At 42.2% G+C, this 141,590-nt stretch overlaps 12 protein-coding genes and 1 long non-coding RNA gene across 22 annotated transcripts in view; 11 read left to right on the plus strand and 2 right to left on the minus strand.

The window, feature by feature from the left end:
* Positions 1 to 6,490, plus strand: part of LOC118209582 — a 33,759-nt gene extending 27,269 nt beyond the window's left edge. Inside the window, exons 2-3 of the long non-coding RNA XR_004761736.1 lie at positions 5,526 to 5,653; positions 6,391 to 6,490. This is a non-coding gene — a long non-coding RNA (uncharacterized LOC118209582). The remainder of the gene's footprint in view (positions 1 to 5,525; positions 5,654 to 6,390) is intronic.
* Positions 1 to 6,628, minus strand: part of LOC118209580 (short transient receptor potential channel 6-like) — a 19,295-nt gene extending 12,667 nt beyond the window's left edge. For 2 of the 4 annotated variants that reach the window (XM_035385025.1, XM_035385022.1), the window contains exons 1-2: positions 6,240 to 6,413; positions 1 to 514 (exon numbers count right to left, since the gene is read on the minus strand). The exon at positions 1 to 514 is cut by the window's left edge and continues 258 nt beyond it. In XM_035385025.1, the coding sequence (XP_035240916.1) occupies positions 1 to 514; positions 6,240 to 6,385 (660 nt within the window). In that variant the 5' untranslated portion in view covers positions 6,386 to 6,413. Of the gene's footprint in view, positions 515 to 6,239; positions 6,414 to 6,497 lie in introns of those variants that run through there. The other 2 variants (XM_035385026.1, XM_035385024.1) reach the window with 2 other exon arrangements.
* Positions 6,629 to 8,929: 2,301 nt separating this feature from the next.
* LOC118208976 (collagen alpha-2(I) chain-like) lies at positions 8,930 to 18,633 on the plus strand. Of its 4 annotated transcripts, XM_035383997.1 has the most exons (7): positions 8,954 to 9,050; positions 9,390 to 9,507; positions 10,344 to 10,463; positions 11,800 to 11,945; positions 12,682 to 12,793; positions 13,345 to 13,543; positions 16,272 to 18,633. In XM_035383997.1, exons 2-7 carry the CDS (start codon positions 9,473 to 9,475, stop codon positions 18,129 to 18,131), a joined length of 2,472 nt encoding a protein of 823 aa, XP_035239888.1. In that variant the 5' UTR covers positions 8,954 to 9,050; positions 9,390 to 9,472; the 3' UTR covers positions 18,132 to 18,633. The 4 variants fall into 4 exon arrangements, with proteins under 4 accessions (XP_035239887.1, XP_035239888.1, XP_035239885.1 ...); XM_035383996.1 differs by having other exon boundaries at positions 8,930 to 9,507; XM_035383995.1 differs by lacking the exons at positions 8,954 to 9,050; positions 9,390 to 9,507 and having other exon boundaries at positions 10,401 to 10,463; positions 11,284 to 11,945; positions 12,647 to 12,793.
* An 11,903-nt stretch (positions 18,634 to 30,536) lies between these two features.
* Positions 30,537 to 68,924, plus strand: LOC118210274 (transcriptional coactivator YAP1-like). Its single transcript, XM_035386307.1, has 8 exons — positions 30,537 to 31,267; positions 33,163 to 33,401; positions 52,904 to 53,025; positions 54,680 to 54,793; positions 61,007 to 61,176; positions 63,013 to 63,146; positions 64,945 to 65,057; positions 65,437 to 68,924. Exons 1-8 carry the CDS (start codon positions 31,067 to 31,069, stop codon positions 65,673 to 65,675), a joined length of 1,332 nt encoding a protein of 443 aa, XP_035242198.1. The 5' UTR covers positions 30,537 to 31,066; the 3' UTR covers positions 65,676 to 68,924.
* Positions 68,925 to 77,284: 8,360 nt separating this feature from the next.
* Positions 77,285 to 79,240, plus strand: LOC118210250 (olfactory receptor 52B2-like). Its single transcript, XM_035386274.1, has 2 exons — positions 77,285 to 77,302; positions 77,756 to 79,240. The coding sequence occupies exons 1-2, from the start codon at positions 77,300 to 77,302 to the stop codon at positions 78,707 to 78,709; spliced, it is 957 nt and encodes a 318-aa protein (XP_035242165.1). The 5' UTR covers positions 77,285 to 77,299; the 3' UTR covers positions 78,710 to 79,240.
* A 3,121-nt stretch (positions 79,241 to 82,361) lies between these two features.
* On the plus strand, positions 82,362 to 84,689 carry LOC118210253 (olfactory receptor 52E2-like). Its single transcript, XM_035386278.1, has 2 exons — positions 82,362 to 82,376; positions 82,829 to 84,689. The coding sequence occupies exon 2, from the start codon at positions 82,839 to 82,841 to the stop codon at positions 83,781 to 83,783; it is 945 nt and encodes a 314-aa protein (XP_035242169.1). The 5' UTR covers positions 82,362 to 82,376; positions 82,829 to 82,838; the 3' UTR covers positions 83,784 to 84,689.
* A 14,116-nt stretch (positions 84,690 to 98,805) lies between these two features.
* LOC118210132 (olfactory receptor 52E2-like) lies at positions 98,806 to 100,479 on the plus strand. Its single transcript, XM_035386028.1, has 2 exons — positions 98,806 to 98,825; positions 99,202 to 100,479. Exon 2 carries the CDS (start codon positions 99,213 to 99,215, stop codon positions 100,152 to 100,154), a length of 942 nt encoding a protein of 313 aa, XP_035241919.1. The 5' UTR covers positions 98,806 to 98,825; positions 99,202 to 99,212; the 3' UTR covers positions 100,155 to 100,479.
* A 6,541-nt stretch (positions 100,480 to 107,020) lies between these two features.
* Positions 107,021 to 108,527, plus strand: LOC118210129 (olfactory receptor 52L1-like). Of its 3 annotated transcripts, none has more exons than XM_035386017.1 (2): positions 107,021 to 107,048; positions 107,480 to 108,527. In XM_035386017.1, exon 2 carries the CDS (start codon positions 107,490 to 107,492, stop codon positions 108,429 to 108,431), a length of 942 nt encoding a protein of 313 aa, XP_035241908.1. In that variant the 5' UTR covers positions 107,021 to 107,048; positions 107,480 to 107,489; the 3' UTR covers positions 108,432 to 108,527. The 3 variants fall into 3 exon arrangements, with proteins under 3 accessions (XP_035241908.1, XP_035241909.1, XP_035241907.1); XM_035386018.1 differs by having other exon boundaries at positions 107,022 to 107,037; XM_035386016.1 differs by having other exon boundaries at positions 107,042 to 107,109.
* A 6,628-nt stretch (positions 108,528 to 115,155) lies between these two features.
* Positions 115,156 to 117,212, plus strand: LOC118210318 (olfactory receptor 52K2-like). The gene is made up of 2 exons (XM_035386397.1): positions 115,156 to 115,170; positions 115,615 to 117,212. Exon 2 carries the CDS (start codon positions 115,625 to 115,627, stop codon positions 116,567 to 116,569), a length of 945 nt encoding a protein of 314 aa, XP_035242288.1. The 5' UTR covers positions 115,156 to 115,170; positions 115,615 to 115,624; the 3' UTR covers positions 116,570 to 117,212.
* A 2,702-nt stretch (positions 117,213 to 119,914) lies between these two features.
* On the plus strand, positions 119,915 to 121,969 carry LOC118210162 (olfactory receptor 4E1-like). Its single transcript, XM_035386108.1, has 2 exons — positions 119,915 to 119,931; positions 120,377 to 121,969. The coding sequence occupies exon 2, from the start codon at positions 120,387 to 120,389 to the stop codon at positions 121,329 to 121,331; it is 945 nt and encodes a 314-aa protein (XP_035241999.1). The 5' UTR covers positions 119,915 to 119,931; positions 120,377 to 120,386; the 3' UTR covers positions 121,332 to 121,969.
* Positions 121,970 to 124,014: 2,045 nt separating this feature from the next.
* LOC118210149 (olfactory receptor 4E1-like) lies at positions 124,015 to 126,430 on the minus strand. Its single transcript, XM_035386087.1, has 2 exons — positions 126,408 to 126,430; positions 124,015 to 125,978 (listed from the first exon to the last, which is right to left on the minus strand). The coding sequence occupies exon 2, from the start codon at positions 125,965 to 125,967 to the stop codon at positions 125,023 to 125,025; it is 945 nt and encodes a 314-aa protein (XP_035241978.1). The 5' UTR covers positions 125,968 to 125,978; positions 126,408 to 126,430; the 3' UTR covers positions 124,015 to 125,022.
* A 2,225-nt stretch (positions 126,431 to 128,655) lies between these two features.
* On the plus strand, positions 128,656 to 130,614 carry LOC118209260 (olfactory receptor 52E4-like). Its single transcript, XM_035384460.1, has 2 exons — positions 128,656 to 128,678; positions 129,108 to 130,614. The coding sequence occupies exon 2, from the start codon at positions 129,119 to 129,121 to the stop codon at positions 130,058 to 130,060; it is 942 nt and encodes a 313-aa protein (XP_035240351.1). The 5' UTR covers positions 128,656 to 128,678; positions 129,108 to 129,118; the 3' UTR covers positions 130,061 to 130,614.
* Positions 130,615 to 137,548: 6,934 nt separating this feature from the next.
* LOC118209259 (olfactory receptor 52K2-like) lies at positions 137,549 to 139,297 on the plus strand. Of its 2 annotated transcripts, none has more exons than XM_035384457.1 (2): positions 137,549 to 137,573; positions 138,033 to 139,297. In XM_035384457.1, exon 2 carries the CDS (start codon positions 138,044 to 138,046, stop codon positions 138,989 to 138,991), a length of 948 nt encoding a protein of 315 aa, XP_035240348.1. In that variant the 5' UTR covers positions 137,549 to 137,573; positions 138,033 to 138,043; the 3' UTR covers positions 138,992 to 139,297. The 2 variants fall into 2 exon arrangements, with proteins under 2 accessions (XP_035240348.1, XP_035240349.1); XM_035384458.1 differs by lacking the exon at positions 137,549 to 137,573 and adding an exon at positions 137,574 to 137,653.
* Positions 139,298 to 141,590: the final 2,293 nt, after the last annotated feature.

The raw sequence follows: 141,590 nt of genomic DNA on the forward strand, positions 1-141,590 counted from the left end.
GCAGTGGGCGGCCAGCAGCACGGGCGTGATGTCCTGCGAGAACCGCGAGCCGTCCTCGTCGTAAGCGAAGAAGTCGTCGTGCGCCATCTCGGCCTGGCCGGGGCTGGCCGTCAGCCGCCGCGGGTCGCCGAAGGCGCGGTGAGCCAGGATGGCCTCCGCGATGCGCACGTAGCCTTTGCTGATGGCCAGCAGCAGGGCGTCGCCGATCCGCGCCAGGTTGTCCTTCTTCAGCAGCAGCGCCGTCACCTCCAGGTGCTCATTGGCCACGGCCAGCTGCAGTGCATTCTGGCCCATGTAGTCCACGCAGTTGACGTTGAGCTCGGGCAGCTGCTCCAGCATCCGGCGCACCACGGGCACGTTGCCGTACTCGGCCGCGTCCAGGAAGCGCTCCTCGGTCAGCGATAGGCTGTCGGAGCGGGCGCTGAACATGTAGGCGGGCCCACGCGCACCCTGCCGCCTCGCCTTCCCCGGGGGGAGCCGCGTCAGGATTGGCCCGTTGCCACTGCCCCGCCTACTGAAGGAGAGAAGCCATCTTAGCAACAGAATTCGAGTAAAGGAAAGTTTCGCAGGAGGGCGTCTGAGGACGAGAGACGTTCCAGGGAAAAGGAGCATAGAGAAACGACACATAGTCTTGTCTGTAATGGCAAGGACGATCTTAGAGATCCAGGGGAATCGTTTTTAAAAGCCTTTTAACATATCAGAAATAAAATAATAACAAAAGCAAATAGCATAGATTTATGCAGTGGTCCTCAATGTGGGGGGTGTACTCCCAAGGGGGGGGGGGGCACAGTGAGGTTTGAAGGGGGGGGGGAAAGCCCTTAGAAACCAATAGGATGTATGCGGAAACATAAAAGTTGTCTAGGTAGGGCTTCAAAAAATTTCCTATTACCGAAGAGAGGGGCAGACTGAAAATGAGAATGAGATGCCATTTTGTTTTAGTTCTTAATTTGTGCAACAAAGAAAGAAATTTGGAGGACAGAAATTACGTACCAACATTACATAACATGGCTGTCATAACATGGAGTGACATATTGGGAAAATGACCAGATTGAGATGACAGCAGCTTTCATATTTGGGCACAAACAAGTCTATCTTGTCCAACATCAGTGGGCGAATGCTGCGGGAACAAATTGCGTAGTCTGAGTGTGGGTTTGGACATTCTGTTACAGACCTTTTCTCGGGTGAAAGAAACTGCAAAAAATAAGTTGGTTTTCACTTGTTTCAGAACATGGTCTTCTGAGTCTGGAGAAACTTTAAAAAAAATCCCATTCTACATGGTTTTTCCTGATGACAAATTGTTCATTTGTGGATCTATATTATTGATATGCTAATGACCTTTGAAACTATCATCAACACCCGTTAATTTATGTCCCTTGAGGGCTGAGAACCGTTGGTTTGCCACCCTTCCTTTACCTGGGAGTCAGGTGTGAATACAGTCTGTCCAATCAGTAACACTACTTGTTCAGTTAAATACATAGGGGAAAAGAAAACCAGGGTTAGATTTAGATTTGAGGTCCAGATTTGAGTATTCATGATCTCCACTCATTCCATCAATAGACAATAGAAAATAGTACTCAACATGTGGTGACCAGATTTCTGTCTGAAAGGACACATTATTTTTTCACAAACAATGTCTTAATTTATTTAATTTTAGTCCTGAAAAACTGCAAATTAATTTTCTGTGGGGTTCATTTTGTCATTATTTCACATTTCTCTCTTTAAATAATGAAACAATAATGTCAAGCAATGCGACTGTTTAGCCCCAACCATGATGGCTTCCGAGACTGCATATTTACAATGGCCTCTCTTATATTTTTTTTATGTGGCTTCTCAGTAAATTTTCATTAAGACTTTCTGTCCACAAATGAGGGAAAGGGGGCGGAGCTTCCGGTGGCAGTTGGCCAACAGCAACTCATCAGCCATAATTCACAGAGGGAAGGGTTCACAGTATACGCTCGGGGTCTTGGGTATGCTAACAGATTGCTCAGTGTTTGATTACATTCTGCCGGTGCCCGCTGTTTCAGCTGAAAATATACCCACACCGCACTATTAGTAAGAGATGTGTCAAAGTGAATCACATTGACCTTTTTCTTAAATGAAATTTTATTGAGGGTAAGGTTTTCAGGGTGGAGTCTAATGTTTTTGTGTTCTGATTTCTGTTTATTCGGATACTTGACTTCTTGTACGGTAGGGCTTCTCAGACTTGGTCCTCACAGTCAGCCGTGTGCAAGCACAGCAGATCTCTTGATCAATTTAGCTTGTTACAGAAGCCTGTTAAAGTGCTTCCATAGTGATCTCTGCAAACTAATTAAGGCAATGCATATTTGGCTTTTTTCCAGGTGCTTGGACTTTGCGTTCTTCAATTTCCAATTTGAATGTTCAAATATATTCAGTGACTCTGTAAACTGGGATACCACAGATTTCACTTGTCAGTCTATAATTTAAATAAAAGATTACATTAAAATTCAGAGGTTACAATTGTGGTTGTAACAAGAAACAGAATGTGAGAGTGTCAGAAATACTCCTTACAGTTCAGAAAAATGAACATTTCAATGGTATAACTATGCGCAGCAGCTGTGAACATTAAATTTGCACACTGGTCACCATAAAGACTGTGCCACATTCTGTATGTCCAGAGACAGACTTGATTAGCCAGTGCGTGCAGCGATCGAAGTTGCACCTCACTTGTAATGTGCAGTGTATATCCAGCACACAGACATACTGAAAACGTGAGGCAGATACTGTAATGATTGGGTAATCAAGCAACTTTAATTTCATTCCTACTGCAAGTCACTGCCATTTACTGTGTGTCCTCCTACTCAAAACCTGTCTCTTCAGTTTCTTTACATGAGCAGCCCTTCAACAACAGGCAGGCGTAGCGATTCGCATGCCATGTTTCTTACAGTAAATCAGGAAGAAAATATATATCACTCCTCGAGCCTTTACATATTCCAAAGAATCAATTAACCACATAAAGGGAGGGAGGTATGTCCCCCTGCTTGTCACAAAAACAAAGCAGTTTGCACCAGCTCCTCGGTGTGTGAGCGTTGCTTACGACTCTTTGGAACTTGATCCGACAAATAAGGGTTTAGATGAAAATTATTCTTCACAGTGTGTGGGTTCCTTGTGATTGGTTAGTTAGTTAGTTAGTTAGATAGATAGTTAGTTAGTTAGTTGTGAGAACTTCCTATTATTCAATCATCTAGTTCCTCTCATGTTGAAAGCCTTCTCAATGCTATGGTTATAAATGGTTCTGCCACCTTCATTTCACATATAAATGGGGTACAGTACAGTACAAAATGTGCCTTGTATTTCTTTTCTAAAACATGACATTTATGTCACTGCTAAGACAGTGAACGAAGAGGCCTTATTTCTTTATTTTTTCATGAGCTGACTTGCTGAAGTAAAGCTCAAAATATTTCATTGATTTAATGACAAGCTGAGCTATAATTTCAAACTGTGTCACGATACATGGCAAAAGGGCACCTTCAGGACATTCTGAAAATATTCTTCTTTAATTCTTTAAGAGATGCATGAAAATGTTGCGGGACTTCCTTCCTGTGTTTCTAAGTAACAGGGCCCCACAGATTGGCTTCCTTCCTGTGTTTCTAAGTAACAGGGCCCCACAGATTGGCTTCCGTCCTGCGTTTCTAAGTAACAGGGCCCCACAGAATTGACTTCCTTCCTGTGTTTCTAAGTAACAGGGCCCCACAGATTGGATTCCTTCCTGTGTTTCTAAGTAACAGGGCCCCACAGATTGGCTTCCTTCCTGCGTTTCTAAGTAACAAGGCCCCACAGAATTGACTTCCTTCCTGCGTTTCTAAGTAACAGGGCCCCACAGAATTGACTTCCTTCCTGTGTTTCAAAGTAACAGAGTCCCACAGACTGGTTCTGTTTCAGGGAAGCGGGTCTATAAGGTAAGCATGATTAGATTCTTAGCCACACGAACAGACGCTGTCAGAGTATCAGCGCCTGTTAGCATGCTGCGTAATGAATCGAGCCGCATGCACTCTCAGTGACTACAAAGCTATTGCATTACAGTGCTGAATATACCGTCATTTACAGTATGAGCTTCCTCTGTGTATGCATGTGTGAGCATGAGTGTGTGTACATCAGCGGTGTTTATGTAATGTCCCAAGTCTAGCATGGAGGATCTAGTGAAGGTATTATATGACCAATCCTATCACCTATCACCGGTCTCGGCTTTCTGAGGATAGGGGGATCCTGTCAGTCTCCGATGCTTCGTTAGAAAGGACTCCACCTCTAGACCCTGAAAATGGATTAAAAATATTGATTTCTTTTCTGCGTGTCTTGGTAATCCTTCAAATGTGAAAGTCTTCTATGCAGTTCTATGCAGTGAAATTCTAATGCAGTTTAGCTGACGTGCAGTGTAAAGGAGAGCTCCCTTTGGGTGGGTTCGGAGTTTAAGAAGTTATTAAATATTATTCTTAAGTATTAAACATGTACCGGGCAGAATATGGCAACATTTGTTTCTGTCTTTAGGGTACTGACTGGCTCTTGCTCACAAGAATCAGCTATATGAGTGATCCCTCAGGAATGGGAGGTAATTGAACTGTAATATAAACATGTTTATGAAAAAAAGCTACCGCAATATTTATTTTGATTTATTTTTAATGCACAGATGCACACCTGCATTCCTGTAGATCCAGAGTGTATCGGTTTTCTTATTATTCCATTCAGTTACTGTCATAATTTTGTAATCTGCTGTACACACCAGTGATGTACTGCTTCCATACTGGAGCACAGCGAAACCTTTCCCCCAGAGATTAATATACAGTGTGCTGCTGTAGCTCATGACTATATCAGAAATGTCAGATTAAATATATGACTGTGCTGAAAGTTAAGAGCATGGGTTGGCCTGCGGTCATGAAGTGCATCAGCTGTGGTCCTGGAGGGCCGGTGTGTGTTTTTGGGTTTTTTTAAAATGACCCTGGCTTAGTTTTCTAAACAACTGTTCGTATGCCAACGCTGGGGCAGCAGTGTAGTACAATGGGTAAGGAGCTGGTCTTGCGAACTAAAGGTCACAAGTTAGACTCCCAGGTAGGACACTGTCGTTGTACCCTTGAGCAAGGTACTTAACCTGCATTGCTTCAGTATATATCCAGCTGTTTAAGTGGATGCAATGTGAATGCTATGTAAAAAACAATAAATAAAATTTTTTTTAAAAATTTAAGTTGTGTAAGTTGCTCTGGATAAGAGTGTCTGCTAAATGCCTGTAATGTAGTGTTTACTCTGAGTAAACGATCCAAGGGTATATGAGCAGCCTTCAACTGTTGCTCAGTAGTTTACCAAAAAAATTAACGATTGAGTAAATAATTAAGTGTAGTTAAGAACAGGGGTTGGTATGAAAATCATCAAAATGGTGAGCTCTTGTTGTGTGCCCCCGCTCTAATGGATGGCATACAGCAGAGGGATCCTTTGCAACGGAGGGGGGGGGGGGGGGTGTAAAAACTCCGCTCCTGGGGGGCTGCAGTGTCCGCAGGTTTTTGTTGTTTTCCTTTCAGTCTGCAGCCCGTTTGGACCTTGGAAACGAGCCGTGGGGGCTGTTTGGCAGACCGGGTGGTCAGACGGATCGCTTAATTAGTGAAATGGACCGAAAAACCAGCAGGCACTGTGGGGCTCCAGGATCAAAGTCCAGTACTCCACCCTTACAATATATCAGAACTTTTAACAAGTCAAGCTCAAAACGCTGTGATTGACGTGACGTCAGTTATTAACAGTTAGCTTTGCAGGAGGATTTCAGAACCATGTTTCTCTGAGCAATGTACACTTCACGCCACAGATGTCCTTTCGAAGAAACCAACAATCAAATAATGTCAAGTGCACTTTGCTTGTAATTGGTTTCCATGGTAGTAAATGTTGACCTGATGTCAAGTGTTTCTTAAATTACTGTGTGTGTGTGTGTGCGTGTGTGTGCATGTGTGTAAAATGTATTCCAAGCCCTTAACTGTATCCAACACTACTGAGTAAATGATCATTTCCTTGTTTTAAATAAACATACAAGCAGATGGCAAAAGTACTACACAATTTTGCAGTTTATGTACGTAGTTTTTATTGGATAGTTGTGTAGTATAATATATTATAGCATATAGTTTGTCGGAACAATTCCAAAAGGCTTCTGCCCAGCAATAATGACTTGGGTACAATTAACTTTCGTGAAGAGGCGTCACAGAAAACCTCGGCAACGGTATACTGGAGATGGAAGGAGTGTCACTCACCCATGGTAATGCCCGTGGTCATTGGAAAAGCCTGTTCCTCCAACTCCCGAACTCATGTGTGGATCATTCTGGCTAATATCCGTGTTTATAACTGTGCGTTTCCTGAAGTCATCGTCTTCGATTAAAATGCGTTTCCTTTCGTTCATTTTAGCGCATCATTCCCGTCGTGCGTTTACGAGCAGCGCGGACCGCAGCGATGACATTTTGGGACCTGGGACCACGCTTTCCCCGCCTGCCTACTTCTGAAGCTGGACTTACCTCCCCGTCTGATTCCAGGGAGAGGATTCAGAGATGTTGGATCTCTTCGCGTTGGTGGCGCGTTACGCTGCGCCGGGCGATGGGGGTTTTGTGGATGGTTTCAAGTGTAACCTTGCTTCTTGGAATACTTAAATCTGTCTTTGAGGTGTTCGTTCGCCGTTGTGAATTTCCCGTCGCAAATCTTCACATAACGGAGCGAATCTTCTTTAAAGAAATTGTTGCATTATCAGAAAATACTTCGTAATAAAGTGAATGGGGTGATAATCTATAGTCATAGTCGGCGAAGCCGGTGGTGAAATGAAAGAACTACTCTATTCTCCGCAATATATTCTCTGTGTGGGATGGGTACTGAGGTGTGAGAGAGCAATGCAGAAGGGAAAAAAAACAAGTTTGGGACATGATAGATGTGCGCGTGCCCAATGACTCTGTATGCTACTATAATTGCATGGCATTGACTAGCCTGCTGGTAGCCTAATAAAGTGTCACCGTATTATTTATGTTATTGATTTAAAAGAGACGAGTGATTCCTGCCTCACCGTTAAATATCCATTTACCTGGGATTTTCCTACAATTAAAATATATTTCACATTATTTATAAATGGCTATGAGAGGTTAAATATATAATCACCTACAGTAGGCTATATAAATCAATAGAACATTCTGTATTGTAAATTGTAAATAGTAGTGGTCGACCTGAACCTATTAATGATAAACTTACATCTGGTCAGCAATAACAAATTTCAGTGCTGCTGAAAGTAAACTGTAAATTTACTTTATTGAAGTACAAAATCAATATGTGTTAATTTTGAACTGAAATTGCAGCACTTGAAGCCCACATAGGCCCTCAACACTACATGCACACACACTAACTGGTCTCTAATTTAAATTTAAATATAGTTTCATGAATAAATGAATGGGTACTAAGCCAAAAGATCATTTAGGTAAACATGTACTACAGTTCCTGCATTAACAATAACTTTCTAGCTCTAATATAGGACATCAGAGCGAAAGATGTGTTGATGCAGGACATCAACACTGAACACCCTACATAGTTTGGAACTACAATGTGTCAGTTGATATAAATTATGCTGGAGTCCATTTAACTGTTAATGTGAATGCCAAGTTATGGTGTAACTGTAAAACATACTGGCTTTAATAAGCCTTTTTCTGAGAAGTGATGTTTAGTGACAGTGGCCATGTTGTTTCGAATTACCAGTGATGGGTTTTTAGAGCTTGGACCAGACATCCTGTGTCCCAAATCATATATATATCTATATATATATATATATATATATTTTTTTTTTTGTTAAAGTTCCACCATGTGCCCTGTCTTATAGTCATATTTACATTATTATGTCAAAGGGGAAATATGTTTTGAACAGCGCTACTGCATGAATACTGTACACCAACATGTTATCAGTGTGCCAAGTTACTGTATGTAAAATTAATCTAGGGAAATAATGCAGAAATTTGATAAGTGACAGGTGAATAATGAATCCAGTAAAAATAGTGGCGAAGCTCAGTCACCAAGAGCTACTGACACACAAAAAAATGAGCATGTACACATACATACACTTACAAAATAAAATTAAAATACAAAAACTGGAATTTTGAAATCATGTCTGTTTACTTTAAAATCAACTTTCAGTATTGATTTAAATCAACTTTATAGCATGGAGCCAGTTAAACATTGGTTATGGCCTTCTTGACAGTTTCATTTAACTTTGTTTTTTTTTTTTGTTTTTTTTTGTTTTTAATGGAAAAATGTATTCCTCAAAATGCTCCAGGCTAAAAGGTTCATATAATCTGATGGAGAAATTAATATAAGTTTCACATCCATATAATAGTGTATTCATGGCTTCACGCAGAACCTCACACTGCCACTCTGAATCACACAGGAACAATCTGTTGTCCATTTCATTCATCAGTCATCATCTTCGTTTCTGAAATACACGTTTTATCTGTTACCATGGTAAAATATTCTCCACACACAGGCAATATATCAGATGTGCTTAAACCTGGTAAGGTGATATTTTCTGTTGAAACGCATCCTGACAGTTAGGTTATGGGTGTAAAATTGCACCTTGGTCCATGACCCAAAGAGTTTTGCATCCTGGTGGGAAGCAGCGACATCTGCTGGACAGGCGTGAAGATGCAGATGATTTAGTGCGCTGCAGTTGCATTACCAACCTGCTGTTGAAAATTACACAAATACAAAATAATGCATACACGAGGGTGGCACTGACTTCTATTTGCATAATTAGTCAAAAGCCATTTAGCTATCTGTTACAGAAATAGGTCAAGGATATGACTGTAATTTAAATATTGCAAAATTCGATGATTGAACTTGACATAAAAATGGTTGCAATATGTTGTATTCTTTGTTGTTACTGTAATCGCTGTGTGCATATGATCCTCGTGTATCTCACCCTCGTAACCTGTAGCTGATTATGCTTGTTGTCAAGGAAGTGCGTCCCTGGTTGTGAAGAAAGCAGGGGTGCAGAGCACCGGGGTATAGAATGACGAACCTGTGTCTTTGGGCGAACCTCCTTGGTAAATCCGAGCTGGGTATTTGGTCAGACTTGTGTTGCTGCATTTGTATTTACGTTAGCCGCCGGCTAACTAGCTTTGCGTTATATTTAGGTTGAACTGAACACCAATTTGCCAGCCACCGTATTTTGCTAATCTAACGTAATCTAACATTGTAAATCAACAATGTGACAGTGTGTGTTTATTATAAAGTCACAAAGCTTGCTGTTGACTAGCTTGCGAAAATGTTCTGTGTGATTTCGTGAATTCAGAGAAAAGTATGCTTGCTTTATTGCCTGTTTTGCGTTGAAGCGGCAAAGTAGTAGCCTAAGGTATCCGGTGGCACTGATATAATTTCTCAAGATATGCCATCTTGACCGCGCCTGACGGACTTTGACCGAAGATTGCGGTCACTACACCTGCGACCATCCATTCTTGAGAGAGTGATGCTGCCGTATTTCTTGGACAACGCAGACCCTCCGTATCCTTTACTTTGCTTACCTAACTTCATATGCTAACTGGTTGTATTTCGTGTGATTGGCTTAATAACTGTAAGTTAATTTCTCTAGTTACAATATATGAGGAACTTATTTTTGCCTGGTGCCAGCTGACGTTAAATAGGCATCTTAAATTCCTAGCTGTAAATTTACTAAATTATTAGTGCTGCCTTGAGTAGTGTGTGCCTTTTTTACCGTGTGCTTAACGTAACGCTAGTATTTAGTATTTAGAATAATGAATGTAATTAGATTATAGGCTATCCCATTCAAACATTACACCCCAAAAAATCCTCTAAGTGACCTTTCGCACAAACTTTCAAGACTTTTCTTGTCGAAGTCATTCATAGCTTGAACTCGAATACATTTTACATTGGCGCTTCCCCCGTTATTATTTATTTATTTATTTATTTATTTATTTATTTATTTATTTATTTATTTATTACCAACGCTCGGCAGCCCTGATCAGAGCGAGCACCAATTTATTTGTGCAGAGCCGAGGTAAACTGGAGACTTTATTTGACAACTTTGTTCAGCTATGGAAACGGACTGGAAGTTGAGCTTGTGGGCCACTAGAGGGTGCGTTTCCATTTGGACCATATTAACAGCAAGTACTACAGTGCGGTGAAGTTGCACTTTCTTACAGTACATTCACTTGCCACCTTCATTATCCGGGAGAACAGCACCGATGAGAGTTATCTGTAGACATACCTGGCCAAAAATACGAATGAAAAATCTTTGAAAGCTATATTTGTGCATTTGTGTGTGTATTTGAGTTAAAATATGACTGCAGTCAGCATTATAATTCCTTAACATAGCAAAGTGTCGGAATAATCGGGCCACGCCTTGCATTTGAAGATGATCGTCACGTCTTGGCGGAGGAGCGGAAGGCGTGCAGGGCTCGCGCGCGCAAACTTTCCGTGGAAAATAATCGGCGCAGGAAGTAAGTCGATCAAACTCAGACTCGTTGTGTCGCACTGACAGTCACGCTAACGTCAGTGCTGTAGCAGGCACTGCAAGTGTAGATTTTGTCATAGTCCCATATTTGTGTCAGTGGAAAGAACATTTATCTCCATCCTTATCCGGGTCTGGTGCTCTGATACGAGGCGGTCGATGTTTGGCTGCCCGCTGCGGGTTTGCCTAATTAATGAGCGCCCTGGAAGTGTGACCTTCGGGGACGTGATCACGTTCCTTCTGCATTGCGAGCCCAAGACCTGGCAGCTCCACGGCAAGCTAACACCTTTGCGCTCTGGTTTTGTAGCTCGCAGCACAGGTGTGATTGACTCCGGTGATTATTCATTTATGCAGTGTAGTGTAAGGGGTTATGGAAACTGGGCTGCTAATTCAAAGACGTTTGTGGGTTCAGTTCCTAGCTGGTGGATTCAGTACTGCTGTTGTAGCCTTGAGCAAGGTACTTAACCCAAATTACTGCAGAGAAATATCCAGGGGGACCCACTGATTGGATGTGAAGCTGTAATCTGTGTAATTCGCTGTGTAAAAGAGCACCTGCTGAAGGCAGAAGGGACAGAACTGTGTGGAATTGCAATTGAACACATTTCCATTCAGTTCTCTCTGTCTCCGGCACTGCAGGTGTGATTGTGTGATCCAGGAGATAATTCATTTCATTTAGCCTATATAAACATAACCAGACTGTAAATTACACTTTTACCAGTACTGCGGACTGGTGATGCATTTGAATAGTGTTGGTTAAATTTCAAGTCATCATTGTGTAATTCATACATTTTTTTTTGTCTGTCCTTCAGTGTCTTTATGTGTGGATAGCAGGTATTTCACAGGAATAATAGCCCCTGAGGAGGCAGTGGGGCTGCTGGGTAATGGGTGGGGTAGCTGTGGGTGTCCCACTGCATTGTGGGTCCCTCAGAGTCTCGGAGGAGATTGTGGGGTATGCTGGGTAATGGGTGGGGTTGCTGTGGGTGTCCCAGTGCATTGTGGGTCTCTCAGAGCCCAGGAGGATGTTGGGGGGCTGCTGGGTAACGGGTGGGATAGCTCTGGGTGTCCCAGTGCATTGTGGGTCCCTCAGAGTCTCGGAGGAGATTGTGGGGTATGCTGGGTAATGGGTGGGTTTGCTGTGGGTGTCCCAGTGCATTGTGGGTCTCTCAGAGCCCAGGAGGATGTTGGGGGGCTGCTGGGTAACGGGTGGGATAGCTCTGGGTGTCCCAGTGCATTGTGGGTCTCTCAGAGCCCAGGAGGATGTTGGGGGGCTGCTTGGTAACGGGTGGGATAGCTCTGGGTGTCCCAGTGCATTGTGGGTCCCTCAGAGCCCAGGAGGAGCGGAGGCAGGCGGTGGAGCTCCGCGAGCAGAAGCTGCGGGAGGAGATCCTGCAGGAGCGCAGACGGAAGCTTCTGGAAGCTACAGAGCAGCACCAGAGGGCCCACCTGCCTCCCTCACAGCGGAGGAGACCAGGTGAGCAGCCCTGAGTCACATGACCACTGCGGTCACCCTGCAGCTCCTGGGGACACCATTGCGGAGCAGTGACAGGCTTACTACAGTGCAGTTTGTAAGTATTTGGACAGTATTTGGACACAAGTCTTTTTGTTGCTTTGTTTTGGCTATTACTCTAGAACACTGGATTTGAAATGAATATGAGGTTGATGTGCAGACGGGCAGCTTTAATTTAAGGGTATTTACATCCATATTGGGTGATCTGTGTAAGAATTGCAGACCTTTATTATACCTAGTCCCCATTTTAGGGGACCAAAAGTAATTGGACAATTGCCTGCAAAGCTGTTCCTTGGCCAGCTGCTTGTCATTGCCGAAATACTTATGGACTATATTTTCACCAGTGTTCCCAACAAAATTCACCCATTTTATTGAACGTATTGCATTGTGAAAAACCTGCTTCAGCTTTGTGAAAAACCTGCGGGACTGTAATCAGATGTGGACCAGCATTTAAAGAGTTAAAGTGTTTCAGATATGTATCTGACACCTACGTCTGGTTCTTAGTGCACACTGTGCCTGAAACAATGCTCACACCCTATTTAACTTATTGTCCCATTTATTTATTACTTTTTTTTGTCAATTGATGTTGTGCCAAATGTCAATGTCAATGAACAATTACACACGTGTGACTCACGATAAGCCTTGTCTGTGATTTCAAACGGTAGAATTTCAAACGGCAGTTTAAACGGTTGTTTTGCAGTTACCGGCAGACCAGCCCATCTCCTAGACAACGCTCTCAGAAGGATCGAGGGCACCTTCAGTTGGTGTGGTCTGCAGTCACCATTCTACCCTGGGAGCCCCAGTACTTTCAGGTGGGGCTGCAACTGTTCAGCTCAGGATTCAGTTTTAGCACTGTGCGTAGAATAGCTGGTTGGAATTTTGCCATGGCGATTGATCGCTGTAGGCAGCACAGTGGTGCAGTGGGCAGCACTGTCGCCTCCAGCTAGATGGTCCTTGGTTTGAGTTATGAGTGGTTATGAGTATGTGAGTGAATGGTGTGTGAATGGTGTATGTTTTCTGCGATGGACCTGGCGGCCTGTCCAGGGTGTATTCCTGCCTCTGGCCCATTGCATGCTGGGATAGGCTCCAGCACCCCATGGGAAAGCATTGTAGGAACACATTTTGGAAGGAACCCAGCTATAGTGGGAGGGGGTGGGGGCAGTGGCAGTTGTTAACAATGAGCTAAATGGTAACAGGAAGGTATCAATCAGAGAAAATAGTCACTGTGGTTGGGTGTATTAAGGCCAGTAGTGTTAAATTGTTTGGCAAAATAGACAGTCTAGGCTAAGAACTTCTATTACTATGCAATTTCTAAAATGTGTTAAACCTCTGGGTAACTCTTCTGGTTGTTTATCTTGTGCAGACGCTGCCATTCTTCCTCAAACGCCTCCGCTGTCTCCAGCAAACTGCACCAGCAGAGGCAGCTCTCTGCAGCCATCGCTCACGTCAAGCTGCTGCAAGGGAAGGGCACCAATGAGCCGCAGAGCAGAGATCTGTGCTTTTACAACAAGCTCCGGGAGAAACAGCACCCCCTGGCGGAGGGACAGTGGAACAGCAAGCAGGTAGAACGTGCCTCTGCGTGCTGCAGGCTGTGTGCGAACCTGCTGCTTAGCCAATGAGAAGCCCGCCACAGTTGGGATCGCCGGAGATTCGGCTTGATTGGAATCTGCCGTAATCTGATCTGCCTGCTTTTTCTTTTTCTTTTTTTTTCTTTACTTCAAAGAAGGGGTTTATTTCATCAACCTAACGCGTTCGTGCAATTAGGCGAAAGGTCGTTTCCTTAAACAGCGGCAGCGTTCTGTTCTTGTCCTTCTGTCATCGCAGGGTTATTTATAGTTTGCTGGTGGGTGGGATCTGACTCCAAGCTGTAATAAAGTGCCTTGTTTTAAATGCGTGTGTAAATATTGGCTACGCGTGACATCTGAAACCTTTTTAGATGTGTCCTTAGCACAGTCCGTTTTAGTGCTTAATAGCTTAGGTCTAGATAAATGTTTAAAAGACAGAAAATAAATTCAGCACCAGCGAACTAGATGAAAACAGAGTAGGATATGTTGTGTTTCATGATGCCTATGATGTTATTAACACACTTTTTATTTCACTTGTCAGTGAACCGTTCAGTCCGTTGTTTCGTTTAATTAGCCAGGATATGTAAACTTGAATGAATGACAGTTTATGAACTGGGATAAATATTTGAACTAGTTCTTTTACTACATCTATAATGTCTTCAAGGGTAGGTAAGGTGAAGGACAGTGAAAATTTTGTTTTGTTCATGTGTTGAAAGAGCAGATGTCCCAAGCTGTAATTTTCTATATCTTTTAATTGTATTTGAACTTAATGCTAATAATCCAGTCTGTGGTTACTATTCCGAAACGGTGAGCTGATTTTTATTTATCTCTGTCTCTCTTCTCCAGTGTCTCTGCGTCTGTCTGCCTGTTTGAGAGGAATTTGTTGTCAGGAGAACAGCGGCGGTGTGTAATTTTAGCCCTTAGCTTCACCTGCCAGAGCCTGCTGAAAGATGGGGGTGCGGGGGTGCGGGGGGTGGGGGGGTTGGGGGGGTTGGGGGAGTGGGGGTGCAGACACAGGCGTCTTTCAGAGTGCCGTGCCGTCACAAACCCCCTGGCGGACCCACACGCTTGCCTCTCCGTGCCCGCACGCTCCGGAATGTTACCTGCTCTGGGCGTGGGCCAGCACATAACCCCCCCCTCCCCCTCCAAGCACCCCCTCCTCCTTCAAACACTGGGGGGGGGGTGGGAGGGGGGAGGGGAATAACCGCTGTCATATCTCCCGGCACCTGGTCTATTTGCGCTGATTTTACTGCTCTGCAGATGAATCTCGCTCTCACTACGTGTCAGATGGGAGTCAAAGTTTATCTGTAGCACAAGCTGCCTGTACACTGTACTGTAGACACGGGTATACTGCAGTGTTACTATACTGTGCGGTAGTGCACTGTAGACACGAGTATACTGTAGTGCACTGTGGACACGGGTATACTGCAGTGTTACTGTACTCTGCTGTAGTGCACTGTAGACACAAGTATACTGTAGTGCACTGTAGACACGGGTATACTGCAGTGTTACTGTACTGTGGTGCATTGTAGACACAAGTATACTGTAGTGTACTGTGGACACGGGTATACTGCAGTGTTACTGTACTGTGCTGTAGTGCACCGTAGACACGAGTATACTGTAGTGTACTACAGACACGAGTATACTGCAGTGTTACTGTACTGTGCTGTACTATACTGTAGACAAGAGTATACTGCAGAACACACACCGGAAGCATTCAGCATTTAGCATTCATTTACTGTGTTTTAGTCCTGTTATGTTCTGATTACACAAGGAGGGGTTTTATTGTACATGTCTTATGATTTTGTTTTTTGTTTTTTTTTTAATTTGATTTTGTGTCTGGTGGGGTTGGCAATGGGTTTCTTGTGGCTGTCACACTGTAAGTTCAATATTTACACGGTGTCTAAGAGGAAATAATATATTAAAAAGGCTAAGTTAAGGTGTTTAATTACTAAAGAATAAAATACTGGTTTGGCCAGACAATGTACATGTGTGGAGTGCTCTTACCAGAGATGGATGGTTTCAGTTCCAAATCATATTAAATTCAAAGAACTTTTAATACTAACTCTAACTGTTAAATAACTTCTAAATTACAAACATTACATTAGAATGCTGAACTTTCCTTGTAAAACTCTATAAACTGTGTATTGCTTAACTTCTTTCAACCAATTGAAAGCGGAATTTAAACAAAACCAGGGAAACCGACGAAGTTATGGTGGTTCTCGTTTATATGTTTTCCTCTAAATAAGAACCACCTGTCTTGTGTGTGTAATTTAAAAGCAAGAATTCCCCATAAAATAAGAATGCGAAACGTTTCCATAAAATATTTATTGAGCATAATCTTTGAACATATTGGCTGGAGTCTACAGTTAGAAGCCAAATCTATTGTAAAATGGGGTTCAGAACAGGAATGAATAATGCTATGTGCTAATGGCTATGGCCACTGCACTTCTTAATAAGACAGCATTTGTATTGGTTTCATTCACGATTATATCACAAACGTATCGCAGTGTCCTTTTATGGCAAATGATGCATTTTTGCAATGCAATTTAAATTTTATTTCTACTCCTTTTGGAATACATGATCAACATTAAATTTGGGAGAATCATAGATGACTTTCCCGTATTTAAATCAAGCGTGACTTGCCCATATTTACATTTGTATTAAACGGTGCCTCCCTCTGTGTGACAGATGGTTTGTGTTTGTTTGTTGTCATTCCCTTTAGGAGAATCCCCAGGATGTCCGTCAGCCGGGTCAGACAGAGACTCTGCCCGGCCTGGAAACAGAGATTTCCCCCCATAGCCCCTCCCACTCTACTGGCCCCTCCCACTTCACTGGCCACTCCCACATGTCAAGCCACTCCCACACCACTTGTCCCTCCCACAAATATGGCCTCTCCCATACCTCTGGCCATGCCCAAACCTCTAGCCACTCCCACACCACTTGTCACTCCCACATATACAGCCTCTCCTATACCTCTGGCTATGCGCAAACCTCTAGCCACTCCCACGCTGCTGGCCCCTCCCACACTCCAGGCCCCTCCCACGCTGCTGCTGTCAGAAGTGCTTTTTCTTCCTGGTTACGTCCTTCCCTGCTCCTCAGCAGCTGTCAATCACACGGCCCACTAGAGCGCAGTCATGGCGCACGTTCTGCGTCTGCGATGTCCGGGGAGAGCGTCGGGCTCGCTCGGCAGGAAGTGGTGAATCTCAGCTTCCTGTCCGCAGAATCACAGAGGACGGAGGAGCCCAGAGCCGCCGGAGAGCCAGGGTACGAGGGCCCCCCAGCCAGGGCGGGGCCCGGGGGGGAGGAGCCTCAGTCACAGCCCGACGTCACAGTCTCTGCAGCTCCGCCCGTCCCGAGTGACCGAAACACGCCGACTCAGAGCGGGACGGCGGCCATCTTGGATCATCAGACTCCCAGCAGTACGGCCAATCAGCTGAGGGGTTTAAGCGGCACGGTTCCCCTGGCTGTGACTCGCGGGGCGTGGGCCGGCCCAGACGCTCCCCCCACGGAACTTTCCGGCCCGACCGGAGGTGGAAAAGCGGCGGAGTCCGTGCAGCGGACGGGAAATGGCGCAGACCGCTACTCCAGCCGCGCGTCGGTCGCCTTACCAATCAGAGAGCAAAGCCGAGGAACGGGCTCAGGCCGGCCAATCACAGCACCTGCTGCTTCGCTCCGCACCGTAAATCAGAGCATCTCGACGCCAGAGGCCCCTTTTATGGCAAACGCAGAACCAAGGCCGACCGGTCGTATATCCACCGTAGACGTTAACTCTGACTCCGCCCTCAATAAAGACGCGGACAGAGCGTGTCCAGACAGCTCCGACCCTTCAGATCAAATAAACGCGAGCGACCGCACAGAAGAAGGCGTTCCTACTGGCGCACCCTATCGAGAGACGTTTAGACACCCATCTGCAGATTCGGCCTCCGATCCTGTTTCCGATGTGAAATCCCTTAGAGGGATCCTTAAAAAGCAGTCTAAGTATGCGGCGGGCCTGTCCGGACCCTCCCGGGCCTGTGGCAGTTTCGATTTCCCCAAAGCAGCGGCAGCGCCCGTAAGACACGCCGCGGAGCGGGCTGAGCCTGGCGGCAGAGCGCCCGAGAGCGTCGAGAGGAGGCTGCGCTGGTCTGACGAAGAGCGCGGAAACCTGGCCGCGGACGGGGGGGTCGAGGGGGGGTGGAGATGCGCGGCCGGGCAGACGGGAGGGAAGGGCACGTCCCCTCAGCTTCACCCAAATTCAGCTGAGCTTCAGAGGGGTCCTCTCTGCGCCGGACGGGTCTCCTCCACCGGGTACCACTTTGCCAAACGGGCGTGGTCAGACAGCGGGGACCGGGACCGCGGGGGCCGGGACGGGGCGCCCCAGGAGCGCAGGCTGGGTAAAAGCAGCCCTCCCCGGGGAGGGTCCCGCGCCCCCAGGGCCCCCAGAAGAGCGGGCTCTGCCCCGGCGGGCCCCCGCCCCGGCCCGTCCAGGAGGGGTGCGGGGGTGAGACCTCGGTCGGCCGCTGGCCGCGGCGAGGCGGGGCAACGTGGAGCGAAGACGCTCTCGCCCCACCCCCCCGCCCCCTGTCGCACAAAGGTGACGTAGAGGGCTCGTCGCCAAGCAGCGAAGCTCCTGTCAGCTGTGCCACCCGCCTGTTCTCTCCCCCGCCCCACCCGTGAAAATGTCACCACAGCCATCTGCATTTCCCCCCAGGATCCACTGGGCAGCGCTGTTGGGGAAAGCAGTCTGTCTCACAACAGCGCCTCCACAGGCCGGGAGGTCTACCAGCATGGGCGTGGCATCCGCAGCACTTTAAGATATACTTTATTGAACCCCATGGGGTAATTTGACCCATCCCAGTTACTTAGGAGCAGTGGGCAGCGACAGTGCAGCGCCCGGGGACCAACTCCAGCTCTGAGGCAAGTGCCTTGGTCAAGGGAAACTGCAGGAGTGCACCTAACATGCACTAATTTAGCACCCAAAGACACCAATTCAGCTTTTCACAGCTGTGTTTCTGTGTAGTCAAGAGCAGGTTTCTTTTTGTAATTTTGTCTGCAGTTGTATTAGCTGTTCATGGCTATATTTGAGCTTAAATTTTTACATTTTTTATATATTTTTTTTGTGGTCTAATGGACATGTTTTCCAGACATTTCAGTATTTTGTCAGACTGGTTTACAGTAATTCAGTGATCTCCAGCTCTGGTCCTCGATGCCCACAGTGTCTGCATGTTTTTCTTTTTTCTTGCCTTAGAAACTAGCTGTTCACAGACATTTTTTAGACACGCTGAAATGCGCCAGGAGAAAACCATCAGATGCTTTGGTCCTCCAGGACCAGAGATTGAGATCCCTGCACTGGTTAACATTATCAACCATATTAACCATGTTTTACACACATCGATAACATTACAGGAACTTAAGTTTCCTAAGAAATAAACTTCAAGTAGACTGGCTGTGAAGTTAGCGATGAAGCTCGAGGCCGTATCAGATATCTGTCCAAAACTCTGTCCTCCTGGATCATGGCTTCCAGTGAAATTTGATTCCACTGAAAATATTTTGAAGTAGCACTGTCTCTGTTCCGCCAACTTGGCTGCTACGTTTAAGACAAGGTGTTCCTAGACTGTTTCTTCCTTTTTTCTTCTCTTATTTGTCTTTGTTAATCTATCAAGATGAACTGCAATTTCTGTTTGAAAATGGAAATTAGACTTTAATGATGTTTAAAGAAAAAGTGAGTCGACCATGAATTTAAATGTTAGGTTTGGAAGTTCTTTTTTTAAACGGAATAGAAGCTCTTATTTCTCTTTAGTTTTTCTGTTCTGATGCTAGCTCTTGTTATTCAGTAATGCTTTGGCTTGGGATTCTTCTCTCACGTGTTTCTCCAAGGATATAGAATACACCTCTCATGGCATGTAATCAATCCCCATAAATCAGTTTTTGATTTTTAAACGGTTAACACTCATTTTTCTGGACGTAATGTAAACAATATTGAATCATTTTTTTTTTGTAAAAAGCATTAAACGAATTCCGTGCTTGTGATGGCTTGCTGTCTGCATGGCCTACGGCTGATGTTTCCCCTATCATCTTCAGGTGTGAGTAGGTAAGTCTGAGCAGGTAAGTCAGACCGCGAATGGGAGGATATTTTGTTTTACACTTCGATGAGGTCAAATATTTGATCCTTGTCGTACTGCTTTATGTGACAGAACATACCGTTTAAGACTATATGACACAGGTTTTAGAGGAATGTGGTTCAGTTGTTTTGGGAATTTGAAACCAATAAAGACACAGTATGACACAGGGAATTACACAAGAAGGGGTGTGACTTAAACATTAATGATCTGCAGATTTGCATGCGTGGGCGAGGGTTGGAAGTGTCTTGTCTTGATGGGATATCTTTGGATGTAGTGTTTTCATGGGAGGGTTTGCGGTGTCTCGTCTTGATTACATATCTATGGCTGTATTGCATGTATTAGAGAGTCTGAGGCGTCTAGTTTTGATAGGATATCTTTGGATCTAGTGATCACTCAGGAGAGTGTAAGGTGTCTCATTTAAGGATGTCATACTCTTGATAGCATCTGTTGTCGTAGTGCATACATGAATGAGTTTGGTGTCCTGTTTTGATGGCATATCCATGGGTGCATTAAAAGATGACCTCGCAACTGGCAAAAACATTCCCCCCCCATCCCACAGGATGGGCCCAGTTCACATGACACACAGGAAGTGAAGTGCTTGTTTGGGTGTTGAAAGTCTCTCTCCTATTGCAGATAAGATCTGTGGTCATGGGAGGACACTTTCCTGGGCCTACGTTTCAGACGTGCTCGTGCGCCGTTTCTGTTCACAGTCCAGACGGGCCTTGGAGAATGACCAGCGTCCTCCTGTTATCTAACACAGCTGCTCCGCACAGTATCAGAGCAAAACATCACAACAGAGCTGAGAAGATCTACAGTAGCTTCACAAACAGCCGTTACTGAGCTGAGCAGATCTACATGACTGAGCTGAGGAGATGCAGCTTCACAAACGAACGTTTGTGGGTTTTGGCTAGAAAGACCGAACAGCACATTCTAGGTGAATGGGGGTCAAGTGGGGAAGGACAGCCTTGAACATACAGAGAGCAAGAAGTACAGATGCGAGACAGATAGCATGCAGACAGCTTCGCCGGTACACTCAGGAAAAAAAATCTGTTGGATTTACTCAGCTGAACTGTGGACAGTGGTGCCATGCGATTTGCTTGCTTTAAATGTACCTGATGTATTTGTGTTTTGTTGGCATGTTTGCGGCGCAAACATTGAATTATTGTGTGGAAGAAATATGATCTGGTTGAGTACTTCACAATAGATGCTTTCTTTTTTTCTTCTTTTTTTTCAGTACAGTGTTCACAGCACACCCTGTTCCTCCCACATCTTGTAGATAATTATGATAAAGACTATGATAAACACAATTGTTCTCTCTGGTTTACCAGGAAAGACAGCTATCAGATTAAAATAGCCCTGCTCAACGTTATATTACAGACGCCACTGAGAATGTTCTATTCGTCACAGCGCACGGCGTCTACGTGTTTGCTGGGTGACCACAGAGCTTCTCATTAAAAAAAAAAAAAAAATAATAACTTTTCATATTTTATTTTTTTTAGACTTATGTTATTTCAGCTGACGTCTGCTGAAATCAGAACCATCTGGGTGTGAGTGGGATAAGCAGCAAACGGCTGTTTTATCTTACAGTTTGTTTTGGGTGCGGTTTGAATGCGTTGCCAGGGCACTTCGGTGTCTCGTCCTGGATGTCATGTCAGTAGGTGCAGTGCATGCATTGGTGAGCTTTTAGGCGTCTCGTCCTGATGACATATCAGTAGGTGCAGTCCATACACGGGAGAGCGTCTCGTCCTGATGACATATTGTATCTGTGGGTGCAGTGCATGCATGGGAGAGTTTAAGGCGTCTCATTCTGATGGTTAAAACCATAAGCGTGTTTTTTTACCAAGACAAACAGCTCTGTCGATGATCCACACATTATTGTATCAGGGGAACAATTACAGGTTGTGAGTGAATTTAAATATCTTGGAGTTTTGATAGACTGTAATCTCTCATTCAAGGCACAAGTCAAAAAAATCTGCAAGCGAGTCAAACTCAACCTGGCCAATTTCCGTTTCATAAGGAATTATATGTCAACAGAGGCAGCTAAGATGTATGGTCATTCAATGATTCTTACACATTTTAACTACTGCCTAACAAGCTGGTCACAAGCCAACCACACGACACGTAAACCATTAGAGTCATTATATAAACAAACACTGAAAACATTAGATAAGAAACAAAGGCACTTTCACCACTGCTCAATCCTGGAAAAATATAACATCCTGAGCTGGGAAAACTTAATAAGGTATGCAAATATATGCCTTGTCTATAAAGTTACTCACGACTTGGCTCCACCTCCACTCAAAGCATTTGTTAGCCATCGAACGGGTACATCTCGCATCGCGAGAGGGGTTACTAGAGGGGACTGCATTATTCCAATGAGGAAAAGTGCATTTAGCCAGTCTGCCTGGTCAGTTAGAGGGTCACGAGAGTGGAACTTATTTCCAACTCACCTCAAAGAACTCAATACCTTCAGGTCTTTTAGCCATCACTTAAAACAATGGAGGATCAACATACAAACCTGTCGGCACTGAAATGTCACATGTCCTCTGCTTCTGTGTCATGTCAGTATGTCTGTGTACCCTTTAACCCTCTAACATCTGTTGTTGCTTGTGTTGACCACCATTTTTAAATAACTGTGTGTTTTTTTTTTGTTTTTTTCTTTGCTCTGCATGTTTTACTGTTCATCTTTATCTTTTATTTTTCTAGGAAGCCTTTTTATAACACTTTGGCCAGGGACTACAGATGAAAATTAGCCTTTTGGCTAAAACTGGTATATTTACATTTGTTGTTGATTAATATGCAGTGTCCCTTCTTAAATAAATGAAATAAATAAATAAATGACATATCAGTAGGTGCAGTGCATGAATGGGAGAGTTTAAAGTGTTTCGTCCTGATGACGTATTAGAAGATGCAATGCATGCATGGGAGAGTTTACATTTAGGTGAGTAACATGTTTTATTGAGTATATTTTCTGGGATGCGCAGGAGTGTTTTTGAGCTTGTGCGTTAATCTAAATTTGTATTATCCCATGTGCTCTGTTTGGCTTGGGTCTGATGCTCACCTGTGGAGACCCCTGCAACCCGCCACTGTGGGGTCAGATGTTACAGCTGTCTATTTGTCTGTTGGTCTGTCTGTCCTTTCCACGGTCTGCTGCCACATCAGTTACCAGGACCAGGCTCCATATTAAAACCAGCAGCCAGCGTTGTGTTCAGTTCAGGAAATGAACTCAAAATTCAACTCACACATCAATTCATTGATAAATCCTCATGGACATGTTTGCTTCTCCACAAGGACACATAACTTATTTTGGTTTGAGTACATAATATCTGGAAGATCCTATCTGTCAAACAGAATGTTTAAATAGCGTTAATAGCTTGAAGTACGAAATATTACTAAAGACTACTTAATTCTACTTAATTACATAAATGTAGTTTTTTAGTACAATGTTCTGTGGACAGTTCACCAGTTCTCTCCTTGCATTAGTTCCCGGTTCGGCTTTGAGTTTTGCATGTTGTTGGATGGGCCAGATCTTGTCGTGTTTTTTTTTCCGTCTGAAACATGTCTCGAGGGGACAAATGCCTCTTGTTATGTCAGCGTACATAAATACACCTCAGAGTGTCAGATTCACCCCCTGACCTCAGTTTATCTTTCCTTTGGCAAGTGTGAGAACAGGTCCCTGTGTGTGTAGCTAAGGGTTAAAAACGTTGCCTGCAGTAGACTAAATAAGATAGTTTTCTTGCTGAATTGTAATAATACTCCAGAATGTTCTGATGCTTCGCAGGTGTGTGAGCGGTCTGTGGACGCAGTCCAGTAGGTGCAGGTGGCTGGCATATTCCTGCTCCCTGTGCCAGTATCACAATCCTTCTGCTCGGGGTCAGTGCCCTGTTCTGGAGCTACAGACAGAGCCGACTGCCTACGCTCTTATTTCAATGTTATTTATATAATAGTGCTATTTTTTACAGAAGACACACTCACAAAGACGCTTTACTGAAGAATCTTTCAAATTTGGGTCTCATCTTTAAAGGACTGGGTCTAAACCTCAAAAAACCAGCAAGTAAAAAAAACTGGTGGAAAGTTTGGAAAGTGCTGTGTAGTTTCCACACTTTATTCAGATGAGGGGGATGTGGAGAGGGTTGTAGCCACAGGTGGGATCACAGTATGGAAAGTCTCATGGCTGGGGATGAAATTAAGGGGGGGGTTTAATATATGGGTGAGATCTCCACCCTGTGGGCAGTGTCCCATGGTCTCACACAGGCTGTAGGTTTTAAAAAATATTTATTTGTTTCCCCTGTACCCTTCTCCAGCGCTGCCTCCCCCAGGAGGGAGAGCTGGTGGAGGTACCCGCGTGCCAACCCCTGGCATCCTCACTCTTCTTCCACACCAGTGGGATCTTTTCCATTTTACACCGCTACGTTTCAGAAATAAAACCATTTCTTAACCATTTCTTAAGGTTCCAAATGCCTTGATCGTCCCAAGTGGTGTCCGCTTGCCCTCAAACAAACCAACCATGGCCTCCATGGAAATTCAGTCAGTGACTCATTTAGCAGGAGAGCTCTAATTGACTCCGGCCCGCTCGGTGTTCCCCTCACTGCGCGGGCTGTCCCGGCTTCGCTGGCTAACTAGCACAGCGGGTAGAGATTTCCCAGCTTCGCCGGCTAACTAGCACAGCGGGTAGAGATTTCCCAGCTTCGCCGGCTAACTAGCACAGCGGGTAGAGATTTCCCAGCTTCGCCGGCTAACTAGCACAGCGGGTAGAGATTTCCCAGCTTCGCCGGCTAACTAGCACAGCGGGTAGAGATTTTTCAGCTTCGCCGGCTGACTAGCACAGCGGGTAGAGATTTCTCAGCTTTGCTGGCTAACTAGCACAGCGGGTAGAGATTTCCCAGCTTTGCCGGCTAAGTAGCACGGCGGGTACAGATTTCCCAGCTTCGCCGGCTAACTAGCACGGCGGGTAGAGATCTCCCAGCTGAGGTAGAAGCAATCCAGGGCAGTTAGCATGTCGTGCGTTTTTGAGCGCGGCTCGAAGCTGAGCCTCCGGACAGCCTGCCTTGACTTGTTTCTGAAGGTGGTGGTGGGGTGGGGGGTTGTGGGGGGGGGTGCTCAAGCACATCTGAAGAATTTGGCACCCGTTCGCCCCGGCCTCACGGCGTGATGAAACTTATACGCACGGCACAAACAGACCTGCCAAACGAGTTCCTGCCTGAGTCTGCTCCTCTTTTGTTTATTTCAACCCCCCACCCCAGGCCCTCACCCCCCCCACCCAAAAAAGAGGTTTCTTTAGGTTGTTTGGGAAAAAAATAAATCTTAAAAGTGCATTTGATTTAGACCATTTACTCATGTCTTTTTTTTTCAATCTGTAAAAAGTGATTTACTGCCTCCTCCTGACCCTGTTTTCCATTATTGCAAGATATGAGGTAAATCCTTTACTGTTTTGCCAGATTTCAAATCAAAGATTCTCCATTTTGTGTGTTGCCCCATGAGTTATGTTTGTACCTTTATGGTATTCAGAGATTTTTAACAAAACCTCTGTGTCCACGCTCCAGAAATCGAGATTGAGTAATGGTCCCTTTTTTATGGCTCGAATGTAGCTTAATTGCATTTTAAAAGCACAGGTATATTTATTCCTGTCTGTTATTCCTGGGTACTCAGTCATGTGACCCATCTGTTCTGGAAAAATCCATATAAATGCCTCAGAAGCAGACCACAGGTTTGGGTGATATGTTAGTTATAGGTGGAGGTCACATTGTTCCGATGCTCTTTTAAGTAAGCTGCATCTAAAGAACGGAAAACTGCGAGAATAGACTTGCAGACAAGTGTTTTTTTTGGGGTTTTTTTAACGTTTTGGTGACTTGTCTGTGCCCTAGAGCCGACACTTCACTTGGTATGAAAGGGCACAAAATTGCGGCTTCTTCATTTTTTTTTTCTTTAAAATCGCCCACTGGGGTTATTCAAGGAGGGTGATTGACGCTGGTTCTCAGACGCCGAAAGGTGGGGGGGGGGCTTTGGCGGGGGGGGGGGGGGGTTGAGGTGTGCGCAAAGAGAGGCCTGAAGACACGGTGTCCATCTAAGGGATTCCCCCAGGTGAGATTACCTGCGCAGGACTCCGGGGGGGGGAATTACCAAACCCCCCCCCCCCTGTACAATGCAATCTCCCTCCCTCTGACACCTTACCTTTCACAAGGCTTACCTGTCATTATTCTCCTTTTCCAGGGGGAGGGAACCTGGTACCTGGTCTGACTGCAGCATTAAAGACAGCCAAAAAAGGAAATTGATGGCGTTCTGAAATATGAGATTAGCTGGGTGGGTGGGGGGTGGTAGGGGATGGGAGGGGAGGGGAGGGGGTAAAACATCTCAAAAGATGCGCAGAATATACTGACAGCATTCGGACGCTGACGGCAGAGTACCCTCTGAGTGTGGAGCGGGGAAATCCCCGGCAACCAAAGCGTGCGAAACAGAAACAAGGCGCTTCCCAGGAGAGTCACACAACTGCTAAACAAAGGGAACCACAACTGCAGGGACGGACGATGAAGAGGGGGGAAAGGCTATCGTACAAATATGAACTCCATAACCTTCCACATCGCTAAGAAGATCAGTTATGAAGAAGAGGACAGTAAAAGAGCACCAAGTGTTTTACAGAGACGATAAAACAAAGATGAAATAATGAAACCAGGTTAAAAGTCTATAGATATGCACCATAAGTAAGAGCGGGAAGGTCCTTGGTCCTGAGTGGAGTTTGCATGTTCTCCTCGTGTCCGCAAGGGTTTCCTCCGGGTAAATGGTAAATGGACTGCATTTATATAGCGCTTTTATCCAAAGCACTTTACAATTGATGCCTCTCATTCGCCAGAGCAGTTAGGGGTTTAGGGGTTAGGTGTCTTGCTCAAGGACACTTCGACACGCCCAGGGCGGGGTTTGAACCGGCAACCCTCCGACTGCCAGACAATCGGTCTTACCTCCTGAGCTATGTCGCCCCTATGTCGGGTAATCCGGGTTCCTCCCACAGGCATGCAGATAGGCTAATTGGAGACTCTAAGTTGCCCGTATAGGTACAGTATGAGTGTGTGAGTGTATTCCGGCTTTGTGCCCAAATGCATGCTGGGATACACTCCAGCCGCCCTGCAACCCTGATCAGGAATGAGTGGGTGTGAAAACCAGGTTGCAGGTGGAAGTACTGCTGACAGACCAGTAGGGGGCAGTCTTCCTTCTGGGCTAAATGGTAAATGAGCATTCCAGTGCAGTGATGGAGATTCCGGCAAACATGCCAGGTCCAAATGTGGTAAGCTAGAGAGAGTGCTCCACGGAGTAGGGGTGTCCTACATCATCCGGGCTGATATGACAATCCCACAATGAGTCATCCTCATCATGATTTCAAAACAAATCTTATTTATTTTCCCATGGAAACATGTTTTTTTTTTTTTTTTTTTTTTTTTTTTGGGTTACTGTCATTACATTTACCTTCAAGTACCAAGCTGATGTTCTTATCCAGAGTGACTAACAAAGGGTTTACAGAAGGATAGGCAATAAGCTGTAACAATATCCTGCTATATATATATATATATATATATATATATATATATATATACATATGTGTGTGTGTGTGCGTGTGTGTGTAAATTCCTCATCCACAATCGTCATACCATCATGACAGTGTGGCAAAAGTGGTTTGGTGTTTGCGTGGTCATCTAGTTTAACATTTCAGACTTCCGAGCATAAAGAGAGGTCCTTAAAAAGTAAATCGGTGTTGTGTCCACCATTTGAATGGTTCTGTCAATGTGTGTTAACCCTTTAAGGTGTAACGTCACAAATATGTGATTAGAATGTTCTTGACTGAACATTCTAACGCTGATGTAACAGCCACTATTGGTAACGGAAAGCAACGAAGTTCTAAAACACTGACTGAAAAAAACAACAACATAACCATTCCGGACAACCTACTCTTCAAAGGGTTAATTGTTTGGACCAGAACTGAACAGGCTTTTGTTCCGTGCGTGGTCTTTCTTGTGGACACACTGCTCTTGTTCAATGACAGGAGACACAAAAAGGTTTAATAACAGTGTTGTGAATTTTACTTTTTCCATGGTTAAAACTATGATTGGTGTTCTGGAAACAGCACAGCACAGCAAAGCTTGTCCCCTGTAATTTAGGTATGTACTGTAATGTGTGATTTATCTGACATGTGTACCCTCAGTTATAATCTGTAAGATTTAAGATTTCGACATTTAATGAATCAAAAGACTGTGAGTCATCGTGAGTCACTTCACCGTAAAAAAAACTTACTGAATTTAACAATAGCATTCTGTTGCTTGAAGTGAGTTGCATTTGTTTTTGTTTTTTTTTTTGTTTTGCTTTGTTTAGTAGAAATGCAAGCTAAACCACTTTTTTTATTTTATTTTATTTTATTATTAGAAATTTATCATAAAGAGTGAAACTTGCCCACGCAACCATCTGAATTTTTGGCAGTTTTAATCAGACGAGCACATCCTCTCTCAGCACATTTGGGGCTGGAGGATATTTCTGTCCTCTGAGAGGGACGTGTCTGCGCTGCGCTGGCGTTGGGTACGAGAGCCGTTCTCGGCGTGGCAAAGCCGTGGCACCGACTCTGCCCTCTTTGTTTACATGACCTATTTCTGGCCTATCGGGGGCCAGGAAAACAGGCTCACGGTCCAATCACTGCTCACGGCTGCAGCCAATGAAAACAGGCGAAAAATGGAAAGGAGCTGAAAGATATTGCTATAACAGATCCTTTTTAAAATAAAGTAATAAGTTATTTGTATTATGTTTTTTTTTAAATAATGCTCATTTTAGCTGGTACCAGTGAAATGATCAATGTAGGCTTTTGAGCTTTGCTTTTGGTTTATTACTAAAATGATAATTATTAGAATTGAATATTAAAAATAAAACAGGTTCCAGCTTCCAGCTCAGATACATTTGCAATTAACTCAGCCAGATTGATTGTACCATTGTCTCTTAACTGCTAAAAGTCATTAGATCCATTAAATAATTCAAACTATGTTTTTTTAGTTTTCCTTTCAAAAATAAACTCACTCATTGTTTTCCAGATAAAAGCCCTGCAGTCTTATCAGTCATAGAAAAACAGAAAGAATATGACACAAACAAGGGTTGGAAAACATGAGCCTTGGAGGTGAGGTCAGTAGATTGCCCCCCCCCACCCCGCCCCCCCGTTCCCCAAAGTGGGTGGTCCTGCCTCTTCCAGACATTAGCAACCTAAACCCTGTACGCTCTGTCCTGCACAGGGAAATAAAATTTGAATTTGTTAACTAATTAAAACCTAGCACACTTACTCCAAATCATGGAGTTTGTTAAACATGCAATATCAACAGGCTGTGCAATAAGTTACGAAAAAAATGTACATCTAGTGTGTTTGATGTAATTTCAGAAGATGTACCAAGTCTTCAAAAACTACAACATTTTACAATGTACACAAATACAACAAAATTTAGGTATGTAAAAAAATAAACCTTCAGAATGTGAAAAAGGTCTTAGATTGATTAGAATTTAAATTGACCCACCCACACTCACTTGCACACAAAAACACACAAAGCAGAGTTGCTTTTCCAGGAATTGTACTGTAGGTTTAATTTGTAAACTTTATAAGCATGTATGATGCCATTTTTAAAATGGCATCATAATTTAATTTATTTTTCTTGAGGTGTTGTTTGATAAAGTTTAGAAATATAAACCATTGGACAGTTATAATTCAGATTTTTTTTTTTTGGATGTGTGAACGGCACATAATATTTATTATTCACTTTGATGTCTCAAATAACAGGCCATTAAAGACGGCTGCCCATCCCCCCCCCCCCCCCCCCCCCCCCCCCATATCCAAACAAGAGGATGAAAATAGCATTGCAGGCTTATATACTGTGAGTCTGGTTTAAAAAGAATACACAAAGTAGCCTTTTTTTTTTGCATCCATTCTTAATGGCTTTACAGTCCCCAGAGGGGATTAATGAGTACCGTCATCATTCAGCCACTCAATGTATGGGAAAAAGGCAGCAACACAGTTCCTGTATCCAAGGGCCTGCTTCTTGACAAAATGATTTTTCAATAGAATGAACAGGATCATTTGCATAACAATTATGGGAACTGGGCGGAGCTAGGTCTCTGCAGTACTGTAGAAGGGGAGGAAAAAATATTTATTTCATTATTTATAATGGACAGATTGTTTTTGAGCACAACTTGAGTCTGGGTTTTACGTTTTTTGCTTTTTTTTTTACCAAAAAAAAAAAAAAATCTTTGTAAATTGCAGCCCATATGAAATATTACAAATTGAATTGGCAACATATAACGAGTGAACGAATGAATGTATTAAATAAATTAATTAATTAATAAGAAGTAAATAAATAGTAAAAGTTCATTATTTATTAATTAGCTTGCAAAACATTTGCTCAGTGTAAATGTGTTTTATATGTTATCAAAATATAAAGATGCAACAATAAATCAATTATTCCTTACGTAACACTAATTCACCATCGCACTTTATTTATCACACACACGCGCGCGCGCACACACAGACACACACCTTTTCTTCCATTATATGAAGCTATTTCTATTGTGGAGACAAAAAATATAAAAATAATATAACAACAAAAGGATTCGGGAATATAAAAAAATCATCATAGTAATCATGTGCATGTAAAACGATATCGCGGTGACTAAAACTCGTTTTAAAATGACTCACAGGTGGTCAATTAGGCCGGAGATCATGCAACTGAACTGTAGCAGAGCGCTTCGTGGCTGTCACAGAGAAAGTTTCCCACACAAAATGGGGTGTAGCGGCTTTAAGCTCCACCCCCCGCACTCCCTGATTAATGAGACTAAGCTCCGCCCACCGTGAGTCAGGGATCACATGAGTCATAAAGTTTGATGTCCTAGCCAAAGTTTAGGACGAAGTTAAGCAAAACTTTTTGGCTTTGGGAAGACCGTGATTTGCAATGCGCCGTGCAGTGATTTGTTCTTGTTGGGATAAATATAAAAAAGTATTGGAAATAGGACACTGAAAATAGTTCGCAGAAAATAGTTTACAGTAGGGAAATCGTGCGTTTGACTTGTTACTGTATTTAGCGTGAAACGACTAACTTTTCCAGACGCGAAAGAGAAACACAAACTACACTGTAGGCTGCTGGATCCGTACCTTGAGCTAACTCGGTTGTTCGGGCGTTTTTCCGTAACAGTAGTAGGTTATTTGCTATATGTTCGGCGCTAAAAGTTTAGAAAAATAAAAACGAAAAACAAACAAATCACAGCGGAGGAATTTCGGACGTCTTGGAGCTACTTCGAAATGTTTATATGATTGCAATCAATACTCCTGGATTTGGGCTTTCCAAAAGTTTGGATTGATTTTTCCCCTTTATTTGTCGAAAACCAAACTGAGTTTTTCCCCCAATTCGGAGCCATGGATCCGAGCCAGCATAACCCCCCGGCCGGGCACCAAATCGTTCATGTCCGAGGTGACTCTGAGACCGACTTGGAAGCTCTTTTTAATGCTGTAATGAACCCTAAAAATGCAATCATACCACCTTCGGTACCCATGAGGATGAGAAAACTGCCCGATTCCTTTTTCAAACCGCCTGAACCAAAGTCCCACTCCAGACAAGTAAGAACTTTTTTCCGACATACAAATGTTTCTACTAATTTTTTGTTAACCATCCACATAAAAAAACTTTACAAGCCTTTTATAATATGCGTATATTTACATAATATGTCTTTATCGATGTGTTCTTTCAGATTAAAAATGTTGGACGGTCGTTCTATTTTCTTTGTAAACTTTAGGCTAAAGCTTGCACGAATGTGACGGACCGAACTGATCGCCTCCAGAGGCGCTACTTGTGTTGGGAAGCGCGTTACTTTTACTTTGCGTCTTGCGATTTGTGTTCTTGAAACTATTTGTAAACAAGCATTTTTCGATATAAATATATTGCTTATAAAGAAATGGCTGACCGTGTCTTAATTAAGCGTTAAAATATATTGACTTATTGCGATGCGTTTGTGTTCATGCTTGTGAGGTACTGGCCCAGATAGGGTACGTGTTGGGCACTATTAATAAATGGAAGGGAATTTTGGATTATTTAAAATAAAATTGCTGCTGTGGTCATTATGGTCCTTATGTTACAAATGTGAATACTTTCTAAACATTTTATAGATTCGAGCTGAACTCTAATGATCCGTTCACACTTTAAACAAACTAGCCTACTGCTGGGATCCGTAAGCCACTTATTCTGTTCTTGTGTTACAATTAAATGGAGCTCGTGGAGGAAGGATTAGTTTGAGATGGCTGCGCTGTGTATGGGGCATTATTTATTTCTTTATTTGTGCACTGGCGTAGGAAATCATTTGATGGCAAATCCCGGTATTGATTTTAGCACCTTCTCTTAGCTGCGACAAGTTAGAAACGGGCTGGGTGCGTCTTGGTAGTGGCCATTCCTTCACGTACCGATGGAGCTACTTTGTGTCACCATTTGCACGCCTTGACAAAATGACAGGATGTAGGCCTGTTAGCCGACAGTCGAGGTTTCCATGGTTCTGGTTTCTCCGTTCTGGTCTGAAGATTTTCGTCTTGGCATTGGAAGACTTTAGTGTTTTTTCGGGAGAATGTGCGTTTTTTTTATTCCCCTGTCATTGTTTACTGAAACAGTTTGAGTGCATGACACATTCAGCTTTAAGAAGCATTTTCCCCTCATAAGGCATTTTACTACTCACAAGTGGGAAAATATTGAAATGATTGTAGGATATTTTTTATGTATGTATTTATTTATTTGATTGATTTATTGCATGGTAAGCGCTCAGGGGTGAAGGGCTTGAAGCCTCCCCCCCAACCCTTAGTGTTCTGTGTCAGTAAGAAGTTAAGTTTGAGTCAAGAGTACATGGAACATAAAGTACAAGCACATATTTGCTCAATTTTGCTTCAGGATGCATTGATGATACTTCCTAAGACCCATAATTTAGTCTTGCATAGAGTTTGGTGCTTTTATGAGAAATGTTGGTAGGAGCAGTAGAGGGTTTTGTATTATCTGTAGAGAAAGTTTGGTAGGATCGGTAGAGAAAGGGTGGTAGGATTGGTAGAAAAGGTTTGGTAGGATCAGTAGAGATAATTTGTTGTACGTCGCTCTGGATAAGAGCGTCTGCCAAATGCCTGTAATGTAATTTGGTAGGATCAGTATAGGAAAAAATCTCTATCAGCTTCACTTCTCAGGTGGGTAACTGTCAGTGAACCTCTGAACAGAGTAAATGCCCTCAACTGCTTTATTTATTTATTTACACAGTTCTGTTCATACATCCCAACTGTATGAATAGAGCTATGAAAATAAATAAATAAATGATGTTTGTAAGTCGCTCAGGCAATAGAGACTGCAGAAAGCATAGGTAATGTAAATATAGAGGTTTGTGCTCAGCTAGATTGATGGCAAGGTTTCAGTTTTGGGGAGGGGAAAAAGATGTAGGTAGCCAGTTTGGTAATCTGTCTCTCTCCTGCCCCCCCCCCGCCCTCGCCAGGCGAGCACAGACGCGGGCACCGCCGGCGCCCTCGCCCCCCAGCACGTGCGGGCACACTCCTCGCCCGCCTCGCTCCAGCTGACCGCCGTGGGCTCGCCCGGGTCCCTGCCCGGCCTCAGCCCGGCGGGCGCGCCCCCCCAGCACCTGCGCCAGTCCTCCTACGAGATCCCCGACGACGTGCCCCTCCCACCGGGGTGGGAGATGGCCAAGACCCCGTCTGGACAGAGATACTTCCTCAAGTAAGCGCCGATCTTCTGTCCTTTATCCTGTACTGTAGTCTGTTTTCTTCTTCTTCTGTTCTAGAATAAGCCCTGTCCTTTCTCCTTTACTGTAGTGTGTTTTCTTTCTTCTTCTTCTGTTCTAGAGGTCTTCTGGCTAAAGAAACATTCTAGAGTAAGCCCTGTTCTTTCTCCTTTACTGTAGTGTGTTTATTCTTCTTCTGTTCTAGAGGCTTTCTGGCTAAAGATATGTTCTAGAGTAAGCCCTGTCCTTTCTCTTCTACTGCAGTGTGTCTCCTTCTTCTTCTGTTCTAGAGGCCTTCTGGCTAAAGATACGTTCTAGAGTAAGCCCTGGGCTGTATCTGAATCTACCTCCTAACTGCAGTGTCCTCAGTGTCTGCTAAGCATGCGGCATACTTTCTAGTGCGCGCTGGGCAGTGTGTGAAAAATATCCTCCATACTGTTCTCCAACCGTGAAGTTTCGCCCCTTACGTGGCCAAGCTCACGTGTCGTTGTTGTTGAAGGAAAACGTCGGCGAAGCTGAGCGTCATATTTATGGGACCAAAATGGTCGTTGACTTCCTTGAATGGTATTGCTCCCGACTCTACTCAGGGGAAACCCTGGGAGTTTGCATATCACCCTGGGATTCTAAGTACGCAACTTAGTAGAGGAAATTTAGCCAACTTAACAACTTTGTCATCTGGTGCACTCATCAAGTGTACTCAATAGTAGGCAAGTGTGCTCATTTAGACATGGCCCCTGATGGTCCTTATTTCTTTCACTTCCTGTGTTCTGTCGTGCGACAGGTTATTTAAAATAATAATAATTATCAGTGCGTCACATCTCTGGGGCCACCCCAGTAGGAAATCTGTGTCACAGCGCATACCACAGCACACTGTGCGTTTGAAACGGTGTCAGAGAGAGATTCTTATCTGGAGCATAATTTATATGGGCAGGGGTGAACCCCCCCTGGAGCAGAAAATTCATTGACAGTTCAGTGAGGTGTTTTTTCCTTGTTTTTTTATTTTTTTTAAGAGAACCATATTTGAAGATACAAGGACTGGTTGGTTTAAAGAATAATGGAAAATGTGATTAGAGTCTTGCATCTGTGAGAGAGAGTCACATGGAAGCACAGGTTATCATTGGCTCATTGACTTTGCCATCACTTTTAGCATAAACTGTAGTTGTCATTGCAATAAAATGCTTGTTCAATTAGAGCACAGTTGTCAAACTGTTTTGGAGGGCTGCAGTGTCTGCTGGGTTTTGATGTGTTCCTGCACTTACGGGCTTAATTGAAGTCATTGATTGGTTTAGAGTTGACACCCCTTTTCAAAGGCCTAAATTTGCTGTTGATTGAAAAGAAGTGACAAAAACCAGCAGGGACTGCAGCCATCCAGGACTGGAGTTCGATCCCTCTGAGTTAGAGAATACATTTTAAGTTGGGGGGCCTGCGTTTCTGGCTATGACTAAAAACTTAAAATGGCTGCCAATGACATGCCTTTCTGGTAGTAATCTTAAAATGAATCTTAAATCAGTTGCGGTTATATTGTGTTGTAATCTGCAGATGTCAGTGCTTGATTCTGTACTTCATGTTTTGCTGAGGAAAGTCCAGTATGAAGCTGTTTGTCGGTACGATTATAACATTCGTGAACGTTCGTATCTGAGGACGTTTCGCGAATTTCCTCCCCGCATAAATTACAATGGATTACCGTGCTCGGTTTTAAAGTTTCGAGTCGCATTAATAATTATGGGCAAGTTGCTGATTAAGAAAGCGCAGGGGATTAACGGTTAAACCGGTTAATCGTTGATATCCCGGCCGCTCGGAAGGCTTGCCGCGGAAGACATTTCTGATGCAGGTGCTGTTTCTCCACGTTGCGTCATGCCAGCGCGCCTCCACCAATCACAGATTGCTTTCTGCTGAGTGACGGGGCCTCATCTCGCTGCGATGTCTCAGATTAATCGTCCCGGGCCGTCGGGAACCGTCAGGCTGCAAGCTCTGACCTGAAACGGTATTGCTTTTTAATTACCAGACCTCCAGAGCAGAGTCTTCGAGCGGGCTGTCCTAGCCAGCCGGGGCTGCACGGCTGCGGGATACACCATTACAGAGCTGCAGTCTCTTCACCTTTGTTTTTCAAACTCTTGGGCTGTGGAAGTAAACCTCGAGGACTTGGCAAACAACATAAAATCTGAAAACTAAAAAACTAGCACTATTTTCACTTTGCCAGCTGTTGTGTGTTTTTTTTTTTTTTATATGCATTTTTATTTTTCGTTTGCCAGTCAAGCTGCTCGTGGTTTAAATCCGCAGCATTCCTAAGGCTAACTGTTTTTGCAGAAAGTTATATTTGATGATGATGAATATTATTTATTATTTTTTGTTGAAATAATGAAAATTTTTGAACGGTAATGCAACAGTCCAGACCAGTGAGTTGCATTGAGAATATAAAGGGTGCAGTAAGTCTGTGGTCATTTACAAATCGCTAGTCTCTTATCTTCCCCTCTGACCTCAGAGTCAACAGAAAATACCTCTCTGTGATTTCCTCTCCTCCCCCTCTCCCTGTCCCACCCCCACCCCCGCGCCCACCCCCACCCCCCCCCTCGCTGTTCAGCGGGTCGGTGCGTTTGGTCTCTAACCCTTTTGGCTTGGGTTTCACGGGCAGAACAATGGGTTACTGTAGGAGCCGTAGTCTGCCATGAACTCTCAGGTCTGGCAAACTCATCTGCCCCCGGAGATGAGTGATCCTGTTCTTCACTCGGGCTCCAAAATAAACTGGGGGGTGGGGGGGTGGGGTGGGGTGGGGTGTCAGGCAGGGGGAAGGGGGGAGGGGAGTGATGGTGGGAGAGGGGACTTTGGGAGTGGAGGTAGGGGAGGGGGTAACAGGAACTCTGTGTGTCACGTTAGGAAACGGGACAGTTTGCTTGTGAAGAGCAGTTCTGCCCTCCTACAGTCCTAAAATCATTTTGTGAGGCTGTTTTTTTTCTTATAGTATCTTCAATAACAAATTATCTTGAGCGTTGTGGAACATTTGTCTGTGCATATTAACCCCTTAAAGCCCAGATTTTTCCCAGAAATTTCTTGCATAAGCATTTATAGTCATCCAAAAAATATTCACAGATGGAAAAAGAGTGGGGGAGACTTCGGCAACTTTAGTTGCCCGCGGGCTTGCATGGGTTAAAAGTATGAGAAATGGGTGCTGGATTATGGTTGGGCGCTTGTTGTCGGTGAATGTTGGACGGCGCACGTGTTTTGGGTTAGCCTCTGAAGAACCCGGAGCCTGTGGAAGATGCGACTTTGATGAGATGGCGATGAGAGAAAGCTCCCGGGCGCAGAAACGCGGGAGACCTCCGCTTTTTGGAGCTCAGCGTTGCGGATTCCTGTCGGCCCCCTGCGCTCAGACACTGGCGTCTGTGTGTGGTACATGCAGGAAAGGCTCCTGGTAACCATGGCAGCCGCCAGGCAGAGTGTGTGTGTGGCTCAGGACCACTGCGTGAGCGTGTGTGTGTGTGTGAGTGTTTGAGAGAGAGTGAGTGTGTGTGTGTTTGTGTGTGAGCGTGTGTTTGAGAGAGAAAGAGAGTGTGTGTGTGTTTGTGTGTGAGCATGTGTTTGAGAGAGAGTGAGAGTGTGTTTGTGTGTGAGCATGTGTTTGAGAGAGAGTGAGAGTGACAGTGTGTGTGTGTGTGTGTGAGCATGTGTTTGAGAGTGAGAGTGTGTGTTGAAATAAAAAGTAAAAAAAAGAAGAAGAGAGAAATCCTCTGGCCAGCGGGACCCAGACAAACGTGATTACCCTCAAATTTAGCTGGATAAAAAGAAAGCAGTCAGAAGCAGATGTGTTTGCCGTGCCACATCTGTGGGACATCTGGTGCATGTGGGGGTAGTTGTGCTGAAATAGGGCAGGGGGACAGGGGTGAGAGAGGGAGAGGGAGAGAGGGAGACTGAGACTGAGAGGGAGAGGGAGAGAGAGAGGGAGACGTAGAGAGAGAGAGAGGGAGAGAGGGAGATGTAGAGAGAGAGAGAGGCGCACACTCACAAACAGACCGTAGCAAATGTTTGCAGCCCTGGCGGTCTCCTGTGATTTGGACGTCTCAGCCACGGGAAACTGAGATCTCCTTTAAAAGAAAAAGAATTCTTGAAGCCAAACCAAAAACCTTTTTTTAAAGACATGCAATAAGTGAAGAAAGATGGTTAAATGACCCATCTTTCCTTTGTAAGTGTGTTTTTGGACGTTTATTTCCCTCAAAGCAAATGGGCACTTGCGAAAGTACACACATGCACACACACTCACACACATTACATTTTTACATTACAGGCATTTAGCAGACGCTCTTATCCAGAGCGACGTACAACAAGTGCATCAGTTCAAAAATGCAGAGGTGCAGAAAAACACACGAGTGAAGTAAAGATCGTAGTGCCAGAAGTGACCACATAGATCAGGACTCCAACCCTGTAGGGTAACCTGTTCAGCAAATAAACAAAACAATCATGCCAAGTACAAAACTAGCACTGAAATCACATTTGCCTAATCAAACAAAACAGTCCTGCCAAGTACAAAACCAGACACACACACACTCACACACACACTCACACACACTCTTGTTTGGGTGTGCCTGTGTGGGCATCGTTTGATCTTTAAACACAGTCTCTTAAAGTTCTTGAAAGCGCACAGATGTGGAGGAGAGACTCCAGCTCCCCCGTGCGCTCCAGCTCCCTCACTGGTGTCTCCTCTCCACGCTGCGGACATCGTGGACGTGATATTCCTCCCGCTTGAGTCGCTCACGGTTTACAGTTGAATAAAATAATACGCTTGCTTTGGAGCAGAAGTGTAACTGCGTTTTCTACTGTTACTGTTGGGCTCTTGGCTTCTTGTCCCGGGAGCTGTTTTTTTTTTTTTTTTCGCAGTGCGTACGTTTATTTTCTCAGGTTGTTGACCTGAACCGTGTTTGTTAACTTTAGCAAGGTGCAGGCTTGGGTGTTTGCCGTCGGCCTCCTCCATCTTGGCTCCGGTCTCTTTCTCAGTTGCCTGTGAGGTCCAGTGGTGCTGTAGGGTTAGATGGTGTCAGGGAGAAAGGGAACAGTTATTCACCTTCGTGTCTATTTGTTTACGGTGGCTAAAGAGCGCCCTGAATCGCATCTTTTTTCTTTTTTTCTTTTTTTTACTTTTGAATGTGCATCTGTTGAAAACACGTCTGTGATGTATTTTTAGATGCTAGCGCTGATCTGTTTTTTCCAGGACTTGGTCCCCTGACGGACCCATTTAAAGTGCAGGATTCCTCCAGAATGAGGATGAAATTCCGCTGCTCTGATCTCGTGTTTGTCAACAAGCCAGTAATCAGGAAGTTATTGTGCTCAGCTGGAGTTTAAACTTCAGCTTTAAACCCCCTACGCCACAGACCTGCATTGCAAGTGGAACAGCTAATCCTCATTCCACCGATCTGAATAGCCGTTCCAGTTGTAATGCTGTTCTGTGGTCTAGGGGTTTAAACCTGAGGCTCAAACTTCAGCTAGGCATGTGAGTTTTCATTCTTGCATCTGTTCTTCAGAGCTTCAACTCTCGTGTCTTGATCCAAAATGCCTGGACTGGGGCACTTAAAGGGAAGGGTTGTAACCGTTTCTCTCTCCAGCGTTTGTGATTTTTGCTTACCATGTATATGAATGATGGTTTGCGCACCTGACTGTTTGAGTTGAGGTTTGAGGTGGCTGAGAGCAAAGCCTGTTCCAGTTTCCGCTCCCAAAATGGCTGCAGTCGGGCCCCCGGAGAGCCACGGCAGGTTTTGTAGCGAGTGGCGGAAGGCGGGACGTCGCGGCTACGACGCAGCGCGTTCATCCCGCTAAGCCGCTTTGCGCTGAGTGGCGGGGTTCGCGGGAAAGTCAATCGGGGGGGGGGGGGGGGGGGAAACTGTCCGGTCTGCGAGATGGCGAGGTTCTGTTGGGCCTTCCTGGTCTCCAGTGAGGCTGGAGCCCCCACCCCCACTTCTACCCTCCTCCCCCCCCCCCCTTCTTCCCGATTGGCTGACAGGAGGTGTGAGGATCGCGGCCTGGTCTTTACTCTGTTTTCCCCCTCGGCTTTCAAACGTCTCCCAGATCAGTTTATTGTTGTCGATCTCTGGAGCAACAGTTTGAAAGGGGGCGAGGAGGGAGGGGTGAGGGGGGGGGGCAGTGAGGCTTTGTAGTGTAGGGGGAAGTCCCTGCAGCGGTGGAGCAGATAATGTAGCCTGACAGGCATGGGGGGGGGCGGGGGTTGGGGAAAGGGGGAGTGGGGGGTCCTTTTTTTTTTTTTGAAGAGGGGTGGGTGGGGCTTCTCTTCTTCTCTTGTTCCTCTGGTTCGGTGTGCTGATGACGGTGGGTGGTGGTTGTTTTTGGGGGGTGGGGCGGGGTGGGCGGGGGTTGAGTAAGAGGCGGTCACTCAGACCCCCAAATAGTCTGACCGCCGCTTTGATTAAAACCCGAGCTTAAGGAAAGGGGGGGGGGGTTGTGGGGGGGTCAGAGTGGTGTGTTGACCTTTCCTCCATTTTGTTTTCTTTGCGTGGCAGCATTAACCATTCAGAATCCATCCATCAGTTTTTCTAGTGCTCTTTGATTTATAAAGGGAGGGGGGAAACTTTGTTTAGTTTTTGTCTGACTGTGTGAGAGGGGTTATCAACTAAAAGCCTTGGGGGTGGTGTTTTGTTTTTGTTTTTTTGCACTGCTGGGAAGGTTTGAGGTGGGGAGGGGGCATGTTCGTAGTGTTTAGTGTGGGGTGGGGTGGGGTGGGGGGGGGGGGGTCATAAACAGCTTTCTCATGGCCTGGTAGAAAACCCCAATCAACCTCGCCTGAAAGTTTTACAGTCCCCTCCGGTCTGCTGGCGAAAGCGTATTGACCTTTAGCATTAGGCTTATTGACCTGTGGGCCGTCAGGACGCGGGAGACAATGGCGGCCTGGAGAACCAGGTGTGTTTGCTTCAGTGGTTCCCGCGTCTGTCCCGCGCGCGCTAGCTGGCTCGCTAGCTGGCTCGCTATTAAGCTTTTTATTTGCTGAGACTAATAGGGTTTGCAGTACCCGGAGGCTTTTGGATGCTGCGGCTCTGTTTGAATAACATTTTTTTTCCATTCTGCTGTACAAAAAAACCAGCATCCTTGTGAGGGCTGCAGCTAGATTGACCTGTCCCTCGTGGGCCAGCCAGATGTTTGTGAAGTCGGGCTAAAGGCCCGTAGCACTTAATGGCGGAACTGTGTAGCACAGGTGTGTTTTCTGCTTCAGTTAACATCCCACGGCCAGTTGCGCCTTCCACACGTCCGTGTAATCCCATCATGCATCAGGCTCCTTATTTGGAATTCTTTGCGCATAATCCAGGCAAGACGGGATCCGGTCATTCCCAGTTGACTTGTAGCTGCCCTGTTTGATGGTCCCCCACAACTGTGGGGGGGTGGGGGTGAGGGGGGTGGGGGGGCAGAGGTGCCACACTTCATTGTGGAAGAGGACAGAAGTACACTGGGTCCAGCACCATCCGGTTGTTTTGGTTTAAATTTGTACAAGCACCCCGGTGCCTATTCACTGCTATGGGGGACTGCATAATCCATGTTCGGCGAAACATAACACATAACCGAGCATAACAATGCACAGGCCATTCAGCCCAACAACGCTCGCCATTTTCCTGACTAAATTGTAGCTACTACTCTGATGACCTAAATGGCTAATCAAATGATTAAGAGCAGAAGTTGGACTGAAATCCCGAAATGGATCTCTCCGTGCATCTCTGCTGGATTGGTAAAGGGAAGGGACTCTCTCGCGGAGCTGTGAGTGTGCGCTGGGTTCTGTGCCGGGTGGCAAACTCCACGCTCCGCTGCAATAGCCCATTTGCTGCAGGTTTAGGCAAATTGTGACTGTTTCGCTGCTCATTGGCACAGTGGTGTGAAGAGCACTGATTGGGTTGATTTAAAGGATCAGAGGGGGGTAACTGTGTCTGTATTCACACCACATGTGGACTTTCATCAGCCCACACACACACACACACACACACACACACACACACACACACACACACACACACACGTCTATATCTGTATGTATATTTTTTTGAAGACCTATTTTCTGATAAATTTCTGCTCGCAAACCAGGATTGTGTGAGTCTGTTCCAGCGATGACGAGCACAGAGAGCAAGCTGTAGTTTATTTTTATTGTAGGTTTTTTTATTTATTTTTATTTTTTTGTGGAAGTGACTGGCTATATTGTTTTCTGTTTTCCCTCCACCGCTGTAGCCTTTGGTAATCACTTGGCGATTAAACCGTAAAAGTTTCTGGCCCCAGGTTACACGGTTGACAGAAACGGGCATAAATACGGCTTCTTAATGACTGAGCCTTAACTGCTCCAAAAACAGATGGTTAGGGTGCAACAAACAGTGAGGCACGCACTCTCCTGGCTGGAGGTAGCATTTATGGGGAACGTGCAGATGCAGTAAGCATGCAGCCTTGTGTCCTGTGTTTATTCCCACTTGCATCCACCCAGTGTTGTCATTTTTTCCAGTTTATAGTGCATTAAATGCTTTCTGACTGACTGTAGATACTTTTTAAAGTGAAAATGGTGCTCTGGTTTTTTTTTTTTTTTAATCTACGTAGCGGTCCATAGTCCTAATTATTGTCTGTAGCATGAACACTGTGACTGGTTGCTGATCTGAAAATGTTAATACTGTCATAGTTTTTCCTAAAAAGAATTTCCTGCAGCAAAAGAGGTTGAATGTTCCCCTATTTCCCCCCTCCCGCTAGAGTAATGTAGTCTTGACATCTGAAACCACGTCTCGTTTCCTGTCCAAGTTCAGGCTGAACCCGATTGTTAGCGTTGAATGAGTTGGTTTCCAAACGTTCTTCCAAAAAAAATAGATTTAAAAAAGCGATTGGGATTGATTGGCAGTGTCTGGCAACCAGCAGAGGGAGGGAGGGAGGGAGGGAGGGAGGGAGGGGAGGGGAGGGGGGCGGGGGGCGGGGGGGTAGATGATGTCAGAGAGAAAGATCTCATGTCTTGTCACAGATGGCAAGATTACCCCCCCCCCCCCCCCCCACACACACTGCCGCACTGATTCCCCTTCTGACACGGCCCGGATATGAGCTCCATTCATTTGGCTGGGCCTGCAGAGTTAGTCAGCATGGCGCGGCTCCAGGTCCGTCCCGGTGACTCATTGTTCTGCTCGGTTTCTGCTATTCGAAACCGCCGCCATGAATCACTAGCGCTGCATTTCGCCGCAGCTTGTTTCGGGACAATGGAAAACCTGCGCTCGCCCTCGCTCAGGCACTGGGATTGGGTGGGGGGGGGGGGGGGGGGGGCTTTCTGGGAAATGGAGATGCTAGTTAAGTGTGTGTGAACAACAAGTCTACCCGGAGGATGTAGCATGGGTAGCACCTCCTAATGGAGCTCTACCTGGCCTGAAACTGGGGCTCTCCCAGGTGAAAACCTGGCTTGAAATGGCCTGGATTCTCCCAGGTATCAGTAGTGACAAATTGACCGCATAACCTCTTTGGTCGTCTTCCCTGGCGTATTTGTGAAGAAGCTTTTAACTGGGAGTGTGAGTGTGTGTGGTTGCCGATTTTCTTAATTTTTTCTTTAAAAATGTGTTTTCCTATTTAGTTGTCTTATACAGAATGAGGAGGAGTTGCATATTACTATTGTTCTTTTGAAATATAAGCGGTGAAGCCTGATTTTATCTCCTTAATGTCTAGTATCCGATCAATCCCTAGATCAGTCCCTACCTTGTAATTAAGGGCTTTTTTGCACTGTTCCTGTGCGCTGGGACGCATGTTGCCGGGCTGTTTCAGACTTGAGTGTTGGTCATTTCGCTCCACACGGGGAAGAGTCTGCTGCTCAAAGTGCCGTGCGTTAGCCCGGTGTGCCCTGGGGACCACAGAGCAGCCATTTCACTGTTGACCAAAGTCTGGGCAGCACCCGTCCCAAGCAGACAAGAATGACTCTACTGTCCCCAGGAGGCCCTCCTGTTTTCAGAACTTAGGACACGTATTGAGAATAACTGGGAAAGAAATCTTTTTTTAAATTGTGTTTGTAGTTTTTTTTTTTTTTTTAAAGAAGCACTTGGCTCTTTAATGAATACTCTGATGTATTTTGGAAATACGAGGAGGATGTTTTTTTTGTTTGCTGCTTTTAATTGCTTTCAAATGGGAAAGGGGCTGGGTGCAGGCTGCTTTTTTTTAACCCCTTAAGTGCTGATGCATGTGGTTTCTAAAATGTCTCTATGATAAGAGCGTAGAAGAACTTCTGCGAAATAGTAGGCAGTAAAGCTTAAACATTTCAATTTGGCATTTTGCTTTACTACTTTGTTGCACTATGGAATTTATGAGCAGTCTGTCTTCTCATTTTTTAAGGTATAAACAATGCTGTTGAATATGGACGGTGTCCAGATTTGTGAAAGCATATATTTTAATGAACAGCTTTTTATCTCATTGATAATGGGACCTCTGGTACTAATCCATTCGGCAAATCAAGACTGATCGTGTAACATGGTGCTACGTACATATGAAAACCACTTTGGGCCGTGACCTGAAATTGCTGAATTTTTTTTTTTTTTTTTTTTTTTTTTTTTTTTGGAACACTTTCCTGCGACTTAATTTTGTCTTGAAATGCATGGGGGGGGGCTGTCCTGTAATTATGAATCTCTTGTAATTTTAATGTAGGTTTTTTTTGTGGCAGATGGTATTTTTACATTCAATTGTATAATTGACCGTAATAACTATGCACGATGTTGCACTGACCTTAATGTCGTTACCGCTGCCAGCTAGCCGGACCGGAAGTTTCTGGGGATTGTAAAATAGCTGGATGTCCCCCTCCTTCTCCTCCTCCTCCTTTTCCTGAAAAGCTGGGCTGCTAACCGGACTCCCCTTGGCCACACAAGGGCCGTTCCCGAGGTTCCCTGCGTGCGTTCCCTTTTTTTTTTTAGGAAACCTCCTTCAAAGGGGAACTCGAATCGGCAGCGGGGTGACGGGCGCTGGGCTGTAATCTCTGTGTCGATGCTGTCCTGCTGGTAGAGGGGCTGTCCTGCTGGTGGAGGGGCTGGGGGTTGTTCTATCCAAACCGCCAGTGGAGGTGGCAGGCAGGCCTTCCTTCTCCCTGGCCTGCCTGTCCCCCTTATCTCGTCAGTCCATGTCATATAAGTTTTTCCAGTATTTGCTGAAATCTGCTGTTTTTTTTGTCTAGGATGTCCACCCCACAGGGTGCATAAGTACGTGCTTTTACTCAGAGTTTTGGTTTGGAAGGTCTGTTATTACACTGGTCTCTTGTCACTTACGCAAACATTAATGCAGTAAAAGTTCAGTTTGTGTTCGCGTGTGCTTGTGTGTGTGCGTATGTGTGTGTGCGTGTGAAAGCGAGTGTGTGTGTGTGATAGTATTGTGTGTGATAAAGTATTGGCCCTTGAAGGCTAAACTGTGGCTCTTTGTGCCAAATGAGTGGCTAAATCTTGACATCAGAACAGCTGAAGGGCACGTCTTTGCAATCAGCTCTTGCGGTCAAGCTGTTTTACGAAATGGTAAACCTCACTTTAAGGAGGGGTGATTTCAGGCTAAGCCAGATGTAATTCATGTCATGATGAAGATAATTAACGGTTAGTCCTTTACGCTCAGGATTGACCTATCATTAGTTTTCCAGTATAGGCCTCAGATAGGTTTGAGTGGAGTTTTTTTTTTACTATATATATATATATATATATATATATAGAAAGCAGCAGCACTGAAGGATTGCTGTTGTAATGGGGGAAAAAAACTCCCACAATTCCTTGTGATTAATGCGAAAGTTTAAAGGGGAGAAAAGAGCGACCGTTTCAGCGGGACAGGGGTCATTGTGTGCAAAAAATCAATTAAGCGCAGAAAGGTTGAGCCAACACGAGAAGAGCGGCAGGCCCCGCCCCCTCCCAGCGTGCGACTTTATAAATAACGGCAGCGACAATAAACACCGGGCCGAGAACTGACCCATCAATCCCGGGGGGTGTCAGCCGCGTGGGCGCGTCTGGAGCCGGCTCCGTCCCCACCCCCCCCGTCCTACCCCCCCCCCCCCCCACCCTCGCTTAATGGACCCGGTTCCGAAGCAGGGGTCCTGTTCCCGTCACGGAAACTCTCCATCATTTGACGTTTTTTCCTCTGATTCGAGCGTGGAAGAAATTCGTCAAAATAGCACGAATTAAGCAAAGCTTACACCTTTAAAACTTTAAATTTTGCGTTTTACTTATTTGTTGCAATTTATGGAATTTATGAGCGGTGGGAAGCAGGGGTGCCCGTCGTCAGGGAAGCGGGGGTGCGCGTCGTCGGGGAAGCGGGGGTCCCGCACCCGTCACGGGGGATTCTCTGCGCCCCGTGACAATTTTTCGGAGGTGGCGCGAGAGCCAATGGGGGTTCATTACGGGCTTATGACCGGGCCCTTCTGCGGGACGCTTTTGCCCTGAACGCAGATTAAAGCGTGTAAGCCAGTGTTTGTCTTTTGGGTTCTTTCTTCCGTTTAATAACGCTTGCACAACTGTCGCTCAGCAAATACGAGTGCCGTTGTGCAACGTGTGGAGACCTGAGGATTGCAGAGCACTGCCTGCCAGTTCTTCAGTCCGACGGAGATATCGAGCTTTAAAGTCCTTATCAGTTCATTGGTTTTTATCACTTAGAAAAGTGGAATTTTCTAAAAAACTGGGATTGCAACCAGATTTTAAACTTCATGCACTCACGTAAAGACTGACAAATGCAGCATCTGTTTGCATATTCAACTCAGGTTTGACAAAAATGTCACTAGTAATGGTCATGTCAGGATTTGCTGAAATGAATTACTAAAGTGAAAAGGAATCTGCATGCAATTCTTTTTTAAAGCTGTATGTGTAGCTGGGTCGCCGAACTAAAGCTCTTGCCTGTGCAGTGGAGTGGGGAAATTATTCCCGGGAATCCCAGGTTTTTCGAAAGAACGCTCGACAACCACATCTCATGAACATTGCTTTTGATTTCACTGGGACACTGGTCTTACACCCCCCCCCACCCCTCCACCACACAGCCACTGTTACACAAGATCCCTGTTCCCAACTGGCCAATGATAGTGTGTGTCAGAGAGGGGGGCGTGGCCATTCTTTTGACCTTTCACCCCGTGCCGCAGCATTCAGCAGTTGGATGTGGGGACCCGTGGGTGTATTGTGTGAATGAGCAGGTTTGGCGGGTTGGGAGCCCGTTGCCAAACGGCTGGGCCGCGTGTAACTCATTTACCAGCTCCGAGATTTAAATCTCCGCAGCCCTGCAGCGTCAACACAGCTGAGTTTTAACCCTTCAAAGGTGTGCGATCGCAACCGCGTGATTTAGAATGTTTCTCAACCGAGCATTCTGACGCTGATGTCACAATCACTGCTGCTAACTGAAAGCAGTGGAGCTCCAGAACACTGACGTCTAAACGTTTTGAGAAAAAAAAAAAAAAAACCATTCCAAATAAAATCCTGCTCTTCCCTAAGGGTTGAAGGGCCAAAAGCTGCTTTAGCACGAGGCCCAGCGAAGCCTTGACTAAGGAGCGTAGAGACGTTTGGGCCTCAACAGGTTTCCACGGGAGCGATCTGGGGCTGAAATTTTACCCATTTAATCTGATGCTAATCAGCTCCCTCAGGGAAAAAAATCAGGGGCACTTATTCCTGTGTAATGTGCGCTGTGATCTGTTGTGTGGAGATGTGAGGGTTTTCTCAGCGGCCAGCCATGGAAAGCTGCAGCGTGCGCTAACTCTGCGCCAGATTTGAGAGGCCTTTTGGGGCTTCCTGAGTGCGTCTCTGCTGCTCCCGCCCACTGTTTACTTTTCTCAGACCGGGCTTTTCTGATTGGCCACAGCTGCGGACCGTTGTCTGGGAAATGCACACACCCGCACATCCGTTTCAACATGTTAGTGTTTGTGTGTACACGAACGTGCACGCGCGCGCACATATCCACACACACACACACTCACTCACTCACTCGCATGCACTCACACACACAAACACACACTAGCGTACACACACATGTACTCTCTCTCACAAACACGCGCACGCACTGACTTGCATGCACACACATACATTCTCTTACAAACGCACACACTTGCATGCACACACATACGCTCTCTCACAAACACACATACATACACGCACAATGTTATATTTCTGCTTGTTTTTGCCGGTGTTGAGGACATGTGAAATGAAGTCTCTATGGTCTGGCAGGCTGTGGGGTGTAGCAGCGACTTCTGGGGTTGTGTCAGCAGGTTGAGGTGCGGCGGCAGGTTTCAGGGGTACGGTGGCAGGTTTCAGGGGTACGGTGGCAGGTTTCAGGGGTACGGTGGCAGGTTTTGGGGGTGTAGTAGCGGCAGGTTTTGGGGGTGTAGCGACGGGTTTTTGGGGTGTAGCGGCAGGTTTTGGGGTGTAGTAGCGGCAGGTTTTGGGGTGTAGCAGTGGCAGGTTTTGGGGGTGTAGCGGCAGGTTGTTGGGGTGTAGCGGCAGGTTTTGGGGTGTAGTAGCGGCAGGTTTTGGGGTGTAGCAGCGGCAGGTTTTGGGGGTGTAGCGGCAGGTTGTTGGGGTGTAGCGGCAGGTTTTGGGGTGTAGTAGCGGCAGGTTTTGGGGTGTAGCAGCGGCAGGTTTTGGGGGTGTAGCGGCAGGTTGTTGGGGTGTAGCGGCAGGTTTTTGGGGTGTAGCGGCAGGTTTTGGGGGTGTAGCGGTAGCGGCCGGTTTTGGGGTGTAGCGGCCGGTTTTGGGGTGTAGTAGCGGCAGGTTTTGGGGTGTAGTAGCGGCAGGTTTTGGGGTGTAGTAGCGGCAGGTTTTGGGGGTGTAGCGGTAGCAGGTTTTGGGGGTGTAGCGGCAGGTTTTGGGGTGTAGTAGCGGCAGGTTTTGGGGTGTAGCAGTGGCAGGTTTTGGGGGTGTAGCGGCAGGTTGTTGGGGTGTAGCGGCAGGTTTTGGGGGCAGGATGGAGGGACTCTGCTCTGCTGCTTTTCCCAGGGACCTAATAAAAGGCCTTCACTCGCTAATGAAACCCTCCTGAAGCATCAGAGCCCTAATCTGCCTAGCAACACCCTCAGGCACAGCTCTGTACAACCATTGGTCGTTTTTTTTTTCTTCTCCAGTTGCCTCTCCTTATAGTGGAGATGGTGTGCACTCAAAACTTTTTCAGTCAACAGGTTATTAAATTAATTCTCTTTTGTGTGTCTTTGAAAACGCATTCTACCACTTGATGTGTGCGGACATTCTGTCGGATGAATTCGGCCATGTTGAAATTGGACGCATTAGTTTGCGGTGCTGTTTTTAATGTGCTAGGAGCACATCCTGGGAGGGTGGGGTGGGGGTGGACTTGGGGTATAGTGTGTGTGTGTGTGGGGTGGGGGGGTGGTTGTGGGGGCACTGGGGGTAGTGTGTGGCGTTGTGTAAAGTCTCTCCCTCAGCACTGGCGTGAGCGATTGAAAGGTGCGTGGTCCTGATTTTCCCGCCTCTGAATAGCCCTGAAGTGTGGGGTCCGTGCTCTGGATAAATACCCATGCATCAGAATAGAACAGCCCTCACCCCCCCAGGCAAAGTTCCTGATTATTGTGGGCCCACCCCCCACCCCCCACCCCCCAGGCCCTCAGTGGAAAAGTTGAGGTGTGCTCCTCAGTGGTACTGCCTGTGCTGATCAGGATGAGCCCCCGCCTGGGGGGGCCAGGATCCTGACAGAAGAGACAAACTGTTCCAGCCCCCCACCCCCCCCCCCCCAATCCAGCCCTCTCCACTTCTCTCTTTACTTCTCACTATACTTCTCTACCTCTCTCTACTTCTCTACCTCTACCCCTGTCTCTACCTCTCTCTCTCTCTCTCATTATAAATGTCAGAGTTTCCACTGTGGATAGGATGGGGGAAGGGGGGGGGGGGCAGTGGGGGTGGTCCCGGAGCGGAATCGGGGTCGGAGCAGTCCAGGCCGTCAGTAATATTCCAAGGGATTGCTTCCGTAATGTTTCCCCCCCCCTCCTCTCTCTCTTTTTGTTAGGCTGCCGTTCCACCCCCCTCATCCCTCACATCCCCCCCCCCCCCACCGCCCACCACACTGTGACCCTTCTCGAGAGGCCCCCTCCACAGAGCGGGAGCTGTTATTTTCCGAGTGTGTGTGTGTGTGTGTGTGTGTGCAGGGGGGTGGAAGAGTGAGGGTATTTTGGAGGCAGGAGGGAGGGGGGGGGGTGGGATTTGGCAGTTCCTTTGATCAGTAAAGCATAAACAAGAGGGGGTTTGAAATGGGTGGCTTTGTGTGGGGGGAGAAGTGCTGACTCAATCTCTCGCTCTCTCTGTCTCACGCTCTCACACTCTTGCGCTCTCTCCCCCTCCCCTCTCTCTCGCTCTCTCTCTCTCTCTCTCTCCCCCTCTCTCTCTCTCTCTCTCTCTCTCTCCCCCCCCCCCCCTTCTCTGTCCTGGCACAGAGACAGGGAAACAGACAGGCGGACTGGAACTACCACAGAGGCTGAGAGTGAGAGCGAGGGGGGCACTGGCCCTGTGATTCTCTCTCTCCCTCTCTCTACCTGTCTCTCTCTCTCTCTCTCTCTCTCTCTCTCTCTCTCTCTCTCTCTCTCTCTCTCTCTCTCTCTCTCTCTCTCTCTCTCTCCTCTCTCCCCCTCTCCCTCTCTCTCCCTATCTCCCCGCTCACACTGTCCCTCTCTCTCCCTATCCCCCTCTCCCCCTGGGATTCTGGGAAAGCTGTTTTCTGTCCAGCTGTCAGGCCGGACGTTGCCGGCGTTCAGACCTGCGGTGTTCAGGAGACAGCAGCAAGCTCCGCCCATCAGGAGTTAAGCACGGGGGCGGGGTGGGGGGGGCGTAGCGCCTTAAAGCGGGTTAAACAGCCCGTGGCGTCAGGTGACGGGTCCGAGGGGGTCGTGTGGAGCGATTCAAATGGAGTGCCTTAATTTCCTCGGTGAACGAAGCCTTTGCTCGCTGCTCGCTGGCTGCCGGTCATGGTCACGTTTCCAGCAGCAGATTAAACCACGTGCTTTTTCCTCTCCCCCTCCCACCCCCCTCCAACCTCCCCTCTTTCTTTTCGAGTTGTGTGGGGGGGGGAGAGGAAAAATAAACCCATTCATTCTTTCGCTGGGGACCGTGCAGGAGCCCTCGAATCGAAATTCGTTTCGCGCCGCGGAGGGCGATCTGCGGCGCTCGAGCGTGGGCCCCGTGAGAAGCCCCCCCCCACCCGACCCCCACCCCCACCCCCACCACCCCAGCTCATTTGCATATGGGGAAAGGCCACTCTAAGAAGCAATAAAAGGGGGAAAAATAAATAAATAAAGGATGAATGGGCCGGCTCTGGGGCCGTAGCTCAGTCTGCCTCTTTGTGGCGCAGGTTAAGGCTTTGTGGATGTGGCGCCAGATCGTTAAAAAGAGTCTGACGCCACCACTGTGTCCCGTCCACTTCCAGGAACGGGGGGGTGGGGGGAAGAAAGGGGGGACCCCCTGCGTTGAGGCCTGGCGGTGACCTGCCGTGAGCGGGGGGTGGGGAGGGGGGTCGCCTGCCAGGGAGGGGTTTCCTGTATTAGCTTTCAGCCGCTCAATCGAGCAGCAAGAATCAACAAAGCGCTAATTACCAGCGCCTTCAGGGCGGACAGCCCAGCACAGCACAGCACGACCTAGCACGGCACAGAGCAGCCCAGCACAGCATGGCCTAGCCTAGCACAGCACGAGCTAGCACGGCACAGAGCAGCCTAGCACAGCGCAACCAAGCATGGCACAGAGCAGCCTAGCACAGTGTGGCCTAGCCTAGCGCAGCGCAGCCTAGCCTAGCCTAGCCTAGCACAGCACTGCCTGGCCTAGCCTAGTGCAGCCCGGTGCAGCCTAGCACAGCCCAGCCTAGCCTACCCCGTAGTGCTGCCTACCACAGAGCAGCGCGGCCTAGCCTAGCACAGGCCAGCCTAACTCAGCCTGGCCTAGCCTAGCACAGTTCGGCTCAGCGCAGCCTGGCTTAGCCCGGCCTAGCCTAGCACAGCCCAGCCCGGCCCCCTCTGGGATGGCTGTGCGGTGGCACTGGGGGCGGTTCAGTCGGCTTTAGGGGGAAAATGTGAGTTCTTCCCACGCACGGCCTGCTTGTTAAAGAACGCTTTAATACAAAGAGTTAGCTTGTGGATTAGCTGTCCGTTGTGTCGCACTGTATTTATTTATATATTCATTTATATATTTATTTGTTTAGTCACTATTATAAGATCTCTGAGCTGCAAAGATATAAAAGAACATCGTAGGTGTTTGTGAGAAATCCTAGAGAGAGTGGGAGACAGAGCGAGAGTGAGAGTAAGAGTTTAAAGTCAGACGGCCTTGGTTTCGATTCCCCTGTTGTGGTTACCGTGGTTATCTGAATCTAGCGTGTGATGGATTGTATCCAAGAGGAGCAAACTACCTGATAAAAATGATTTATGGAGGAAGCTAAAGCCCTGAAAAGAGCAAACTGATAGAGCAAACTGCCCTGTGTGTGTGTGTGTTTGTGTGTGTGTGTGTGTGTGTGTGTTCTCATTTCTCATGTCGGTGTGTGGGGGGGTGTTTAGAAACTCAGTGGTTTGAATTCATTTAGCAGGTCGGAGTATTCAGTCCTGACACTGCGAATCCTGACCACATGCGCTTAATAAGGAAGAAGGTTTCATGGTGCCTTACAGGGTTGCTTTTTCTGGGACGGAGGCAGAATTCCCAAAGCGGGGTAGCCATCATAAATTTGAGGAAAAAGCTCTTGGTTACGGGGTGTTCTATATTTAGCCAAGCGGACGAAAAAAAAAACGGATTTGTGTTGAAGTGGCGCGGGCTGTAATTTGGGGAAAGTTGACGGGATGCCATGAGCAGTCTGGCGCACCCTCACGGCTGTGCCACTCTGCCCACTGGGGGGGGGGGGGGGGCAGGGGGGCTGGACGGGCTGGACAGGACAACCGGCTCAGTGCAGGATCAGCCCCCTCAAACTCAGCTCGGCTGTTTTGCCAAATCTGTTGTTCTCTTCTTTAACTTTGCTTCGTGATGTATTTGTTTAAAATGGTGAAATACGGATTTATTGTCCTGTTGTTGTAGTCTTGTTGGCATTTGGTTGTGGGGGTACTGTATGAATTAGTGATGTTCACGTGAAGGGAAAGTGCCATGAGGCTTAGATTGAATGTCCCCTCTGTGGGAGTTGCACACTTCATTCTGCCATGATCTAGAATCTTCCATTTAGCGCGGGGCTGCTCAACCCTGTTCCTGGAGATCAGCTGTCCTGTGGGCTTTCATTTCAACCCAAACAAAGCCACACCCCATTCAACAGCTAGAGATCTGCATTGAGCTGCTAATTAGCAGAGTCAGGTGTGCCAAGTTAGCGTTGAAATGCAAAACTACAGGGCGGTAGAGGTTTGGGAACCGGACTGGGCAGCCCTGGTTCAGCGTGATTAGCTGTAATGCAAGTCCAGGAAAAGACCTGCTGCCCGTGTTTAAAGCCGGTATATTGGTACCTTGTCCCTTTAATTTTCTTTTGGGAGTTGGGCCGTGTTTTTTGACGACGCGTCCTGTGTTTCTGGCTGACTGGAGTGTTATGTGCTGGAAGTTGACCTTTGACCTTTCTCTCCCCTTTCCCGTAGCCACCTGGACCAGACCACCACCTGGCAGGATCCCCGCAAGGCCGTGCTGCAGATGAGCCAGGCCTCCCCAGCCAGCCCTGCGAACGTGCAGCAGCAGCAGAACATAATGAGCCCGGCCTCGGGTGAGTCACCCCACCCACCCCACCCGTCATCCCATCCACCCCCACCCATCATCCCCCCTGCCCCAACCACCCCCCACCCATCCTCCCACCCCCCCACCCCCCATCATCCCATCTCAAAAGCATTCACAGTCCTCCCCCCTGACCCATCCCAAAATCAGTTGCGCATCACACACCCATCCCAAAATCATTCAGTCTCCCCCTGACCCGTCCCAAACTCATTTGCACCCCCCCATCCCAAAATCATTCAGTCTCCCCCTGACCCATCCCAAACTCATTTGCAACCCCCCATCCAAAAATCATTCAGTCTCCAGTAAGAATTTACCTGGACCCACCCTTACATCAATCTTACTCCATAATTTACCTGGACGCACCCTCACTGGGGATGACTCCCGCCCCACCCCCCCACCCTGGACCCATGTACTGTCCCACCTGGTTCCCTGCTGGGCCATTAGAAGCCCCCGTTCCTCCCCAGTTTTCCCGGGCTGGGGGCACTTATTCGTTAGACAACAGGAAGAGCGCTCCTCATTTGATAAGGACATAGTGAACAAGTGCTCATTTATAAATGCTAATCCTATTTATTAACGATTCAATGCTGTCAGTTCAGGATATCAAATTCAGTTATATTCAGTCAGTTCAGGATATCAAATTCAGTTATATTCATTCATTGGGAAAAGGCCCATAGAGCATTGTGGGTATTTTTTAGGTCTGTGAATTTAATTTTGTTTGTTCCCTTGAGTGACTGAATTGCAGTGGAATGAGCCCCCCAGCCCTGACTGCTGGCCCTGCTCCCCCCCCACCCCAGATTTAGCAGCAGTTAGGTATTATTTATGAGACGCCTCCCTGCTTACTGTCCCATGTGAAATGCACCTGGGGCGTGGTATGCATGAGGCAGAACGTGTCCTGGCCCGTCGGACATGCTTGGGGAGTGCCTGTTGTGGCAGTTCTGTCCCTAAACTCCACCCAACCCCCCCCTCCCCCCCTGGACCCAGGAGCAGTGACTTATGTTTCTTTGGCCACGCCCACTGATATTCCTGATAATGGCGAGAACAGCCATCCACACAGGCCTGGTCCAGTCTCCAGGCATAGGATTAATCTCGTTAATAGGATTCATTTCTCGTTTATTTATATCTTAAGTGATACTGTTCTAGCTTAATGGTTCAGACAGATGTATAGTGCCTTTTGTACACATTAGATATTTCCAGATTATCTTTTAAAAATGTTTTTATTTATTTAATTATTTTATTTACCCGATTAATGAGGACATGATGATTTTTCACACTTTAAAATGTCTTTGAGTCGCCTACTGCTTATCAGCTTTATTGCTGAACATTCTCTTCTTTTGGACGCTGGAGTGCTTATGACCAACCCAAGCCCTCTGCCTGTGGTTGGTACTGCATGTTCAGGGTTTCAGGAATCAGTGTTTCCTGATTCATCAGGTTAAATCATCAGGAAGTTTAACATCCTTTCTTACAGAGACTTGTGCATTGTGCACTTGTACGGGGGGAAAAAAAAAAGACAAATGTCCATCACTTGCCTGTGCAGCCTGTTTAACTGGTAGCCTGCTTCCTTGCTGGCTGCTGCCTGTGAAACTGTGTGGTTTTAAGAGAGAGAGAGAGAGCTGCAGGTTCCAATCCTCTTATCTGTTCGCCCTCAGGTCCTCTTCCCGAATGCTGGGAGCAGGCCATCACTCCAGAAGGAGAGATCTACTACATCAACCACAAGAACAAGACCACCTCGTGGCTAGACCCCCGGCTGGACCCGCGCTACGGTGAGCAGGGTTCGCCCTCTGACCTCTGACCTCCTGGCTCTTTGAGAGGCCGCAAAGCACCGAAGGCCTGTTGCAGTCATTCGCTGGCTCTGAAAAGCACAGCTGAGATGTCGTCATGTTCTGCGCTTCAGAAGTCTGCGTTCTCTGCGGTTGTTGTTGTTCTCAAGCTGAGGAGTTCTGATGTTGGCTCAGAGCTCACCTGCTGAGACGCATTTAATGGTTTTTCCCGAAAGTTGGACAGCCTCAGACGGAGCGTGTTTGGCAGCCGTTGCGTGTGTGTTAAAGTGCTTCAGTCCGGCTCCACTCCGAGGATCGCCAGATCACTAATCAGAACGCAGTGAGGTGATTATTACTCGATCCCAGATTGCACAGTCTTGCCTTTTATGAACAGGCTTCTGTCTTTTAGAAATTAAATCAGGACTGATTGGGAAGCACACACACACACACACACACACACACACACGATTGAGGTGTGCTGTGAACCTGTGTCGCTGGTTTGGGTGATGTTCCGCTCTGTGGGTGTGGCCTGACAGCCTCCACTCCCTCCTCAGGGGAGTAACCCCACCCCTCCAAACGCTGTACAGTTGCAGATGTCACAGCTGTGGATTTGGGGTTACTGATTTGACTCCTGGGTGGACACTGCAGTAGCTCTCTAACCTGAACTCTTAGCGTTTCTAACGGCGACGGAGGGTTCCACTTGCGTCAGGATGAGTCACTCGCGCTCCGGAAAGTGGGCCCCCCCCTCCCCTCCCCCCCCGTTGTGGGACGGTCCCGTGTCCTGTCTTTCGGCAAGAGAGCAGGGACTCAGCGGGACGGTATGCGCACAGTCACAGTGTGTGTGTGTCCGTGCGTGTGTGTGTCCGTGCGCGTGTGTGTGTCCGTGCGCGTGTGAGTGTCAGTCCCGAGTGTCAGTGTGTGTCTTAGTTTAGCCTTTAAGTGGTGGAGTCTTGATATCCAGACAAGCACTTCCCTGCACGTCCCACACACACTTATGGCTCTCTGTCCTCTGCCCTGGTTGAGATATATATATATATCGGGTCTGAAAACCAGTGTTTCCCTGTCTGATCAGGAGAACTCATGAACTGGGGCGGGGGGGGCGGGGGGGGGGGGGGGGGGGAGAAGATCCCCTCCCTGTGAATGGGGAGAACTGCAGGGATTATGGAGTCGGCAGCTGAGGGCTGGGGTGGGGGGGGGGGGGGGGGGTTAAGCTCTTTGAAGATTTATTGGTGTTGAGCTCACAAGCCTGGTGGCCCCCTCATTTCTGCAACGAAGAACAGAACACAGAGAGAGAGGGAGAGAGAGAGATAGAGATATGACAAACACACATCCTGCACCACAAATAAAATGAGGTTTTCAGTGTTTGTTTTTTTTGGGGTTTTTTTCGGGATGGATACAATGTTTCATCAGTAGCCGTTTCTAACACCATCCTGCTTTTTATTTGATAATTATACTATTTTGACCTTCCTCCTTCCGCCCAGCACAATCGACGTCATTGTCCAAATTGCCTGGGCTTGCCCTGTGGGTTGCGTTGAGCGTTGTTAGGGTATCAGTCTGATGAAATGTTTTCAAAATCTGTTACGCAGAGAAGAAAAAAAATAGACAGATCACATTTTATTAATGAACAAATCTCACCAAAAGGTGCCCCCCCCCCCCCCCTTTGGGCTCAAACCTTTCAGTTTTGGGGAGGGGGGGGGCACCTTTTCCTAGCTTCTCTGCAGTCTGGATCCTCAATCTAAAGCCAACAGCTGTGGTAATGGGGGCTAAATTGAGCTGGTGGGAGAAAAATAGCAGAGCGCCTTTAACTGAGACGGTGATTCTGGCTGGTCCCCCCTCACCCCCCACCCCCACTCCCCACCCCCCTGCCCTGCCCCCCCCCGCACCCCTGCGTGAGGCCCGAAGCGGGGCCACTGGAGATCCAGACAAACCTGAGCCTGTGGCAGTCGCCTTTATCCCCAATTCAGCTTTTAATCTGTACCAGACCTTTTCACTTAAAGAACGGAGAGAGAGAGAGAGAGAGGGAGGGAGAGAGGGAGGAAGATGTGTGGGGAGAGAGAGAGGGAGGGAGGGAGGGAGGGTGGGAGAGAGAAAGAGTGAGAGACTTAGAGAGAGGTGGGGCAAAGAGAGGGAGAGGTGGGGGCAGGGAGAGGGGAAGGCTGAAGAGGAAGAAAGGGAGTTGGGAGGACGAGAAGAAAAGCAGACAAAATAATCCGGCGTCTCTCCTTTAAGATCCAAGGGGGAGGCGAGCAGGGAACAAGCAGAGGGTGTACTGGAGGTCAGTTAGGAAGGGGGCGGGGCTTTCCACAGAGAGCTCCGCCCCTCCGGCTTTGTCTGTTGTGCAAGGGGAAACTGAGGAAAAGCACTTTAGAAAACTAGGACTTTAAAAGCACACATGCGCACACATACACACACTTGCCTGCGTGCATACACACAGTTTCTCTCTCTCACACACACACACACACACACAAACACACACATACACACACTCCTACTCTCCCTCTTCCTCCCTTTCTCTCTCCTTTAATCACTCTCACACACACACTCCTTCTTTCTGTCTTTCTCCTTTTCTTACTCTCTCTCTCACACAGACACACACACACACACCTTTTTTATTTGCCCATAACAAAGCTCAGTGCAGTTTGTTTCCAAAAAAAGAAACAAAAGAAAACACACAACAACTTGTGACCTGTAGGAAAAGCCCCCCCCCCCCCCCCCCCCCCGATTTGGCAGTTTTACCAGAGGTGTTGGCACCCAGTTGGCGAGTGCTGGATGATGTCACTCCTGTGTGGCCCTCATGTTTTCCCGGGGTGTGCCGAGCCGGGCCGGACTCCGCCACGGACCCCGTATTTACTGCTCTCACCATATCGCGGGGGGAGGTTAGGGTTAGGGTTGCCCCTCCTTTCTGCAAACCCACCTCGCTCCCCGCTCCCTACCTCCCTCTTTCGCTCACTCCCTCCCTCGCTCCACCGGGCTCTCAGGTAGAGAGCTGCCCCGTGGTGAACTCTCCACGGAGATGGAGTTTCCCTTGGATACGCTCTGCTTGTTGTTTGTGTATGTTGGTTGCCATGGTAGACTAGCACTGGCCTGGGACTGCGGAGGGCCCCCCCCCCCCCGAGTAATGGGGGCGTCGTGTTCCTGGCGATGGCAGCATTAGCGCTAAGACCGGAAGGGGCATTGCTTTAACCCCTCAAAGCCCGGGTTTTAACCAATCACCTGGACCCTCGGCAGGAAGGGGCATTGCTTTAACCCCTCAAAGGCCGGGTTTTAACCAATCACCTGGACCCTCGGCAGGAAGGGGCATTGCTTTAACCCCTCAAAGCCCGGGTTTTAACCAATCACCTGAATGACGTCGTAATTTCAGAACGCGGTGTATGGAAACGGGTGTTAGCCTTGGTCAGCGCTGTATGGAAATGGGTGTTAGCCTTGGTCAGTGCTGCATGGAAACGGGTGTTAGCCTTGGTCAGTGCTGCATGGAAACGGGCGTTAGCCTTGGTCAGTGCTGAACGTGTAGATGCGCGTCTGGCGTCTGGGAGGACGAAGAGCTCAGACCGCGAAGCTTAGCGCGCGACCAACTTCCACGGTCTTCTCCTCTACTGACACCGTTCCAGTGAACCGCCACCCTGGAGAATACTAACGCTGTCCCGATTGAGCGGGGGGGCCTGTCCAAACCCTTCGCCCCCGCCCTGGACAGGGAGCTCTCTGCACAGGTAGCGACGCGTCTACGCAGCGTTGAAGATGGCTGGCGGTGGTGGCGGTTGCTCGGGCTGTGTCACAGAGGAACAAGTCATACCAAAAAAAAAAAAAAGTGAAAACAACCCTATTGCATGTCATATGCTTGAGGTGACAGGTGGTGGGTGGGGGGGTGGGGGGGGGGGTAGGAGTTAGGAGGGGGGAGGATCGTGTCGTGGGCGAGCGAGTCACCCGTCGGACAGGAAGTGCTGATGGGAATCGCTGATGCGGGGGCGGGTTGGCGGCGGGGCAGGGTGGGGTGAAACCGCCACCGCAGCAGTCTCTGTTTTGATTGGTTCCCGGCGCGGCAGACTGAACAGGCTTTCCTCTCCCGGTGGCCGTGTGCCAGCGGCCCCGCGTAGCCCCGCCCAGCGACGCTAACGCGTGCGAGCCGTTCCGCCAAGGCGAGACTCCGGGCTCTGTTCCCACGGTAACGCCTGCAGGCCGCGTGCCATGCGCACACGCAAGGGGGAACACGCCGTCGCACGTACGCCATGACGCCCCGCTCCGTGCACTCTGCTGCTCGAACGTGCACTGATTTATTCTGAATAAAATATTTCACTCAATATTCTCCGTGAATAATAATAATCGAAGCTGGTACTGTGGCGGTGGAATGAACCGATATTTCTGCGGACTTATGCGGACTAAACTCATCGTTTTGCACGGATTTGGAAGGTTATGTTCGTAATTGGAGGTGTCAGATTCAATACCTAATCTTGTGTTCCAAACCTTATGACTGTGTTTTGCTCCTGTTGTGTGATATTCATACCTCGTGCAATGCACTGTGCTACGCAGGCTGTCTAACAGTTCTCCTGTGGGAGAGTACTCTGGGCACCTCTCTGATTTGGTGGCTGTTGGCCTATTATTAATGCTATTAGACTTTGACTGCATTTGTATTGCTTATTTGAAATTGTTGTTCAGAATTTGTGTTCAGGATTCTTAGTTAGCACCTACTGCTTAACCTTGACTGTTAAAATTAGGCCGTGCATGAGGAAGTCCTGGATAATTACGTGACTCTGTCATAAGTCGTCATGTTTGCAGCGACACGCATTCCGTAGGTGAGCCTTTGCACAAGCCAGGCCTGGAGCGCTGAAATGCATAAAAACTCAGAACCCGTTGTAAAAACGAAAGCGTTGCACACACACACACGCACACACACACACACACACACACATATACACACACTCACACACACACACACACACACATCGTGATTGCACAAGAGCGGGACGCCACGTTGGTGCTCGCCCCGAAACGGGATCATTACCTTCTTCCTGCTACGAAGCTAGCCGCCGCCGCCGCCGTTTTTTTTTTTTTTTTTTTTTCTGAAACGTCCACCGAAACGAACGCCGCTTCAAAGGCTCGCCGGTCCCTGTTTGGTTTGCGTTATCTGTGACACTCCCTGTCTTCAGTGCCTGCACCGCAGCAGCGCTCTCTGAATGGGCTACTCTCTGAGCAAACTTCCTGTGGGAGCAGAGATGCTTCGCTGATAAGTGGCCCGTAGTGTTGACACGCAGGGACATATCAGGTTTTACTGGAATGATTATTCTGCCCACGCGGTCGGAGTGGAGCGGAGCGGGGAGAGAGAGCTACTACATTTGGCCCGAGGCCTCGGGAGCGTAGCGCTCTCCGGTAACAGTACTTTCCGGCTATTTTAAGCCTCCCCCCCCGCCTGGAAGTTAATTATTCCCGAGTACAGGGCTAAACTCGGAGTCCTTGAGCTTTCACGGTCGTTTCCCCGTTCACAATGAGTCCATTCAGCGCGTTCCGATCCAGCGTTTTCTGCTTCTGCGGTTGAATATGTTCGTAGATTTTTTTTTTTTGTACATTAGCTGATAGAATCGCATTCTCCGGGTGAGTGGGGGCTCTTATTGGTGGGATGGCAAATTTAGGCATTGTTTGCTTTGCACATTTTCTTGGTACGATGTGGTCCTTGCACAGTGGAGGAGAAAAAACACGTGAAATGTTTATGAAGTTATTTCATAAGCAGTGAACCACCAAGAGAACATTTTGACACTTGTGTTTGAAGCGTGAAATGTGTAGGCCAACAGAGAGGAATGCTCTAAATGAATTTGTACTTTTTTTTTTTCTCTCCTTGGTGCAGTTTTTGTGATATTTGTTTTAACAACACGGTGAAAAATAAGCATTTCTTAAAAAGGATATGTTCTCTCAGAAGCCTGTATCTCAAAGGGGGATTAGTGAGTAAGCTGGATAGACTGCACTGTGTAAAACCCAGAACTGCTCTGTTTACTTCAGTCCATGTTCCATATTTGGGAGGCTTTTCCGGGTTTTACTCGGTGCACACATCCAGTGATCCAGCTTTGTGTTACAGGCCGCAGCTCTGTGAGTCTTTGCTGCTGCGCAGGCCCTGTCCTGAGGCCTGTCTCAGTATGAGTGCTGCCGTGTGCTCCACACGCGAGGAGCCGTCTGCATACGCGCCCTCTGGTGGTCGTACTGGGAATGACACCTCACTTCTCCTCTCTACAGCTCAGCAGAGGGTCAGCCAGAGCGTCCCGTTGAAGCCGCCCCCTGCCATGTCCTCCAGCCCCCAGGGAGGGGTCATGGGGGGCAACAACCAGATGAGGCTCCAGCAGCTGCAGATGGAGAAGGAGAGACTGAGGCTGAAGCACCAGGATCTCCTGAGACAGAGACCCCAAGTCAGTACCCTCCAACATCCCTCAAATGTCCCCCAAACATCCCTCAAATATCCCCGAAACATCCCTCAAAAGTCCCTCAAAAGTTCCGGGGTGTAGCCTGGTGTCCACAGAACAGAACACTGCACTTGCATTGTTTTAACCGGATTACTCATTCACAGTATAATGCGTTGCCCCCAAAGCCTGTCCCAAATCCATCCATTGGCTGCTCTAGCGTGTTTTCACGAGCACAGCGTTGATAACGATCGCAGCTGCTCACTTCCTAACTGCGTGACTGGCTACGAAATTTTTATTACTTAAAAAAAAAAAAAAAAAAAAAATAACCTCAAGAACAACGAGTTCCTCTGGACTGTCCTGACCGGGTTCCGTTTCGCTCGGGGCGCTTGTCTTGCACCCGCCGACGGTGCCAGTAATTCCGGTGTGGCACGGGGCTGAATTGGCTTTGAAAGGTCGGCAGAAGTTTGCGGTTTGGCACCAGGGTCCGTCTCCGCCCCCGAATGACACATCGTGGCCTGCGTTCGCTCTTTATGTGAAAAGGCGTGTTTACATCCGCTCTGCTTATCAGCGCGGACAATCTAAGCCATAAAGTCCCTACGTCTGCAGAAACCGTGACTTTCGCAATCCCCCTTCGGCGAAAACCGCAGTGCGAGGAGGAAGGAGAAAATAGTTTTGATTTGTCTTTTTGAATTATTTTTTTTTAAATAATCAGTCATTTTTGCTGTGTATTTATGCTGTGCCTTTTTGGCTTTTTGGCTAAAATGTGAGAGAGGTAAGTGCCAAAATCCAGCATTTCAAAATGAGTCTTTGAAACGAGAGAAATTCTTAAGAAAACGGTTTCTCTTAACAACCAACAAAAACAAACAAAAAATAAAAAACTCTAGATAGGCACGCTGTGTTCAGTTGCTCCAAACCAAGCCAACAAAGTGTTTTCATAAACCATTGGGCTGCCTTGCTTCAGTTTTACATTCTTCATGAAACGCGTCACATCCCGCTTTTGTAAACAAAACAAACAAAAAAAAGCAGGAAACTAAATTTAATAGGTTGTGTTTGTGGCTGTCCACGTCTTCTTTGAAAGTGTCGTGTGCTGCTAAGAGGAGATGGGTGCTGGTCACCCCTTTTTTCCTTCTGTAAACCCAAAGCCAAGGCCAAGCTGGAGAAGAGGGGAGAAGATCATCATTCACATAACGACTATCCAGGGCTCAGCAGAAACACACACAAATGTTGTTTTCCTGACTATTCGTTCATTATTATTTATTGTTTGATTAAAAAAATGTCTCTGATTTATCATCTCCATGTAGTTTAAGGTGCATGGTCTATGACCTGTCTTATATAAACTAGCCCTTGACAGATTAAACCGTGCCTTAAGTGAAAAATTTTGAAAAGTTTGATGGCACCTTTTACAAAGAGACGTCACAAAAGAAGACTATGTTAGGTGGTGGGTGCTGTAGCCTGTAGGTGACCAAATAGGCGACGGAAACAAATTTTTATAAAATAAGGCTTTAGGTTTGGATTTTTCAGTCATTGTGCAACTATTGTTCTGTGCCTGAACGGGGGTCAAAAGGCTCCTAGGAATATACCACGATGATGTGGCCTTCCGACATACCTTGAGTTTCTTTTTGACCTGTGGCTGCTAGGTGTGTCTTGGGTGTACTCCATTAGCCCTTGAACGTGCAAGATCACAAGAGTGTGATTAGAATGATGTAATTCTCACTGATGTCATTTTCATTCTGTTGAAAGAAATGGAGTTCTAGAACAGAATTTATGGGGGGGGGAAGAAAAAAACATTCCAAAAAAACTTTCGGCTGGGTTGACATGACGTGTTGCTTTTTGTGCTTTAAGGAACTGGCTCTGAGGAACCAATTGCCCACCAGTATGGAGCAGGACGGGGGCACCCCGAACCCCGTCTCCTCCCCAGGCATGACCCAGGACGTCCGGACCATGACCACCAACAGCTCCGACCCCTTCCTGAACAGGTGAGCGGCAGACGGCGCTTCTGAAAACGCTGAGCTGTGCAGAAAGGAGAGAGAGAGAGGTGGAGTGAACGGCCTGTCTTTTTACTGGCTTGGTCTGCTGTTGTGAGAGCGTTCCAGAGCATTGCATCACACAGAGAGAGAGGGAGAGATGGACCGATACGTAATGCGTGGACGGGAGGAAGCGACGGGGATGCATTACAGGCGTCTGCGTTCCTTTCAGTCTCCTCTGCGAGCGTCTTTATCAGGAACACCGCGAACCCTGTTGGGGAATCTGTTGACGTCCTTTTTTTTTTTTTTTCCCATGAGCGTGCTGCATACTGGTGGCGAGCGATCTCTGATAAACCGGCCTTCTGTGGCCAACTGACACGGAGGTTTTGTAAGAGGAAATGGAATGGGAGCACTTAGCGTCTGTGAGGTAAACAGTGGGCCTATGGATAAGCCCTAACGCTAAGCACATGGTTGTGACTCAGCGGGCTGGTCTGCTTCCAAGGAGAGCACTGCTTTATGTCGCCCCCTGGTGGCGAATTTTGGAAACGGAGAGGGAACTATATGAACAGCCGGAGAAAAAAAAAAAAGTTTGGTGCTAAATTTGTACACCCCAAACATTTTTCTCTTTTTTTTTTTGAACGTTCAGAATTGGTTATTGTTTATGATAGCATTCTTTTGGGGTAAAAAAAAAAAATTCTTTCAAGTTTTTAAGTTTTAAAACGCGTCCAGATGAATTTACTGATGACATCACTGCTAGATCCGCCCTTGGATACCACCCGGACGACCCCAGGAGTGATAGATAGATAGTGGTGGGAGAAGTGAAGCGTGTGAATTTTGTGTTTTTCTTTCTTTTTTTAATGAAAGGTGCTGACAGTTTGTCGGCCTGTGAGGGGTGGGGAGGTGAGCCTCAGGCCTGTTTTCCAGGGTGGGATGGGGATGGGGGGGGGGGGGGTGCTATCCCATGAGAACGCGCAGTCTGACTGACTGTCCTTGTGCCCCCCCACCCCCCTCTTACAATGCTGCCATTCACCCACCCCCTGCCCCCTCTCCCCCCCCAATCCTCACTGGTCCCCTCTGCCTACATATTTCACTTTCTGCTAATTAGGATAGGCTCGCAGGAACGGCACATAAGCACGCCCCCCCCGCCCCACCCCCCCACCACCGCTGAGTCTTATCGCAGAAGTAAGAGGTTCTATTCTGGGCGTGTGGGATATTTTCGGCTTTTTGCCGGGCCCTTGTTTCCACAGGCTGCATGGGCCCGTCATCCTGGGTTTGTGTGAGTGTGGGTATGAGCTGACGCGCTGACGCAGGATCACACAGCGTTTTGAGCGACCCAGTTTGTCTGTAAAGCCTAAGAGAGCTTCAAATAATATTAATTTCTTTTTGTTTTGTTTTGTTTCCCTGCTCTCTTGGTTTAATAGGATGTAGAATCTCGAATTTCAGTTCCAGACCTTGATTTGAGTTTGAGTCATTTTAATTTTAATGTAATTATTTACGGAATTTTGGATTTTGGGTTACTCATTTAAAAAAAAAAATTTTTTTTTTATTGTTTTGAATATATCCAACTGTTCTCTCATTGTGATTTGAATTACAATGTGCTCAAATTGTAAAATTCTATTTGAGCACATGATCCAACAAATTGTGTTTAATAACAGGAGTTTTTTCACAAAATGTCGGAGCTGAAAATGTTTATGTGCAATATTCTGTCTGCTCTCAGGAGCTGTAAGGTAACGCTCTCTTTTTTTGTTTTTCTTCTCTCCCTCTCTCCCTCTCCCGTTCTCTCCCCTCTCTCTCCCCCCCCTTCTCTCAGTGGGACCTACCACTCCAGGGATGAGAGCACGGACAGTGGTCTGAGCATGAGCAGCTACAGTGTGCCTCGCACTCCGGACGACTTCCTCAACAGCGTGGACGAAATGGACACAGGTACCGGCATTACCGTTACCACCGTTACAGTTACTACCGTTACCGTTACCGCCGTTACAGTTACCACCGTTACAGTTACCACCGTTACCGCCATTAGTGCTATTGCCATTACCGCTACCGCCTTCAACGTTACCGCTGACACTCTTAATATCGGTCGCTTAATGTTAGTGTTACTATGACTACACTTCTACTATTACTATTTGCAGTGGCGATATTAGTCCTAGAAGTAGTGGTACCGTTGGCAGTATTTGCCTTAAAATTAGATTTTATATTTTAAAAAATATATAAGATGTGCTCTGGATGAGAGGCGAACATGGAAATTAAATGTAAAGTTGCTCTGTTATTTATTTATTTGTCTGCTTGCTTATTTAACCAACAGGGGACTCCCTGGGTCCGGTCTCCATGGCGACGCAGCCCCCCCGTTTCCCGGACTACCTGGACACCATCCCCGGGACGAACGTGGACCTGGGCACGCTGGAGAGCGAGAGCATGGCGGTGGAGGGGGAGGAGCTGATGCCCAGCCTGCAGGAGGCGCTCAGCTCCGACATCCTGAACGACATGGAGTCCGTGCTGGCCGCCACCAAGATCGACAAGGAGAGCTTCCTCACGTGGTTATAGAGGGGGAGGGCGGGCGGGTCAACCGCACCCCCCCCCCCCACAACCCCGCTCATCGGTCCGCCGCACACTACCAACCAACTGCTGCAAGACAAGGCTAAATCTGTGAAGGATCTGGAGATGCTTAAAGACATTTCAGTCTCTCTTTCAGGAGTCTTCCCCTTTTTTTTTTTATTGTTGTTATTCCGCGTACAAAAAGGACAGACATACATGGCAGGCAGCAGGTTATTTTTTAATGTTTTTTTTTTTTTTTTTTTTTTTTTTTTCCTTCACGCAGTTTCTCTTACTCACGTCCTCAAGGCTGGCCCATGAACTGACGATTATTCTGAGGGTTCCCCAAACCCCTCCCCCCCCTTCCCCAGATATCGCTGTCTATCTCCTTTCGGCCTCTTCCTGCCGATTGTGGTTACACCCCCCCCCCCTTCACTCCCCAGGGCAGGGCTAGGCGTGTGCACTGCGACTTCCTCACCGGTCCTCACCTCTCCTCATCTCGGTCTCTGCAACACAACTCTTACATGGGAAAACGTTTATTTTTTGTTCTTCTTCTTTTGTTTTCTGCGCCGACAGCTTTGGGTTTTTCTTTCCGAGCGTTTTGTTCTTTTTTTATTATTATTATTTTTTTTGTATTATTCTGTTTTTTTATGTGAGCCTGAGAAACCAAAAGAATTAAAATAAAACGTGTGTGGGATTGCGAAAGGTTCTTCTCGGCACTGATTTGGAGTGGAGGTGAGGGGGGAGCCTGGCTTCGACAGGCTGGCTGTGATGTAGTGGTGTTGTACAGCCACAAGCGGGCGCTCCGTGATTTCCAGTGCTGCTGCTTGGCTGGGCCAGCAAATGTAACTTAAAACCTTGTCAAATCAAGTGCCTTTCCATTGTGTTTTTGTTTTTTTTTTTCAGAGAGAAGAGAAAATAACACTACAGTACCATTTTGCTACGTAAATCAATATATTTGCTAAGCTGTTTTTTTGAAGATCAAGTTTAATGGTTCTACGTACATTCATGTTCAATAATCAAAAGTATATTTCCATTTTAAAAGTAGAGGTTTATGAAAAGTGTATTGTAATGGGAATCTTAGCTTCTTTATATTTCAGTCTTATTTAAGCCTGATTCAACCTTGGGTTGTTTTTTTATTATTATCCTTTAATTTGGGTTGTTAGATTGATGTATAATGGATCAAGCAGCCTTCTTGTAGTCCTTTTTAATTGTTGCTGATTTTGTAGGTGAATTTTAGGCAGAGTTTTGTTTTGTTTGGGGCCACCTTCCAGCACATCACAACAGCAAAGACATCAGAGTAACCATGGCACGGGACTGTCACTAAATTACAAAAAAAAAAAAAAAAAAACCTAAAACCCTAAATTTTTTTCTTCAAAAATCAGCTTTGCAGTGTTACTGTGGAAACCATGTTTTGGTTGCCAAGGGCACACATTATTATTTTTTAAAATTTTTATTTTTGTCTCCAGTTTTTTAAAACATTTTTCTTATTCATTTAGCAGTCACTTTTGGGTAAAGCATTTCTTACTCTGTTTTTTGCGAGGTTGTGAACTCAATGCCTCATGCAGTGTGAAAAGGCCATTATTACGTTGCATGGCATGTATTTACTGGATGCTTATTTAGAATGGCTCTCAATGTGGGCTGTTGGCTAAAGATGCTCTGTTGGCTGTAGGTGCTCCATTACCTGTGGACGCTCTATTAGCTGTGGACGCTCTATTAGCTGTGGACGCTCTATTGGCTGTGGACGCTTGTATTGTGCTGGACGCTCTGTTGGCTGTGGACGCTTGTATTGGCTGGACGCTCTGTTGGCTGTGCATGGCATGATTTAAGAAAGGGGGGGAAAGACTAGCCTAAAAGCACTTTCCTCTGCAATGTGAGTGAAAATGGCGACATGGAAGGGATTGGCGGGCACGAGCCCTGTGTTCCCCTCCAGTCCGATGAAGATCTCTCTGCTGTGATGTACTGAAATGGCTGCTCGCTGAAGGAAGGTGGTTTATGACACGTTTTTCCGATGGTTAGACGAAGAGGGTGTAGAGTTTTAGCGGTTAGGTAGAGGTTTGGACGGTAATTCTGGACGATGAGAATTGTAGAGGATGTAGGGAATTTCCAACAAAAGCAAACTCGATTTAAAAGTTTCAGTCAGGAATTTTCGCTGTGGCCTCCAAAGAGTGTTTTTTTTTTTTTTTTAAATAGACTTTCCCTTAATTTGTATCCTTTCATGAACAAGAGCAACGTACATGCAGATATATGTAAAATATCTTTGCACCAACAGGCAGGTGATATTAGGATCTTTGTGTTTTGATAGAGAAAACAGAACAGATGTTAATTGTCTTGACAAGCTGGCTACTTCTAAGTTTTTTTTTATTTTTAATTTTATTTTGTTTTTATTTTATTTTATTTTTGGATTCTGGATTTGAAATGGTAAATGAGCTATCCCCAGTCATTTTAATTATTTGTTTTCACGTTTACATTCTAGGTCTAGGGTGATGCTACAGTGACCATTGTCTGACTCCGATCAAAAACTATCTCTGTTTTAAAAATCAAACGTTTACATGGTTTCATGTTTAAAATCTCATAGAAATGCTGAAAAATAGACAGATTATCCCTTTTGTCCTTCAAAAATGATTTACGTCACTGTGATGCTAAATGTGATTTTTTCCATGTAAGATGAACAAGAGCAAATGTACTTTAAACCACCCATGAAAGCTGTAGGATTTATTTCTTTTAGACCTTAGTTATGACGTTAGTGTCGAAAATTGAAAACTGACATCCAGTGTTACCATGGGAACCTGAGTGTTCTACATTCTGAGGTTGCATTCAGAACCATTTTATTTGACATGAGGCTCAGTATTTGTGGTGGGGGGGGGGGAAGGGGGGAGGGGGGGGGGGGATGCAACTAAAATGAAATCTTTTAGTAATTGGTGGTACCATTTAGTACTGTCTTTGCACATGTCTACAGAACTTTGACTAAATGGTGTTTGTCACTTGTGTGATTTTCTGCATAGTAGTAAGTACTTGTCAGACTATATATAGTAAGTAAGTGTTGACTGTCTGTATGTAGAGGTAGGGCTAATAACACATTTTAAAGGTTTGGTATTTAGATGTGTCTAAATGCACTCAAAATGAATTTATATTCAGTGATGATTTTGTTTGATGGAAAGTATGTGCATGCATGCTAGACCCATGAATTCTGTTACATTGTATCTCTTTATATAATACTTTTAAAATGGGCCCTAAATAAACTCTATACTTTGTGGTAACGTTTGTCAGTTTCTCGTTCTTGAAGTTCAGCATGCACACCATTCTATGCTTATGTCCTGTGGTTCTGAATGAATAATTTTATTTTAATTGATTAATATTTAAATAACAATTTAACATTGGTGGGGTTGATGAAATTAGAAATGGACAAAAATAAAAATTGTTGTTCATTCATTCAGATGCATAAAATATTGTGTATATTAAAGATCCACAGTGGAATAAATAAATAGAAATGTATTTGAACACATGAAGAACAAGTTACTTCTGTGGAAAATAACAAAATACATAAGACTATAATATTTTTCAAAATTATATTTGTTGTGTATTCATTCAGATGGATAGAATATTCTGTATATTTAAGATCCACAGTGGAATAAATAAATAGAAATGTATTTGAACACATTAATGCAGAAAAAGGTACTTCTGTGGAAAATAACAAAATACATAAGACTATAGTCTTATGTCCAAAGTGAGAAATAGATATTTTTTAAATTATGTTGTTCATTGATTCAGCTGTATAAAATATATATGTGCATATTTAAGATATAAATATGTGGAATAAATAAATATAAATGTAATTGAGCACATTAATGGAGAAAAAGTTTTTTCTGTGTTAAATATAATGCATAAGACTATATTCTTATGTCCAAAGTGAGAAATATATTTTTAAATATTAAATTTCTTGTTCGTTCATTCAGATGCATAAAATATTGTATAAATTTAAGATCCACAGTGGAATAAATAAATAGAAATGTATTTGAACACATTAATGGGGAAAAAGGTATTTCTGTGGAAAATAACAAAATACATAAGACTATAATCTTAGGTGCAAAGTTGGAAATATATTTTTCAAAATTATATTTGTTGTGTATTCATTCAGATGGATAGAATATTCTGTATATTTAAGATCCACAGTGGAATAAATAAATAGAAATGTATTTGAACACATTAATGCAGAAAAAGGTATTTCTGTGGAACATCATGAAATACATAAACCTATAGTCTTATGTCCAAAGTGAGAAATATATATATATATATATATATATATATAATTAAATTTGTTGTTCATTCATTCTGATTCATAAACTATTGTGTATATTTAAGATCCACAGTGGAATAAATAGAAATGTATTTGAACACATTAATAGAGAAAGGGGTATTTATGTGGGGAAAAAAATACCTAAAATTATAGTCTTATGTCTAAAGTGAGAAATATAGTTTTTAAAATTAAGTTTGTTGTTCATTGATTCAGCTGCATAAAAAAGTCTGTATATTTAAGATCCACAGTGGAATAAATAAATAGAAATGTATTTGAACACATTAATGCAGAAAAAGTTACTTCTGTGGAAAATAACAAAATACATAAGACTATAGTCTTATGTCTAATGCGAGAAATAAATATTTTTTAATTAAGTTTGTTGTTCATTGATTCAGCTACATAAAATATATATGTGCATATTTAAGATCCACATGGGATAAATAAATATAAATGTATTTGAACACATTAATGCAGAAAAAGGTATTTCAGTGGAAAATGACAAAATACAAAAGACTATAGTCTTATGTCCAAAGTGAGAAATAGATATTTTTTTAATTAATTATGTTGTTCATTGATTCAGCTGTATAAAATATATATGTGCATATTTAAGATATAAATATGTGGAATAAATAAATATAAATGTAATTGAGCACATTAATGGAGAAAAAGTTTTTTCTGTGTTAAATATAATGCATAAGACTATATTCTTATGTCCAAAGTGAGAAATATATTTTTAAATATTAAATTTCTTGTTCGTTCATTCAGATGCATAAAATATTGTACAAATTTAAGATCCACAGTGGAATAAATAAATAGAAATGTATTTGAACACATTAATGGGGAAAAAGGTATTTCTGTGGAAAATAACAAAATACATAAGACTATAATCTTAGGTGCAAAGTTGGAAATATATTTTTCAAAATTATATTTGTTGTGTATTCATTCAGATGGATAGAATATTCTGTATATTTAAGATCCACAGTGGAATAAATAAATAGAAATGTATTTGAACACATTAATGCAGAAAAAGGTATTTCTGTGGAACATCATGAAATACATAAACCTATAGTCTTATGTCCAAAGTGAGATATATATATATATATATATTTTTAATTAAATTTGTTGTTCATTCATTCTGATTCATAAACTATTGTGTATATTTAAGATCCACAGTGGAATAAATATAAATATATTTGAACACATTAATAGAGAAAAGGGTATTTATGTGGGGGGAAAAAAAACCTAAGACAATAGTCTTATGTCCAAAGTGAGAAATTTGTAAATTTTTCTAATTAAATTTGTTGTTCATTCATTCAGATGCATAACATTTTGTGTATATTTAAGATCCACGGTGGAATAAATAAATATAAATATATTTGAACACATTAATGGAGAAAAGGGTATTTCTGTGGGGAAAAAAATACCTAAGATTATAGTCTTATGTCTAAAGTGAGAAATATAGTTTTTAAAATTAAGTCAGTTGTTCATTGATTCGGCTGCATAAAATAGTCTGTATATTTAAGATCCACAGTGGAATAAATAAATAGAAATGTATTTGAACACATTAATGGAGAAAAAGGTATTTCTGTGGAAAATAACAAAATACATAAGACTATAATCTTAGGTGCAAAGTTGGAAATATATTTTTCAAAATTATATTTGTTGTGTATTCATTCAGATGGATAGAATATTCTGTATATTTAAGATCCACAGTGGAATAAATAAACAGAAATGTATTTGAACACATTAATGCAGAAAAAGGTATTTCTGTGGAAAATAACAAAATGCATAAGACTATAGTCTTATGTCCAAAGTGAGAAATATATATTTTTAAAATTAATTATGTTGTTCATTGATTCAGCTGTATAAAATATATATGTGCATATTTAAGATATAAATATGTGGAATAAATAAATATAAATGTAATTGAGCACATTAATGGAGAAAACGTTTTTTCTGTGTTAAATATAATGCATAAGACTATATTCTTATGTCCAAAGTGAGAAATATATTTTTAAATATTAAATTTCTTGTTCGTTCATTCAGATGCATAAAATATTGTATCAATTTAAGATCCACAGTAGAATAAATAAATAGAAATGTATTTGAACACATTAATGGAGAAAAAGGTATTTCTGTGGAAAATAACAAAATACATAAGACTATAATCTTAGGTGCAAAGTTGGAAATATATTTTTCAAAATTATATTTGTTGTGTATTCATTCAGATGGATAGAATATTCTGTATATTTAAGATCCACAGTGGAATAAATAAATAGAAATGTATTTGAACACATTAATGCAGAAAAAGGTATTTCTGTGGAACATCATGAAATACATAAACCTATAGTCTTATGTCCAAAGTGAGAAATATATATATATATATATATATATATATATATATATATAAATTAAATTTGTTGTTCATTCATTCTGATTCATAAACTGTTGTGTATATTTAAGATCCACAGTGGAATAAATAAATAGAAATGTATTTGAACACATTAATGGAGAAAAGGGTATGTATGTGGGGGGGGGGGGGGGGGGGGAAACTTAAGACAATAGTCTTATGTCCAAAGTGAGAAATTTGTAAATTTTTCTAATTAAATTTGTTGTTCATTCATTCAGATGCATAAAATTTTGTGTATATTTAAGATCCACAATGGAATAAATAGAAATGTATTTGAACACATTAATGGAGAAAAAGATATTTCTGTGTTAAATAAAATAATACATAAGAGTATATTCTTATGTCCAAAGTGAGAAATATATTTTTAAATATTATATTTCTTGTTCGTTTTATATATTATATTATATATTATATTATATATTATATAAAATATATATATATAAAATTAAATTTGTTGTTCATTCATTCTGATTCATAAACTATTGTGTATATTTAAGATCCACAGTGGAATAAATAGAAATGTATTTGAACACATTAATGGAGAAAAGGGTATTTATGTGGGGGGGAAAAACACCTAAGACAATAGTCTTATGTCCAAAGTGAGAAATTTGTAAATTTTTCTAATTAAATTTGTTGTTCATTCATTCAGATGGATAGAATATTGTGTATATTTAGGATCCATAGTGGAACAAATAAATAGAAATGTACTTGAACACATTAATGGAGAAAAGGGTATTTCTGTGGAAAATAACAAAATACATAAGACTATAGTCTTATGTCTAATGTGAGAAATATATTTTTTTTAATTAAGTTTGTTGTTCATTGATTCAGCTGTATAAAACATATATGTGCATATTTAAGATATACATATGTGGAATAAATAAATAGAAATGTATTTGAACACATTAATGGAGAAAAGGGTATTTCTGTGGGGAAAAAAATACCTAAGATTATAGTCTTATGTCTAAAGTGAGAAATATAGTTTTTAAAATTAAGTTTGTTGTTCATTGATTCAGCTGCATGAAATAGTCTGTATATTTAAGATCCACAGTGGAATAAATAAATAGAAATGTATTTGAGCACATTAATGGAGAAAAAGACATTTCTGTGTTAAATAAAATAATACATAAGAGTATATTCTTATGTCCAAAGTGAGAAATATATTTTTCAATATTATATTTCTTGTTTGTTCATTCAGATGCATAAACTATTGTGTATATTTAAGATCCACAATGGAATAAGTAGAAATGTATTTGAACACATTCATGGAGAAAAGGATATTTCTGTGAAAAAACAAACAAACATAAGATTAGTCTTATGTCCAAAGTGAGAAATATATATTTTTTTAATTAAATGTGTTGTTCATTCATTCAGATGCATACAATATTGTGTATATTTAAGATCCACAGTGTAACAAATAAATAGAAATGTATTTGAATCTATTAATAAAAATTATTTTTGTTGAAAATATCAAAATACATAAGACTATAGTTTTATGTCCAAAATGAAAAAAATGCAAAAACAAAACTTATTTTTTTCTTCATTTATTCAGATGGCTAGGAAATTGTGTATATGTTTAAGATCCACAGTGTAAGAAACAAATACAAATATATTTGAACACATTAATGGAGAAAAAGCTTTATCAGTGGCAAATTAACAAAATATATTAGAGTACAGTCTTATGTCCCAAATGACATAAATGCTAAACAATTTAATTTGTTGTTCATTCATTCACATGGATAGAAAATTGTGTATATTTAAGATCTAAAGTAGAAGAAATTAATAGAAATAGCCTGATGCACAATTTTTTAGACCTGGTGATCACAGTTGCTATTTCGCACTAGCCATGGGAACTGGTTTCTCTACAGGACCTTGCTGAAGAAGTTTTTACTTTGGCTTCTTATGCAATAAATGTGCATATACTAACTGAATGCTTCTCCACATATTTGTTTTAGATTCAAATACTTTTCTGTGCTCTGTTTATCTCGCCTGGTTTAACTGAGCCTGCCAATATGACCAGAAGGCGGGTTTTGCACTTTTTGAGAGTATTTCCTTGGTTCCAATACACCAGACAAGATTAGTAAAGTGTAGAGAAGTATTTGATTCCAAAACAAATACGTATTTGACCCAGATATATATGTATGTATATATATATATATATCCCCCCCCCCAGTTAATGCTGACCATTATGCAAATTGTATTAAAAACCCGCATGCGCCATCTTTCCTTTCAAAAACTAGGTCCCGTTGCTGTAATTATTCTTGGTGTTTTGGCGACCTCTGCTGGCGTCATGCAGTAAATGCAGGAGCAAGTACATCCTGGCTTAGTATGCACGGCCATCGTTCATCATCGATCAGGAACTGCAGAAACTACACTCGCAGACGCAAGCCCCGTGCCATCAGACTGCAAAACCATCATAAAGCACTCACATTTTACCATTAAGGCAGCAATCATGCCATAATAATGTCAGAAGATTCAAGAATAAATCAACAAGGAAACGGTTATGATTCTTTCTGATTCTCCTGCATTTTTACATTCACATTCCACATCTAAACTATATTTGTTTTTCTAGGTGTGATAGAAAGATGAATATTTAATCATAATTCTGCTTACCCAGGCTACTTAAAACTTCTAATTTAGATCCACACACGCTACAGACCCAGTTTAATAGACCCAACTGTTAATCCAAATTGTTTGTCGAGAATATAGAGCAATAAATAAATAAATTCATTTTTTAGAATATGTTCTTGCCTCCCAAGACAATTGTCTTTAAATATTAAATTAAAGGGTTGTGCATGTTGTGCAAGACACAACACTCTTCCCCCTCTTTTTTTTTTTTTTTTTCTAGTCTAGTTCTGACATTTAAGATGTCATGAGCAGGAACTTTACAAATGATTATTTAACCCAGTCTGATAAAGGCAGCCTTCAATATCTTTTGGTTGCATTTAAAACAATTAGATTTGTTTTTCATTTAGACACATGGTATGCAGTATGAAATACAGTGAGACAAGGTTAAAAAAAACACATCTCAAATCTTTCCAAAGCAAATCTACATTAACAAGGATTTAGGCTTTAGCATTATGATATTTTCAGGTTCATGCCTTAAGGATTAATACCACACCAGACTGAAGCAACCCATGCAGATGCAAGTAAACATGTTTAAAGAGCCATTTATTTTCTCAGCCAAATAGATTAGGCCCCGACCTCAAGAAAATGATTTTAAATGCTTTGTGATGAGCCGACTGTGCCACTAGATGGCGATGTTACTTAAGTTTACTCCAGCTTGAGCACAAAATAAATTGTTGTTTAACAATACAGCTGAACATTTGCACCATATCTATCAAGGCTTAAACCCATGCTTTAAATGGTCTACAAAAACTCAATTGGATTAGTAGTCAGGACAAGCACAAAACACCTCCAATTTTTTTCATGGAACAAATAATAGCATTATTTAAATGATAATACACTTAAGTGGAAAATATTTGAAGTATTAAAGATGTAAAATAATATCCCCTGTGATATCCATCAGAAAGTAACATTTTAATGAGCTGCTTTACACCCTGTTTTTTTTTTCTTCTTTTAAATTTACACAGAATAGCATCAGGAACTTGTATATTGAAATCATTTTTAAAAATTCTTTAAAAATTTCAGTACTTAAAATATACTTTCATAATTTTACACCATCCACCCTCATTCTAATTTGACTTGTCATAATGTTCAGACCTAGTCTATGCATGCTGTGTGAACTGGACATAATGTTCATAGCTATAGATAACTGTTACATAATAAGTATTGTACCATTTGCCAAAATAAGGACTTGTCTGGCTTGGAATCAGTTCAGTGAATCATTTTATATTTAATCATCTCAAGTGCAAAGCTTTTTTTAGGAACTTTATCTTTAACTTTATGTTTTATAAAAACTAATGGTGGTGGTGGTGTTATAGTTTAGGCATGTATGCCTGCCACAGTTACTGGCTCACTTGTCTTTATTGATGATGTAACTATTGATTGCAACATCAGGATGAATTCTGAAGTGTAGAGAAGCATCTTATCTGATTCATTGGACAGGGCTTCATCCAACAGAAAGGCAATGATCCGAAACATAAAGCAACAAAGGAGTTTTTCAAATGGGAAATTGTTTACTGGCCAAGTCATTCACTCAATGAATTCACTGAATTCAATTTAATATGCGTTTCATGTGCTGAAGAGAAAATGTAAGGCAACTAGCCCCTGAAACAAGTAGGAGCTGCAGATGGCTGCAGTACAGGCCTGGCAGAGCATCACCAGAGAAGATACTCAGCACCTGGTGATGTCAATGGGTCACAGACTTCAAGCAGTCATTGCTTCCACAAGATATGTGACAAAGTACTAAACCTGACTACTTTCATTTACATAACATTTACATTTATATGCCACAGACATTATGGTGTTCTGAAAGGAATTACAGAATAAGTTCTGTAATTTCCACATGGTCAAACCAATGTGTATAAAAATACCCTTTAATAAAAACTGAGCTTTAACCACAGGTTTTATTACAAAACTATCTAAAACTGAGGAGTGTAGAGCCAAATCAAGAGAAAATATGTCTTTGTCGCAAACCTTATGTTCACGTAAACATAATTGGTTATGCAGGATAATGCTGTATTGTATTTTATTTTTAAAGTTAACATAACCTGGTTCATTTAAAAAGTGCACCCTGTCTTATTGTTCACTTCAACATTGAAACACATAATCATGTGGAATTATCGATAAATTGTGTAATTTCTTCTCCCAGACTGCAGCATTATTTAATTTACTCCTTGAGGAGAAGCGCTCCCTTGGACTATATTAAAAATAGAAACACTGCACCCCAGCGTCTGACCGCACACCGATAAATATATAAATCTGTGCAGCCTGTTACCTGGCAGTGAGAAGAGGAAGACATCAGCCATGGTAAGGGAATACCGCGACGTTCAATAGAGGAATTACCCGTAAACTGTCAAGACATGTTTATTTCCATGCTATAAATACAAAATTAAATTAATCTATAGAATTTTTAGTTCATAATTATTTTAAAACTTTAATATAAAATATATTTTTAAATATAAATGAATGTAATAAATTTAGCACCTATATATTAGAAGAAAATTATCTTTTACACAGTTTAACAAATTCCAGTTTCTGAAGATTAGTTAAGGTTAAAGTGCAATAAAGTGTGGATTATGCAAGAAGAAAATAGACTATATGATAACGTGTACCGTGTCCCCCAAAATGCCCAAATGCACACATTATTATTAGGTTGTGTACCTGTGTGTTTTTTTAAATTTCATTGAATTTTTTTTTTTTTTTTAATAATAAATGATTTCTCATCTCTTTGAAAATGACTCAATGAATTGTCCCCCGCAGGAAACCGAAGCTGTCAGAATGAACCAGTCCTCTTGGAACGTGACGTTGATGTTCACCGCATACGGATCCCATCCGCTCAATTACCTCTTCTTCACACTCACTCTTTTTCTCTACCTGCTCTCCGTTTTCTCAAACGTTTTTCTGATGCTGGTCATCCGTGTTGAATCCAGCCTGCACAAGCCCATGTACATCCTCCTCTTCAACCTGGCGGTGAACGGACTGATAGGGAGCTCGGCCGTCTGGCCGAAGATCATGGACATTCTGTACTCGGGCATGCAGGAGATCTCCCAGCGGGCCTGCCTGCTGCAGGTGTTCTGGGTCAACGTCTACGCCACGGGCGCCTACACCACCCTGACCGCGATGGCCTACGACCGCTACGTCTCCATCTGCAAGCCGCTGCAGTACCACAGCATCATGACGGGCGGGAGAGTGAGGCAGCTCTTGGTCCTGGTGAACGCCACGCCCGTCTGCGCCACAGCCCTACAGATATACCTGACGTCCCGGCTGCCGCTCTGCAGGTACACCATCGACAAGATGTTCTGCGACAACCTGACGGTCGTCAACCTGGCGTGCGTGAGCAGCGCTGTCATCAACGCGTACGGCCTGTGCGTCATCATAGGCCTGATCCTCCTCCCCATAATCATCGTGCTGGTCTCTTACGCCATGATATTGACCGTGAGCTTAAAGAACTCGAAGGAGGCTCAGATGAAAGCTCTGAGCACGTGCAGTCCTCATTTGATCACCTTCATCAATTTCTCCCTGGCGTCTCTGTTCAACGTCATCTACAACCGAATTCACACCACCCGGCCGTCCGGGATTAACGTATTTCTGTCGCTGCACTTCGTCATGGTGCCTCCTCTGCTGCACCCAATAGTGTACGGGATACGGACTCAGGAGATCAGGAGATCGATCGCGAGAATGATGAGGAAGAAAGGTTTCGGCATGGTGGTGTGAGGTTAAACAAATGTTCGCTCTCAGCCGTGGGAGGGAGACCTGAGTCAGCTGTGTGTTTGGAATACTTGAAAAGTGTTTAGGTGACGGTCAAATGCGGAGTTTTCATCAAAACATGCTAGTAAGCCAAAACATGTAATCGTTATAGGCATGCACTTTGCTTTGGATATAAGCGTCGGCCAAATAAATGTAATGTAATGTAATGTAATATTAAAGAAGAATTTTGTAATGAATATCGGTGAAAATGTATGCTAGAAAAAGACAAACAGTATTTCTGTCCAGAGTCAATATGAAAACCAGTGCATAGAAGAGGCTGTACTGGTGGATGACACATCTGGTTTCTGGGCTGTAATGTATGAAATATATCACCCAGGATATTGATGTTTCATAAACAATATTTCATAAAGAATGAAAAAAAGAATAAAGTCTTGTTGATTTTATATGCTCATAGGCAGAGTGACTGAAGAAATATGCATGTACGTGCATGCATGTGTGTGTGAGATAGACAGACACATAGAAAGAGAGAGAGAGAGAGAGAGACCTGAATTTGAATTTATTGATAGGTCAGGCGAGTGTGTCATTGTGCAGTATTAATGTGCATTCTATAATGGAAAGGGGTGGTGGATATTTTTGTTTTTAATCTCCTGGTTGCATTTCAAAGTAGAGTTTTTGACATTATTATTCTACTGTAAATAAAAAAAACATTCTAAATTTGTGTGTTTGTTTGAGCAATAATATATGAAGGCATTTCTATCCTCAGATTTATTTTGTAGAACAAATGAACAGTCTTTTTTCCCTCATTCTAATAAAATTCATTTCACACACAATAGACTGAGTTAAAAAAAACAGCTTTAATTAATATACTTATATTATGTACCTACAGTGTTAAAATGAAGAGAACAGGTCTTGAAACTAGTTTCTGCACTCTGTGCCAAATGATTAGTCTTCTAATCTTTCCTCTCTATCTCTAGACAATATGGAAAGGGAAGTTCCTGTTTGTAAAACAAATTCGATTCGGTCTTGAAAATTGACCTAATTGCTTGTTCAATGAGGAAAGTGCAGAGCAGTGATGCGGTTAGATGGCAATGACCCAGCCCATCTCCTTCTGCACAGGAGACAAACATGAGATTACCCAAATATACACACACACACACACACACACACCACACACATTCACAGATTGCAAACAAGACTACGATACTGAGAAAAATTAAACAATTGGTCTCATTAATTTGTCTCCTGAACTTTTCAGCATCATCTGACAGCTAACATTAGCCACTCCCTCAGAAGACCAAATCTTATTCTTGCGGATGAAATTCGTCCAAAACTAGGCAATAACAACCTCATGGTGATCTGCAGTGCTGAGTGGCTAATTAGAGAGCCTATGTACAGAGATGGCGAAGTGCATTTTACTGTATGTTGTCCGTGTATAATGGAATACAATAACAGGTGCTAATGCAATATTCACAGTACAATGTTAGAAACATAATGTAACATAATATAACAGACCTAGCCACGATGGGAAACGTTATACTACGCCTACCATTTTATTAAACTGTTTAGCTTCACTATTAAGGGAAGTCTGTAACAAATACCACATCTTCGCATGCTGTCCTGGATTTACCTGAAAAGGTGTATCCCCGATGTCAAACCTGAACGATTGTTATCCTTATAAGCAGTACAAACTGGCTTTGATTGGTGCAATTCACCCACTGCAGAAGACACAAAAATGCACTTTAAATGTAATTATAACATCAGTTATTACTGACAGTAATATGTCGACAGTAGCCTACATGTGGCTATATGTGTGTATGGTCGATATGGCATAGTGGTGGTAACATGATGCTGCAACATAGAAATAGCCTGTGATTGCAAATAATAGATATACATTGAGCTCCATAATGTGCGGGACAAAGACATATTTTTATTGGCTTCATACTCCTCAAATTTAGAATTTTAATCAAACAATCCACATGTAGTGAAAGAGCAGGTTATCTGCTGTTAAGTTATTTTTATACACTTTAGTTTCACGATGTAGAAAATACAGCACTTTTTATACATAGTCCCCCATTTCAGGCCACTATAATGTTTGGGACATATTAACATTATGTAAATGAAAGCAGATGCATGCAAAAAGATATGAAGATGCCTCATGTCTTTTGCATGCGATGACTGCTTGAAGTCTATGATCCATAGACATAAACAGGTGCTGAGTATCTTCTCTGGTGATGCTCTGCCAGGCCTGTACTGCAGCCATCTTCACCTCCCGTTTCAAGGGGCTAGTTGCCTTACGTTTTCTCTTCAGCATATGAAACGCATATTAAATTGAATTCATAAAACATAAAGTTAAAGATAAAGTTCCTAAAAAAAAGCTTTGCGCTTGATGAGATGATTAAATATGAAATGATTCACTAAACTGATTCCAAGCCAGACAATCTGCAGAGTCCCGTGGCTTTATCCACCATAGAGAGAAGTCCACAGAAAACATGATGCTAAGAGCACCACCAAGGTCCCAAACTCTATGGAGTAGGCCGCAAACCTTCCAGTACCTTGTTGAAGGCAGACAAGCCTCTTTCCAGCCTCAGCCCCCCCAGCAGGTCCCGATCTCCCAGAGGGCAGTTGGCCAGGCAAGGGCTCTTCCAGAGAGCATGGAAACCACAGAAATCACCTTGTGGCATTCAGTTGGAAAGCTGAATGGCCGAAACTCGTTGGGTTTCGGTGTCATGTTCTGGGCCAGAAACAAGAGGTTTTGGCTGTCCAGGAAGGATGGAAGGGTAAGGGTGTTAGAGACGCTGGATGATTTTCCAGGGGTGGAGTGGTGCTTGGGATGTAAATCCTTTGAAATCCAAAACAAACAGACACAGAACGCGAGAGAAACCGTGGTTATCAGGGAAAACTAGACATGAGAGACAAGGCTAAGGCACATCACAAAGACTAAGCGATGGCTGACAGAAATCCAGGGACTAAAATACCTAAATTAACAGATGATACTCTAAACTAAATGAAGCAAAACCACACCAAATAAATAACCCAATGATAACAAGACCAATCAGGAAAAATAACACAAAGGTGAAACACAGAATGAAACAAGAGCTCCCCCTAATGAATAGACAATGGGACCCTGACACCACCAATTAGAGAAAACCTAAACAATTTCACAAAGCATGTTCTTAGAAGATGAGTGAGCTAATCCTAGATTCATAGTACTGTAAGGTTATAATCAGCCTAGTTCAATGCACATAGCATCATGTGATTATTATGAGCTTGACAAGTGAGGCAATTTTTTCTTTAAAAAAGGATTGTGGACATACTGCCCTCCTTTAATATTCTTTGGTTAATTCAGACAGACTAACAGGAAGAGAAAGGATTACAGCTCTGAAGGTGTCGTGGTGGGAATCGAACCCTCATCCATGCGGATTGACTCACATAGGGCCTCAGACTCAGCCATGCCAACGGACTGTGCCGCAAGTCTCTCGATGATTCATATTTGTATATCTTAATTTCTGCTTCTACTTGCATCATACAATCCGATTAATCCTAGAGGGGACATCCTCCGTCAGACAGTGTTCAAAATAGAAACACACTAATGCCCAACAACCCAGAGAAAGATATAAATCTGGGTTGTCTATCAGCACTTTAATACAACACAGGTAACAAGAGTGGAGTCACGGTAAGTTTATAATGTGGCATAACGTTTTGGAATTATGTATCTGTGGAATTAGATTCAACATTCTCAGTTCAGTTTTCAGTGTGAGCATCATTCCTTCCCACAAGTAACATGGCTCATAATATCAGAAGTTACATTGTAAAATATACTTTATAACATACATTACAATAGCTGTGAATATATGAATACTCCTTCAGTGTTGAATACTACAGTGTGTTTACAATTAAGTACATAGCTGCTCTTGATTGGGAAGATGAAAATATTTACATAAAGGGAAAATACTGGCATAAAACAACAGGTCAGTGAGTTGCTGATTAATGTTAAATGCAGTTTTTGTGTTTTTAAGCTTCAATAAACCAGGCAGATCAGTAATTAACTATTTTCATTTGCAATGACGGCCTGGACATATCCTAACATTCTGTTTTGTATATTGTTCAATAATTTCTACCCCACAGGAAAACCATCATGATGAATCACTCCTCTTTGGACATCACTATAATATTCACTTCATATGGATCCTTTCGCCCAATCAATTACTTGTTTTTCACTCTGACTTTTATTTTCTACCTCCTCTCAGTTTTTTGTAATGTTTTTCTGATGCTGGTCATCTATTTTGATTCCAGCCTACACAAGCCCATGTATATTTTTTTGTTTAACTTGGCAGCAAACGGACTGATAGGAAGCTCTGCTGTCTGGCCTAAAGTCATGGAGAACCTTCTTTCAGACACTCAGAAGAGCTCACTGGCAGGTTGCCTGGTTCAGATCTTTTGGGGATATTTCTATTTAACTTCTGTGTATACCACTTTTTCGGTCATGGCCTACGACCGATACGTCTCCATTTGCAAGCCTTTGCAGTACCACAGCATCATGACTCCCGGAAAAGTGAAAACACTGTTGACTGCGGCCAACGTTGTTCCTCTCGTCTCTATAACCATCCTTGTGTGTTTGACTTCAAGACTGCCGCTATGCAAGAACACCATTCACAAGCTGTTTTGTGAGAACCTAGGAATTGTTAACCTCTCCTGTGTGAAAAGTGCTCTGGTTAATCTGTATGGCGTTTGCATGGTTACGATCTTAGTTGGTTTCCCTTGTATTGTCGTGCTGCTCTCATACGCAGTGATCCTCAATGTGAGCCTGAAAGCCTCAAAAGACGCACAAAAGAAAGCACTCAGCACATGCTCTCCGCATTTAATCACCTTTGTTAATTTTGCCCTGGCTTCTCTATTCTCTGTGATTTATAATCGATACAGTTCATACCTACCAGAACAGGTTAACATATTAATTATTGTAGACACTTTTGTGATCCCCCCTCTGTTGCATCCAATTATATATGGTATCAGAACACAGGAGATCAGGAAATGTATCGCTAAAACAGTGAGGAAAAAAGAAAGATTTTTCTGGTTTTTTTGAGCTTTTTCCTTTTTTGTGGAGTTCAGATTGAAATCGGTTCCACTCAATGTGCATTTCAATGATTAAATCAACTAGAGAACATCATTCATAAAATAAATCACAGATATTTTTGTGATTCCCCATCTGTTGAATCCAATCAAATACAGGATGAGAATACAATAAATAAGGAAATGTATTGTTAAAATCAGCAAGGAAAAAGAAGCTATTAAAATGTTTTTAAAGTTACATCCTGTGAAGTTCAGGTTGCAATCAGCTTCATGCTATATGCTTTACAACAATAAAATCAACTAGGAAACACAATTCATAAAATAAAACATTAGATGCCAAGATAACGCTGCTCATAAAAGCTTTGTACTTTATGAGCTGATTAAATATAAAATGATTCATACTGATTCCAAGCCAGACAATTTTCAGCATCATGCAGTTTTTGAGTACAGCTTTGTACCCAACAAACAAAATGGTAAGGCTTTTCAGATGTTTCAGAAAGTACCATTTCCACCAGGTTCTATGTGGTACAACATATAATTCTCATATTATAATGACTATTGCCAAAAACAGTATTTATGCTTATGTTTATGATTTGTTTGTGAAACCAGCCCATCTCCCTCTCATTGTCTTATTTTTCATGACTATCCAGCAGCCATGATAAAGGTCACAAGTCACCACTGGTGCAAGTGCATATAAATAAAATTTGGTAATGGCACATTCTTATAAAAAGGTGGAGTTTTAAACTTCTTTGATTATGTGTGACCTCTGTCTAATGCCAGTCTTTAATGGTAGAAGATACTCTGGTCTCATTGTGCAGTATTAATGACCTCTGAAGTATAATGTGTGCTACTGTGACAAATAATGAATGTACATTCAGCAAAGAAAAAGTGTGATGGATGTTTTGGCTTTTTGTTTTTAATCTCAAGGCTGCATTTCAAAGCTGAGTCTTTATTATTCTATTGTAAATAAAATATAAATGTTATAAATTAATGTTTGTTTGAACTATAATATATACAAAATCTGAAGGTGGTACGCAGAACCACTAAAGATCTATGAAGCAAAAAGTAAGCAGTGTACCATGGTGTCCTGGTGTCTCCAAATGTATCCAAAATGTCTAAATTGAGTTTTGCTGTAAATCATAATCAGATATTTCACTACAAATCAACTGCTTTGACTCATGAAACTCACATTTGCATAATTTCCATGTGGGGATATTTGGGGGGGGGGGGGGGGTCTCAAGTTGGACAAAAAACCTATCCAAAACCTCTCCAAAAATGAATCAAATGTTTTTTGGCCATTATAAAAGCATATACATTTGCCCCTAATGATGGTGTAGATTAAAACATTGATATTAAATAGAAAAATAATGCAAACACATCGTGACACTATGTGGTACCTAATATATAATCATTCACTATTGTATGTTTTTCTGTGCTCTATAGTGTGTAATCTTTTGTTGCACAGGGGTGGGACAAGCTTTTTATGATCACTCCAGGGGAAATGCTATGTTCATTTAGCACATATCCGCAGACAATAAATTTGAATGAGTATTTCCCATGCCCTAGGCAACAAGTATACCGCATGGAGATTCTAATTCATGATCTATTGTACAATCTGGAAGGTGAGTGGACTAGTCTCAGATTCACAGTACTGTAAGATTATGAGCAGCTTGGTCAGGCTTACTGTATAATACCATGGCTATAATCTGTCTAATAAGCATCATCGTACCACAAATTTATGTTCAGACTGCAAGGTTGTGATCAGCCTGGTCAATGCATATAGCATCATAAGATAATTATGAGCTTGACAAGTGAGGCAATTTTTTCTTTTAAAAAGGATTGCGGATGTACTGTTCTCCTTTAAATTATAGTATTCATGATATTTACCTTGTTTTCCATCCATTTTAAATGGGTTTTCAGGTGTTTTCAATGGTACCAATGGCTTCAAATTAGAGTTTAGGGCTCAAATTAGGGTTCAGCTAGGGTTAGGGTTAGGAAAACGATAAGTCTGAGGGTTGGGGCAAGTTTACGGTTGTGTTCAGCAGCTTGAAGAAAGGTTGGGACATGAGTTTTATTAATTTTGAATGAACCAAAAAAAATGTCTAGTAGCAGTGTACCCATGACCATACAAAATGTCTAATACATGCATGTTTTTCTTAGGGAGAACATTTTTCTTTTTTAAATGACCTCATACATATGATTTTGCATTTAAATTATAGTATTCATGATATTTACCTTGTTTTCCATCCATTTTAAATGGGTTTTCAGGTGTTTTCAATGGTACCAATGGCTTCAAATTAGAGTTTAGGGCTCAAATTAGGGTTCAGCTACGGTTAGGGTTAGGAAAACGGTAAGTCTGAGGGTTGAGGCAAGTTTACGGTTGTGTTCAGCAGCTTGAAGAAAGGTTGGGACATGAGTTTTATTGATTTTGAATGAACCAAAAAAAATGTCTAGTAGCATGTGTACCCATGACCATACAAAATGTCTAATACATGCATGTTTTTCTTAGGGAGAACATTTTTCTTTTTTAAATGACCTCATACATATGATTTTACATTTAAATTATAGTATTCATGATATTTACCTTGTTTTCCATCCATTTTAAATGGGTTTTCAGGTGTTTTCAATGGTACCAATGGCTTCAAATTAGAGTTTAGGGCTCAAATTAGGGTTCAGCTAGGGTTAGGGTTAGGAAAACGGCAAGTCTGAGGGTTGAGGCAAGTTTACAGTTGTATTCAGCAGCTTGAAGAAAGGTTGGGACATGAGTTTTATTGATTTTGAATGAACCAAAAAAAATGTCTAGTAGCATGTGTACCCATGACCATACAAAATGTCTAATACATGCATGTTTTTCTTAGGGAGAACATTTTTCTTTTTTAAATGACCTCATACATATGATTTTGCATTTAAATTATAGTATTCATGATATTTACCTTGTTTTCCATCCATTTTAAATGGGTTTTCAGGTGTTTTCAATGGTACCAATGGCTTCAAATTAGAGTTTAGGGCTCAAATTAGGGTTCAGCTAGGGTTAGGGTTAGGAAAACGGTAAGTCTGAGGGTTGAGGCAAGTTTACGGTTGTGTTCAGCAGCTTGAAGAAAGGTTGGGACATGAGTTTTATTGATTTTGAATGAACCAAAAAAAAATATCTAGTAGCATGTGTACCCATGACCATACAAAATGTCTAATACATGCATGTTTTTCTTAGGGAGAACATTTTTCTTTTTTAAATGACCTCATACATATGATTTTGCATTTAAATTATAGTATTCATGATATTTACCTTGTTTTCCATCCATTTTAAATGGGTTTTCAGGTGTTTTCAATGGTACCAATGGCTTCAAATTAGAGTTTAGGGCTCAAATTAGGGTTCAGCTTGGGTTAGGGTTAGGAAAACGGTAAGTCTGAGGGTTGAGGCAAGTTTACGGTTGTGTTCAGCAGCTTGAAGAAAGGTTGGGACATGAGTTTTATTGATTTTGAATGAACCAAAAAAAATGTCTAGTAGCATGTGTACCCATGACCATCCAAAATGTCTAATACATGCATGTTTTTCTTAGGGAGAACATTTTTCTTTTTTAAATGACCTCATACATATGATTTTGCATTTAAATTATAGTATTCATGATATTTACCTTGTTTTCCATCCATTTTAAATGCGTTTTCAGCTGTTTTCAATGGTACCAATGGCTTCAAATTAGAGTTTAGGGCTCAAATTAGGGTTCAGCTAGGGTTAGGGTTAGGAAAACGGTAAGTCTGAGGGTTGAGGCAAGTTTACGGTTGTGTTCAGCAGCTTGAAGAAAGGTTGGGACATGAGTTTTATTGATTTTGAATGAACCAAAAAAAATGTCTAGTAGCGTGTGTACCCATGACCATACAAAATGTCTAATACATGCATGTTTTTCTTAGGGAGAACATTTTTCTTTTTTAAATGACCTCATACATATGATTTTGCATTTAAATTATAGTATTCATGATATTTACCTTGTTTTCCATCCATTTTAAATGGGTTTTCAGGTGTTTTCAATGGTACCAATGGCTTCAAATTAGAGTTTAGGGCTCAAATTAGGGTTCAGCTAGGGTTAGGGTTAGGAAAACGGTAAGTCTGGGGCTTGAGGCAAGTTTACGGTTGTGTTCAGCAGCTTGAAGAAAGGTTGGGACATGAGTTTTATTGATTTTGAATGAAGCAAAAAAAAAATGTCTAGTAGCATGTGTACCCATGACCATACAAAATGTCTAATACATGCATGTTTTTCTTAGGGAGAACATTTTTCTTTTTAAATGAACTCATACATATGATTTTGCATTTAAATTATAGTATTCATGATATTTACCTTGTTTTCCATCCATTTTAAATGGGTTTTCAGGTGTTTTCAATGGTACCAATGGCTTCAAATTAGAGTTTAGGGCTCAAATTAGGGTTCAGCTAGGGTTAGGGTTAGGAAAACGGTAAGTCTGAGGGTTGAGGCAAGTTTACGGTTGTGTTCAGCAGCTTGAAGAAAGGTTGGGACATGAGTTTTATTGATTTTGAATGAACCAAAAAAAATGTCTAGTAGCATGTGTACCCATGACCATACAAAATGTCTAATACATGCATGTTTTTCTTAGGGAGAACATTTTTCTTTTTTAAATGACCTCATACATATGATTTTGCATTTAAATGATAGTATTCATGATATTTACCTTGTTTTCCATCCATTTTATATGCGTTTTCAGGTGTTTTCAATGGTACCAATGGCTTCAAATTAGAGTTTAGGGCTCAAATTAGGGTTCAGCTAGGGTTAGGGTTAGGAAAACGGTAAGTCTGAGGGTTGAGGCAAGTTTACGGTTGTGTTCAGCAGCTTGAAGAAAGGTTGGGACATGAGTTTTATTGATTTTGAATGAACCAAAAAAAATGTCTAGTAGCATGTGTACCCATGACCATACAAAATGTCTAATACATGCATGTTTTTCTTAGGGAGAACATTTATCTTTTTTAAATGACCTCATACATATGATTTTGCATTTAAATTATAGTATTCATGATATTTACCTTGTTTTCCATCCATTTTAAATGGGTTTTCAGGTGTTTTCAATGGTACCAATTGCTTCAAATTAGAGTTTAGGGCTCAAATTAGGGTTCAGCTAGGGTTAGGGTTAGGAAAACGGTAAGTCTGAGGGTTGGGGCAAGTTTACGGTTGTGTTCAGCAGCTTGAAGAAAGGTTGGGACATGAGTTTTATTAATTTTGAATGAACCAAAAAAAATGTCTAGTAGCATGTGTACCCATGACCATACAAAATGTCTAATACATGCATGTTTTTCTTAGGGAGAACATTTTTCTTTTTTAAATGACCTCATACATATGATTTTGCATTTAAATTATAGTATTCATGATATTTACCTTGTTTTCCATCCATTTTAAATGGGTTTTCAGGTGTTTTCAATGGTACCAATGGCTTCAAATTAGAGTTTAGGGCTCAAATTAGGGTTCAGCTAGGGTTAGGGTTAGGAAAACGGTAAGTCTGAGGGTTGAGGCAAGTTTACGGTTGTGTTCAGCAGCTTGAAGAAAGGTTGGGACATGAGTTTTATTGATTTTGAATGAACCAAAAAAAATGTCTAGTAGCATGTGTACCCATGACCATACAAAATGTCTAATACATGCATGTTTTTCTTAGGGAGAACATTTTTCTTTTTTAAATGACCTCATACATATGATTTTGCATTTAAATTATAGTATTCATGATATTTACCTTGTTTTCCATCCATTTTAAATGGGTTTTCAGGTGTTTTCAATGGTACCAATGGCTTCAAATTAGAGTTTAGGGCTCAAATTAGGGTTCAGCTAGGGTTAGGGTTAGGAAAACGGTAAGTCTGAGGGTTGAGGCAAGTTCACGGTTGTGTTCAGCAGCTTGAAGAAAGGTTGGGACATGAGTTTTATTGATTTTGAATGAACCAAAAAAAATGTCTAGTAGCATGTGTACCCATGACCATACAAAATGTCTAATACATGCATGTTTTTCTTAGGGAGAACATTTTTCTTTTTTAAATGACCTCATACATATGATTTTGCATTTAAATTATAGTATTCATGATATTTACCTTGTTTTCCATCCATTTTAAATGGGTTTTCAGGTGTTTTCAATGGTACCAATGGCTTCAAATTAGAGTTTAGGGCTCAAATTAGGGTTCAGCTAGGGTTAGGGTTAGGAAAACGGTAAGTCTGAGGGTTGAGGCAAGTTTACGGTTGTGTTCAGCAGCTTGAAGAAAGGTTGGGACATGAGTTTTATTGATTTTGAATGAACCAAAAAAAATGTCTAGTAGCATGTGTACCCATGACCATACAAAATGTCTAATACATGCATGTTTTTCTTAGGGAGAACATTTTTCTTTTTTAAATGACCTCATACATATGATTTTGCATTTAAATGATAGTATTCATGATATTTACCTTGTTTTCCATCCATTTTAAATGCGTTTTCAGGTGTTTTCAATGGTACCAATGGCTTCAAATTAGAGTTTAGGGCTCAAATTAGGGTTCAGCTTGGGTTAGGGTTAGGAAAACGGTAAGTCTGAGGGTTGAGGCAAGTTTACGGTTGTGTTCAGCAGCTTGAAGAAAGGTTGGGACATGAGTTTTATTGATTTTGAATGAACCAAAAAAAATGTCTAGTAGCATGTGTACCCATGACCATACAAAATGTCTAATACATGCATGTTTTTCTTAGGGAGAACATTTTTCTTTTTTAAATGACCTCATACATATGATTTTGCATTTAAATTATAGTATTCATGATATTTACCTTGTTTTCCATCCATTTTAAATGGGTTTTCAGGTGTTTTCAATGGTACCAATTGCTTCAAATTAGAGTTTAGGGCTCAAATTAGGGTTCAGCTAGGGTTAGGGTTAGGAAAACGGTAAGTCTGAGGGTTGGGGCAAGTTTACGGTTGTGTTCAGCAGCTTGAAGAAAGGTTGGGACATGAGTTTTATTAATTTTGAATGAACCAAAAAAAATGTCTAGTAGCATGTGTACCCATGACCATACAAAATGTCTAATACATGCATGTTTTTCTTAGGGAGAACATTTTTCTTTTTTAAATGACCTCATACATATGATTTTGCATTTAAATTATAGTATTCATGATATTTACCTTGTTTTCCATCCATTTTAAATGGGTTTTCAGCTGTTTTCAATGGTACCAATGGCTTCAAATTAGAGTTTAGGGTTCAAATTAGGGTTCAGCTAGGGTTAGGGTTAGGAAAACGGTAAGTCTGAGGGTTGAGGCAAGTTTACGGTTGTGTTCAGCAGCTTGAAGAAAGGTTGGGACATGAGTTTTATTGATTTTGAATGAACCAAAAAAAATGTCTAGTAGCATGTGTACCCATGACCATACAAAATGTCTAATACATGCATGTTTTTCTTAGGGAGAACATTTTTCTTTTTTAAATGACCTCATACATATGATTTTGCATTTAAATTATAGTATTCATGATATTTACCTTGTTTTCCATCCATTTTAAATGGGTTTTCAGGTGTTTTCAATGGTACCAATGGCTTCAAATTAGAGTTTAGGGCTCAAATTAGGGTTCAGCTAGGGTTAGGGTTAGGAAAACGGTAAGTCTGAGGGTTGAGGCAAGTTTACGGTTGTGTTCAGCAGCTTGAAGAAAGGTTGGGACATGAGTTTTATTGATTTTGAATGAACCAAAAAAAAATGTCTAGTAGCATGTGTACCCATGACCATACAAAATGTCTAATACATGCATGTTTTTCTTAGGGAGAACATTTTTCTTTTTTAAATGACCTCATACATATGATTTTGCATTTAAATTATAGTATTCATGATATTTACCTTGTTTTCCATCCATTTTAAATGGGTTTTCAGGTGTTTTCAATGGTACCAATGGCTTCAAATTAGAGTTTAGGGCTCAAATTAGGGTTCAGCTTGGGTTAGGGTTAGGAAAACGGTAAGTCTGAGGGTTGAGGCAAGTTTACGGTTGTGTTCAGCAGCTTGAAGAAAGGTTGGGACATGAGTTTTATTGATTTTGAATGAACCAAAAAAAATGTCTAGTAGCATGTGTACCCATGACCATACAAAATGTCTAATACATGCATGTTTTTCTTAGGGAGAACATTTTTCTTTTTTAAATGACCTCATACATATGATTTTGCATTTAAATTATAGTATTCATGATATTTACCTTGTTTTCCATCCATTTTAAATGCGTTTTCAGCTGTTTTCAATGGTACCAATGGCTTCAAATTAGAGTTTAGGGCTCAAATTAGGGTTCAGCTAGGGTTAGGGTTAGGAAAACGGTATGTCTGAGGGTTGAGGCAAGTTCACGGTTGTGTTCAGCAGCTTGAAGAGAGGTTGGGACATGAGTTTTATTCATTTTGAATGAACCAAAAAAAATGTCTAGTCGCATGTGTACCCATGACCATACAAAATGTCTAATACATGCATGTTTTTCTTAGGGAGAACATTTTTGTTTTTTAAATGACCTCATACATGTTATTTTGCATTTAAATTATAGTATTCATGATATTTACCTTGTTTTCCATCCATTTTAAATGGGTTTTCAGGTGTTTTCAATGGTACCAATGGCTTCAAATTAGAGTTTAGGGCTCAAATTAGGGTTCAGCTAGGGTTAGGGTTAGGAAAACGGTAAGTCTGAGGGTTGAGGCAAGTTTACGGTTGTGTTCAGCAGCTTGAAGAAAGGTTGGGACATGAGTTTTATTGATTTTGAATGAACCAAAAAAAAATATCTAGTAGCATGTGTACCCATGACCATACAAAATGTCTAATACATGCATGTTTTTCTTAGGGAGAACATTTTTCTTTTTAAATGAACTCATACATATGATTTTGCATTTAAATTATAGTATTCATGATATTTACCTTGTTTTCCATCCATTTTAAATGGGTTTTCAGGTGTTTTCAATGGTACCAATGGCTTCAAATTAGAGTTTAGGGCTCAAATTAGGGTTCAGCTAGGGTTAGGGTTAGGAAAACGGTAAGTCTGAGGGTTGAGGCAAGTTTACGGTTGTGTTCAGCAGCTTGAAGAAAGGTTGGGACATGAGTTTTATTGATTTTGAATGAACCAAAAAAAATGTCTAGTAGCATGTGTACCCATGACCATACAAAATGTCTAATACATGCATGTTTTTCTTAGGGAGAACATTTTTCTTTTTTAAATGACCTCATACATATGATTTTGCATTTAAATTATAGTATTCATGATATTTACCTTGTTTTCCATCCATTTTAAATGGGTTTTCAGGTGTTTTCAATGGTACCAATGGCTTCAAATTAGAGTTTAGGGTTCAAATTAGGGTTCAGCTTGGGTTAGGGTTAGGAAAACGGTAAGTCTGAGGGTTGAGGCAAGTTTACGGTTGTGTTCAGCAGCTTGAAGAAAGGTTGGGACATGAGTTTTATTGATTTTGAATGAACCAAAAAAAAATGTCTAGTAGCATGTGTACCCATGACCATACAAAATGTCTAATACATGCATGTGTTTCTTAGGGAGAACATTTTTCTTTTTTAAATGACCTCATACATATGATTTTGCATTTAAATTATAGTATTCATGATATTTACCTTGTTTTCCATCCATTTTAAATGGGTTTTCAGGTGTTTTCAATGGTACCAATTGCTTCAAATTAGAGTTTAGGGCTCAAATTAGGGTTCAGCTAGGGTTAGGGTTAGGAAAACGGTAAGTCTGAGGGTTGAGGCAAGTTTACGGTTGTGTTCAGCAGCTTGAAGAAAGGTTGGGACATGAGTTTTATTGATTTTGAATGAACCAAAAAAAATGTCTAGTAGCATGTGTACCCATGACCATCCAAAATGTCTAATACATGCATGTTTTTCTTAGGGAGAACATTTTTCTTTTTTAAATGACCTCATACATATGATTTTGCATTTAAATTATAGTATTCATGATATTTACCTTGTTTTCCATCCATTTTAAATGCGTTTTCAGCTGTTTTCAATGGTACCAATGGCTTCAAATTAGAGTTTAGGGCTCAAATTAGGGTTCAGCTAGGGTTAGGGTTAGGAAAACGGTAAGTCTGAGGGTTGAGGCAAGTTTACGGTTGTGTTCAGCAGCTTGAAGAAAGGTTGGGACATGAGTTTTATTGATTTTGAATGAACCAAAAAAAAATGTCTAGTAGCATGTGTACCCATGACCATACAAAATGTCTAATACATGCATGTTTTTCTTAGGGAGAACATTTTTCTTTTTTAAATGACCTCATACATATGATTTTGCATTTAAATTATAGTATTCATGATATTTACCTTGTTTTCCATCCATTTTAAATGGGTTTTCAGGTGTTTTCAATGGTACCAATGGCTTCAAATTAAAGTTTAGGGCTCAAATTAGGGTTCAGCTTGGGTTAGGGTTAGGAAAACGGTAAGTCTGAGGGTTGAGGCAAGTTTACGGTTGTGTTCAGCAGCTTGAAGAAAGGTTGGGACATGAGTTTTATTGATTTTGAATGAACCAAAAAAAAATATCTAGTAGCATGTGTACCCATGACCATACAAAATGTCTAATACATGCATGTTTTTCTTAGGGAGAACATTTTTCTTTTTAAATGAACTCATACATATGATTTTGCATTTAAATTATAGTATTCATGAATTTTACCTTGTTTTCCATCCATTTTAAATGGGTTTTCAGGTGTTTTCAATGGTACCAATGGCTTCAAATTAGAGTTTAGGGCTCAAATTAGGGTTCAGCTAGGGTTAGGGTTAGGAAAACGGTAAGTCTGAGGGTTGAGGTAAGTTTACGGTTGTGTTCAGCAGCTTGAAGAAAGGTTGGGACATGAGTTTTATTGATTTTGAATGAACCAAAAAAATGTCTAGTAGCATGTGTACCCATGACCATACAAAATGTCTAATACATGCATGTTTTTCTTAGGGAGAACATTTTTCTTTTTTAAATGACCTCATACATATGATTTTGCATTTAAATTATAGTATTCATGATATTTACCTTGTTTTCCATCCATTTTAAATGGGTTTTCAGGTGTTTTCAATGGTACCAATGGCTTCAAATTAGAGTTTAGGGCTCAAATTAGGGTTCAGCTTGGGTTAGGGTTAGGAAAACGGTAAGTCTGAGGGTTGAGGCAAGTTTACGGTTGTGTTCAGCAGCTTGAAGAAAGGTTGGGACATGAGTTTTATTGATTTTGAATGAACCAAAAAAAATGTCTAGTAGCATGCGTACCCATGACCATACAAAATGTCTAATACATGCATGTTTTTCTTAGGGAGAACATTTTTCTTTTTTAAATGACCTCATACATATGATTTTGCATTTAAATTATAGTATTCATGATATTTACCTTGTTTTCCATCCATTTTAAATGGGTTTTCAGGTGTTTTCAATGGTACCAATTGCTTCAAATTAGAGTGTAGGGCTCAAATTAGGGTTCAGCTAGGGTTAGGGTTAGGAAAACGGTAAGTCTGAGGGTTGAGGCAAGTTTACGGTTGTGTTCAGCAGCTTGAAGAAAGGTTGGGACATGAGTTTTATTGATTTTGAATGAACCAAAAAAAATGTCTAGTAGCATGTGTACCCATGACCATACAAAATGTCTAATACATGCATGTTTTTCTTAGGGAGAACATTTTTCTTTTTTAAATGACCTCATACATATGATTTTGCATTTAATGTATTTTTTTTGATTCATTCAGACAGACTAACAGGAAGAGAAAGGATTACAACTCTGAAGGTGTCGTGGTGGGAATCGAACCCTCATCCATGCGGGCTGAGTCACATGGGGCCTGAGAGTCAGCCATGTCAACAGCCTGTGCTGCAAGTCTCTCCATGATTCATATTTTCATCTTAATTTTTGCTTCTACTTGCATCATACAATCTGAAGAACCCTAGAGGGGACATCCTCCCTCAGCCCAGCTGTAAAGAAGTCCAGGAAGTTGTCAGAGCAGCCTGCGCCAACTCGGCCACAGAGGTCAGTGGGGCGTCATACAGAGTGTACAACCGCTACCCAACACTCCTCGGATGCATCTGGGACATCCTGAAGGTCATCTGTCAGAGAGGAAGAGTTGTTCACCTTCGGAGAATGGCTGAGGGCATCTGGATACCTAAAGGGGAGGGCTCTAAGAACATTGAGCAATCTCTTTGCTAATCGTCGAGAGCCAGATATTTTTTTCAGTATCTTAGCAAGATGGCTATCTGAGTTCCTCCTCAGGAACTGCTATATCGACACCTCGGTGCATAAAGGAGAGATCCCCAGACTCCCAGGTGTTTGGAGCATACGGGTGTGGTTACACAGCTCATTAGAGAGGCTCACGAAATCAAGGGATGGATCATGAAAGCAAAGGAAAATGACCTCATGGTGACAACTACACCGGTAGTAGATGGATCCTGGAAGGTCTGGAGAAGCTCATTATCTGGGCACGAATGAGTTTCAAACCAGCCAAATGAAGATTCATGATCTAGGTAGTCTGTGAAGTCCTGCCAACCCCATCTGACCTCTTCACTTGTGGCAGGAGTGACATACCATAGCTTGTCCCTTGTGCCAAGGAAGAGGGGCCCTGGAGCATATCCTAAGCTCCTATCCGACAGCCCTCAATGAGGGCTGTTACCGGTGGTGCCATGACCAGGTCCTGAAGGCTGTGGCTGGGAACATCTGCGGAGCCATCAAACAACAGCAAATGGCTCTGACCAGAAAGACAAAGCATTGCATTTGTCAGAGAGGGGGCACAGCCGCGGCCAAAGCAACAAACACTGGCAAGCCTTCTTATGACAGCATTGGATCGGCAGCTAAAGGTCGACCTGGGGAGACGGCTGAAGCTCCCAGACACCGTGGCAGTGACCTCACTCAGGCCGGATGTGGTCCTGTTCTCAGAAACATCAAAGCAGATGGTCATGCTGGAACTAACTGTGCCCTGGGAAGACGGGATGGAGGAGGCCAAAGAAAGGAAGAGGGCTAAGTATCAGGACCTGGAAGAGGGCTAAGTATCAGGACCTGGAAGAGGGCTAAGTATCAGGACCAGGAAGAGGGCTAAGTATCAGGACCTGGAAGAGGGCTAAGTATCAGGACCTGGAAGAGGGCTAAGTATCAGGACCTGGAAGAGGGCTAAGTATCAGGACCTGGAAGAGGGCTAAGTATCAGGACCTGGAAGAGGGCTAAGTATCAGGACCTGGAAGAGGGCTAAGTATCAGGACCTGGAAGAGGGCTAAGTATCAGGACCTGGAAGAGGGCTAAGTATCAGGACCTGGAAGAGGGCTAAGTATCAGGACCTGGTGCCGCGTTGCCGCAGGCAGAGCTGGAAGGCGAGGTGTGAGCCAGTGGAGGTTCGATGCAGGGGCCATGTCAGCAAGTCACTCAGAGTTTATATGCTGCTGGGCATCATTGGAGTACAGAAGAGGAAGGCTAATCACGGAAGAGGCCGCCAAACTTGCCTCTAGATGGCTGTGGATCAGGAGGATGGATCCATGGGCGATAAATGCTACTCAGACACAAGCCAGGACCTGAGCAATTTCGGCTGGGTCACCTGGGCGAAGGTGTCTGATGTGGAGAGACCCAAAATGCCCGTTGACCCCAGGAAACATCACAGATGTGTCCAAGTGCATCACTAGATGTGTCCAAATCATAAGAACTACGCTAGTTTAGATCAGCTAAATATCTCCGGCTACCCGCAGGAATCCTGCCTTGATGCAGATCTCTACACGTCAAAAAAACCAGCAGACACTGCGATTTGAGTTTGAGATACTAACTGCACCAGAGGTTTAAACTCCTGCTAATTTATTACAACTGCACCATAACTTCGACCGTCTGGATCGGGTGTCTCCAGCCATAGTGCTGGAGAGATGCAGGGTCTGCTGGTTTTTGGCACTGCAGCACTTAATTGATCATTTAAATCAGCTTATTACATAGTTAATGCCTCACCTGGTTTCTTAGGTCAGGATTCAGTGCGGACGTTAATGTGAAACCTGAAACCAAAAGAACCCAAGTGTTCTCAATGACAAGGAATGCCAACCTTTGGCCAAGATATTTCAATCTGATGATCATCAAGGATAAGAGTACTGCCTTTTTTCTTTTCTACCTGAGAATTAACGAGGTGTGGCAGTGTACTATAATGGTTTGGCAGGTAATCCAAAGGTGGCAGGTTCTATGCCCAGGTAGGACACTGCCGTAGCACCCTTGAGAAATGTACTTCAGTATACTCCTGAATTGCAACAGTACACATTTGCCTGCATCAACAGTACTGTAGTGATTAATATCACTTATTGTCTAGCGATCCCTTTCACCTGGTGTTCCAGGTCTGAACCTGTCCCTGATTAAAGAGCAGGAATGAAAACCAGAAGCTCAGCTGGCCGTAGGGGCCTGAAAAGAGTTTCACTGTCATGCAGAATATCTGTGACTCACTGTAAGCTTGAGTGTTTAAGAAAAAAAAGTGAGTGACAGAGAGAGAGTGACAGAGAAAGAGAATGGCTGTTACTATCACCTCAAGTGATATGCAGACCCTAGCCTACTGGGCAGCTAAAGGGGCTGCTCTGTTACATCATCAAATAATCTGATCAGATCCTACACACCAGCCAGAACTCTCAGCTCTGCTTCCTCTGAGTGGTAAATGGTAAATGGACTGCATTTATATAGCGCTTTTATCCAAAGCGCTTTACAATTGATGCCTCTCATTCGCCAGAGCAGTTTAGGGGTTAGGTGTCTTGCTCAAGGACACTTCGACACGCCCAGGCCGGGGTTTGAACCGGCAACCCTTAGACTGCCAGACAATCGCTCTTACCTCCTGAGCCATGTCGCCCCCAAGCCCCCCCCCTCTCATGTAGCGGGACCCTGTGCACCTGCACAAATGGCTTGAGGATCAGCTGCCCAAAGGACTATAACACACATCTCTCTGTGATTCTTTTTTTATTTTTGTGTGTGTTTTCGTTTCTGCTTCTACTTGCATCATGACATGTAATTAATCCTAGAGGGGACATCCTCCCTCTGACGGTCTTCAAAATAGAAACACACTAATGCCCAACAACCCAGAGAAAGATATAAATCTGGGTTGTCTGTCAGCACTCATGCTCATACAACAGTGGGAGCAAGAGCAGACTAAGTAAGTCTTCACTCTGAGCATTAATCCCCTATGCAAAGAAATAGGGAGGGATTTGCATAATATCAGAAGATTAACAGTAAAATATACTTTATCACACGCAATACAACAATACTCCTAGAGTGTTGTAGAAAATTCTCTGTGCTGTAAATTCAACATAAAGCTCTTAATTAGGAAGATCAAAATATTGACGTAAAGGGAAAATATTGGTATAAAGGGACAGGTGTGTGAGTTGATGATTAATGCTAAAGACCTATTTTGTTTAAACTTCGTTGAAGTAGGCAGATATCAGGTATAATCAAATTTTTATTGACAATGACACACTGGACATATCCTAATTTTCTGAACTGCATATTGTTCATTTGTTTCTTCCCTACAGGAAAACCCATCATGACAAACCACTCCTTTTTGGACAACACTATGACATTCACTTCATATGGATCCTTCCGCCCAATCAATTACTTTTTTTTCACTCTTACTCTTCTTGTTTACCTCCTCTCAATTTTTTGTAATGTTTTTCTGATGCTGGTGATCTATTTTGAATCCAGCCTACACAAACCCATGTACATTTTTTTGTTCAACTTGGCAGTAAATGGACTAATAGGGAGCTCAACTGTTTGGCCAAAAATCATGGAAAACCTTCTTTCAGACACCCAGAAGAGCACATTTCTAGCTTGTCTAGTTCAGGTCTTTTGGGGCTATTTCTATATGTCCTCAGCTTATACCACTTTCTCAGTCATGGCCTACGACCGATACGTCTCCATTTGCAAGCCTCTGCAGTACCACAGCATCATGACTCCTGGAAAAGTGAAAACACTGTTGATTGTGGTCAACGTTGTTCCTATGTCCACTTTATCTATCATTGTGTATCTCATATCCAGACTGCCGATGTGCAAGTACACCACTCAGAACCTGTTCTGTGATGTCATGACACTCCTTAATCAATCCTGTGTGAAAAATGCTCTGGTTAATCTGTATGCCACATGCTTGTTGACAAGCTTAGTTGGTTTCCCTTGTATTGTCGTGCTGCTCTCATATGCAGTGATCCTCAGTGTGTGTCTGAAAGCCTCAAAAGATGCACAAAAGAAAGCACTCAGCACATGTTCTAGTCATTTAATCACCTTCATTAATTTCGGGGTGGCTACTCTTTTTTTTGCGATTTACCACAGGTACACTACTTTTCTACCAGGAAAGGTTTATATATTAATAACTGCAGATTGGTTTGCAATCCCCCCTCTGTTGAATCCAGTTATATATGGGATCAGAACACAGGAGATCAGGAAATGCTTTGTAAAAACAGTGAGAAAAATTAGATTTTCTGGGAACTTTTAGGGTATTTACTGTTGAGTTCAGGTTACAATCATTTCCAGTTAATGAATGGAAGATGAATGAATATAAAATGATTTATACTGATTCCAAGCCAGATAATCTGCAGCATCTTGCTGTTTTGGAGTGTAGTTTTGTCCCCATTAGATAGAACTCTCCAACACACACACACACAAAGAAAATGGTAAGGCTTTTTCTGGTGCTTCAGAAAGTATCATTTCCACCAGGATCTATGCAGTACAAAGTATAATTGTCACATTACAATAAATTTATTGCAAATGAAAAGTATGTATGATAATGTTTTTTGATTTGTCTGTGAATCCAGCCCATCTCCCTGTCATTGCCTTATTTTTCACCACTGGTGCCTGCGCATATATTCTGAATTTGGTAATGCCACACTCTAAAAGCTAGGAAGTTCAATTTAGCTCATTTCATTTTTATTTGCATAGCACTTTTTAGAGACCTGTCACCAGGACACTTTACAGACTAACAAGGCAAGAAGACAGACAGAGCAAATAACAGGCCTCAACCCCCAAATAGAAAGTGATTTTTTTTTTAACACGCATTAACCCTGTATAAAGCCAACCTTTAATGGTAGAAAATATTTTTGTGTCATTGTGCAGTATTCATGATCTCTGAATTATAATATGTGCTACTGTAACAGAACAAAGTAATGCATGTGCACTCAGTAATGGAGGCATATTTTAGTTTGTTTTTAATCTCATGGTTGCATTTCAAAGTTGAGTCTTGGCATTATTATTCTATTGCAGATTTTTTCATGTTTGTTTGTTCGAGCAGCAATATGCACGTAATGATGTTCACTCCTGTTGGAGGCAATTTCCCTAAACCTCAGGTTTAAACCCTAAATTAGGTGACCTGTTCTAGGTCTTGCACAACTCTGTTCTAGAGCAGGGCTCTCAAACTCCAGTTCTACAGGGCTATATTTAGCGTCTGTAAGTTTATATGGTTTTGTTTCAGTCAGAAGCCAATATAGGCCTTGGAAAATTGCTTAAATGAATCAAGACACTTGTACCATTTACTATAGCGACTAGATTAGTTTATATTTATAATTTAGGTCAAAATAAAGTTGCACAAATGCAAATTAGCATGGCAAACATACAAAAATGAAGTTTTCCTCCTTTAGTTTGAAATGAAATACTTATCACATACTGTATATACTCACAGGCGGTTTTACCATAGGTCATAGGTCATAGGTCATAGGTCGGCAATTGCTTGGGGCCTCGTCTGCCGAAGGGGCCTCGTGAATTTGTGTTTCCTTTTTTTATTAATTTCTAAAACATTTTTTTTTCTTGTCGCTCAAAACGAATGATAATCTGTAATAGATCAAAATAAATCTATCTACATGTAAATGTGGGCCTATCCAATTAAACATCTATATTTGCCAATATTTATTATCACCCACATTTCACATTTAATGGACTATTCCACCTTGACCTTCCTGCATTTGCGCCTAATCAATGACATAGAAATTACATTACATTACAGGCATTTAGCAGACGCTCTTATCCAGAGCGACTTACACAACTTTTACATGGCATTTTTTACATCGTATCCATTTATACAGCTGGATATATACTGAAGCAATTTCAGTTAAGTACCTTGCTCAAGGGTACAACGGCAGTGTCCTACCCGGGAATCGAACCTGCGACCTTTCGGTTACAAGCCCAGTTCCTTACCCACTGTGCTACGCTCCGTTGAGTTGCCATCAGAGACAGAGAGTCATGATCTTTGTTACCACAAAGCGTTTTCACAGTGGATTTGAGAAGAGAAAGAGAAAGAAGGAAGACGCCCAGTTTAAGGAAAGTTTGCCTAAACTGATGAAATTCTTTAATAAAACAGCCAGAGACGCCACGACGGAGGAGCACCTATTATCGACCACCCTAACCGCTAGTGTATTTACTTCATATTTATTAGAACAAACTGGACATTGTTACCTATTTAAATGTAAGTCCTGTAAAAATACACATAATAAATTGTCTAAATGTAAAAAACCAACTTTATACATATACATTTAGTTAGGTTTTGATATAGTAATACAGCCTTATTTACTGTATCAACTTTAAGACAAGCAACACGCTTGGAATTATCTCATCGCGACCCATTAAATCCAATGGCGCAGACGTTGCTTCTTAATTTCAAACTACTTTCCTAACGGTCATTTTGCATCCTGCGACTTTGGTTACAACAGTGAATATGTACGGATTCCTAGACATGCTAGCGACCACCCTTTCTCATATTAACCTCAAATACGCAAGACATGACACTTATACAGTATGCTAGCAAATTTATGTCAAGTTCCATTAATTTATATGGGGTGTTCGATACACGTCCCTCAGCAACCAAAATCTAGCGCTGGACCACCTCTGAGTTATTTGCCGGCACATAAAAAAAATCGCGAAAGTAGGCCTACTTAAAAAAATAACTACTGGAGGATAACGAGGACATTTTTCTTACGTAACTAGGTACAGGTTTTTACCGATATTTCCCTATTTTTTCATATATAGTTGCAAATCAGTTTACGTTTCCCTGTCTGTCGAACAAAGTTGGTTGATAATAGATGCTCTCACTCTAGCTGACGTTACAACAGGTGTAACGTTAGTTGAAGATGCTGAGCTAGCCAACGTTAGCGGCCTTACTGCTGCCTCAGCCTGTTGTGCACCCACCGCACCTAGTACAACTTCTAGTGTTACTGATCTGCTGGTTGTGCTGAACCAGCTACAGTGTAGGAGGAAAGTGTCAGAGGCGACACAGACAGACAGCAGCAGCCCACCACAAACCAGACACCCGCTCGGACCGGGACTTTTACCCCTAGAGAATAGTGAATGTTCAAATGCTTTATCAAAAAGCATGTACTATACTTTTGTCTTGAAAGAATTAAAGATTATATACTTATAATTGTTTTCTTGCTATGTCTTCTTCTAACTGACTGAAGGTCATTTGAAGTTCTTCAGTTAGAATTCTCATTTGGGTCTGTCCTTTAGTTCTGTGGCTTTGTTAACTGAAAAGAGCTGCCTCCAAATAGTTTTTGTTCACTAGCTATGATTGCGTTAAGCAAAATGGAGAAGGGCCTCACATTGGTCTTTGCCTGGGGCCTCCACATCACTAAAACCACCCCTGTATATACTACAGATAAATCACATACTGTATATGAAACAGATAAAACTATACATGTCCCGGATCATGAACTCCTTGACCGCAAGTGTGCAAAATCACAGGGAGATATACAGACCTGTTAAAGATCTATGTATCAAAAAGTAAGCAGTGTACGCTGGTGTCCCTTAGTGTGTCCAAATCTATCGGAAATGTCTAAAATGTGCATTGCTGTAAAGGCATAAAATAATCATATTGTAACAAGTTTGAAATCCTGCCTTAAGACATTCCGTGTGCATGTTTTTTGTAAGTCGACAAAAGCCCACACAGACAGGAGGACCGCCCCACTGGCCATACGACCTTTATTATTTATTTGAATTTTATTATTTAATTTTTTTAAATCACGTTTTTGTCTTTTTTCCCCTGTTTTTTCTGAATTTGGCGGCCAGTTGTGCCCTAGTACTATTCGATTCCCCCGTGTTCTCTGAGAATTTGCCGCTGAACAACCCCCCGTAGGACCGGCAGTGGGAAGGAGGTAACCACATCTCCTCCGAGACACGGCTCCTCGGGCCCCTAACCGCGATCCCGCCGCCTAATGAGGCCACTGTGTGCACAACGATCCCCCCCCCCCACCCCACCCCCGCCGAGTCCATCCCACCCTCCCCGAAAGCAGCCGTCCAATTTGCCGCTTCCTCAACGCACCATGCGTGCCTGTGGGGCAGCAGCGTAGTGTAATGGGTAAGGAGCTGGTCTTGCAACCAAACCCTACATGCCAGCCAGACCCCTCCGTTCTGCTACCTCAGGACGCCTGGCACCTCCCCCGCTTCGCACCTGCGCTTCCCGAACACGTCTCCCGTCTGTTCTGGCCCCACGATGGTAGAATGACCTCCCCGTGGAGGTCAGAACAGCTGAGACACTGACCCACTTCAAGCGACGACTGAAGACTCACCTCTTCAGGCTGCACCTCTCCCCATCCCACCCTACCTCCCTGTAAATGACTGTAAGCTTAGGGTTGTAACTAGGTAGCTGTTTTGTAGGTGACTTAGTTAATCCACCTGTCTTAACTACTGCTTGTATTTTTGCATAGCCTGCGTTGTTGCTGTTCTCGTTTGTGTTAGTGTTAAACAGTTTAACCTTCAGGGTCCAAGTTGAACTATGCGGTTGTTCCCTGCACTTGGACCGGTACTTCTCTCTAGGGTTTTCGTCATACTTGTTCCTGGTTATGGTTATACACTTTGTTGTAAATCGCCCTGGATAAGAGCGTCTGCCAAATGCCTGTAATGTAATGTAAAGATCACAGGTTTGATTCCCAGTGGTAGGACACTGCCGTTGTACCCTTGAGCAAGGTACTTAACCTGCATTGCTTTAGTATATATCCAGCTGTGTAAATGGACGCAGTGTAAATACTATGTAAAACTTGTGTGAGCCTGATAAATGCCTGTAATGTAATGTAAAGTACTCTTATCTGGTCCTCAATGTGAAAGTGCATCGACTCCAAGGCCAAATGCTTTGACTGCTACGTCACCGCAGCACTTAAAAAAAAAAAATCTTGTAAGGAGGATGATTCTTTGTTTATAGTATTGCACAATGAGTCTGGTGATTTGAAACACATTTTAGCTTGACCCTTCATAAAACAGCATAGCCTACGTGATGTCAGATTCCCGATATGCCAGAATTATGGTCACTGTACTGAATGTTAGCACTTTTGAACATTTGTAACTAGTAACAAATTTAAGTTCCTTTCCAGTGTTCATTCCATGAAGTAATATAATTTTTATATGGTCAAAACAAACACAATTCTATTAATTGTTCTATTAATTCTATTCTATTAATGTCCTGTTCCATCGATAAACAAACTCAGATGGCTGCTGGAAATTTAAATATCGGGACTGTGTTTAAACGTATGTGGTTTGTTTATTTTTTATGGTTGTTAAACCTGGCCTCACACTATTTACGTAATAGCTTTGAAATGCCTAAGTTTTCTCCCCCGGCTTCATCAGAGTGCAAATTACACAGATGCATGATGATTTATAGCAATCCAATAGTATGGTTAGAATAGTATGGTAGCATTTTTTTGCATGCTAAAAAGTATAGTAAAGCACTAAGCAATATTCAGTATGCTTAGTAAACAGTGCATACTTTGAGGACAGTTAGGCGGCTGTCACGGACATAGCCTTGACCTCTCCACCTTGAGACAATACGGAAAGGAAAGTTACAGTTCGTGAATCTGTGAAAAGAACAACACAGTTCGGATCTGCCGTAGGTTCTCTGTTTAGGTTTGTTTGTCTCTGCCGCGTGTATGAGTGCCTCTGATTTTCTTTTCTGCTTCGTCATCAGTTTGGCCATTTCCATTTACAGTTACTCTTTGGTTTGAAAAAGGCATGGGTTCGCCATTCACATCTGCCGTAGGTTCTCTGTTTAGGTTTGTTTGTCTCTGCCGTGTGTATGAGTGCCTCTGATTTTCTTTTCTGCTTCGTCATCAGATTGGCCATTTCCATTTACAGTTACTCTTTGGTTTGAAAAAGGCATGGGTTCGCCATTCACCGGGGAAGGCTCGCTCCTCAGGTTTGCTCTGTACCTGTGGATTGTGATCGCTTCTTTGATTTCGCATGTTTGACCTTGTTTTGTTAAGACTTCCATTCTCATCTAGTGCTATGCCCCTCCAGTCCTGGTGGGGGCACTTGCCACTTTAAAATTCTTAGTCTCTATGTTCCTCTTTACTCATCCTTTTCCCAGGTACTGATTAAGGTAACTGGCTTCACCTGGGTGGGACCGTTAAACGGAGGCCGATTCCAGTCACTCTTGCTCACTCTCTCTCACTCTCGCTCACTCTCGCTCACTCTCTCTCATCTTGCAGGAACCAGCATGCCAACGGTTCTTTAATATATTTGTGAAATACTTTTGCATATACCGAAGACAAAACTAATTTATTTTCTTTCTTTATTATCGACTAAGTGCATTCTCTGTCGTCCTTTTTGTGTTTGGGCCAGTCACAAGCCGTGCCCATAACATGTAGCCCTTCTAGATCACCGATCAGATTTTGTGGTTGAACATTGTTTCATTCAATTCGACTTAGATTCTTGCCTTGGCCCTTCTAGTTTGTCTGCCCAGTGGATTTTTTTTCGAATCTGTTTTGTTCAATTTGACCTTGGCCCTCGTCTACCCCCTCTGTTTGCCATGTAGTAACACTGGTTATTTAAGGTGTTCCCTGTTGGATTAAGAAACCTTCCATTAGGACATTAATTTTCAAATTTTCCTTGGGTATTTTTGAAGGTGTGTCTGGGTGGAATTTCCATGGGGGTATGGTGTTCTGACTCTTGGTCTCAGTCTGCAGACTTTTGTCCTAAAGGTCAATCTTCAAAGCCACCTGTAACCAAGCAAACCTTCTAAGACTACAGTACATAAGAGTGGAGTAGTTAGTCTACTTACATTACCATACATTTCTTCCCCTTTTTCTTTTTTCTTGCCGTAACAGAAAAAGGATTACAGCCCTAAACGTATTGTGGGAGAATGGAACCCCCAACTGCAATGGAGGCAGGGCTTGTAAATGGCTTGATTTAGATGCCCTATGGACTGTGCCACACGTCTCGCTGTGATTCATATTTTTGCATCTTAATTGCTGTTTTTAATTGCATCATAACATGTAATTAATCCTAGAGGGGACATACTCCCTCTTCAAAATAGAAACACACCAATGCCCAACAACGCAGAGAAAGATATAAATCTGGGCCGTTCGTCAGCACTTTAATCCAGCACTGGTAACAAGAGTGGAGTCACGGTAAATTTGTGGTATGAAGTTCTGGAATTATTTTTTGTATGTACATTCAACATTCCTAGTTCGGTTTTCAATGTGAGCATCATTCCTTTTCACAAACAAATAGGGAGTGATGAATATAATATCAGAAGATGAAAAGTAAAATTTTACACATTAGATTAGGTGTGAATCCATGAATACTCCTAGAGTGTTGTAGGAAGCACTGTGCTCTAAATTCTATATACTGTACAGCTCTTAATTAGGAAGATCAAAATATTTACATGAAGGGAAAATATTGGTATAAAGGGACAGGTGTATGAGTTGGTGATTAGTGCTAAAGACCTATTTTACTTAAACTACTTTGAAGTAGGCAGATCAGGTATGATCAAATTCTTGTCGACAATGACACACTGGACATATCCTAATGTTCTGAACTGAATATTGCTAATTTATTTCTACCCTACAGGAAAACCATCATGATGAATCACTCCTCCTTGGACAACACTATGACATTCACTTCATATGGATCCTTCCGCCCAATCAATTACTTCTTTTTCACTCTCACTCTTCTTGTTTACCTCCTCTCAATTTTTTCAAATGTCTTTCTGATGCTGGTGATCTATTTTGAATCCAGCCTACACAAACCCATGTACATTTTTTTGTTCAACTTGGCAGTAAATGGACTAATAGGGAGCTCAACTGTTTGGCCAAAAGTCATGGAAAACCTTCTTTCAGACACCCACAAGAGCTCATTTCTAGCTTGTCTAGTTCAGGTCTTTTGGGGCTATTTCTATATGTCCTCAGCTTATACCACTTTCTCAGTCATGGCCTACGACCGATACGTCTCCATTTGCAAGCCTCTGCAGTACCACAGCATCATGACTCCTGGAAAAGTGAAAACACTGTTGACCGTGGCCAACGTTGTTCCTATGTCCACTTTATCTCTCCTTGTGTATCTCATATCCACAGTTCCCCTGTGCAAGTACACCACTCAGAACCTGTTCTGTGATGTCATGACACTCCATAACCTCTCCTGTGTGAAAAGTGCTCTGGTTAATCTGTATGCCACATGCTTGTTGACAAGCTTAGTTGGTTTCCCTTGTATTGTCGTGCTGCTCTCATATGCAGTGATTCTCAATGTGAGTCTGAAAGCCTCAAAAGATGCACAAAAGAAAGCACTCAGCACATGTTCTAGTCATTTAATCACCTTCATTAATTTTGGGGTGGCTACTCTTTTTTTTGCGATTTACCACAGGTACACTACTTTTCTACCAGGAAAGGTTTATATATTAATAACTGCAGATTGGTTTGCAATCCCCCCTCTGTTGAATCCAGTTATATATGGGATCAGAACACAGGAGATCAGGAAATGCTTTGTAAAAACAGTGAGAAAAATTAGATTTTCTGGGAACTTTTAGGGTATTTACTGTTGAGTTCAGGTTACAATCATTTCCAGTTAATGAATGGAAGATGAATGAATATAAAATGATTTATACTGATTCCAAGCCAGATAATCTGCAGCATCTTGCTGTTTTGGAGTGTAGTTTTGTCCCCATTAGATAGAAGTCTCCAACACACACACACACAAAGAAAATGGTAAGGCTTTTTCTGGTGCTTCAGAAAGTATCATTTCCACCAGGATCTATGCAGTACAAAGTATAATTGTCACATTACAATAAATTTATTGCAAATGAAAAGTATGTATGATAATGTTTTTTGATTTGTCTGTGAATCCAGCCCATCTCCCTGTCATTGTCTTATTTTTCACCACTGGTGCCTGCGCATATATTCTGAATTTGGTAATGCCACACTCTAAAAGCAAGGAAGTTCAATTTAGCTCATTTCATTTTTATTTGCATAGCACTTTTTAGAGACCTGTCACCAGGACACTTTACAGACTAACAAGGCAAGAAGACAGACAGAGCAAATAACAGGCCTCAACCCCCAAATAGAAAGTGATTTATTTTTTAACACGCATTAACCCTGTATAAAGCCAACCTTTAATGGTAGAAAATATTTTTGTGTCATTGTGCAGTATTAATGATCTCTGAATTATAATATGTGCTACTGTAACAGAACAAAGTAATGAATGTGCACTCAGTAATGGAGGCATATTTTAGTTTGTTTTTAATCTCATGGTTGCATTTCAAAGTTGAGTCTTGGCATTATTATTCTATTGCAGATTTTTTCATGTTTGTTTGTTCGAGCAGCAATGTGCACGTAATGATGTTCACTCCTGTTGGAGGCAATTTCCCTAAACCTCAGGTTTAAACCCTAAATTAGGTGACCTGTTCTAGGTCTTGCACAACTCTGTTCTAGAGCAGGGCTCTCAAACTCCAGTTCTACAGGGCTATATTTAGCGTCTGTAAGTTTATATGGTTTTGTTTCAGTCAGAAGCCAATATAGGCCTTGGAAAATTGCTTAAATGAATCAAGACACTTGTACCATTTACTATAGCGACTAGATTAGTTTATATTTATAATTTAGGTCAAAATAAAGTTGCACAAATGCAAATTAGCATGGCAAACATACAAAAATGAAGTTTTCCTCCTTTAGTTTGAAATGAAATACTTATCACATACTGTATATACTCACAGGCGGTTTTACCATAGGTCATAGGTCATAGGTCATAGGTCGGCAATTGCTTGGGGCCTCGTCTGCCGAAGGGGCCTCGTGAATTTGTGTTTCCTTTTTTTTTTAATTTCTAAAACATTTTTTTTTCTTGTCGCTCAAAACGAATGATAATCTGTAATAGATCAAAATAAATCTATCTACATGTAAATGTGGGCCTATCCAATTAAACATCTATATTTGCCAATATTTATTATCACCCACATTTCACATTTAATGGACTATTCCACCTTGACCTTCCTGCATTTGTGCCTAATCAATGACATAGAAATTACATTACATTACAGGCATTTAGCAGACGCTCTTATCCAGAGCGACTTACACAACTTTTACATGGCATTTTTTACATCGTATCCATTTATACAGCTGGATATATACTGAAGCAATTTCAGTTAAGTACCTTGCTCAAGGGTACAACGGCAGTGTCCTACCCGGGAATCGAACCTGCGACCTTTCGGTTACAAGCCAAGTTCCTTACCCACTGTGCTACGCTCCGTTGAGTTGCCATCAGAGACAGAGAGTCATGATCTTTGTTACCACAAAGCGTTTTCACAGTGGATTTGAGAAGAGAAAGAGAAAGAAGGAAGACGCCCAGTTTAAGGAAAGTTTGCCTAAACTGATGAAATTCTTTAATAAAACAGCCAGAGATGCCACGACGGAGGAGCACCTATTATCGACCACCCTAACCGCTAGTGTATTTACTTCATATTTATTAGAACAAACTGGACATTGTTACCTATTTAAATGTAAGTCCTGTAAAAATACACATAATAAATTGTCTAAATGTAAAAAACCAACTTTATACATATACATTTAGTTAGGTTTTGATATAGTAATACAGCCTTATTTACTGTATCAACTTTAAGACAAGCAACACGCTTGGAATTATCTCATCGCGACCCATTAAATCCAATGGCGCAGACGTTGCTTCTTAATTTCAAACTACTTTCCTAACGGTCATTTTGCATCCTGCGACTTTGGTTACAACAGTGAATATGTACGGATTCCTAGACGTGCTAGCGACCACCCTTTCTCATATTAACCTCAAATACGCAAGACATGACACTTATACAGTATGCTAGCAAATTTATGTCAAGTTCCATTCATTTATATGGGGTGTTCGATACACGTCCCTCAGCAACCAAAATCTAGCGCTGGACCACCTCTGAGTTATTTGCCGGCACATAAAAAAAATCGCGAAAGTAGGCCTACTTAAAAAAATAACTACTGGAGGATAACGAGGACATTTTTCTTACGTAACTAGGTACAGGTTTTTACCGATATTTCCCTATTTTTTCATATATAGTTGCAAATCAGTTTACGTTTCCCTGTCTGTCGAACAAAGTTGGTTGATAATAGATGCTCTCACTCTAGCTGACGTTACAACAGGTGTAACGTTAGTTGAAGATGCTGAGCTAGCCAACGTTAGCGGCCTTACTGCTGCCTCAGCCTGTTGTGCACCCACCGCACCTAGTACAACTTCTAGTGTTACTGATCTGCTGGTTGTGCTGAACCAGCTACAGTGTAGGAGGAAAGTGTCAGAGGCGACACAGACAGACAGCAGCAGCCCACCACAAACCAGACACCCGCTCGGACCGGGACTTTTACCCCTAGAGAATAGTGAATGTTCAAATGCTTTATCAAAAAGCATGTACTATACTTTTGTCTTGAAAGAATTAAAGATTATATACTTATAATTGTTTTCTTGCTATGTCTTCTTCTAACTGACTGAAGGTCATTTGAAGTTCTTCAGTTAGAATTCTCATTTGGGTCTGTCCTTTAGTTCTGTGGCTTTGTTAACTGAAAAGAGCTGCCTCCAAATAGTTTTTGTTCACTAGCTATGATTGCGTTAAGCAAAATGGAGAAGGGCCTCACATTGGTCTTTGCCTGGGGCCTCCACATCACTAAAACCACCCCTGTATATACTACAGATAAATCACATACTGTATATGAAACAGATAAAACTATACATGTCCCGGATCATGAACTCCTTGACCGCAAGTGTGCAAAATCACAGGGAGATATACAGACCTGTTAAAGATCTATGTATCAAAAAGTAAGCAGTGTACGCTGGTGTCCCTTAGTGTGTCCAAATCTATCGGAAATGTCTAAAATGTGCATTGCTGTAAAGGCATGAAATAATCATATTGTAACAAGTTTGAAATCCTGCCTTAAGACATTCCGTGTGCATGTTTTTTGTAAGTCGACAAAAGCCCACACAGACAGGAGGACCGCCCCACTGGCCATACGACCTTTATTATTTATTTGAATTTTATTATTTAATTTTTTTAAATCACGTTTTTGTCTTTTTTCCCCTGTTTTTTCTGAATTTGGCAGCCAGTTGTGCCCTAGTACTATTCGATTCCCCCGTGTTCTCTGAGAATTTGCAGCGGAACAACCCCCCGTAGGACCGGCAGTAACCACATCTCCTCCGAGACACGGCTCCTCGGGCCCCTAACCGCGATCCCGCCGCCTAATGAGGCCACTGTGTGCACAACGATCCCCCCCCACCCCACCCCACCCCCGCCGAGTCCATCCCACCCTCCCCGAAAGCAGACGTCCAATTTGCCGCTTCCTCAACGCACCACGCGTGCTTGTGGGGCAGCAGCGTAGTGTAATGGGTAAGGAGCTGGTCTTGCAACCAAACCCTACATGCCAGCCAGACCCCTCCGTTCTGCTACCTCAGGACGCCTGGCACCTCCCCCGCTTCGCACCTGCGCTTCCCGAACACGTCTACCGTCTGTTCTGGCCCCACGATGGTGGAATGACCTCCCCGTGGAGGTCAGAACAGCTGAGACACTGACCCACTTCAAGCGACGACTGAAGACTCACCTCTTCAGGCTGCACCTCTCCCCATCCCACCCTACCTCCCTGTAAATGACTGTAAGCTTAGGGTTGTAACTAGGTGGCTGTTTTGTAGGTGACTTAGTTAATCCACCTGTCTTAACTACTGCTTGTATTTTTGCATAGCCTGCGTTGTTGCTGTTCTCGTTTGTGTTAGTGTTAAACAGTTTAACCTTCAGGGTCCAAGTTGAACTATGCGGTTGTTCCCTGCACTTGGACCGGTACTTCTCTCTAGGGTTTTCGTCATACTTGTTCCTGGTTATGGTTATACACTTTGTTGTAAATCGCTCTGGATAAGAGCGTCTGCCAAATGCCTGTAATGTAATGTAAAGATCACAGGTTTGATTCCCAGTGGTAGGACACTGCCGTTGTACCCTTGAGCAAGGTACTTAACCTGCATTGCTTTAGTATATATCCAGCTGTGTAAATGGACGCAGTGTAAATACTATGTAAAACTTGTGTGAGCCTGATAAATGCCTGTAATGTAATGTAAAGTACTTTTATGTGGTCCTCAATGTGAAAGTGCATCGACTCCAAGGCCAAATGCTTTGACTGCTACGTCACCGCAGCACTTAAAAAAAAAAAATCTTGTAAGGAGGATGATTCTTTGTTTATAGTATTGCACAATGAGTCTGGTGATTTGAAACACATTTTAGCTTGACCCTTCATAAAACAGCATAGCCTACGTGATATCAGATTCCCGATATGCCAGAATTATGGTCACTGTACAGAATGTTAGCACTTTTGAACATTTGTAACTAGTAACAAATTTAAGTTCCTTTCCAGTGTTCATTCCATGAAGTAATGTAATTTTTATATGGTCAAAACAAACACAATTCTATTAATTGTTCTATTAATTCTATTCTATTAATGTCCTGTTCCATCGATAAACAAACTCAGATGGCTGCTGGAAATTTAAATACCAGTCACACCGGGACTGTGTTTAAATGTATGTGGTTTGTTTATTTTTTATGGTTGTTAAACCTGGCCTCACACTATTTACATAATAGCTTTGAAATGCCTAAGTTTTCGGCTTCATCAGAGTGTAAATTACACAGATGCATGATGATTTATAGCAATCCAATAGTATGGTTAGAATAGTATGGTAGCAATTTTTTGCATGCTAAAAAGTATAGTAAAGCACTAAGCAATATTCAGTATGCTTAGTAAACAGTGCATACTTTGAGGACAGTTAGGCGGCTGTCACGGACATAGCCTTGACCTCTCCACCTTGAGACAATACGGAAAGGAAAGTTACAGTTCGTGAATCTGTGAAAAGAACAACACATGAAGTGAAAACAGTTCGGATCTGCCGTAGGTTCTCTGTTTAGGTTTGTTTGTCTCTGCCACGTGTATGAGTGCCTCTGATTTTCTTTTCTGCTTCGTCATCAGATTGGCCATTTCCATTTACAGTTACTCTTTGGTTTGAAAAAGGCATGGGTTCGCCATTCACCGGGGAAGGCTCGCTCCTCAGGTTTGCTCTGTACCTGTGGATTGTGATCGCTTCTTAGATTTTGCATGTTTGACCTTGTTTTGTTAAGACTTCCATTCTCATCTAGTGTTATGCCCCTCCAGTCCTGGTGGGGGCACTTGCCACTTTAAAATTCTTAGTCTCTATGTTCCTCTTTACTCGTCCTTTTCCCAGGTACCGATTAAGGTAACTGGCTTCACCTGGGTGGGACCATTAAATGGAGGCCGATTCCAGTCACTCTTGCTCACTCTCTCTCACTCTCGCTCACTCTCGCTCACTCTCTCTCATCTTGCCGGAACCAGCGTGCCAACGGTTCATTAATATATTTGTGAAATACTTTTGCATATACCGAAGACAAAACTAATTTATTTTCTTTCTTTATTATCGACTAAGTGACTGTCGTCCTTTTTGTGTTTGGGCCAGTCACGAGCCTTGCCCATAACATGTAGCCCTTCTAGATCACCGATCAGATTTTGTGGTTGAACATTGTTTCATTCAATTCGACTTAGATTCTTGCCTTGGCCCTTCTAGTTTGTCTGCCCAGTGGATTTCTTTTCGAATCTGTTTTGTTCAATTTGACCTTGGCTCTCGTCTACCCCCTCTGTTTGCCATGTAGTAACACTGGTTATTTAAGGTGTTCCCTGTTGTATTAAGAAACCTTCCATTAGGACATTAATTTTCAAATTTTCCTTTGGTATTTTTGAAGGTGTGTCTGGGTGGAATTTCCATGGGGGTATGGTGTTCTGACTCTTGGTCTCAGTCTGCAGGCTTTTGTCCTAAAGGTCAATCTTCAAAGCCACCCGTTACCAAGCAAACCTTCTAAGACTACAGTACATAAGAGTGGAGTAGCTAGTCTACTTACATTACCATACATTTCTTCCCCTTTTTCTTTTTTCTTGCCGTAACAGAAAAAGGATTACAGCCCTAAACGTATTGTGGGAGAATGGAATCCCCAACTGCAATGGAGGCAGGGCTTGTAAATGGCTTGATTTAGATGCCCTATGGACTGTGCCACACGTCTCGCTGTGATTCATATTTTTGCATCTTAATTGCTGTTTTTAATTGCATCATAACATGTAATTAATCCTAGAGGGGATATCCTCCCTCTTCAAAATAGAAACACACCAATGCCCAACAACGCAGAGAAAGATATAAATCTGGGCCGTTCGTCAGAACTTTAATCCAGCACTGGTAACAAGAGTGGAGTCACGGTAAGTTTGTGGTATGAAGTTCTGGAATTATGTTTTTTGTATGTACATTCAACATTCCTAGTTCGGTTTTCAATGTGAGCATCATTCCTTTTCACAAACAAATAGGGAGTGATGAATATAATATCAGAAGATGAAAAGTAAAATTTTACACATTAGATTAGGTGTGAATCCATGAATACTCCTAGAGTGTTGTAGGAAGCACTGTGCTCTAAATTCTATATACTGTACAGCTCTTAATTAGGAAGATCAAAATATTTACATAAAGGGAAAATATTGGTATAAAGGGACAGGTGTATGAGTTGGTGATTAGTGCTAAAGACCTATTTTGCTTAAACTACTTTGAAGTAGGCAGATCAGGTATGATCAAATTCTTGTCGACAATGACACACTGGACATATCCTAATGTTCTGAACTGAATATTGCTAATTTATTTCTACCCTACAGGAAAACCATCATGATGAATCACTCCTTTTTGGACAACACTATGACATTCACCTCATATGGATCCTTCCGCCCAATCAATTACTTCTTTTTCACTCTCACTCTTCTTGTTTACCTCCTCTCAATTTTTTCAAATGTCTTTCTGATGCTGGTGATCTATTTTGAAGCCAGCCTACACAAACCCATGTACATTTTTTTGTTCAACTTGGCAGTAAATGGACTAATAGGGAGCTCAACTGTTTGGCCAAAAGTCATGGAAAACCTTCTTTCAGACACCCAGAAGAGCTCATTTCTAGCTTGTCTAGTTCAGGTCTTTTGGGGCTATTTTTATATGTCCTCAGCTTATACCACTTTCTCAGTCATGGCCTACGACCGATACGTCTCCATTTGCAAGCCTCTGCAGTACCACAGCATCATGACTCCTGGAAAAGTGAAAACACTGTTGACCGTGGCCAACGTTGTTCCTATGTCCACTTTATCTCTCCTTGTGTATCTCATATCCACAGTTCCCCTGTGCAAGTACACCACTCAGAACCTGTTCTGTGATGTCATGACACTCCATAACCTCTCCTGTGTGAAAAGTGCTCTGGTTAATCTGTATGCCACATGCTTGTTGACAAGCTTAGTTGGTTTCCCTTGTATTATTGTCCTGCTCTCATATGCAGTGATTCTCAATGTGAGTCTAAAAGCCTCAAAAGATGCACAAAAGAAAGCACTCAGCACATGCTCTCCGCATTTAATCACCTTCATTAATTTCGGGGTGGCTACTCTTTTCTTTGCGATTTACCACAGGTACAGTTCTTTTCTACAGGGAGAGGTTTATATATTACTAACTGCAGATTGGTTTGCAATTCCCCCTCTATTGAATCCAGTTATCTACGGGATCAGAACACAGGAGATCAGGAAATGCTTTGTAAAAACTGTGAGGAAAAAGGAGAGATTTTTCAGGAACTTATAGCATGTATACTGTTGAGTTCAGGCTGCAGTCAGATCCACTTAATATGGATTTTAATGACTAAATAGATTATTGACCTAAAAAGAAAAACAGAAAAATCTTAACAAAATTAAATTAAAATGGTAAGGCTTTTTATAATGCTTCAGAAAGTACAATTTCCAGCAGGATCTATGCAGTACTAAACATAAATTGTCACATTATAATACATTTATTGCCAATACATAGTATCTATGCTTATGTTTATGATTTGTCTGTGAATCCAGCCCATCTCCCTGTCATTGTCTTATTTTTCACCACTGGTGCCTGCGCATATATTCTGAATTTGGTAATGCCACACTCTAAAAGCAAGGAAGTTCAATTTAGTTAATTTCATTTTTATTTGTGTAGCACTTTTTAGAGACATGACACAAAGACACTTTATAGATTAGCAAGGCAAGAAGACAGACAGAGAAAACACCAGGCCTAAACTCCCAAGTAGAAATGGATTTCTAAATTTAATTTATCATACATGAACTCTGTATAATGCTAGTCTTTAACTCTAGAAAATATTTTGGTGTCATTGTGCAGTATTAATGACCTCTGAATTATAATGTGTGCTACTGTAACAGAACAAAGTAATCAATTTGAGCTTGGTAATGGATAATAGTGAGACATACTTTAGTTTGTTTTTAATCTCATGGTTGCATTTCAGTTGAATTGATATTATTATTCTTTTGTAAATAAAAATCAAGTTTTAAATTCATGTTTGTTTGTTTGAGCAGTAACATACACTTCACAATGTTCATTCCTGTTTGGTGTAACTGCCCTAAAGTTCATGTTTAAACCCTATAAACCTCAGAACTTCACTACAACTGCAATAGTTCTCACAGATTAGGCGATTTGTTCCAGGTCTTACACACCTCTGCTCTAGGGCAGGGCTCTCAAACTCCAGTTTTGCTGGGCTATATTTAGTGTCTGTAGGTCTCTATGGGTTCCTTTCAGTCAGCAGCCAATTTTGGAATATCCTAAAACATGGCGGACCTCGATCCATTTCCGGGTCAGTCAAGGACCCTAGGAGGAAAGCAATTGGAATGAGCCACAGGACTTACGTTTCATAAAGTTATTTAAAAATTACTATGTACAACACTAAAAATAATCGTGATTGCACAGTTTAAAACTCCTGCTAATTTGTTGCAACCCTCCCATAACTTCTTCAGTTTAGATCAAGGGACTGCAACCCTAGGCTTGGGCAACCACTGGATCTGCTGGTTTTCATCACTGAAGCACTTAACTGATGATGTAAATTTAAATCAGTTTTTTAAATGGACAGCACGTCACCTTGTATCTCAGGTCTGAATTCAGTGCAGATGTGAAGGTAAAATCTGAAACTAGGAGAATGTGCTGCTCTCTACGACCAAAATTGCCAACTTGCAGTCTAGATACTATACTACAATACTATCCTATAAGGCAAAAAGCACTGCTGTTTTTCTTTTCTGCTTGATATTTCAGTGATTGATGACAAATTACTGCAGTGAAATGATTTTGTGTGATTTTATATATATCTATATATATATTATATATATCTAAACTAGTTTCGAAAGCACTTGAACCTGCAATTATTATTAAAGCGTCGGTCAGTCAGTTGCTGAATAGCATGCCAGAGGAGAGAGAAACCCATTCACTTGGTATCAGCAACTGTAACCTATTGTCTGGCAGGGGGATTTTGTTTTAAAAAAATGGCACAAAATGCCTGTATTTCTTTAATCAATCCATTTTTAGAATTCTAAGAACGCAGTTATTTTAAGCCCATTTATTTAGGAAAAGTTGTGGAAAGTGGGCGGTGTTACGTTTTCTGTGTTGGAGTAATTTTAATTTTGAAGTTCGATGGTGTCGGCTCTGGCCTTTCTAGTGTTAATCAAGAGCTGAAACACACTGAAAACCTGCAGACACTGCAACGCTCCAGGATTTGAGTTTGAGAGACTAACTGCACCAGAGGTTTAAACCCCTGCTAACTTCAACCCTAATGGTGGGGAGCCACAGAGTCTGCTGGTTCTTAGCACTGCAGCACTTCATTGATGATATAAACTTAAATCAGTTTCTTACATAGTTAGTTAACACCTCATCCAGTTTCCTACGCCTGTAGGTTCAGTGCAGATGTCAAGGTAAAATCCAAAACTAGGAGACCCTGCTGCTCTGTAGGACCAGAATTGCCAACCTGTGGTCAACATCCTCCAGTCTGGCCCTCCAGACTAAACATACTGCTGATTTTCTTTTCTACCTGATAATTTGGTGATTAATGTCACTGATTGGCCAGAGATTCAACTCACCTGGCGTTCCAGGTCCAAACCATTCCCTGATTAGAGCGTAGGAATGAAAACCAGAAGTATTACTGACCATAGGGGCCAGATTAGAGTATCCCTGTCATACAGAATATTCCTGACATAAGCTTCAGCATTTATCCATCCGAAAAAGAAAATAATGTAAACATTGCACATCCACATTAATGAAGTAGATTTTACGTAATTAATATGCAAAAATGATGTACCTACAGTGCCAAGAAATGACAAGAAAGAGTCTTGCAACTAATGCCTGTGCCAGATGCTCCATCTCCTAATCATGACCTCGCTTTCACTTGACAATATAGGAAAGGATTTTGTGGTTTGCAAAACTATTGTTTTGCAACCTGATTGCCAATGGATTTATCCAGTCTTATGCCATTGGTCAGTTGTTGAGTTAGCTTGATCTCCTCACCACCTCAGATTAGAGCGAAACCTATACAGGTCCATAAAGCATATTCTCGGAAGCTGGGTGGATGAATCTCACATCAGTATGTCAACCCACTCAGGGTCACTGGAGCATAAGTTAATGAACAGCCTGATCAGCCTTATAGCACCGCAAGTCTATGGTCATGGAACACTGAGGTTATAATCGGCACGGTCAGGCTCATGAAACCACACGGCCATGAGCAGGATGGCCAAGGCACAGAACGCCATATGATTATTAGCGAGACCAATTTTTTGTTTTAAAAAGGAGGGGTAGAGAAACCGCCCTCCTTTCATATTTTTGCTTCATTCAGATGATTACGAAGCAAACGTGATGACATCTCAGAAGTTTTCGTGGTGAGGACAGAACCCTCATCCATTCAGGGCGACTCCCAGATAGCTTGAGAATCAGCCTCCCAACGGACTATGACACACATCTCTCCATGATTCATATTTTTGTGTCTTAATTTCTGATGCTATCATCATAACGTAATTAATCCTAGAGGGGACATCCTCCCTCTTCAAAATAGAAACACACTAATTCCCAACAACCCAGAGAAGGGTATAAATCTGGGCTGATTGTCAGCACTTTAATCCAGCACTGGTAACAAGAGTAGAGTCACGGTAAGTTTGGGGTATAAAGTTTTGAAATTGTGTATTTGCGGAACTACATTCAACATTCTCAGTTCAGTTTTCAATGTGAGCATCATTCCTTTCCACAGACAAATAGGGAGCGGTTAACATAATATCATAAGATAAATAGTAAAATATTACACATTAGATTAGGTGTGAATCCATGAATACTCCTAGAGTGTTGTAGAAAGCTCTGCGCTGTAAATTCTATATTCTGTACAGCTCTTAATTAGGAAGATCAAAATATTTATGTAAAGGGAAAATATTGGTATACAGGGACAGGTGTGTGAGTTGGTGATTCATTTTAAAGACTTAGTTTAAACTATGTTGTAGGCAGTAGGCAGACCAGGTACAATCAAATTCTTGTCGACAATGACACACTGGACATATCCTAATGTTCTGAACTGAATATTGCTAATTTATTTCTACCCTACAGGAAAACCATCATGATGAATCACTCCTCTTTGGACAACACTATGACATTCACTTCATATGGATCCTTCCGCCCAATCAATTACTTCTTTTTCACTCTCACTCTTCTTGTTTACCTCCTCTCAATTTTTTCAAATGTCTTTCTGATGCTGGTGATCTATTTTGAAGCCAGCCTGCACAAACCCATGTACATTTTTTTGTTTAACTTGGCAGTAAATGGACTAATAGGGAGCTCCACTGCTTGGCCAAAAATCATGGAAAACCTTCTTTCAGAGACTCAAAAGATCTCTTTCCTGGCTTGTGTAGTTCAAATCTTTTGGTGCCATTTCTACATTGCCTCTGCTTATGCCACTTTCTCAGTCATGGCCTACGACCGATACGTCTCCATTTGCAAGCCTTTGCAGTACCACAGCATCATGACTCCCGGAAAAGTGAAAACACTGCTGACTGCGGCCAACGTTGTTCCTCTCGTCTCTATATCTATCCTAGCATATCTGATATCCACACTTCCCCTGTGCAATTACACCCTTCAGAACCTGTTCTGTGATGTCATGACACTCCATAACCTCTCTTGTGTGAAAAGCGCTCTGGCTAATCTGTACAGTCTTTGCTTGGCTACAGGCTTAGTTGGTTTCCCTTGTATTATTGTCCTGCTCTCATATGCAGTGATCCTCAATGTGAGTCTGAAAGCCTCAAAAGATGCACAAAAGAAAGCACTCAGCACATGTTCTCCTCATTTAATCACCTTCATTAATTTTGGGGTGGCTACTCTTTTCTTTGCGATTTACAACAGGTACAGTTCTTTTCTACCCAGAGAGGTTTATGTATTAATAACTGCAGATTGGTTTGCAATTCCCCCTCTGTTGAATCCAATTATATATGGGATCAGAACACGGGAGATCAGGAAATGTGTTGTAAAAACTGTGAGGAAAAAGGAGAGATTTTTCAGGAACTATTAGCATGTATACTGTTGAGTTCAGGCTGCAATCAGATACAATTAATCTGCTTTTCAAGAACTAAATCAATTAGGGACCAAAATTTACAAAATAAAGCATAGATGTCCAGATAAAGTTCTGGAACAAACTGTGCTGGATGAGATGAATGAATATAAAATGATTCATACCAACTTCAAGCCAGATAATCTGCAGTATCTTGATGTTTTGGAGTGCAGTTTTGTCCACATTACAAAGAAGACCCCAACACAAAAAATGAAAAGGCTTTTCTTATGCTATTGTTTCCACCAGGATCGATGCAGTACAAAGTCTAATTGTCACATTACAATACATTTATGGTCAGCAAACAGTATTTATTCTTATGATTATGATTTGTCTGTGACACCTGCCCATCTCCCTGTCATTCTCTGATTTTTCACCTCTGGTGCCTGTGCATATAATCTGAATTTGTTAATGCCACACTCTAAAAGCTAGGAAGTGTATTTTAAAATTTATTTGATCATGTATGAACCCCGTATAATGCCAGCCTTTAACGGTAGAAAATATTTTGGTGTCATTGTGCAGTATTAATGACCTCTGAAGTATAATGTGTGCAGCTGTAACAGAACAAAGAAATGAATGTGCACTTGGTAATGCGTACGTGTGAGGCATATTTTGGCTTGTTTTTAATCTCATGTATGCATTTCAGTTGAATTGATATTATTATGCTTTTGTAAATAAAATCTTAAAAAGTTTTAAATTCATGTTTGTTTGTTTGTTTGTTTGTTGTTGTTTTTAATCTCATGGTCACATTTCAGTTGATTTTGTTATTCTTTTGTAAATAAAAATAAATGTTTGTTTGTTTGAGCAGTAATATTCACAATGTTTATTCCTGTTTGGTATAACTGCCCTAAACCTCGTGTTTAAACCCCATATACCTCAGAACTGCACTACAACTGGAATAGTTCTCACAGATTAGGTGATCTGTTCTAGGTCTGACACAACTCTATTTTAGAGCAGGGGCCCCAAACTCCAGTCCTGCAGGGCTATATTTAGTGTCTGCAGGTTTTTGTGCTTTCCTTTCAGCTGGTAGCCAATCTAGGCACTTGTAAACAACCTTCGCAGGCACTGTAGTCAATGGGTCTCATTCACAAAACTGTTTTTACATTCTCTCTAATTTTGTTAATAAAAAATCAACTTGGGATTCATGGCACATGTGTAGACCTTTGAGTTTGCGCATATCCAGGGTGCGTCAGATGAGGAATGCCGGCTGTTTGTACATTGGATGCTCAAGCCTGTTCATGTGATCAGCGTAAGAAACACACTAGCAATCCCATGAAGGCATGCCAAGTTATGCGCTGAGAGCAAACATCAGAAATGAATCGCTCTCTGCAGGTGTGTCTGCGGTTGCAGGAAAAAAATGTTTGTAGAGATGTACATAAGTACAGTTAAGGATCAAATCTGATCGTACGCATGTGTCATGAGTCCCAGTGACTGTATGTAACACTAGAAAGGCCGCGTTTCTGTACTACCTTCTCTCGCCAGTGCTCATCCATTATTACGGCATAGATTTCTGCACCAACAATGACCCATTTCATAAATATTTTGAAACAATATGTTGCAAAAAATGTTCTTGAAATTGAGGACACAAAGGTATCAACTTCAACATTTTTACTTATAAATGATAGCGGATTTGTGATATGGGCTAAGGGAAAATATGTGAAGGTGTATTACAGGCGCACTAAGAAAAGAACTCAAATGTGAAAAAACAAGGCAAAATGCAGAATGGAAAAAGTAGTTCGAGAAACTTTTTAAAGTGCAATTTAAAAAAAAGTAATTTCTTCAGTGCATAATTAATTCAGCTCGCTTCTCCCTTCCCCTGCTGCTGCTAATTGGAGTGTGCTTTTGCATACGTATGATCTCTCCCCCGTTAGTCACTAATTCCATAGGGAATATACAGCTTTGGTTATTTGTGTTGTATGTTGAATTCATTATGTCTGCAGAGTTATAAACCTATCATTTCTATAACTACAGCACCCACGTTTACGTCAATCACCAAAGTAAATCATCTTTATCAAACGATTGCAGTGAATTAATTTTGTGTGAGTATATGTGCAAAATTTGTTTCAATAGCACTTGATCAAGCAATTAGTATCAAAGCATTGGCCATTCAGTTGCTGAATAGCGTTCTGGACGAGAGAGAAGCACCTGTTACCTGTTGTCTGGCAGGGGGGTTTTGGGAAGAAAGTTTTGGGAAGAAAGCACAAACTGTCCACATTTCTTTAATGAGTCCATTTTTTAGAATTGGGAAAATGCAGTTATTTTAAGCCCAAATATTTTGGAAATGGTGAGGCTTTAACTATGTAAGAAACAGATTTAAATTTACATCATCAATTAAGCGCTGCAGTGCTGAGAACCATCAGACTCTGCGGTTCTCCACCACTAGGGTTGCAGTTCCTTCATCTAGGCTGGACAAGCTATGAGGCAGTTGCAGCAAGTTAGCAGAGGTTTAAACTTCTGGTGCAGTTAGTCTCTCAGACTCTTATCCTGGAGTGTTGCAGTGCATGGGATTGCTAGTGTGTTTCTTATGCTAATCGCATTAACAGGCACGGGCATCCAATTTACAAACAAGAGTTGTTCATCATCTGATACACCCTGGATGCCCAGAAAAAACAAAGGTCTGCAAATGTTTCATGAATCCCAAGTTGGTTTTTCACTGGAAATTTTATTAAGAACAAAATTAGAAAGAAATTAAGATTTTTTTTTAAATGACACCCATTGATTACCTTGCCTGAGCAGGTTGTTTCCAAGGCCTAAATTGGTTGCTGACAAAACCATGAAAACTAAATTTTGCCCCCCTGAACTGGAGTTCGGGGCCCCTGCTCTAGAACAGAGTTGTGTAAGTTGTGTGAGGTCTAGAGGGTTTAAACCTGAGGTTTAGGGCAATGGCCCCAAACAGAAATGAACATCATTAAGTGTATATTACTGCTCAAAACAAATATGAACATGTTTTGTTTACAAAAAAATAAAAAAATAAAATCAATTAAACAGAAATGCAACCATAAAATTAAAAACAAGCCAAAATATTCCCATTACTAAGCCCAGATTCATTACTTTGTTCTGTTACAATAGCACACAATATACTTCAGAGGTCATTAATACTGCACAATGACACCAAAATATTTCTACCATTAAAGGCTGGCATTATACGAGGTTCATACATGATCAAATAAATGTAAAAATACACTTCCTAGCTTTTAGAGTGTGGCATTAACAAATTCAGATTATATGCACAGGCACCAGAGGTGAAAAATCAGAGAATGACAGGGAGATGGGCAGGGGTCACAGACAAATCATAATCATAAGAATAAATACTGTTTGCTGACCATAAATGTATTGTAATATGACAATTAGACTTTGTACTGCATCGATCCTGGTGGAAACAGTAGCATAAGAAAAGCCTTTTCATTTTTTGTGTTGGGGTCTTCTTTGTAATGTGGACAAAACTGCACTCCAAAACATCAAGATACTGCAGATTATCTGGCTTGAAATTGGTATGAATCATTTTATATTCATTCAACTCATCCAGCACAGTTTGTTCCAGAACTTTATCTGGACATCTATGCTTTATTTTGTAAATTTTGGTCCCTATTTGATTTAGTTCTTGAAAAGCAGATTAATTGTATCTGATTGCAGCCTGAACTCAACAGTATACATGCTAATAGTTCCTGAAAAATCTCTCCTTTTTCCTCACAGTTTTTACAACACATTTCCTGATCTCCTGTGTTCTGATCCCATATATAATTGGATTCAACAGAGGGGGGAATGCAAACCAATCTGCAGTTATTAATACATAAACCTCTCTGGGTAGAAAAGAGCTGTACCTGTTGTAAATCGCAAAGAAAAGAGTAGCCACCCCGAAATTAACGAAGGTGATTAAATGAGGAGAGCATGTGCTGAGTGCTTTCTTTTGTGCATCTTTTGAGGCTTTCAGACTCACATTGAGGATCACTGCGTATGAGAGCAGGACAATAATACAAGGGAAAATAACAAAGCTTGTAACCATGCATAAACTGTATAGGTTAACCAGAGCACTTTTCACACAGGAGAGGTTATGGAGTGTCATGACATCACAGAACAGGTTCTGAGTGGCATACTTGCACAGTGGCAGTCTGTATATGAGATACAGAGGAACAGATATAGAGGACAGAGGAACAACGCTGGCCGCAGTCAGCAGTGTTTTCACTTTTCCGGGAGTCATGATGCTGTGGTACTGCAGAGGCTTGCAAATGGAGACGTATCGGTCATAGGCCATGACTGAGAAAGTGGTATAAGCAGTAGCAATGTAGAAATGGCACCAAAAGACCTGAACTACGCAAGCTAGAAATGAGCTCTTCTGGGTGTCTGAAAGAAGGTTTTCCATGACTTTTGGCCAAACAGTTGAGCTCCCTATTAGTCCATTTACTGCCAAGTTGAACAAAAAAATGTACATGGGTTTGTGCAGGCTGGCTTCAAAATAGATCACCAGCATCAAAAAGACATTTGAAAAAATTGAGAGAAGGTAAACAAGAAGAGTGAGAGTGAAAAAGAAGTAATTGATCAGGCGGAATGATCCATATGAAGTGAATGTCATAGTGGTGTCCAAAGAGGAGTGATTCATCATGATGGATTTTCCTGTAGGGTAGAAATAACAATATTCAGTTCAGAACATTAGGATATGTCCAGTGTATAATTTGACCATCACCTGTCTGCTTCAACATAGTTTAAACAGCATAAGTCTTTAACACTAATCACCAACTGACACACATGTCCCTCTATGCAAATATGTTCCTTTTACGTAAACATTTTGACCTTTCTAATTAAGAGCTATACAGTATATTGAATTTACTTTAATCTAATTTATTGCATTTTCTACCACACTCATTTTATTCATGTATTCACACCTATTGTAATGTCTGTGGTAGTAAAACATTATATTTTAGTGTTTATCTTCTGATATTATATTAATCACTCCCTATTCGTCTGTGAAAACCGAACTGAGAACGTTGAATGTAGTTCCGCAAATACATAATTCCCAAACATTAAGCCACATTACAGACTTACCGTAACTCTATTCTCGTTACCTGTGCTGGATTAAAGTGCTGACAAACCGCCCTGATTTATATCTTTCTCTGGATTTTCTCTGAGGATGAATGTCCCCTCTGGGATTAATTACACGTTATGAAGAAAGTAAAAGCAGAAATTAAGATTAAGATACAAATCAATGAATGGCCGAGAGATGTGTGTCACAGTCTGCCACCCCCCCCCCCCCCCAAAAGAATAGCCTCTGAGCTGGAATCCTTTTTTGTGTGTTACTCTGAATAAAGCAAAAAATATTGAAGGAGGCCAGTCTGGTTGTACTCCTTTTTAAAACAAAAAAATTGGCCTCACTTATCAGGCTCATAATAATCTTACGTAGACAGCCTGGACTACTTCCTGTTTATTCCTGTTTGGTATAACTGCCCTAAACCTTGTGTTTAAACCGTCTAAATCTCAGAACTACACTACACCTGGAATAGTTCTCACAAATTAGGCGATCTGTTTCCAGGTCTTACACAACTCTGTTCTAGAGCAAGGGCCTCAAACTCCAGTTCAGAGGGGCCAAATTTAGTTTTCATGGTTTTGTCAGCAGCCAATTTAGGCCTTGGAAACAACCTGCGCAGGCAAGGTAGTCAATGGGTCTCATTTAAAAAAAATCTTAATTTCTTTCTAATTTTGTTCTTAATAAAATGTCCAAAAAAACAAAAAAAAAAAACAACTTGGGATTCATGAAACATCTGTTTTTTTCTGGCCATCCAGGGTGTTTCAGACGATGAATGCCAGTTGTTTGTAAATTGGATGCTCGTGCCTGTTCATGCGATTAGCATAAGAAACACACTAGCAATCCCATAAAGGCATGGCTGTTTCAGCTCTGTGCATAAACATCAAATGCCTGCAAATGTGTCTGTCTGCAAATCTTGCAAATGTCTGCAAATGTGTCTGTGCTGGCCCCAGAGCTTGGGGAAAAAGGTGTTTGTGGAAATGTACATAAGCACAGTTAAGGATCAAATCTGATCATAAACATTTCATGATTGAGTCTCAATGACACATTTATATTTAACATTTACATGTGCGTACACTAAATAATTTTTCAATTTTTGCACATACTTTAACCCTGCTCAATTGCATGTTTATATTTTAAAATTCTTTAAAATATTCAAATGTCATTTTTTAAACATTTAGAGACAAATTGATCAAAAGCATTGTAATTTATTTTTCAAGAGTAATGGTATCCATTAAAGCAAGATTGAAAAATTATTTAGTGTATGCACATGTAAATGGTAAATGTAAATGTTAAATATAAATGTGTCATTGAGACTCAATCATGAAATGTTTATGATCAGATTTGATCCTTAACTGTGCTTATGTACATTTCCACAAACACCTTTTTCCCCAAGCTCTGGGGCCAGCACAGACACATTTGCAGACATTTGATGTTTATGCACAGAGCTGAAACAGCCATGCCTTTATGGGATTGCTAGTGTGTTTCTTATGCTAATCGCATGAACAGGCACGAGCATCCAATTTATAAACAACTGGCATTCATTGTCTGAAACACCCTGGATGGCCAGAAAAAAACAGATGTTTCATGAATCCCAAGTTGTTGTTTTTTTTTTTTTTTTTTGGACATTTTATTAAGAACAAAATTAGAAAGAAATTAAGATTTTTTTAAATGAGACCCATTGACTACCTTGCCTGCGCAGGTTGTTTCCAAGGCCTAAATTGGCTGCTGACAAAACCATTAAACCACTAAATTTGGCCCCTCTGAACTGGAGTTTGAGGCCCTTGCTCTAGAACAGAGTTGTGTAAGACCTGGAACAGATCGCCTAATTTGTGAGAACTATTCCAGGTGTAGTGTAGTTCTGAGATTTAGACGGTTTAAACACAAGGTTTAGGGCAGTTATACCAAACAGGAATAAACAGGAAGTAGTCCAGGCTGTCTACGTAAGATTATTATGAGCCTGATAAGTGAGGCCAATTTTTTTGTTTTAAAAAGGAGTACAACCAGACTGGCCTCCTTCAATATTTTTTGCTTTATTCAGAGTAACACACAAAAAAGGATTCCAGCTCAGAGGCTATTCTTTTGGGGGGGGGGGGGGGTGGCAGACTGTGACACACATCTCTCGGCCATTCATTGATTTGTATCTTAATCTTAATTTCTGCTTTTACTTTCTTCATAACGTGTAATTAATCCCAGAGGGGACATTCACCCTCAGAGAAAATCCAGAGAAAGATATAAATCAGGGCGGTTTGTCAGCACTTTAATCCAGCACAGGTAACGAGAATAGAGTTACGGTAAGTCTGTAATGTGGCTTAATGTTTGGGAATTATGTATTTGCGGAACTACATTCAACGTTCTCAGTTCGGTTTTCACAGACGAATAGGGAGTGATTAATATAATATCAGAAGATAAACACTAAAATATAATGTTTTACTACCACAGACATTACAATATGTGTGAATACATGAATAAAATGAGTGTGGTAGAAAATGCAATAAATTAGATTAAAGTAAATTCAATATACTGTATAGCTCTTAATTAGAAAGGTCAAAATGTTTACGTAAAAGGAACATATTTGCATAGAGGGACATGTGTGTCAGTTGGTGATTAGTGTTAAAGACTTATGCTGTTTAAACTATGTTGAAGCAGACAGGTGATGGTCAAATTATACACTGGACATATCCTAATGTTCTGAACTGAATATTGTTATTTCTACCCTACAGGAAAATCCATCATGATGAATCACTCCTCTTTGGACACCACTATGACATTCACTTCATATGGATCATTCCGCCTGATCAATTACTTCTTTTTCACTCTCACTCTTCTTGTTTACCTTCTCTCAATTTTTTCAAATGTCTTTTTGATGCTGGTGATCTATTTTGAAGCCAGCCTGCACAAACCCATGTACATTTTTTTGTTCAACTTGGCAGTAAATGGACTAATAGGGAGCTCAACTGTTTGGCCAAAAGTCATGGAAAACCTTCTTTCAGACACCCAGAAGAGCTCATTTCTAGCTTGCATAGTTCAGGTCTTTTGGTGCCATTTCTACATTGCTACTGCTTATACCACTTTCTCAGTCATGGCCTACGACCGATACGTCTCCATTTGCAAGCCTCTGCAGTACCACAGCATCATGACTCCTGGAAAAGTGAAAACACTGTTGACCGTGGCCAACGTTGTTCCTATGTCCACTTTATCTCTCCTTGTGTATCTCATATCCACAGTTCCCCTGTGCAAGTACACCACTCAGAACCTATTCTGTGATGTCATGACACTCCATAACCTCTCCTGTGTGAAAAGTGCTCTGGTTAATCTATACAGTTTATGCATGGTTACAAGCTTTGTTATTTTCCCTTGTATTATTGTCCTGCTCTCATATGCAGTGATCCTCAATGTGAGTCTGAAAGCCTCAAAAGATGCACAAAAGAAAGCACTCGGCACATGTTCTCCTCATTTAATCACCTTCATTAATTTCGGGGTGGCTACACTTTTCTTTGCGATTTACCACAGGTACAACTCTTTTCTACCAGGAGAGGTTTATATATTAATAACTGCAGATTGGTTTGCAATCCCCCCTCTGTTGAATCCAGTTATATATGGGATCAGAACACAGGAGATCAGGAAATGCTTTGTAAAAACAGTGAGGAAAAAGATATTTTTCAGGATGTTTTAGAGTATTTACTGCCGGGGTTCAGGGTACAGTCATATGTGGTGAATCTGCTTTTCAACAACATAATCAATTGGTGACCAAAATTTAAAAAATCTAATATGGGCACCAAAAAAACTCGAGATGAATGAATATAAAATGATTAATACCGATTCCAAGCAGTCTCTTGATGTTTTGGAGTGTGGTTTCGTCCCCATTAGAGAGAAGTCTCCAACACACAAAAATGGTAAGGCTTTTTTGGTGTTTCAGAAAGTACCATTTCCACCAGGATCTATGCAGTACAAAGTATAATTGTCACATTACAATAAATTTATTGCCAACAAACAGTATTTCTACTTTTATTTATGATTTGTCTGTGAATCCAGCCCATCTCCCTGTCATTGTCTTATTTTTCGCCAATGGTGCCTGCGCATATATTCTGAATTTGGTAATGCCACACTCTAAAAGAAAGGAAGTGGATTTTTTAATTTATTTGATCATGCATGAACTCTGTATAATGCCAGCCTTTAATGGTAAAAATGTTGGTGTCATTGTGCAGTATTAATGACCTCTGAAGTATAATGTGTGCTATTGTAACAGAACAAAGTAATGAATGTGGGCTTGGTAATGGGAATATTTTGTCTTGTTTTTAATCTCATGGTTGCATTTCTGTTTAATTGATTTTTTTTTTTTTTTTTGTAAACAAAACATGTTTTAAATTCATATTTGTTGTTTTGAGCAGTAATATACACTTAATGATGTTCATTTCTGTTTGGGGCCGTAGCCCTAAACCTCAGGTTTAAACACTCTAGACCTCAGAACTGCACTACAACTGGAATAGTTCTCACAGATTAGGCGATCTGTTCTAGGTCTTACACAACTCTGTTCTAGAGCAGGGGCCCCAAACTCCAGTTCAGAGGGGCAAAATTTAGTTTTCATGGTTTTGTCAGCAACCAATTTAGGCCTTGGAAACAACCTGCTAAGGCAAGGTAGTCAATGGGTGTCATTTAAAAAAAATCTTAATTTCTTTCTAATTTTGTTCTTAATAAAATTTCCAGTGAAAAACCAACTTGGGATTCATGAAACATTTGCAGAACTTTGTTTTTTCTGGGCATCCAGGGTGTATCAGATGATGAATTCCTCTTGTTTGTAAATTGGATGCCCGTGCCTGTTAATGCGATTAGCATAAGAAACACACTAGCAATCCCATGCACTGCAACACTCCAGGATAAGAGTCTGAGAGACTAACTGCACCAGAAGTTTAAACCTCTGCTAACTTGCTGCAACTGCCTCATAGCTTGTCCAGCCTAGATGAAGGAACTGCAACCCTAGTGGTGGAGAACCGCAGAGCCTGCTGGTTCTCAGCACTGCAGCGCTTAATTGATGATGTAAATTTAAATCTGTTTCTTACATAGTTAAAGCCTCACCTTTTCCAAAATATTTGGGCTTAAAACAACTGCATTTTCCCAATTCTAAAAAATGGACTCATTAAACAAATGTGGACAGTTTGTGCTTTCTTCCCAAAACTTTCTTCCCAAAACCCCCCTGCCAGACAACAGGTAACAGGTGCTTCTCTCTCGCCCAGAACGCTATTCACGCTATGTGCAATTTATTTATTTATTTTTTTTACATACAGCACCCCATACTAGAAAACGTCAATGCCTAAAAAAAATTTTGTCCATCATTTTTGGACAGGCTTTGGATAGGTTTCTGGACTAGAAATGCCTATACTGATGAAAAGACAGTAATTCCCACTTGAAAATGATGCACAAATGATTTTCATAAGTCAAAACAGTTGATTTGTAGTGAAAAATATAATTATGTTATGAAGTCTCAATCAATCAATAAAATTTTATTTGTATAGCGTATTTTACAACAGTTTTCACAATATGCTTTACAAACAACCCTAGCCTAAACCCCCACAGGAGCAAGCCTAAGGCAACAGTGGCAAGGAAAAACTCCCTGTGGCAGATGGGGAGAAACCTTGGAAGGAACCAGGCTCAAGGGGGAAACCCGTCCTCCTCTGGTCGGCTCAGGGTGCCAACTGGTGACCAGCATGTCAGCCAGTTTATGCACAAGATATGATATGTGATGTGGCTCAGGTGATGGGTGGGGCCGGGTGGCAGTGATGGGGAACAGCAGGTGGCGGCAGATGTGGGCAGGGTGGAGACAATGACGAAGGAGGGGCTGGACCGCAGAGGTAGGGGAGACCAGACGACTCTCAAAGCACTCTCGAGGGTTGGGGCAAGAGCCCCGCCGGCAGCGTGGGGAAGAGGGTAGAAACGGCAATTAGGGAATTTGCAATATAGCAGACAGTGAGTAAAGTGGCAGTGGTATGTATTGGGGGACCCCGCCAGGAGTAGAATATGGCTGCATATCTACTAGGACAGGGATGGAGAGCCCATGCAGTCATGAGGGGTAGACAACTATACCCGCCTATCAAGAGCCAGCCCATGTAAAGTCGGGTCACAGCTGATTGACTGGTGACAGTAAGGAAAGGATTGCCACCTACAAAGCTCTATGACTACAGGCTTCTCGCACCCTGTCTCCAGACTACAACTGATTGTAAGCCTGAGCATAGAGGTGCGTTTTTAATCTAGATTTAAATATTGAGACTGTGTCTGACTCCTTTATAAATTTTGGAAGCTGGTTCCACAGTAGTGGGGCCTTGTAGGAGAAAGCCCTACCACCTTTTAGGTTCTTGGAAATTCTTGGGACTACCAAGTAGCCTGCATCTTGACATCGGAGTGACCTTGTGGGCTTATAAGGTAGGAGCAGGTTAGATATGTACACAGGTGCACTTTCATGCAGAGCTTTAAAAGTCAGGAGCAAAACCTTGAAGTCTATCCTATGCTTAATGGGTAGCCAGTGAAGCGACGCTAGTACTGGTGTAATGTGCTCATACTTCTTAGTTCTGGTCAAGATACGAGCAGCTGCATTCTGCACAAGCTGGAGACTCTTTAACGAGTTATTAGGGCAGCCAGAAAGCAGGGCGTGACAGTAGTCTAACCTAGACGTAACAAACGCATGGATCAATTTTTCTGCATCGCCGACTGACAGGAAATGTCTAATTTTAGCTATGTTGCGCAGCTGAAAGAAGGCAATTCTGGATATGTTTTTTATGTGGGTGTCAAAAAATAGATCAGGATCAATGGTGACACCAAGGTCTTTAACGACCATATTAGGTTCAGCCAAACAACCATCACAGTTTAAGGTGAGAGTAGACAATTTCTCCCTTAATATTTTGGGACCTAAAACCAACATTTCAGTCTTGTCTGAATTTAGTATCTACAATACAGGCCTCTAAAAAAGCGGCAGTGCTTCGCCAGGTTTCATTGAAATATAAATCTGGGTATCGTCCGCATAACAGTGGAATTCTATGCCATGTGCCCGGATAATATTGCCAAGTGGTAGCATATATAGCGAGAAGAGTACTTGTCCTAGTACTGATCCTTGTGGAATACCATATTTCATTATTGAGGAGCTGGACTCTTCTTCTTTTAATTTGACAAACTGTTTCCTGTCACATAGGTATGATCCAAACCATGCGAGTGCCTGTCCATGAAGTCCAACACAGGCCTGGAGTCTGTCCAGAAGAATTCAATTGTGTCAAAAGCTGCACTCAGGTCGAGGAGCACAAGAACCGACACAGAGTTACGGTCGGCTGACAGTAGTATATAATTTGTAACCTTGATAAGTGCGGTTTCTGTGGTGTGGTGGGGTCTAAACCCAGATTGGAATACTTCATGGATACCGTTAGAGCTAAGGTATGCACTTAGTTGCTTAGCAACAATTTTCTCCAATAATTTTGATAGAAATGGAAGGTTTGAAATAGGTCTATAATTTTCCAATTTATCGGGTTCTAGGTTTGGTTTCTTCAATAATGGCTTAATGACTGCCACTTTTAGTGACTCAGGTACGTATCCTGTGACTAGGGATGTGTTAACGATTTTTAGTATATACTGGCCTAGTACTGGAAATAGTTCTTTAATCCAGTTTGAAGGAATAGGATCGAGTATACAGGTCGTCGGTTTTGAAGACATAACTAATTCAGATAACTCAACCATGCTAATGGGCGTAAAACAGCTTAGTACCGCTGTCTGTAAATCTTCCTGTTGTAACCAGGTGCGGGGCTGTTTATTAACATGAACAGAAATAGTGCACGATGGAGACAGTTTGGAAATCTGGTCTCTAATAGCCTCAATTTTCTTATCGAAGAAGTTCATGAAGTCAATGCTGCTAAGATTGGAGGGATAAGATGAAAACTCTGATGATTGTTTTTTAGTTAATTTATCCACAGTGCTAAATAGAAATTTTGGGTTATGTCTGTTTTGTTCAATTCGTTTTGAGAAAAAGGCAGATCTGGCAGAAGCAAGAGCTTGCTTATACTGAAGAAAGCTGTTTTTCCATGCAAGATGAAATACTTCTACTTGACCGCCATTTTCGCTCTAATTTTCTAGTAGACTGCTTCAGGGCCCGGGTGGTATCGTTATACCATGGAGTGTGCTAGGGACTAGGGTTTCTTCTTTTAAGGGGGGCAACAACATCAAGAGTGTTCCTGAGGGTAAGGGTTAGCTGGTTAGTCAATTGGTCCAGAGCGGCTTCATCAGCATTTTCATCAGCCTTTTCTTCTGTGGAGAGGAATGACTCCGGAAGCATATTTAAAAACTTTGGAATAACCTCAGGGTTTACTGATCGGCTGTAGTAATGTCTAGGCTCTGATACAGGAGGATTTGATGCCTTAATATTGAACGTAATAAGGAAATGATCTGATAGTATAGGGTTATGAGGTGCGATGGTAAGATTTACCACACTAATACCATGGGACAAAACTAAGTGTAAGGTATGGCCACAGTAGTGAGTAGGCTCACAAACATTCTGTACAAAACCAATGGAGTCAATAATAGAGGCAAAAGCTGTTCCTAGAGGGTCACCATTTTTATCCACATGTATGTTGAAATCACCAACAATTATGACCTTATCTGCTGAAATTGCAAGGTGTGATAAAAACTCAGCAAATTCCCTTAAGAAATCAGAATCAGACTGCCCGCTAGCACTTTTATTAGCTAGATTGGGCTGTACACAGTTAGTAATAAGAACTTCAAAAGAGGAGAACATGCTTAGGCGCTAGACTCAATAAGGACTGATAAATAGCTGCAATGCCTCCCCCTCTGCCTGATGGACATGACACCTGAGTACCTATGAAACCCACAGGAGACGCTTCATTAATTGCAACATATTCATCAGGTCTTAGCCAAGTTTCAGTCAGACATAATACATTGAGATTATGGTCTATTATCAATTCGTTGACAAGATCTGCTTTTGGAGTGAGTGATCTAACATTTAATAGTCCAATTTTTAAGGATGGTTCACTATGAATAATAGCAGCGTGCCGTGTTTTATGACAATTAAGTTATCCACATCAATTCCACGGTTAGCTTTACGTTTGGCATAGATGCGCGGAACAGACACAGTCTCAATATAACAGATATCAGATTCTAATTTAAGAGTATTAATTAAAGGGGCTTTTGAAATACTATTTCTGTTAGCTACCTCTGAAACGTACCTTGCAGACAGAGGCGTAGGGCCATATGTCTGGGACACAGGTATAAAGAAACGAGCAGGCAAACACGTAAGGTTAGAAGCCTGCGGCCTGGCCGGTGCCCTGATGGAGTGTCAGGATCTGGCCTTATTAAGTCTCTGTGATACTCACACCAGAGTTATAAATCTTTAAACAGGGCACCCCCTCAATAGGCAAGAATTGGCCAGATTTGGCATCCAAGCAAAATGGTTAAAAAAGAAATGGTCCAAGAGCTGAACCTTGAGGAACCCCACATTGGATGCTCCAGCCAGATCACCCATACTGCATTTAGTTAACCATAAGACAAAACAGCTGGTGATCACAAAAGCATGGATCAACAAGAATCTACAGTACAAAGTAAAGGAAATAACAATGGACCATGACTACTCACCAGCCCTACACAGGAGAAGATGCGAGTATGAAGGGATTTTAAAAAATAATAATAAAAACAAGCACGAAACCGTCCAGACCCACGGCGCGCCTGTACAAAATGTCATGAGTAAAACTTGGCTAACTGATAGCTAGCTAGCTATGGCATGTCCTCACCTCTGTAACGTGATTTGTTCTCCTCCGTGTGTCCATACATCTGTATCGGTGGTATGCGCTAACTAGGTTAACTGAAGTAGGCGAAACGCTAACGTTAGGGTTAGCTAAAGTAACGTTAGGCGATAAAGCTGTGCTTAAAAATGTCGTGCCGTTGGAAGTGGTGACTTTGGGAGATGCACCTGCGTCCTACTAAACGAAGCACCACCTGCACATGCATTTCCCATGAGTGAGTAAGTGAGTGAGTGAGTGAGTGAGTGAGTGACCACAATTTGCCACAAATAGCCCATGGCGGCAGTTCCTATGCGCCATGGGAAAAAAACAGTCGAGGGAGAGAAATGTCAAATTCCAGACTCCTTGCCCAGCCATTCTGAGGGTTCATCTGAGAGATGGGATCAAGACCCGTAACATCGTCTGGGAGGCAGCGGAAGGCCTGGTGTCACTGGGAGTCAAGGCAACTCTTTCAGAAGAGGGACAGCTGGACAGGAAGCTGAACCGAACTATCTGGCAAACTGCCAGAGGGAACAACCGACAGAGATGGGCGTGGATGAGCCGCCCAGTGATTCAGGATGTGGAGACATTGCACGGGGACCGTGAGATAAGGAGAGGCAGGTGAAGTCGGCCTTCGACGAGCCTGAGTAAAAATAAACATTAGCTTGGACGCTGGTCGATCAGAAACAGGCCATTTAACTCAAGATTGTGGTTAGGCTGCAACTTGAACCCCAGGTAGCTCCCATACATTGGCAGAATTTCTTTTTTGTTACCCCCTGCAGGGACGACACAGGAACAGGCGATTCTAGATGTTGGAGGCAGTACGAGGCAGAAAAGGCAGATCACTTTCATATCTTCTGGGCGGAGTGTAGCACAGTGGGTAAGGAACTGGGCTTGTAACCGAAAGGTTGCAGGTTCGATTCCCGGGTAGGACACTTCTGTTGTACCCTTGAGCAAGGTACTTGACCGAAATTGCTTCAGTATATATCCAGCTGTATAAATGGATACAATGTAAAATGCTATGTAAAAGTTGTGTAAGTCGCTCTGGATAAGAGCGCCTGCTAAATGCCTGTAATGTAATGCATTTCCCATTCCGACCCCATTTTGGCAAGAGATACAATAAACTTGGGAGGAGGTGTTTGGGACAAGGATTCCTCATAGATTTTATGTGCTATACTTGGGTAACACCTAAGAGGAATTTGGAGAGCATGGGGATGGAACACTTGTAGCAATTCTTCATATTTTTGTTTCTTAATTTCTGCTTCTACTTGCATCATAACATGTAATTAATCCTAGAGGGGACATCCTCCCTCTGATGGTCTTCAAAATAGAAACACACTAATGCCCAACAACACAGAAAAAGATATAAATGTGGATCGTATATCAGCACTTTCATTCAGCCCTGGGAACGAGAGTAGAGTCACAGTAAGTTTCTTATGTGGAACATAGTTTTGGAATTATGTATTAGTGGAACTACATTCAACATTCTCAGTGCAGTTTTCCATGTGAGCATAATTTTTTTCAACAAACAAATGGGGCATGAATAACATGGCTCATAATATTAGAAGAAAGTAAAATATACTTTATCACACATCATAATAGCTGTGAAGACAGGAGAGTGTTGTTGAATACTCAGTGTTGTGAATTCATAATACTGTACAGCTCTTCTTAATAAGGAAGATCAAAATACAGTATTTATGTAAAGGCAAAATATTGGCACAAAGGGACTGGTGTGTGAGTTGGTGATTAGTGTTAAAGACTTATTTTGTTTAAACTATATTGAAGCAGGCAGATCAGTAATGATGAATTTCTTATTTACAATGATGGCCTGGACATATTCTAATGTTTGTAACTGCATATTCTTCATTTATTTCTACCCTACAGGAAAACCCATCATGACAAACCACTCCTCTTTGGACAACACTATGACATTCACTTCATATGGACTCTTTCGCCCAATCAATTACTTTTTTTTCACTCTCACTTTTCTTGCCCACATTCTCTCAATTTTTTGTAATGTTCTTCTGATGCTGCTTATCTACTTTGATTCCAGCCTGCACAAACCCATGTACTTTTTTTTATTTAACTTGGCAGTAAATGGACTGATAGGGGGCTTTGCCATTTGGCCAAAAATCATGGAAAACCTTCTTTCAGAGACGCAAAATATCTCTTTCCTAGCGTGTGTAGTTCAGCTATTTTGGGCATATTTCTACTTGGGTACTGCTTATACCACTTTCTCGGTCATGGCCTACGACCGATACGTCTCTATTTGCAAGCCGTTGCAGTACCACAGCATCATGACCCCTGGAAAAGTGAAAACACTGCTGACTGCGGCCAACATTGTCCCTCTCTGCTGTGTTTCTATTATGCCGTACCTCATATCCACAATGCCGCTGTGCAGGTACACCATTAAGAACCTGTTCTGTGATGTCATGACATTCCTTAATATCGCCTGTGTGAAAAGTGCTCTGGTTAATCTGTATGGCGTAGGCTTGGTCACAAGCTTAGTAGTTTCCCCTTGTATTATTGTCCTGCTCTCATATGCAGTGATTCTCAATGTGAGTCTGAAAGCCTCAAAAGATGCACAAAAGAAAGCACTCAGCACATGCTCTCCTCATTTAATCACCTTTGTTAATTTTGCACTGGCCATTCTTTTCTTTGCAGTTTATTACAGATACAATTCATCTCTTCCAGGGGAGGTTTCTATATTAATTACTGTAGATGTTTTTCTGATTCCCCCTCTGTTAAATCCAATCATATATGGGATCAGAACGAAGGAGATCAGGAAATGCTTTGTAAAAACAGTGAGGAAAAGGGAGAGATTTTTAAGATTTTTACTGTGAAGGTCAGGTCAGGCAAACACCATTCTTAAAATAAATCGCAGATGCCAAGATAAAGTTGGAGAAAAAAGCATTGTATTTGATGAGATGAATAAATATAAAGTGATTCATACTGATTCCAAGCCAGACAATCTGCAACACCCTGCTATTTGGCAGTGCAGCTTTGTCCACAAAAGAGGAAAGTTCCCAGTGAACAAGATGATCAGGCTTTGCAGATGCCTCAGAATGTACGGCCAGAGTTCTACCAGATTCTATGCTTTACAAAATACAATTTTCATATTACAGTGACCATTGCAAAAAAAAAAAGAAAGAAGAGAATTCATGCTTATGTTTATGATTTGTTCGTGAAACCAGCCCAACTCCCTCTTATTGTCTTATTTTTCAATGATGAACCAGCAGTCATGATAATCTAAATTTGATAATGTCGCATTCTAAAAGCAAGGAAGTGGATTTTTAAATTCATCTGATGAAGCATAAACTCCGTATAATGCCAGCCCTTAATGACAGAAAATATTTTGATGTCATTGTGCAGTATTAATGTGCAACTCTAACAGAAGAAAGTAGTTAATGTGCATGCATTTAGCAAGGGAATTACTATTCTATTGTAAATTTAACTTTAATTTAATTTAATTTAATTTAAATGTTCTTAATTTACGTGTTTGAGCAGTACTAATACACAATGTTCATTCCTGTTTGGAGCGATTGCCCTAAACCGCAGGTTTAATCCCTTTAGAACTCGAAACTGCACTACATCTGGAATAGTTCTCACAGATGAGATTATCACAGATCAGATAATCACTGGATGCGTGCAGTTGTTTGCCAAAACAAATATGAAAATATAGATATTATAGAAACAATCCAATTAAAACAGTTTTATTTGGCAATTTCATTACAAGAATAATTTAAAAGAAAGTAGTTCCCATTTGTTGTGCCAGGTGGTTGCTATACTATGTTTGTAAACTCTCTTTTGTTCTGCTAAACTAGCAAGTAAGCGAGCTAGTGTTGATAATTGAAATATAACTGCAAAGAAGCATTCGATGTAAAAGCCATGGTATACGGTTATTATACCATGACTATTAACCAATCAGATTGCGAGATTTGCAGTACCTGTTTAATAATAGGTTTTTACTGTACATCGCACCTCCAGAACTTGGAAAGATGGCTGGAACCAGCTCCAGAAGGACATTAATCTGGACCACTTTATGTCTCTGGGTGATTTTAAGAGGTTATTTCACACATTTGTTTGTAATTGTTTTTTTTTTTAATTGTATAATGAATAATTAGTGGTAATACTGATGTCCCTTTGTGTATGATGTTTTTTGTGTAAACTGACTGCTTGTTGCTTCTCTTGGCCAGGGTGATGTAGACAAAGAGATGGACATCTAAATGGGACTCAACTGTCAAAATAAAGAAAAACAAATAAAATTTAAAATAGCCAGCTTATGGGTAAAAGTGGTTCCTGTCATCATCTGTCAGATACTTGAGGGGAGGACCTAAGTTAAATCCTTGGCCCCACCCAGTTAATCTATTGGTCACCAGATCTGTGTGACACCCAAATATTAATTTATACCCAGCTCTGTCCTCTCTCTCTCTCAGAATTAATTAATGTTACTTATATCTGAAGTAGAAAATAATGTCTGTGTTTCCCACTGGTCTGAAATTTACTTGTGATTGTAGTCTGTAGGTCTTTGGTGGGAGGGTTTCAGTCAGTGACCCGTTGGCACAAAAATGGTCCATAACATGTATGAAAGTAAATAAAAATGAGAGAATAAGTGAGGTCAAAGTCAGATAATAATTAGCCTACACAATATGCAGAAAGGAGAAAGCTTTGCCTGGTCCACGGTTGTAAAAATGTTGTATTTTCCAGTTACGGACCGGGAAGGGGGTGATAGCTAAATTATTAAGCTAGATAGTGTCTTTGGACAATAAACATAAACGTGACAAAATTGGTTGGACTTAGCAACTCTGCAGACCATTTGCAATTCTGTGCATCCCCTTCTCGTCCAAACAGAAGAAACAGGGAAATGAGGGGTAGACAGAGGGGAGATCACCAGTTAAATGTGTTAGGCTGGGTTAGGAAAGCTTAAATGTGGGCGTCCAAATATACTTAAGCGACCATTAATTTACTTAGACAGCCTACCTAAGTAAAGCCTACGTGTGGGAAACACTGAAGGTAAACATTGAGTGCCTATCCTCTTCAAGAATTTTAAGGGGGAAAAATCTATTAAAATAATCCTATACAAATAACAATGCCAAAAAATCACTTTCCTATCCTACTAGGATATACAAAACCTCTACAGCCAATTAAAATCTCAACAGTAACCTCTAGCGCAATGGAAAAACATAGCAGGGAGGACGGCAAGCCGCTTGGGTAACACCTCAGAGGTATTTGGAGATCATAAGGATAGAATATTTATGGTGATTCTTGTAGCTGCAAGCAAGAAAGCCATTACACAAAAATGGCTAAAATCAGAGGTTCCAGGGATCAAGGAGTGGGTGGATGTAATTCACCAGATCCTTATTAGGGAGAAATTGACGTATACCCTCAGATTTCCCTTAAAAAGGCGGGGAAAATGGTTTAATCAGGGTTTTGCTAATCCCT

This window comes from Anguilla anguilla, chromosome 12 (assembly GCF_013347855.1).
Source record: "Anguilla anguilla isolate fAngAng1 chromosome 12, fAngAng1.pri, whole genome shotgun sequence".
NCBI classification, from domain to species: Eukaryota; Metazoa; Chordata; class Actinopteri; order Anguilliformes; family Anguillidae; genus Anguilla; species Anguilla anguilla.

Bases quoted from the DNA above. Each gene is read 5' to 3' on its own strand.
- LOC118208976 (XM_035383994.1), top strand. From the start codon at position 11,653: ATGTTGGGGGGCTGCTGGGTAACGGGTGGGATAGCTCTGGGTGTCCCA. The intron at 12,794-13,344 runs GTGGGGCTGCAA...TATCTTGTGCAG, and splicing joins GGGAGCCCCAGTACTTTCAG to ACGCTGCCATTCTTCCTCAA. The intron at 13,544-16,271 runs GTAGAACGTGCC...CATTCCCTTTAG, and splicing joins GACAGTGGAACAGCAAGCAG to GAGAATCCCCAGGATGTCCG.
- LOC118210274 (XM_035386307.1), top strand. From the start codon at position 31,067: ATGGATCCGAGCCAGCATAACCCCCCGGCCGGGCACCAAATCGTTCAT. The intron at 31,268-33,162 runs GTAAGAACTTTT...CGCCCTCGCCAG, and splicing joins CAAAGTCCCACTCCAGACAA to GCGAGCACAGACGCGGGCAC. The intron at 33,402-52,903 runs GTAAGCGCCGAT...CCTTTCCCGTAG, and splicing joins GGACAGAGATACTTCCTCAA to CCACCTGGACCAGACCACCA.
- LOC118210253 (XM_035386278.1), top strand. From the start codon at position 82,839: ATGATGAATCACTCCTCTTTGGACATCACTATAATATTCACTTCATAT.
- LOC118210132 (XM_035386028.1), top strand. From the start codon at position 99,213: ATGACAAACCACTCCTTTTTGGACAACACTATGACATTCACTTCATAT.
- LOC118210129 (XM_035386016.1), top strand. From the start codon at position 107,051: ATGAAGTTCTGGAATTATTTTTTGTATGTACATTCAACATTCCTAGTT. The intron at 107,110-107,479 runs GTGAGCATCATT...TCTACCCTACAG, and splicing joins TTCCTAGTTCGGTTTTCAAT to GAAAACCATCATGATGAATC.
- LOC118210318 (XM_035386397.1), top strand. From the start codon at position 115,625: ATGATGAATCACTCCTTTTTGGACAACACTATGACATTCACCTCATAT.
- LOC118210162 (XM_035386108.1), top strand. From the start codon at position 120,387: ATGATGAATCACTCCTCTTTGGACAACACTATGACATTCACTTCATAT.
- LOC118210149 (XM_035386087.1), bottom strand. From the start codon at position 125,967: ATGATGAATCACTCCTCTTTGGACACCACTATGACATTCACTTCATAT.
- LOC118209260 (XM_035384460.1), top strand. From the start codon at position 129,119: ATGATGAATCACTCCTCTTTGGACACCACTATGACATTCACTTCATAT.
- LOC118209259 (XM_035384457.1), top strand. From the start codon at position 138,044: ATGACAAACCACTCCTCTTTGGACAACACTATGACATTCACTTCATAT.